The sequence below is a fragment of the Gopherus evgoodei genome, chromosome 13 (genome assembly GCF_007399415.2).
Source record: "Gopherus evgoodei ecotype Sinaloan lineage chromosome 13, rGopEvg1_v1.p, whole genome shotgun sequence".
Lineage (NCBI taxonomy): Eukaryota > Metazoa > Chordata > Testudines > Testudinidae > Gopherus > Gopherus evgoodei.
Window position 1 is genome coordinate 30328525 of NC_044334.1, and position 116944 is coordinate 30445468.

The following is a 116944-nucleotide window of genomic DNA, read 5'->3' on the forward strand; positions in this document are numbered from 1 at the left end:
GGCATTCCAGCCTCTTGGGGCAGCCTCGCTGTGTGCACCATGCAGCTTCCATGGCCCGTGTGGGGAGCAGGGGGAGACCCCAGCCTCTTCCACCCGCATCCGTTTGCCACTGTGCAGGGAACAGGGAGGTTAAGGGGCCTCGATGCTCTAAAGGGATGCAGCCCAGCAAGGTGTGAGCTCCTGCTGCTGCTAAGTATCAACTTACCCAGAGCTCAACCGGCCGGAGCAAAGCGGGGCCACAGCAGTAGCCTCACCAGGCAGCTGGTGCGATCCAGCCAACGTGGCCCTACAGGGCTGGCTGAGCTAGGAACAGACGCCCACAGTCCTGAACAGCTGCTCGTGTGTCCATACACCCCAAAGCACCTCCCGCCAGCAAGGAGCCATTGCCCTTGGTGCAGGCCCACCCAACCGCAGTGTCACTGCTGGGAGGAGAGCCTGTGTGGCTGACTGGCCATGATGCAGTGCACACAGAAAGGGGCCATGGCCAGCTGCTGCTGCACAACCTCTCCAGCTACAGCAGACACTTGCCAGGCGGGAGAGCACCACCCAGAAGAGCAGGTTTATTTTCCAGCTAAAGGTGTGCTACATACATGGGGAACAAACCCCCGAGAGAGAACCAGGCCCAGGTTTTTAAAGCCACGCATGCAAAGGGCCCGTGCATGCTGGTAGGCAGGCGTGCCAATCTCCACTGGCACCCGGGTATCAGCCATCCACTGTTTGCACTTGTGGCTTTTAAACTCACCAGTGGCCCTTTGAATCCTGGCTGGTGCCTCCTGAAGGGACCAATCAGGGCATCGGTGGCTCACTGGCAGGAAGTCTGTTGACTGCTGCTGACTGGGTGTTGACTGCTCCACCCCTCGTCTTTAAGGGGCAATAAACCACCTCTGCAATGCAGTGCAGAGTGCCAAGTGTTATCAATCACCCCCTCTCCCCCGGCTGGTCGCTGCACCACTGCCAGTCTTGGAGCCTTCGCTATGGCAGGGAGGGATGGTGCATGCAGGCCTGGGAGCTCAGTAGGCCTGGCTCTGAGCTCTGAGAGCTTCCCCTCCCCAAGACAGTGGAGTAAGAGCCACCTCATTTCCATCCCTGCCCAGCTGTGGGAGCAGCTCTCTCCTGCCCACGTCCCGCTCCTTTCCCCCCGCCTGGGGCCCTCTCCCTCCCTTTCAGAGTTGCAGCAGTGAGCAGCAATGGCAAATGTGCCACGTGGTTGTGGGGGGAAGTGGTTCCCGCAGACTGCTGGCACAGACTGGACAGGACAGATGGTAGTGCTGTGGCTGTGGGAGAGTTGGCCAGAAGTTGCCCCCTTGGCTATGTGTGTGTGTTCTAGTAGATACTGTACAAGATTTCCATAGAGAGAGCGACACGGGGGGCGTGTGTGAGTGTACAGTAAGTACGGTGGGCAGGGCTCTCGAATAGGGAAAATATCACAGATCACAAGAGTATAAAAAAATAATCAGCCCAGCTTTGCGTTGCTTGGTCACTCATGCGGCTTCTGCTGGCCTGCTGCTCGTCGGCCAGCGTGTGTGAGGGGCGTGCACATGGCCTTGGTTAAAGGGGGAGCCACTCCGCCTGAGGGGGGACGTACCCTTCCGCGGCACCCAGCCAGGTCCGGCATTGCAGTCTGAAGGTTACTGCAGGTCAAGGCAGCAGAAGCAGAGTGAGAGCTCCGGGAAGGCAGGTGGTTCCCGGGCATGGCGGTGGTGGAGGACGGACTCACGGAGACACACACGAGCGCACGGACGCAGGCGGGGTTTGGCTGCCAAGAAGCACGCTAGCAGAGAGCGGGGATTCCTCCTCAGTCCTTCAGGTTGGCTTCCAAGACCCCCTGGGCCATCAGCTCAGCCAGGACATTGTCCAGGTAGTTGGGGTCGGGGTAGCCATGGCCAGTGAGGTTGGAACCAAACTCTGTCTTGTGGTGGATCTCGTTCCACACCACCGTGTCGCACTCTCCCGTCGTGCTGGACGTGCCGATGGTGAAGATGAGCCGGCGGTCCCATGCCACAATCAGGAGCTTCAGAACCTGTGGGCCGGAGGGAGGTCACACACCCTGCCAGGCCATGGCATGCCCCAGTTGGCCTACAGCACCCTGCGTGGGGTCTGAGATCCTCTCCCCAGTCTGCAGCATGTCCTGGGAGGGGAGAAGCTGCCTGTCCTTGATTGATATCGGGGGCTCAGCCCCCTCTGGGCAGCTGTCTAGCGCAGGAGAGGCAGCTCTGCCAAGTCACAGCAGAGCTGGTACAGGAACCCAGAGAATCATTCCCCAGAGAATGATCCGGACTGGAGCTTTGTCTGATCTGGGGTCTGCCCCACCCTCCAGAACACAGGGGCTTCCTAGGAGGCTATTCCTTTCTGCAAAGCACGGGAATATAAGCCCCCCGCAGAATAACCCTCTGTGGCCTGGACACGCCCCAGCCTTGCATGTCGTTCCCCCAGCATAGGCTCAAACCCGCCTGCAACAGGACGGAGGCAGAGACGGCGTCTGACTACCACAGCCAACAAGCCGCGTGGAAACGTGTGGCCCAGTCCTGCGCGGTCACTGACTCAGGCACACGCTCACGGTTCCCGCTCATTTCTTGTGGCCACGTGCGGAATGAATATTGTTATGTGGAGGTGATATATGGTGGGGGTGGAGCCGAGGGGTAGGAAGTGTGGGAGGGGGATCAGGGCTGGGGCAGAGGGTTGGGGTGCAGGAGTGGTGTGGGCTTTGGAGTGGGACTGGGGATAAGCGGTTTGGCGGTCGAGCTGCCCCAGGGCTGCGGTGGGGAGGGAGGACTCCCCCCATCCCTCTCTGACCCCAGCAGCTCCATCCGGGCCGGGCCGGGGAAGGGGGTCCTCTCCCCACCTGCACAGCCCTGATAGGTATTTAGATTAAATACTAAGGCTTTGAGGGTCTGAAGTTTGCAAGGCTGGATTAGCAATGGATCCTAGGGGACTTAGGACACTGAACATCCTGGCATTTGTTCACTCAACTCCCTTCTGCTCCTTTGAAATCGCCAACTCAGATGTACATCTCCAAGCCCCTGTGCCAGGGCTGGTGCTAGCGACATGGCACGACCCACCTCGTCCGATAATCAGCAAACCCGTTTGCAGCAGGTGAGCTGGGAGTATTGCAGCAGCTGTCACAAGGGGGTGAGCCTCTCTCCCCCTCGCCTCCCCCAGCCAATGCCACCTCCTTGTGGGAAGCTGCAGCCTGCCAGTGAGCCGGCTTTGTGGGAGGCAGCCAGGCTCCAGGAGCTGGTGGGGGCAGGCCACTCACCTTCCTGCCTTTCTCGTTGTCCGGTAGGTAGCAGTGCCGGGGGAAGCCTCGGGCTGTGAACTTCTTTCCGGGGTTCGGGTGCTCTGGGCCCTGGCAGGGAACAAAGCAGACGCTGGGGAAATCCGACAGCCAGCAGCTGTGCCTGAAATGCGGCACCCCCTGCTCCAGAAAGCAGCACGGCTGCCAATGGGGCACAACTGCAGGCAGCAGGGGTCTGAGCGAGACCCCGCCTGGCAGGGCGTGGCACAACTCCTGGGGGCCCAGCGACCGCACCACCTAGGAGTAGGAGATGGGGCCTGGCCTCGACCCACCACCAAATCCCTGGGGTGTCACACCCTGGCTGCCTCTGCCCGGCTGCTGGAGGAAGCAGAGGAGGCCCCAGTCTCTCCATCAGTTGCCCCGGGGCCAGGTGGAGAGGTATGAGAATGGGGCATGCTTAGCCACGCAGGGGGATTCCCGGGGGAGGCAGCATGTGCCAACTCTTCTGGGCCACGGAGCCGCTGGCTTCCCCCAGAGATTCCTCTGTCCCTCACCTGGATGCCCGTGGGAATGTCGTAGACGATGCGGATGGTTTTGGATTCCGTGTAGCCTGGCAGCGAGTGTGGGATGATGTGGAACTCCATCTTCCCTGGGGGCTGGGTCCCAGTCTTCTCCCCATAGATGGCCTTGCAGGTGGGGCACTGCAAACTGCCATCCTTGGGGGCAGAGGCACAGGGTGAGGAGGGTCAGCCAGCCAGGCAGAGCATCCTGCTCTAGGGCACAGGCTGCAAACAGGCTACTGGGGGAATCCCCCTTTGCTGCAGGGCTGTTCGGCCCCGTGGTGCCTGCTGGGGTAAGGCCCTGGAGGGGCACCAAGGCTGGACCTGACCGACTCTCAACTGATAGCCCAGAGCTGGTTGTGAGGACCCTGTGGGGCCGTGGGCTGGGTCCAGGGGATCAGGGAGGAGAGGGGAGCATTGCCCTGGGCACAGGGGCTCTCCCAGAATGAGACAGCAGGCCCCCCCGGCCCAGCTCTCACCTTGTTGCCATTGTTGTACATGGCCACCAGGCAGAGGAGGTGGTACATGTGCCCGCACTTGCCCAGCTTGCCCACCAGCTCCGGCTTGGCGCCCCTGTGGCTGAGCAGGCCCTCGTAGCCGGACGAGGCCACCAGCCTCTCCATGCAGATGGTGCAGTCCTGCCGGGAAGCGCGGTGTTACCAGAGCCGGGCTGCTCCCGCCCACCCCCAGCCAAAGCCCAGCAGCCGATTCCACCATCACCCTCCTGCCCACGGGCCTCTGGCGCCATTGCAGCCTTTGGGGACACACCTTCCCATGGCACTTGCTCCGCCAGCCAGCTCGACTACCCGACGTCTGCCTGCCCCACGTCCTGCCCCGCTCCTCGCCCGCTCTTCTTCTGCCCCACTATCCCTGCCCACACTGCCCCCAATGCCCCCTCAGCCCCAACGCTGCCCCCACTACCCCCTTTGCCCCACTGCCACAACCCTCCCGCCCACACTGCCCCCTCAGCCCCAACGCTGCCCCCACTACTCCCTTTGCCCCACTGCCACAACCCCCTTGCCCACACTGCCCCCTCAGCCCTGCCGCCGCCCACACTGCACCCAGTGCCCCGTCAGCCCCAACGCTGCCCTCACTACCCCCTTTGCCCCACTGCCACAACCCCCTCGCCCACACTGCCCCCTCAGCCCTGCCGCCGCCCACACTGCACCCAGTGCCCCCTCAGCCCCAACGCTGCCTCCACTGCCCCCTTTGCCAAACTGCCACAACCCCCCGCCCACACTGCCCCGTCGGCCATGCCCCTGCCTACACAGCCCCCAGTGCCCCCTCAGCCCTGCCTCTGCCCCCACACTGCCCCCAGTGCCCCCTCAGCCCCAACCCTACCTCTACTGCCCCCTTTGCTCCACAGCCCCAACTCTGCCCCCACTGCCCCCTCTGCCACGACCCCCCTACCTCCACTGCCCCCTTCACCCCACTGCCACAAACCCCCTGCCCCCATTGCCCCCTTGGGCCCTCTGCCACAACCCCCTTACCTCCACTGCCCCCTTAACCCCTCTGCCCACACCCCCTGCCCCCACCGTCCCCTTGGCCCCTCTGCCACAACCCTGCCCTCACTGCCCTGTTGGCCTCTCTCCCTCCACCCCCAGCCTCTGCCCTTCACTTCTCCCATTGGCCTCTCTCCCTGTCACTGTAGCTGCAATGGGATCACCCCGCTCCCTGCTTCTCTCTCCTGGAGGACTGGCCTGTCTGAGCGTAGCAAGCACTGGCTGCACCAGGGCCAAGGCTAGACGCATGGGGCAGTTAACCCCTTTGTCCCGTCCCTTTCAGTCGCTTCGGTGCCACTGCAGAACTGGTGCAGCAGCAGCGAGTGGTTGAAACCTGGGGCCCCAAGGAGCTGGAATCTGGGCCAGGGCTCTGCAGCAAGCTCCTGGAGCCAGGCGAGCAAAGGGAGCTCCCAGTGAGCTCAGGCTCCCATGCCATCTCAGAGCACCCACCGGACCTCCGTTTGCCCCAAACACAGTGGGCACTTATACCAACACACACACACACCCAGGGCCAGGGGGAGTGTGGAGAAGGGAGGGCCTGGGGGAGTTGGGGAGGTCTCCAGGGGGTATTTTGGGAAAGGAGTGCTACCAGGCTGGCGTCCTGGGGGGCAGAGTTAAGGGGGTGGCAGAGGTGAGGTGTGTGCCAGTGGGTGGAGGAGCTGCTGGGGTTCCCGCTGCTGTAGTTTTACACCAGGTGTGTTGTGTGTCACTGTGTCCTCAAGAGTTCACTGTGTATTCACAGCCCACCATGGGGCTGCCAGTCAGACAGGCCTTGTTATCCATGCAGATCCCTGGCCCTGCATATTGTCCGATCACAGCCACCCCAGGGCAGGGCCACTGGTGAGAACCGTGCGCAGGTGCTCACCTCGTCTGGCGGGCTCTTCACCTTCTGGATGTACCGGCGCACCACATCCTCGGGGTTCTTGCCTGCCCCAGGAGAGAAGCAGAGGGTCAGATTGTGTCCTTATGGCCCACAGCGTCCCAGGGCCACCCACTCAGCTGGGCCACGCAGCCCCTTGCTCCATGGCTAAGGAGGGGCGGGCGGAGGCAGGATCAGACAGACACAGAAATTGCCTTGGAGTGAGCGAGTGGGATCTCTGGGTCAGGGCTGGAGGAGGTTAAACCCACCTCTGGGAGTTCAGAGAGAGCCCTTCATCAGCTTGGGGAAGTCCACTCCTGGAAGCCACAGGAGCAAGTGAACATGAGGAGGGAATCCTGCTCCCCCCTAGGACAGGGGTCCCTGCAGTCAGGGCTGAGGGGTCCAGCTCAGAGGCAGAATCAGGATGAAATTCCCTGGCCAGGCTGGCACAGAGCTCCACACTCCGGCTCTTTGGGGCTGGGATCCCCAGGGACGAGGCTGCTGTGGTTTGGGTGAGGAGTGGGTCACACCACGTCCACTGAACCACGGGGCTCCCTCCCGCTTCATCTCAAACACAGCATCCAAGGTGGCTAAACCAGGGCAAACTACTCCTGACCCTTTGAGACCCAGCCCCCTCACCCCAAGCTTGCTCGCTACGGGCAAGGGTCTGGCCTATCACTGTGCCCCACAAGACTGGGACTGTGTGTGGGGAGTGGGGAGTGCAGCCTGCACGCCTCTGCGAATATTTGGCACTTGGTGCATGTGATTGGGCACCCAGTCACATGGTATTGATGACCTAGACTTTATAAACAGCTGCAGGGCAGGAGCATATTCTCTCAGTGAGACGATGGGGAGCTGCAGCCAAGGCCGTGTGTCTCAGGGAGGCGATGGGAACAATGGGCTCGACTGCTTGCTGCTCCTCTCTGGCCCTTGCAGGAGGCCCCTGGTGCACTTTGCAAATCTCTTCTGATGCCCACAGGTTAGGGGAGCCTGGCACCGAGTTACGGAAGCACTGAGTCTGGGCCTCAACAGCCATGGAGCTTCCTGCAGCCGGGGCAGGTACGTGCAGGTGGAGCTGATCTCCCCCCAGCTGGTACCTCCAGGGACCTCCTCCAGCTGCAGCCCAGAAGTGAGGGTGGCAGTCCCAGGCCCCCCCCCCAACAGCTTTGTGATTCCACAGGACCCCCTTTGGGTCCGGATCTCCACAGTGCAACACTGACATTTCAGATGTGAAAATGTGAAATTGACCAATTAAAAAATCCTCTGGCTGTGAAATTGAGCAAAATGGACTGTGAATTTGGTAGGGTCCTAAAACAATCCTTCCCTCCTGCCTCCCTCTGTCTGTCTTGCCTATTTAGATTGGAAGCTCTTTGGGGCAGGGACATTATATCCATGCACACCTAGCACGGGGCCCTGAGCTCTGCTGGACGAACCAAATCCACGGCCCTGTTGCAGCCGCTTGCAGGTAAGAACAGTCTTAGGTTCACAGAGCTCAAGACCAGACGGGATCATTAGATCATCTCGGCTGGCCCCCTGCAGCTCACAGGCCATTACCCCTGGATTCAGCCCAATAGCCTTTGATTGGCTAAAGCACCTCCCCCAGTCTTGAGCTGTAGAGCTCACACGCTGGAGAATCCACCACTTCCCTTGGCAGTTGGTTCCAGTGGTTACTCACCCTCACAGTCAAATACTCGTGTCTAAGCTGAATTTATTTGGCTTGAACTTCCAGCCATAGGTTCTTCTTCTGCCTTTCTCTGCTAGTCTAAAGAGCCCTTTGGCAGCTGGTCTTTTCTCTCTCATGCACTGTCACCTCTCAGCTAAGCAGATCAATTCCTTAAGTCTCATTGCCAGGCGTTTTCTGCAGCCCTTGACTCATTCAGCGCTGGTGACAATAACCAAAAAACAACCCCATTAGCACCCCCTCCGGGGTGCTGGGTCTCCCTTGTGCTGTACATTAGCAGTGAGGATGACTTGGGGACGCACCAAACCCTTCCTGTGTATGACAGCCTCTGTCGCCGAGTACGTGTTAAATGGCCCATGAGTAGCGTACCAGATGGCACAATAATTCTGTTGCTCTGAGGCATCAGGGAGAAGGTGCCCGGGCATCACCCTGGGCCAGAGTGGGTGATTTCAGCAGATGGGCATAACACCTCTGGAGAGCTGAGTTTGAATCTGGCTGAGGCATGAAAATGCATTTGAGGGTCTTGGGACAGGGTGTAGGGGATGTTTGTCTATATTAGAAAATCACTGGGCAGTTTGGCAGAGAAGCCAGGACTGGGATAGCAGGGGCTGGGGGTCAGCAGTGAGGATCGAGGTGTAAGGGGTGAAGTACTCCAGGCTGTACTGTGCCTTGATGTGACTATCGGCCTCTCCATGTCGTTTACTGAAGCCTGGTGATGAAAGGAAGAGGCAGGCTTTGTTACAGGTCCAGGGCCATTCTCCCAGCTAGATCCCAGCACTGGGATTGCAGGATGGAGGCCAGTGCACGTGGCTCTGTGGGCTGGAGAGAGGGTACTCGCTCTTACTCTTTTTGAGGTGCTTCTTCTTGGTTTTCCTGCAGATGCCATTGATCCCGGGTACCGGCTTGATGTCGCTCTTGCTCACGGGTGGAGGGTGCAGGATGGGCTTCGGGGCCCGAGTCAGGCATACAGGCAGCCCAGCAGCACACATCAAAATGCCTGTCATACCTGTGTCACAGAGAGATGGTAAGGCCAAGCGCAGACACTTAGGGGGCTGGGCGATTATCTCCCCACTGAGTAGCAACAATCAGAGCATGGGACAGGATCCCCTGCAGTCTGTCAGACTGAGCTCAAATGCTATGATGGTCCCTTCGCTTTGAAGTGAGATGGGTAGGTTGTACCAGCCAACCATCCATCCATCCATCCATCCATCCATCATACCCAACCAACCATCCATCCATCCATCCAGCATACCCAACCAACCATCCATCCATCCAGCATACCCAACCAACCATCCATCCATCCATCCAGCATAACCAACTAACCACCCATCCATCCATCCGGCATATCCAACCAACCACCCATCCATCCATCCATCCAGCATACCCAACCAACCATCCATCCAGCATAACCACCCATCCATCCATCCGGCATACCCAACCAACCAACCATCCATCTATCCAGCATACCCAACCATCCATCCATCCATCCAGCATACCCAACCAACTATCCATCCATCCGGCATACCCAACCAACCACCCATCCATCCATCAATCCATCCATCCAGCATACCCAACCATCCGTCCATCCATCTGGCATACCCAACCAATCATCCATCCATCCATCCACACTCACCAGGATAAATAAGTACCATCTCACTGAGTGGTGTTATACCCAGGAGTGGACAGCTGCCCAGAGCTGGGGGAATTTCAGCTGCTCTTACCTGCCAGGGCAGGATGGACTGGTCCGGTTCCATTCAGATTCTTAACCGGGAGGGCAGGAACCCTGGAGCAGAGACAAGAGAAGTGGAGCAGAAAGCATGGTTAGTTGTTGGAAGGTAGTGCCCAGAAGGCTAAGCCACACCTTCCAAAACCACTGCTCCAGGAGAGGGGAGCGGAGGTGAAGTTAGTGATGTTGCTCCCCAGACCATGGTACCTTTCCAGGGGTGACAGCAGAATCCCTTCCAAGAAAGTGCACAAATCCAGCCCAGGATCAACAGGTGACCACTCCTGCATTCAGAGTATTAGCTAATGGAGCATAACCCATAGCCAGACCAGCAGAGAGCCCCTCGCTCTGTCAGACCCTCAGAACGAGAATCCCTGACCCAGATCCTGTGTCCCCATTGGTGCCCTTGTTACATCAAGGCTGGCAGCAGACTCAGGCTGCGGGGGGAGTCTATCTCATAGCACAGGATACAAATGATTTCCCCCTGAAGTCAGTGGGGGTCCCACCAGCTCCTGCAGTGGACGCTGGGCATCCCAGGCCAGCAGAGAACAGCGGCATGCCTCTCTGGCTGATGGAGACAGGTGAGGAGGGGCTTTGAGGGAAGCTGCACTGGCTGGTGGGTTTGCCTGCACCTGAGGCTAGGGATCTGGTGGGAGTGGGCCTGCGAGAGAGACTGTAGGAAGAATCGAGGGGAAAAGCAATCAGTCCCCCAGGGAATGCTCGAGGGGCATCCTTGTTCTAGGGCCCCCAGCATGGGGCTGGTGGTCAGGGGACCTGAGCCCCTAACCTGTTGTGTACAGCTCCTGCTAGGGAGATCCTGGGCTCTGCTTCTGGTTCTGGTGCTGACTCACTGGGCAGCCTTGGGCCAATGCCCTCCCCTGCCTCAGTTTCCCCATTGCACACTGAGGATAATAAGCCTTCCCCTCTCTCCTTGGGTGAGGCATACTGAGTCCTGCAGGAAAGAAGGGACCAAGCCATTACACAACAGCCAGAGCATGTCCATTCTGCCCTAGGAGCCAGGCTCCTTCCCATCCCCACCCCCCACTGATCTCCTTCCACCCACAGCACTCTGTTCTGCTTTTCAGGCTGAACACCCCCGAGACACCCCCTCTCTTCTGCGCCTTCCCCTTGATCAAACGTTGGGGCTGTGGGCCAGGAGTCCTGGGGGAGGGGAGCCCATGGGGGGCCAGGTTGTGCCAGTTGTGCCCTCCGGCTAGTGCCAGCAGCAGGCGGGCATGGTGCCCAGCCCAGTCAGTGTGGCCAGGCGTGCTGGTAATGAAGATCCCACCACCCGGGGGTGATGAGAGCTTTCCCAGACATTTGTTCAATTAAGCCCTGTGCTCAATCATATTAATTAGTGCTCAGGCTCTTGGGGCTGGGCCAGAATGTCAGCAAGGCTGATCCTGCTCCCTGTGGAGTAAAGTTGCTGGATTGCTTCGGCGGGAGCCTTGCAGAGAGGCTAGGAGCCTCCTCCACCTGAGGGCGGGGGCAGGGAAGGGGACCAGGACCCCCCCTCATTGTATTGCAGTGCCCCAGGGAGAGAGGGGAGGATGCAGAGCCCCTAGCCCAGTGATTCTCCAACCTTTCCATACCACGCCCCCAGGCCGGGAACAGCCAGCACCAACGAGGGCTCCAGGACAGCTGAGCCCAGCGCCAACTGTTTCACAGCAGAGAGCCTACCAGCAGCTTCAGCTGTGAGCACTCTGGAGCCATGAAACTGACAGGAATGACAGCAAGGGGTGAAATTCGGCAGTGTCTGCACAGACACTGTGTCACCCTCACTGCACCAACGTAAGCCCCGCGCCTCTGGTGGAGCTGGAATTTTGACCTCAGTTTTGACCGTTTCTTTTGGCAGAAGCAGCTTCCTGTTGCAGACACAGACATAACTGGTGACAGGAATTAGAGATGGCAAAGCACGGGCCTGTGGATTCCATCTCCGGGGGGCGGGGGAGAGCAGGGCGGGTGTGACCCCTCCGGGGTGTTCTCCAGTGCTTTGTCCTACTCAGTTTGAAGCGACCCAGATGAGAGAGCTTTCACCACCACCAGTGTGCCCGTCTGGGACACCTGACTGTGCATGTGTCCTTGCAGCATGCACGCGCCAGGCAGCGAATGCATGGGTGTAGCAGTTCAGTCTGTGAGACCCTTTGTGTACGTTCTCAGCGTGTGTGCGTGTGCTTGGAGCGTGTGCACACCACTAGGAACACACCTGACAGGCTCCCATCTGCCCATGCTCCTCCGACTGATTAACTCTGTATTGGCTGCTGGGCCAGTGAGCCGAGCGCACACGATGGCAGGATGCCAGCGCATCACTGGCTCTGTTCCAAAGCTGCAGTGCTCTGCAGCAGCAGCAGGGATGGTCCCGGCCTTCCCAAACCTGTGTGCCACTTGCCTGACCTGGCCAGGCCTCCCTCACACGGGTTTCCCCTTAAGAGAACCACGAGCTGTGTACCAGTACCAGTGGGAGCCAGGTTGCGGTGGCGAATTCAGCCCCTGGCTATTTAGTTATGGCCGTTGTTGGGGACTGGAAGGGTGGATTTAGTGCTGGAATTTTCCCGGCACTGACAGCCAGGCAGCTGATGTGCAGGCCTCTCCCATCTAACTCTGCTAGTGCTCCCCAGTCCTGTGCTATAGCCCAGTCCCTCCCCACAGCTCCAGTCCTGCCCCTTCAATGCCTCTACCCTGCCCTGCAACACCTTTTGTACTTCCAGCCCTGTCAATGCTCCCCTAGCGGACCTGCAACTCCACCAGTGTCCCTCCAGAGTGACCTGAGACCCCCTGCTGTTCCGGCCCCAGACCTCTCCACCGTCTCCCTTTTGTCAGTCTCCAGCTGCCTGGCAAGGGGGAGAAAGGCAGGCAAAAGGGGCATGGGGCTCTGAGCTGCAGAGTCCGGGGGGGTGGGGAGGCAGGAATGATGTCCTGGAGGTGTCCCTTCCAGGGTTTGGAACAAGCTAAGAGCCCAGGGATCCAGCCCAGGTTACACTGGGCCAGGTGTTTTGGGGCCAAGTTCTTGGCTGGCCCGGCTCTATTGCCTGCGTTGGATTGACACCAGCAGAAGGTTGGACCTGGGGAGTTCAGTGCCTGGGGGGTGATGCCTCTGCTCTGCAGACAGGATCAGTGAGCTGATTGTTATGCACTACAGCAGGAAGTCTCCAAACTTGCATTTGTAACCTTGCTGCCCACTGGAACTGGGAGCCGCACAGGCCAGGTTCAGTATCTGGGGGTCTCTCTTCAACAACGCAACACAAACCCAGCTCGAGCCCCCACCCAGTAACCTGGGACAATTACACCCCACCCCTAGGCGCCTCGGAGAGGCAATACTTCCCCTCTCACAAGCACAGAGTCTGAGTGCAGAAAAGAAACTTTTACTAAAAGGAGGGAAGTAACCCGGCATTAATTTGGGGAAACACTGCAAACGGGGTTCATAAGCATAAACCATGAGCAAAAGACCCACCCCCAAGTAAGTTGAACTGTGTCCTTTTCCATCAGGTTCTTAACTCCAGCAACCAAAAGTCCTGTTAAAGTCCCCTTCTCTGCACCCCACTCATGGTTGCCGCCCTTAGTCAGTGCAGACCCAGGGTGCATCTGCAGATCTCACCTTCTGCCCTGAGTGAAGGGGAGTAAGAAGGCACTTTACTCACTCTACTGCCCAGGCACTTGATCAGAGCTCCTCTTTTCCAGGCACCTGATTGCCACATCTCCCTATCAAAAGCAGCAAAGGGTCCTATAGCACCTTATAGACTAACAGATGTATTGGAGCATGAGCTTTTCTGGGTGAATACTCACTTTGTTGGATACACATCTCCCTACCAGTAGCCCTACCAGCTAATCCATGCTCTGTTCTTCTTTGCCAATTGATGAGCACACACCCCTACCAGCTGATCACAGTACCTTTCTGCCAGTTATCCTACCAGTCAAATACTGCACCTTGCTACTAACTGTCCTGCCAAACCCCCACAAATCTACCAGGAAGTCTTCAGGGCCCATCAACCCATGTCTCCTCCCTAGCGAGTGCTGTTTAGTTGAGGGTGAGTCCCTCCATCAGGCTATGACAAGTACAGTTCTGCTGCCTTTGATTCACATGACAAGGATAACAATCCTTTATTACTCCTGCCCCAATAACAAGGAGATTGGGAGATAAAACACCAAACAAAAGTGATCATTTGGGCAAGCAATTCCATCATGCTGAGCACCTAGGCAAGGTGGGTGTGCCCATGCAAACGAGATCAGCTCCTGAAGTCCTCTTCCACAGCTCATCACTAGATGTCAGGGAAGAGCTCATTCTAGACCCTGCTTACACATTTTAGGGGTTCCCTGTGATGAGCAGCTCCTGTACCCAGTCCTATGGGGAGACCTCACACCTCTGGAGATTGGACGACATGCCCAAGTGATGGCCCCCACTGCTGCCCACCACCGCTGTGGGTGGGATGCGGATGTGACACAGCCAGCACGCGGAGGCCTTGCCAGCGAGTGCTGTGAGACATCTGTGTAGTAGGGAAGAGGATTTTACAGAGAACTGGGTATGCCTGCCCCTGCAGGTGGACAGCATTGTCCCCCATTTTCCCAGTCAGGGTCAATGGGATGACTAAAGCAGCCCAGCATAGTAGTTATTGCCCTGGGGTTGGCCAGAGAGTAACAGCCACTCTCCAACCTGCCAGAGCTTTGCACCATGTTCCTGCTCTTCAGAGACGTTCTCCTGCCTCAGCTGGGCATCCCGCTGTGAGTAGTGGGGGGAGCTCACTTTCACAGCAGGGAGCCCCTTGCTCCTCAGAGCTGGAGGCAGCTGTGAAATTCCAAGCATGTCATTTTCACTGCTGGTCGGCTCCCTGCTGCGAAACTGCACAGCCACGGGCTCACAGCTCGGGCTGTCACCCCGGGGTGGGTGGGGGGCTCCAGCTGTGGGCTCTGTGCAGCAGTCAGTGCCCCACAGTGTGCTGCTCCAGTCCATGCAAGCGCTCCTGGTGAGGACACGCACCACCCACAGGAGGACACCAACAGCCCATTGAATTACTGGCAAGGCTGTAGGTCGACCTAACTTAAATTGATCTAATTCTGTAGTCTAGACAAGCTCTAGGACTACTGTGGAGAGAAGAGCTTGAGCAAAGCCCCAGGATGCAAAGAACCCTGATCTACTGGAGAGGAGGGCAGGTTAAAATCAAGGTCTGGATCTAAATCTGCCACTGATGCACAAGCCAAGCACAGGTTCACCCTGCCACAGAGAGAAACATGTATCCACCAAGGCAGGGGTTCTCAGCCAGGGGTTCGGGGCCCCCAGGCGGGGCCCCAAGCAGGTTTCAGGGGGGTCTGCCAAGCAGGGCCAGTGTTAGACTCACTGGGGCCCAGGTCAGAAAGTCGAAGTCCCACTCAAGGGGCTGAACCCTAGGACACTGAGCCAAGGCACCTGGGGCTGAAGCTGAAGCCTGAGGAACATAGCTTCATGGGAGCCCCTGTGACAATAACTTCAGCCCTGGCTTTATATGCAGAAAGCCAGTTCCTGTGGCACAGGTGGGCTGTGGCGTTTTTATAGCACGTTGGGGGCTTCAGAAAGGAAAAGACTGAGAACCCTGCTTCAAGGCATCTATCAGCCCTTTCACTCCCCATCACTAGCTATACCCAGGCCGAATTCGAATGGAGATCTGCCACTGGAAAATGGAGTCCTTAGCACCTACTTTACTCTGCATAATCTGTCCTGTCCTGTCCTCTGTGGTCTTTCTAGGCCCCTACCACAGTGGTACCTAATACCAGACACAGTTCAGTTTAAGGCGATGATAGACTTAAGGATGTTTCTTCTCTCCCCATCTTCCACTTTTGCTGCTGCCAATATTTTTAGGGACATCATCACCTGGGGAACGTTAACCCAAGAGGTGGGTTCATGCTGTGAGTGACTAGGCTGGGGTTCCATCTGATCCCTGCTGGTAAGAGGTTCTGCAGCCATGGCCCTGCGGCTGAGAGCCCCCCTGTCTGAACCTTGGTTTCTCCTGCTGCTATTTACTTCAGACCATTTCTCCAGTTTGTCCAGATCATTTTGAATTTTAATCCTATCCTTCAAAGCACTTGCAACCCCTCCCAGCTTGGTATCATCTGCAAACTTTATAAGTGTACTCTTTGGCATTATCTAAATCATTGATGAAGATATTGAACAGAACTGGACCCAGAACTGACCCCTGTGGAACCCCAATCGTTATGCCCTTCCAGCATGATTGTGAACCACTGATAACTACTCTCTGGGAAAGGTTTTCTAACCAGTTTTGCACCCACCTTATATTAGCTCCATCTAGGTTGCATTTCCCAGGTTTTATGAGAAGGTCATGCAAGACAGTATCAAAAGCCTCACTAAAGTCAAGATAGATCACATCTATCGCTTCCCCCCTATCCACAAGGCTTGTTACACTGTCAAAGAAAAGCTATCATGTTGGTTTGACACAATTTGTTCTTGACAAATCCATGCTGACTGTTACTTTATCACTTTATTATCTTCTAGATGTTTGCAAATTGGTTGCTTAATTATTTGCTCCATTATCTTTCTGGGCACATAAGATAAGCTGACTGGTCTGTAATTCCCCGGGTTGTCCTTATTTCCCTTTTTATAGATTGGCACTATATTTGCCCTTTTCCAGTTTTCTGCAATCTCTCTCATCTTCCATGACTTCTCAAAGATAATCACTAATGGCTCAGATATCTCCTCAGTAAGCTCCTTGAGGATTCTAGGATGCATTTCATCAACGTCTGGTGACTTGAAGACATCTAGCTTGTCTAACTAATTTTTAATTTCCTCTTTTCCTATTTTAGCCTCTTCTGATCCTACCTCATTTTCACTGGCATTCACTATGTTAGATGTCCAATCACCAGCAACCTTCTTGGTGAAAAATGAAACAAAGAAGTCATTAAGCACCTCTGCCATTTCCACATTTTCTGTTATTGTTTCCCCCCCCCTCATCAAGTAACGGGTCTACCCTGTCCTTGGTCTTCCTCTTGCTTCTAATGTATTTGCAGAATGCTTTCTTGTTATTTTTTAAGTCTCTAGCTAGTTTGATCTCGTTTTGTGCCTTGGCCTTTCAAATTTTGTCTCTACATACCTGTGTTATTTGTTTATATTCATCCTTTGTAATTTGACCTAGTTTCCACTTTTTATAGGTCTCTTTTTGATTTTTAGATCATTGAAGATCTCCTGGTTAAGCCAGGGTGGTCTCTTGCCAGACTTCCTGTCTTTCCTATGCAGTAGGATAGTTTGCTCTTGTGCCCTTAATAATGTCTCTTTGAAAAACTGTTAACTGTCTTCAATTATTTTTCCCCTTAGACACTTGCTTCCCATGGGATCTTACTGACCAACTCCCTGAGTTTGCTAAAGTCGCCTTCTTGAAATCCAGTGTCTTTATTTTGCTGTTCTCCCTCTTACCATTCCTTAGAATCATGAACTCTACCATTTCATGATCACTTTCACCCAAGCTGCCTTCCATTTTCAAATTCTCAACCAGTTCCTCCCTGTTGTCAAAATCAAATCTAGAACAGCCTCCCCCCCCCAGTAGCTTTCTCCATCTTCTGAAATAAAAAATTGTCTCCAGTACATTCCAAGAACTTGTTGGATAATTTGTGCCCTGCTGTGTTGCTTCCCAACAGATGTCTGAGTAGTTAAAGTTCCGCATCATCACCAAGTCCTGAGCTTTGGATGATTTTGTTAGTTGTTTAAAAAAGCCTCCTCCACCTCTTCTTCCTGGTTAGGTGGTCAGTAGTAGACCTTACCATGATATCACTCTTGGTTTTTACCCCGTTTATCCTCATCCAGAGACTTTCAATAAGTCCGTCTCCTATTTCCATTTCAACCTCAGTCCACGTGTGTACATTTTCAATATATAAGGTAACACCTCCTCCCTTTTTACCCTGCCTGTCCTTTCTGAGCAAGCTGTACTCTTCTATACCAAAGCAGCAAAGAATCCTGTGGCACCTTATAGACTAACATGGCTACCCCTCTGATACTCTTCTATACCAATATTCCAGTCATGTGTGTTATCCCACCATGTCTCTGTGATGCCACCTATGTCACAGTTGTGTTTATTTACTAGCATTTTGAGTTCTTCCTGTTTATTTCTCATACTTCTTGCATTAGCATACGGACATCTAAGAAACTGATTTGATTCCTCGCTCCCAGTTCTGTCCTGTCTCTCCTTTATCCCTGCTATAACAGCCCATGCGCCTCCCAAATTCCGAACCTTCTCCCAGGTCTCCATGTCCTGTGGGCTTTGGTCACCTGCCCCCTTCAAACCTAGTTTAAAGCTCTCCTCACTCAGTTAGCCAGTCTGTATCCAAATATGCTCTTCCCCTTCCTTGATAGATGGACCCCATCTCTGTTTATCAGTCCTTCTTGCTGGAACAGCATCCCCTGTGGTCAAGGAAGCCGAAGCTCTCCTGGAGACACCATCCTCGCAGCCAGGCATTCACCTCCAGGATGCATCTGTCTCTGCCTGGGCCCCTACCCTTAACTGAAGGACTGAAGAGAACACCACCTGCGCTCCCAACTCCTTCACCCTCCTCTCAGAGCCCTGTAGTCACTTCTGATCTGCTGAGGGTCATACCTTGCAGTACCATTAGTGCCCACGTGGATGAGTAGCATGGGGTAGTAGTCAGAGGGCCAGACGGTCCTCGACAATCCCTCTGTAACATCTCGGATACAGGCCCCTAGCAGGCAGCATACCTCCCAGGATGCCATGTCAGGGTGACAGGTGGGTGCCTCCGTCCTCCTCAGAAGAGAGTCTCCAACCACCTGCGTTTCCTCCTGGGAGTAGTGGCTGTGATCCTCCCAGCCTTGGGGGTACATGGCTTCTCCTCCTCCTCTGGGGGTGATTCCTCGTTGCTCGTTGCCATGGTAGCATATCGGTTTTCCATCACTGTGGTGGGTAGTTTGGGAGTAGGGGTGGAGAATTGCCTTCTGACAGAAGTAACTAGCAGCCAGTGTCCTCCCTGTGACAGAGCCATATCCTCCTCCCTGGTGGTGTGACAGCAGTCGTCTGTAGTTAGATAGCCTCCTCCACCTTGGATGTCTCCACATGAATACTCTCGAGGAATTCCTTGTGGGCACGGATGCTCCTCAGCTGAGCCATCTCCTCCAGTAGCTCTCCCATCTGCTTCCTGAGAGATTCCACCAGCAGGCACCTTTCACACTGGATGGTCCCCTCAGCCTGGCTTTCTGAGAGTGGGAAATGCAGGCCACAGTCTCTGGAAATCCATACCAGGATCTGGGCAAAGGCATCCATGGCTAGGTTCTCTGTCTGGATACAGGTGCTGATGGAGGAGACAGGAGCAGCGTTGGCACTGGCAATGTGGCCCGACTAACCAGAGTGATTATTTTACATCTCCCTCCCACAAACTCCTTCTCAAACTCCCCTGTTTGCAGTCCCCTGTTCGCTAGTTCCCCTTGGTCGCTTAGCCTCTGGCTTTTAAGGTCTTCTCTCGTAGGTCAGCCCTATGTTGCATTGGCCTTTATTGGTCATGAGCAGAGCTGCTGCATGCTGTGACAGCCGCCGCTCCCATGGCAGGCACTGCAACCCTAGGTACGGTGAGTTGCATTGGCCCATCCTGAAGGTGATGAGCGCATGGCTCATGGTGGCATAGCCTTTTTCTGGGAGTCTCTGTGAGCAATCTAAGTGCCAAGGAATGGTGAGGATTCAGGCCCGACTCCTGGGCTTTGCACCATCATGATGATTCATGGTATGGTGCCTTCAAGTGAAGGCGAGGTGAGAGTTTGGGTAAGATCCTTGAAGTGTTCCTTCCCCCCACACACACACTTCTCAGCTGTTCTACACAGAGTGAGCTCTTCATCCAGCTGATTATTTCTGGGGCATCTTGATGCCTGCAGATGCTGCCCAGATGAAGGAGATGTGTAGCCGAGTACCCTAATTGCACTGACCCAATGGTAATTCCCCCTCTCTCTGAGCTCTCCCACAGATGTTAAAGAGGTGGGGTCTGAACACTCCATAGCGTGAGGATCTGGCCCTCTAGGACCTACAGGAACGACTGGGTCAAGTGCAATGCTCCTACTTTGCTCCTGGCAGGTTCCTTATGCATGAGCTCAGGAACTGCTGGGCAATGGCATCAGAGACTGCGGAGAGCTCTAGCAGCAACAGCATAGTTAGTGGTTTGTTCCATGGCCAGAGTCACAGGGACCACATCCATCAACACCTGCAGGGCTGTCTTGGGGCAGCACCTGGCTGTGACTGAGAAGGAACCATGACACTGGGTGGTGGTGCTGCGTGCCACTGCCTTCTCAATGGTGCTGAGCAAAGGGCAGGGGGAAACTAGGGGATTGCTGGAGAGATCCCTGGTATCAAGGCCAGGGTTTCTCAGCACTGGCTGCGCTACTGCACTCTTTAGGGTGACTACAGCTAACCTTCTCTGCTATGGTATTGCCAAGAGTTCTGCACTGGCTTTCCAACTAGTAAGAGGGGGCAGTTTCACAGTTGGGGGGGCACAGAAATTCTGTATCACTCCTAGGGGACCTGTTTGGATTGATTGACCCAAATTCCAGTCGTCTTCATATGGCTGATATAGATGTTTTTCCACTCAGATGGTTAAGCCAGATAACTGTGTCAGGAGTAGCAAGTGCAGCGCTGTGATACGTCCTTTGTATTTGTGAATCGGGAATTGAGTTGTTCCATGTTTCATGGTCTGTTCTGGTGACCACAGTGGCACACTGCAGAGTCTTTCATTTTCCATTTGTGCAGCAGGTATCCACGTCTGCCATGGTTTGTGTGGATGCGGTTTAGGGTTGCCCATGAGCTTTGCAGGAGATTGAAGCTGGGGTTCTTCTATGTTGCGTCTTTCACAAGGTGTTTGTTTGTGACTTCTTGTGAACTCCATTTGTCTTTCCAGGCTTCCTCAGGGTTGAAGCTGCACTGATGAATGTTAAACGTGTGGGTCCAAAAGGGCCTATGCGGCTCCAAGCAGTGATGAGGGATGTTGCTGAGGTCCTGGGGAGATGTTTGTTTTCCATGATTTCCTGGAATTCCCAAAGGGTTGCGGCATCGTGGCCAATGGATGGGAGAACAATGTGCGACAGCAGCAGCAGGCAGGCAAGGTGTTGGGATCACCCAGAGAGTTCCAGTGCTGCACCACATTGCAGTGCTCACTTGGATATCAACAAGTCAGGTGTGGCTATTTCTGGTCCATCCTGGTGCACAGTACCTGGCTACAGAGTACACAAGGGCCATCGCTGATGTCCGTAGCACTGATGCTGATGCTCTCCAGATTGTGCTTGCCAGTTTGTGGAAGAGCCTTCACACAGCCCGCTCTGTTAAATGAGAAATTATGACTAATGCCATCAACTCGGTGACCGAACATCAATCAACCATCTCCCAGTCTTCAGAGCAACAACGCAAGCCACCACAACAGCCCTTGTCAGGTTCTGGAATAAGGATCCTCCAACTCCAATTCCAGTAAGGCTGATTGACAAAGTGGTACTCTGTGTGTCTGTCTCGCTGTCCTGTACCCCAGGAACCCTCAAAACACCCCTGCAGGAAGCTGTGTAAGTGCCAATATCCCCATTCTGCAGGTGGGGGGATGTGAGGCTCACATGTTGGTACATTAATGCCTAAAGATACAGATGAGCACCGAATGGGATTTTCAAAAGCATTAAAACCAATGGGTGTTAGGTTCTTAGGTGCTTTTAAAAATTCCACTGGACACTGATCTGCATCCTTAGGCACCTGAACACCTTTGAAAATCTGTTCCTAAGTGTGACCGAGAGGCTCCTTAGCAAAGGGTCCCCTATTCTTTGCAAACAACTCTCACCTCACACCTGACAAATTCACTCCACCAAGCACACATGTGATAGGACATTTATCTGCAAAGAATAACAGGTGAGGTGTCTACAGAAAGCTCATAGATTGTTAAACATTGTACACCTTGCAGGATGTATGTAGGGGTAATATTTATGGAATAATGTATTTATACTGAAAGTAGGCTTTAGGAACTAGCACTAACAATTAGTCACCACGGGATAATGTGTCCCAGGGATGGCCCTTTTGTCAGGGAGGAGTTGGCACCCTGTCCTGTTTGGTTGTGATGCAATGCAACGCTCCATTGTTTAGCTTTGTGCAATACCACAACTTTCAATAGGAAACCATCAGCAGCAACTGCATAAAATCCAAACTTCTTACAAGTAAAATGGAACTTTACAACAAGACAGGGATTTGCCCTGTCTGTGATAGGCACAAAAGACTGTTTCAGAAAGGGGAGAGGTCCTTTGGATCCATTCACCGAGAAAACCCCTTGTGGAGCTGGGATGTTTCCATAAACATTTGGACCCTGAGGTAAGGGCAAGGGGTCTCCATATGCTGCCCGTGCCCTGAGTGCGGCCATTGGGGTGCGGGCAGGGGGCCTCCGCACACTGCCCACGTCCTGAGCACAAACTCCGCAGCTCCCATTGGCCAGGAACTGCAGCCAATGGGAACTGCGGGGGTAGAGACTACCTTAGCCCCACTGCGCTGTCGACCAGGAGCCACCCGAGATAAGCAGGGTCTGGGGTCTCCGCACGCTGCCTCTCTTCACGCTGCTCCCAGAGGCAGCCAGCACGTCCCTGTGGCTTCTATGGTGGGGGCAGTGGGCTCCATGCACTGCCCCGCCTTCAGGCACTGCCCCCGCAGCTCCCACTGACTGCAGTTCCCGGCCAATGGGAGCTGCGGAGTTTGTGCTCGGGACATGAGCAGTGTGTGGAGCCCCCCTGCCTGCACTGCAGAGGCTGCAGGGATGCGCTGGCCACTTCTGGGAGTGGCACAGGGCCAGGGAGGCAGGGAGACTGGCTAAGCCCTGCTGCGCTGCCAGACTTTTAGCAGCCTAAAAACTCCCGGTTTGGCTTCAGTAGCCTCCAGGAGACAGAGGCTGATTCTGAGAGACTCCTGTTGAAACCGGGAGGGTAGCAGCAGCCCTAGAAATTGCAGGGTAAGGCTTCTCCTGCTCTTCCCTTTTAGAGCCTACATCCCATCAGGGCAAGAATACTGTAAATATGATCGTACCTGTCAAAAGGAGGGAGGGGGTGCTGGTAAAATATTTATCCTTCATGGTCCCCAAATTGACCAATTATAACAAGCCAGTCAGCATACTTCTGTTTCATGGACAGCAGAAACTCCTGTGCACCATGGCAGCTATTAAATGCACTTAGCAAATCCATACACACAACACATCCTCCTACATCAAGGGACCCTGTTGCTTAAGCTACAAGAGAATCTTGTTTGACAATGAACAGTATAGGGTCTATGACATGCAGTCAAGCAATCCTGATTCCATCCTGTAAACAGATACACTAAAACCAATTTATACAATTTTCTAATACTAAAAATACCAGCCAAAATGTTCAGATGTGACTAGTGATTTTTGGGGATGGGCTGGTTGAAAACTACTTTACAGTAGAATATTGGAAGTTTTCGATTAAAAATTTTCCATGAAGTGTTTGATTTCCATGAAAATTCTGATATTTCATCAAAAAGCCAAATGCCCTAAAACCAAAATATTTCAGTTTGGAAATGCTGCTTCGGTGCCTCATGGGAATTGTAGTTCAGTTGCCTCATGTCCCCATTCTCCTTTATGGGCCAGGCTCCCCAGCTGGACTAGATCTCCCATAATGCATCATGGCCAGGGACTCCCCATGATACAACTGCCTTCCCTGACCAAGAGGGGAGACTGGTGCATCATGGGAAATGTAGTCTGACCAGGGAGCTCATTCTATAGAGAAGAATGGGAGCATGCCACAGCAGAACTACAGCTCCCATGAGGCACCATTTCTGATTTGAAATATTTTTGATAAAAAAATCAAAATTTTCCAGAGGTAGACAAAAACATTTTCCAACCAGACCTAATTTTGGGTGCCTCAGTTTTTGGATGCCCAAATGGAGATGCCCTAAAGAAATCTTGTTTTGACAAAGCGAAGACCCCCCAGTCTGAAAATCTGATGTCAAAAGATATCTTAGGCTGTGTCTCCAATATCACTTTTGAAAATCTTGGCCACCAACTTTGGTTCTGGGTTCTAGAGTCTCTACATTGTTTTAAAGAGAAGTCCTGCTCCAGAAGGGGTTTCTGGAGCAGGACTTTCCTCATAACATTTTATTTTATTATATTTTTTAACATTTGAAGGCAACCAATTATTTTGTTTGTCTGGATTGACACATTCCCCTGCTGGACCCCAGCCACCAGTCCTGATCGATAGCACCCCCTGCTGTTTCACTCTGTGACTTCTGTGAAGTTCAGCCAATGCACATCTCTCCTTAGCGTTAATGCCTTCTGTAACTCCAGATTGGGAGTGCTGTTCACAGCTCTGTTAATGCACCACAATTCTGACCTGAAGCACCACCTGCTAATCCAGCCCTTCCCCAGCACACAGGTCTGCAGATGCCCCTTGTTCCTAACCCACCTAGACCCCTGGATTTTCAGTCCTGGACCACAAGGAACTCTGCCAGTTTTCTCTCTTCCAAGACCTTCTGCAACATGATTCATCCTGGAAGGATGGAGCCAAACCGTTCAGAGACAGAACAGATTCCAAACTGTCCCAACACAGGATGGGACCTGGCCTTTGGTTTGCACCTATCTGCAGTGTGGCTAGAATGATAAACAGGGCTAGATAAGAGATGTTTTGTCACCCTGCACCCCACATTACCAGGTGACTGTTCAAAATGTGCAGCCATCAGAAGACACTTAAGCTAGACCAGATGCCGCATTTTCTACTCTTCTCCCCCTGAACATGACCCAGGCATTTAACTTCTCTCTCACTATGCCTCTGGACATTCTGCCTGGCTCCCTCACTGCCTACGCCTCTCATTCCCCTGGATCGCTCTCTCTCACTTGTGGCTCTGGTCCCTCTTCCTCCTTTTCCATAGCAGCATCCCCCCAAAAGAGGTAGCCAGATTGACTCTTCCCCCATCTTTCCAGTTATCACAAAAGTGCGAATGCAAGAAACAGAAAAAAAACCAGCAATGTGACTCATGGGGAGCCTGCGACAGACCACATGGACACAGCAAAGACACCAATGTGAAAGAAGCAGTTGGACCAAATTTACAATGTAAGCACAGTGGACTGCTAGAGAGTGGGTGTCCAAAGAACCTTAATAGGACTCCAGGTTTAGAAAGCTGTAGAAGATGTGGCAAGATACCAAGCCACTTCTGGCAACCAAAGAGGCAGAATGTAGGAGATGCCACAAACTGGGACATCCTGCAGTAATATTCAGGTCCCTATAAGTAGTAGAAATAATCTGAGAGAGAGTGTCATCATTGGATGACAATGAGTCCATACATCTAGGGACTATATCCTCAACAGAATGGACAACATATTAGTACACAAGCACGAATCTAGATGGTCAAAACCTTAAAGTTAACATTGATTCTGGAGCAGCAGTCACTGCAATTCCAAAAAAAGATTATAAAGATCCCGGGATGGAGCTCTGCAAAGACCAAATAAGATATTATGTGGCACTAGTGACACTACATTGGATGTTTGTGGCCAGTTCATTGGGAAACCGGAGAAAGGCTGGAAAGTTCTTCAACACGTAATATATTCAATACAAGGTCCTGACACCTCCCCTACTAGTGTTGCCATCAGAAAAAGGACTATGCCTGCTAGAGAAACTGGAATGGCATTAATGGCAAAAAGCAAACCATACAGGAGATATATCCACACATCTTCCCAGGGCTAGGAGTACAAAATAAAACTGCGGCCATCTGCAACTGCCTTTGCTCTCATAGCCCCATGCCACATCTCTATACCCTTGCTAGAGATATAGGAGTTATTTTCCAGATAGAACTCATTGACTGGTTCACGGGGAAGGTTGTAGCACTGAAGCCCAGTGGCAAAACTCCACATTTATGTGGACCTTATGCAGCTTAATACAAGCGTGTGCAGAGAAAGAAATGATCAGAGGCCAAAGTGTTCTCAGAATTAGATGCGAAAGCAGGCTTCTAGCAAATCCCTCTTGCTAAAGAATCTATGCCTTTATCTACATTCATCATCCCATTTGGAAGGCACTGTTTCAACCAGCTTCCATTCAGCATATCTTCAGCACCAGAACATTTCCAAAAGAATCTCTCAGATCATGCCAGGATTGCCAGGTGTCCTTTGCCACGCAGATGATGTGTTGGTATATAGCAGAGATAAAAAGGAACATGATGAGCAACTACCTGCCATTTTGAGATGTTTCGAACAAACTGGCCTCCCTCGGAATGAGAAATGTGAATTGGAAAAGGAGCAGATAAAATTTTTAGGACACATAATTAGGAAATAGATTCAGACAAACTGAAGGCATCACTCACCATAACGGAACCCAAGATGTTTCTGCTATAAGATTTCTGGGAGTGCCAAATAATTTTGGGAAATTCTTGCTAAATGTAGTTCACCTAGCAACACCCTTAAGAGCTCTCCTTGATGGTCAGTCACTATGTGGATCTGGGGGAGCACACAACAAAACACATTTAATATTATAAAAGGACTACTAGCATCTCCATATGTTTTGGCACAATACTCAGTCAACTATCCAACAACAACTGCAGCTGATACATTGTCATATGGTTTAGGAGCAGCGCTCAGACAAAAGCAGCCAGAAAGAGACCAGAGATCTGGTGCATTCATACCAAGAAGCTGCATAGTATAATCAAATAGAAAAGGAAGCTTTAGTAGTTACTTGGGCCTGCAAAAGATTCAGTGCATTCGTATTGGGCTTGAAATTTAACACAGAAACAGATCACAAGACCTTAGAGGCATTATTGTGATCAAAACCATTGAATGACTTTCCACCTCGAATTCAAAGATTTTGACTATGATCGATATGATTTTCTTTCAAAACTGAGCACACATCAGGGAAAGCACTTATAGCAGCAGACACTCTATCCAGAGACCCAGTTAAACAGCTAACAATGGAAGAAGAAAAGACTTTAGAAAAAGATGTCAGCAATATGCCAGCTGACTTCAGCAAATTAGAGATGAACAACTAAAGGATGAGACTTGCTAGAAATTTACTCTACTTTGCCAAAGAGGATGGGGTTGAAGGAGTCAACTTCCAACAGACCTACTACCATGCTGGCAGGACCTCAGGGCAGGTCTACACCCCTGCTTAAATCAATCTAACGTATGTTGCTCAGGGTTGTAGGAAAACACCCTCCTGAGCGATGCAAGTTAAAGTCACCTAAGTGCTGTCCACAGCAGTGCTATGTTGATGAGACAGCTTAGTGGTTTGAGCATTGGCCTACTTAAATCCAGGTTTGCAAGTTCAATCCTTAAGGGAGGGATTTAGTTGAGGATTGGTTCTGCTTTGAGCAGGGGGTTGGACTAGATGACCTCCTGAGGTCCCTTCCAACCCTGACATTCTATGATTCTTAGGCACAAAGTCATCCAACTCTAGTCAATATTTTCTAGATATGGAGTTCCTCAAGTTCTCATATCTGATAATGGGCCTCAATTCACCTCTGAAATATTCCTAGGGTTTGCACAGGACTCTAATTTTGAACATTGTACATTGATTTGAACAATGGGCCCCCATTACCCCCAAAGCAACAGGGAGGTGGAGAGAGCAGTGCAGACTTTGCAAAAATCAGTGGACCATATGAGGCACTTGTGGTATATCGGTCAACCCCACTGGCCTCTGGACTACCTCCAGCAGATTTCTGAGGGAAGAGGACTAAGGACTAAGCTGTGGCATTGATACAGCTTAAGCCAAAATGGACCGACTTGAATGAATTTTGAAAACAGGTTGTTGAAATAAAAATTTGGCAGCAACAAAATGTCAATGTTCAGCACAGAACAAAGGCACTACTTGAGCTGAGACAAGGAAAGAAAGTTTGGCTCCAAAGCTCCCAGACAGTTGGAACTGTTCTGAACTCAGCAGAAGCTTCCAGAGCCTACCTAGTGACTCCAAAAGAACTTCTCCAGTGGAATCAGGTTCATCTTCAATATTTCCCAACACACCAAAGAGGGGATATGAGACCTGAAGGTGCTCTAGCAGGCTGAGAGCCACCTCCACAGGGAGCTCTGCCTGTAAATGCAACAGAAGTGAGAAGATGGGCTGGAGCCTTGTCAGACGCCCCTCAGAGACTTGTTCCTTACTGCTCAGTGCTATGCAGATGGAATTGGGACGGGGACACAGTACCGTACATAGTTTTAAGGAATCTGCCATTTGTTTTGAATGGTTCAGTGTATATATGTGGGTTCACAATTTAAAATTTAATCTTTTATTGTAAAGAAAGGGAGACGCGGAGTGGTTACGGAGTTCCTAGGCCTCCACATTACCAGAGAGGGCCAGGATGTGTTGCAGGGGGAGCTTAATAAACACAGAATCAGGCATTTCTCTCACGATGGCTTCCAGCATGGAGCTTCATGTCTACATCCTCACACTACAGTTCTACCCTCGCTCTCCTAGGTCTGTCTCCACTGGTGTCAGTGGAGTTACTTCTGATTTACACCAGTGTGTGTAGTTTGGCCCCAAACGCAACAGACAGCTAGCTCAGAACCCTGCTTGCATAGCTGGCACCAGACTTGCTGCACTATTACCTCTGCACAAAGGCATCAGAGAGGGATGCCACCATCATCCTGCATCTTTTGGCCTGGGTCCATTTGCGGCATGAAGGTCACATGATGGAAACATTAGTGTTTTCTATTTGATCTCCTGACACGGGCTTTATCCTGGGAATTGCTGAGCCCCCACAGCTCTTACTGGTGTCAATGGGCAGCATCTCCATTGCCCTGCACCTCGCACCACCATTCACACCAGTGTCAAGTTGGTATGAAATGTAGCTATTCTGATCTGGTAACTTCACATCCACCTTGCCCTAGTGTAGACCACCGCACAAGGTGGAGAATTGGGCCCAATGGGTCTTGAAAGCCCCCAGCACCGGGCAGGATCAGGCCCTACAAGAGGAAGCATCATTCTCAGTAGCGTCCAATAGGTGTGTTGTTTTAGCAACTAGTGCTTCGCTGGTGCCGAAGTGAGCTGATACCATCCATCCCAGGGAGTGGCTGCACTGTGCCAGACCAGTACCTGCCATTCAAACTCCTGTGCATGCAGGGAGGGGGATGGAGATGGAGAAGCTAGAAACTTCACTCTGAACTGCCTGGCTTCAAACAATTCTTGCTGTAGCAGGCGACGGTTTAGGGGCCTGAGCATCAGATCTGAAACACCTAGGGCCAGATGCACTGATAGGCACCTGCTGCCTTGTGCCACACCAGTGATACAAACCTGCCATCACTGGCCCATTAAATTGGGTTCATGGCTATTTTGCAGCGGTGCAGAGCAGGCAGAGTGTACTAGCCAATTTGGCCATCAGACTCCCCAGCCCCCAGGTTCAGTCAGGTTGACTCAGCCTTTGAGGGGCAAATTTCTGTCAATAGGAAAAGAGACGGGAGGGAATTCATTGTTCACAATGGGATCTGCTCTGCTTAACAGTAAGGGTTTGCCCCAGTGTCCTAAGCTGAGATTACCCCATTGGCTGCTGTCCTCCACCCCAGAGGTGGTTGCAATTCATTGGTGCTTTACACCTGGGAGGCACTTGGAGAGGTGCTGCATACAGTGATATGAACTGTGAGTGGGAATCTTTTAATTCCATCTCTGGCCCTAATTTCCCTCTCACCAGTGTAAATCAGGAGCAACTCCACTGAGTCTGATGCAATTACACCAGTGAAAAGACAATCCTTGCTCTGCCACAAATTATCTGTGTGACCTTGGGTGAGTCACTTGGCCTTTCCTTCCCCATCTGTACAATGCGAATAATAACATTTCCCTACCTCACAGGGGTGTTGTGAAGATAACCACAGTAAAGACTGTGAGGTGCTCAGCTACTTTGGTGTTGGGGGCCACATGAGAGAGAGAGAGAGAGAGATTAGATTAGATGCCTTCTGTAATCAATGGGTGAGACTGGCTTTGGATAGTTGACGCAAAATTAGGCCCATGCTGAGTGGTTCTGACTATTTCACTCAATGCACCTATCTCTGCAGAACCCCACACATGCACACAGGTGGTAGCTGCAATACGCCAAGCTGTGAGAACCCACAGCCGCAGCCCCTGGGATACATTCCACCCCGGCATATGGGGCTAGTGCCTGAGCTGCTGTGTTAAGAGGAGTTCTGCAGGCATAGCAAAGGGGTGGCCAAGAGCCACTAACAGGCAAACACGCACATATATAAATAGCCCACTCCTGCCTAATGCTAAACCCCTAAAGTACCAAACCAAGCGTTAACCCTTAGGTCACTGGCATTTTCCACAATGCTGGCTAAATGAATGCTTTGGTGGCAGCATCTAAGGATAGATATCAGTGCCTAAGGGGTTAACGTCAGCCCAGGGAGCCTTCAGCCTTATCCCAGATTAACTCCCGGCAGGACAGGATGTAGTGCTGGGATTAGAGTCCAGAAGAGACTTCCTATTACCCCTTTGACTGGCTCCAGGCCCAGGGCCCCTCACCCGGAGCTATGGCCTATCGGCTCCCTGGGCTGGGAAGCTGGAGCATTCCCGGGCTGACCGGGAAGGGGCTGTGCGCTTGGCCCCAGGCTTTCCTCTGGCGCTGTTTGTCTGCCTGCCAAACGGCCTTGAGCCCCTCACCGCAGCTGAGCTATGGGGGCTATGAGACAAAGCACAGCCGGGGCGGGACTCCTGCCCCGGACTGTGGCATCACTGAACCTGGCTTGGCCTCCTGAGCTGTGCTGTTTTCCTACAAGGAAAAGCAGCCAAAGGACCACATCAATACAGCCATTCCCACCCCCTTCTCCAACGCGGCCCACTCCCCAGAGTCACTGGTGACAGCCAGCCAAGGGACAGCAGCCAGGCCGCATGGAGCCCTGACCCAGCCCCATGCCCCCAGGCTTGCCCTAAACAAGAGAAACATGGGCCCAGAGCAGGGAGGACCCGCTCCCATTGCTCTGCAGTCACGGACAAGTCTCCTGTTTATTCCACTCAGACCCAGGGGAGCAAATTCCAGTGGCACAGAGGGTCTGAGCCTGCTCTGGCCGCAGTCCAGGGGCAAACTTTCCCATGAAAGGAGCAGGAGCCGGCTTGTAAAGCAGAGGTGTGACTCTCCACCTTCCTCCTAGCCTCATGCTGCCAGCTCACTCACCCAGCTACCAGCTTGAGCTTCATGGCTGTGACCAAGTGTGTGTCACTCCAGAGACGGCAAGCGCAGCACCGGGGGAGGGAAGCCTGCTTGGTGTTCGCCCCGGCTCTGGCTTCAAAGGCTCCGGTGGAGTGCAGATCAGGTGGCTTTATACAGGGCCTTAATCCCCTTCTGGAAGGGGCAGAACGGCCCCTCCCCTGCCAATGACCTCACAGTCTGCGAACCGGCTGCCAATGCCATTGATAAATAAGAGCTTAGGGGAGATTACAGAGTTTAAGGTGGAGTCACTCCTTGCAGTGGATCTCTCTCAAATGAGAGCAGGGGAATTATATGGGGACTAGGCTCCCAGTGTGTGTCTGTCTGTTGGTCTGCCCCTGCTTAGAGACTGGTACAGAGCACAGCCAGTTCAAAGTAGAGGGGAAACCATATCCTCAGGCGATGTACACTGGCGTAGCCCCACTACAATCCATGGAGTTAGGTTAACTGACACCAGCTGGGGATCTGGTCCTGAACCCAAACCCTTTTCTAAAAAAACCTCTATTAACAGGACATTATAGCTGCAAAGCTAAGCACTCAGAAAATAGCCCTGCTAAGGCTGCATGGGTAACCTTAACTCTGCCCCCATGCGTATATGCATCATCATAATACAGTCATGATCATAGCCTACTATTCACACAAGAGCATCCTTTTTTCCCTCATAGCCTTAGACACCCCTCTATTAATACCCAAATCTGAGTATGGCACACCGAATCCTGCCCTAGTCAGTATTTGCCGTGTGAGAGAAAAGACTACCTGAGGTCATATTTTACTATGTGACCATGAACGATCAGGACTACACATTTTGTTGTGTGTTGTAAACTCTCCGGGAGCAGAGACTGTATGTTCCATTATGTCTGCACAGAGGGTAATGAATCATTAGCTGTTCAAAATCCTCCCTGAGGCAGAGTTAAGGCTGCCCAGAGCTGCCTCATGCCCTTCCAGACTGCAGAGTGGCTAACCGTAAACGTCTGACCCCAGGACACCAGGGTAAAGCAATGGCACCTCACATAGCTTCCTTAGTTTCAAAAGAACTGAAAGACATTAGCCTGAATTCCCTTTTCTCCCCACCAGCACTCTAGCTATTACTGCCTGGCGGAGGAGATGTGGGGTTCATTTATTTGCATGGAGGCCTGGATGAAGATACAGAATGCCTTCCGCTCCTGCTCCAGGGGAAAGTGGGGCCTGCATCCCACGGGAAGGGCATCCCAAAGTGAACGCCTGGAATCTCAAACACCCCAAGGAGTGAACACTCAAGGCCAGGTCACTAGTCACGAGCACAATGGAAACAAAGAAGCCCCAAACCCTCGTTCATGGCAGCTGGGTGCAGGACTCAGAGACTTTTGCCTCTAGCTCGCCTAGGTCAGCACTCTCTGAAAATGAGCTGAAGACTGCACGTGGGTTCTGTGCAATGGGTGTACTAGGTGTCAGGCCAGCCCTGGGGCACATGGCTCCCTCCCACAAAACCCCCAGCACAGCTTGCACTCACTGGCCCCTTGTTGGCAGTGCCAGCTGAGAAGTTGAGGCTTGAATGGCTCCTGGAGAGAGAGCTGCCCTCCCACTCCCAGAGGCAGGTCTCTCCGGGTCACTGTCAAGCCATCCTGCTGGAAAGCTTACCCTGCTGCTACCCACTCTGGGGTTCCACAGGGTTTGCTCTGTGGGGCTGTCACTCCAGCCCCTCCCACAGGCACAAAGGTGACAAGAGACATTAGACACGTTTCTCCTGGCTGGATCAGCCAGGTGCTGGGCATTCCTACCTGTCCATCTGGAGCTGTGGGCTGCACCGTCTCTGCAGATCAGAACGCTACCACAACCCAGCTCTGATCAGCTCCCAGCACTAGGGAAGTGAAAGCGCAGTGTCACTGAGAGGAAGGAAGCTCGTTCCAGGTGGCAGCCTCGGCCGGGCACAGACAGCTTGGCATAGCAGCCCCAGCTCCTCTGCATTTCGCTGCGATGATTTACTTGCAATTTAGCAGTGCCCTGAAAATCCCTCCCTCTTTCACCAGCTCTCACTTGCTCTGATTGCTATTAGCTGTATCCAAGTAGGACATATACGCTCTACTGTGCCCAGCGCAGTGCAAACACCCAGCAAGACGCAAGGTCGCTGCCTCGGAAAGATGACTGTCAACAGTGTGTGTTTGTGGGGTACGGGGACAAGCAGGGCAGGGGCAGAGCTGGGAATGGAGCCCAAGTAATGCCTTAACCACTAGACCATGCTGCCTTTTAAACTACCTGTTCTTTCTCACTCTCCTGTTTGGTGGTGGTCTCGCATCCCACGTCTTCACATGCCTCCCTCTTCAGCTGGGCGGCAGCGAGTTTCCCAGGCAATCACACTGGGCAAGCTGCTGTTTCCAACCTTGCTCTTTTCCCATACACCATAAGCCTTTTGAATGAGATGAGTCAGGACCCTGATCCTGTTACACTCTCCTGTGAAACTGACCTTACACTGCGAGCAGTCCCACGGACATTAACGGGGCGATGGGTGGCTTAGTGAGCATCACTGTTTGCTCAATTACCTTTTGCTGCCCCAGGATGGCTGCTGGTCATTGCTAGAGCTACGGGGTGGAACAGAAAGATCGCTGCAGAGCTGGGATGGGGCCACAACACTGGAAGAGCTCAAGCCCGCAAAAGTCAGGACTGAGACGCCGTGTCAGTGGCCAGCACTAGAAGAACAGGGAGATTGCAGAACTGTGCAGCAGTGCAAAAACAGCAACAAGCACCGCAAGAAATGGCGCTGAGCTGGGCATGGGTGAGCTCCCCTCTGGAATACTGTGTACCAGGCTGGTCACCTGTGGGCAAGAAAGTCGGATTCAAGCTGCAACAGGTGCAGAGATGGGCTGCTAGGCTGCCCAAGGGACGGAGGGCCTATCTCAGGAGAGGAGACTGGAGAGCTTGGCTTGTTCAGCCCAGCAGAGAGAAGGCTGCAAGGGGTTCTGGTTGCTCTCTCTGAATGCACTGGGAGGTAAATACCAAGGGGGAAGAGCTATTGGAGCTAAAGGACAATGCCGGCTAAAGAACAAATGAGGATAGATTGGCCATGGGTAAACTGAGGCTGGAAAGGAGAAGAATGTTTCTACCATCAGAGGAGAGTGGTTCTGGAACAGCCTTCCACTAGGAGCAGGTGGGCAAACAACCAAACTAGTCTGGGATCGAGCTCGGGAAGTGTACGAATGGGATGATATGACGGAGCTGCCTATGATAGCAGGGGCTGGACTCAATGACTCAAGAGGTCCTTTCAAGTCCTAGGTCCTTTGTTCCTAAGACTGGAACAGCAGGAATGCTGCAGGTAGGGAACAAAATGCATTGGGATCAGGAGGGACAGGGATTCTATGGCTCAGGTTAGAGCCAAACTGCAATACCGGGGCGTGCAGGGGGGCTGCAGGTCAGAAGTGTGGTGCATTGGCATAACTGTGTGCGGGACCCGGGACTGGAAAAACTCTGGCCTGGGCTGCGGTGATGACAGAGCTGGCATGGGACACTTGCCTACCTTCTGGCACGCTGTCTTGCTGCAGCTTTCGCTCACCAGAGTCACTCCGCTTTTCTCAGTACGAAACCAGTGAAAAGTTTTCATCAAATGTCATGTTACAAATAGTGAAAATAGGTCAGGCTGGTTTCCTGCGAGAACACCTGGGGGGAGTGATGACGGAAAAACAGCCCTGCCCCCTGCCCCTGGGAAGTTTCTCAGCATTGTAAATGCATCATCTAGCGCTGGATGTTTTCTTTAAAAAGCTGTTGGGGGGTGTGTGAGTGCGTGAGTGTGATCTTGATCTGCGTGTGTATGAGAGCGAGCGAAATCCCCCAGATAGGGTTTGTGTGGTGTGGGCTGTGTAGGTGTGTGCATGCCCATGTATAAGATCCCCATGACTGAGCGTAAGTGTGCACATCCCTTCCACTGGGGCTGCTCCTCCTCACCAGCCGCTAGGCTTGCCTCGAGCTGATGCTTCCTGCATAGAGCGGGTGAGATTCCCATGGCAGAGTGTGTGTGCATGCGTGTACACGTGCATGGGGGGCAGTGAGCTCCCCAGCAGTGTGTGCAAGTGCAAATGTGCACAGGGGTGAGAGTTTGTGAGATCCCCCAGCGGTGTCGTTGCACACATCTGTATGTGAGAGATCTCAGAAGAAGAGTGTGTATCTGTGTGTGTGAGATCCCCGTAGAAGTGTGTGTGTGCACACGTATATACGCCTACCTGGAAACACTGTCTCTGACCCCTCCCTGATGACTAACCTCTGCAACACATGGGGGCTCCGAGCTGGTCAGAGATGCTACCTTGGAGACAGCCCTGTCCCAGGCCTCCCTTTGAGAAGCCCAGATGTGAAGGTGCTTGCGAGCCAGAGAGGGGTTCTCAGGGCCCGCGGGAGGTTGGGTGCCGAAGCTGCTCTGTTTCCATTGCAGGAGGTGGGCGAGCGAGAGGGGAAGTGCATTTTCTCACGTCGGCTCTCGAACTCGTGGGTGGACCAGGGACCACAGGCAGAGTGCGATGTTAGTTTGCATCCCTCCCCAGCTAACCGCAGCTGAACGGCCTCTGTGCTCCACTTCCTGCCCTGCCGAGCAGCTGGCGCCCAGACGCTGGAGCAGTGAGAGACAGAGATCAAAAGAAGAGGAGAAATTCAAGGCAGATTTCAGTAGCGGCTGCCTCAGAGCCAGACCTCACGCCCTTCCCCCAGTTATCAGCTCTCCTGAGTGACCAAGGCATGAGTGGAGGACATGTGTGTCCATCCTAAATGAGGGTCACAGGGAAAAGGCTCGTTCCTCTCTCCGATTCGCTGTCAGTCCTTTGCTAAGGACATACCGAGAATCTCTGGACTGCGAAAGCCCTCCAGGCTGAGGGGATGCAGGCAGCTGCAGCCATGCAGTAGCCACCTGGTTGGTGACAGATCAGGGTCTCCTGAGAGTAGAAGAGAGGTGAGGTGATGGGTTGGGCGTGGGAACCAGAGAGTAACTGAGGCTCAAAGATTTTCTCACCGACAAACAGCTGTTCCCACGTGCAAAGCAAAAGCGAAGATGACAAATACCGAGCTCCCACCACAGCTGCACTGCTGACTCAGATTGAGCCTCTAGCTCAGTTTCCCTCCTGCCTCCACTCCAGACGTTCTCAAGCGCTTCTCCATCAGCTCCCTTTCAGAAGTGGTTTCTCAGACTCCATGGAGCGACCCAACCTGTAGAATTCAGATCTAGACCTTGATTTTGAATGCCCCAACATTTGAGTCTGGGGTGAGGAGGATTTGGGGGTTGGGTTTGGCCCATTATAGGCAGCAGCTGCAAAATTTAGATCCTGGGTTTAGATTGTGACATCCCATCTCCCACCTTAGGGGTCAGGTTGGATCGTCCTTTGCCTTCAACCCAACTCTGAAATTCACAGTATAGTGTCTATTGCACAAGCGATACCCTCATTTTATTTACAATGGATAAGGCCAAGAGCTACTCGCCATGACACCAATTTTTCTGCTCCCCCATGGCCCCATCCCAGCACTCTACTAACTGGAATTCATAGAAATCAGACCCAGAAGCGACATCCAATGCAGCAGCTGCTGCTGCTGCTGGCTTCTCCTCCATGCTGTCCCCAGGTATGTGGTCTTGTCTCTCTGCTCATGTCTCAGTGACCTTTCCTGACTGCTCCATTTTCTAAATGCTCTTGTGGCTTGAAGGTACGTGACCTACCAGGGCTGCCCAGAGGATTCAGGGGGCCTGGGGCAAAGCAGAGAAGCTGCGGCACTTGTACTCACCCGGCGGCGGTCCGGGTCTTCGGCGGCGGGGGGGCCCTTCAGTCGCTCCACGTCTTCAGCAGCACTGAAAGGCCCCCCGTCACCACAATGCCGGCCAAAGACCTGGGCAGCCGCCGGGCCAGGGCTTACGGGGCCCCTGCAGGGCCCAGGGAAAATTGCCCCACTTACCACCCCCCCGCGCGGCCTTGGATCTAACCTGTATTTCTTTGATCCATTGTTGGGCAACCTTGACTAAGTCTTCAGCATCCTTTGTATTCTCTAACTCTATGCACAGAGCTATTACAATACCCTCAGCCTTCCTTTCCTCTGGGAGTTCAGCCCCTTTAGCCCTTCCTGTCATGTTGGACCTTTCAACACACTGATCCTGATCACTTTTCTTTGCATCCTCTCATTTATCTCTATCCAGTTAGCTGCCCAGCAATGCTCAGAGTGGACCAGATCCTCAGTGGCTATAAAAGAGCTACATCGACAGAGCTATACAGATTTGCACCGGCTGAGGATATGACCCAGCAGTCCTCCAAGTAATACCCCACCAGGGTAGTGGGCTCCTCTGCAGTCTTCCATGTAGCTCTTTTCTGCATAATCTCCTGCTGATCTTTTCCTTTCTCATTGCAGCCAGACATTACAAATCTGTATTTAATCGCTCCCCTACTATCCCCTTCCAAATCCCTTTCTGCACTGCCACTGCCCTAGCACCACTGACCCAGCTCCTCTTGCTCTTCCTCCCAGGGCTTTTGGAGTTTGGAGCGCAGGTGGTATTCTCTTTGATTCTTCCTGTTGAAGGTAGGGGTCCGGGCAGAAACAGATGCATCGTGGAGGTGAATGCCTGGCTGCGAAGATGGTGTCGCCAGGAGGGCTTTGGCTTCCTCGACCACGGGATGCTATTTGAGGAAGAACTGCTAGGAACAGATGGCGTTCACCTTTCGAAGCGGGGAAAGGCCTTATTTGCGCACAGACTGGCTAACCTAGTAAGGAGGGCTTTAAACTAGGTTCGACGGGGACAGGAGAGCAAAGCCCACAGGTAAGTGGGGAACAAGACCTGGGAGATGGGTTGGAAACAGGAGGGAGCATGGGCTATAATGGCAGAGAGGAAGGAGGGTCAGGGCAAAGCTGGGAGGCAAGATCAAACCAGTATCTTAGATGCCTATATACAAATGCAAGAAGTATGGGTAATAAGCAGGAAGAACTGGAAGTGCTAATAAATAAATACAACTATGACATTATTGGCATTACTGAAACTTGGTGGGATAATACACACGACTGGAATGTTGGTGTGGATGGGTATAGTTTGCTCAGGAAGGATAGACAGGGGAAAAAGGGAGGAGGTGTTGCCTTATATATTAAAAATGTACACACTTGGACTGAGGTGGAGATGGACATAGGAGACGGAAGGGTGGAGAGTCTCTGGGTTAGGCTAAAAGGGGTAAAAAACACAGGTGATGTCGTGCTGGGAGTCTACTACAGGCCACCTAATCAGGCGGAAGAGGTGGATGAGGCTTTTTTCAAACAACTAACAAAATCATCCAAAGCCCAAGATTTGGTGGTGATGGGGGACTTCAACTATCCAGATATATGTTGGGAAAATAACACCGCGGGGCACAGACTATCCAATAAGTTCCTGGACTGCATTGCAGACAACTTTTTATTTCAGAAAGTTGAAAAAGCTACTAGGGGGGAAGCTGTTCTAGACTTGATTTTAACCAATAGGGAGGAACTTGTTGAGAATTTGAAAGTAGAAGGAAGCTTGGGTGAAAGTGATCATGAAATCATAGAATTTGCAATTCTAAGGAAAGGTAGAAGGGAGTACAGCAGAATAGAGACAATGGATTTCAGGAAGGCGGATTTTGGTAAGCTCAGAGAGCTGATAGGCAAGGTCCCATGGGAATTAAGACTGAGGGGAAAAACAACTGAGGAAAGTTGGCAGTTTTTCAAAGGGACGCTATTAAGGGCCCAAAAGCAAGTTATTCTGATGTTTAGGAAAGATAGAAAATGTGGCAAAAGACCACCTTGGCTTACCCTTGAGATCTTGCGTGACCTACAAAATAAAAAAGGCGTCATATAAAAAATGGAAACTAGGTCAGATCACGAAGGATGAATATAGGCAAATAACACAGGAATGCAGAGGCAAGATTAGACAAGCAAAGGCACAAAATGAACTCAAACTAGCTATGGGAATAAAGGGAAACAAGAAGACTTTTTATCAATACATTAGAAGCAAGAGGAAGACTAAGGACAGGGTAGGCCCACTGCTCAATGAGGAGGGGGTAACAGTAACGGGAGACTTGGAAATGGCAGAGATGCTTAATGACTTCTTTGTTTTGGTCTTCACTGAGAAGTCTGAAGGAATGTCTAGTATAGTGAATGCTTACGGGAAGAGGGTAGGCTTAGAAGAGAAAATAAGAAAAGAGCAAGTAAAAAATCACTTAGAAAAGTTAGATGCCTGCAAGTCACCAGGGCCTGATGAAATGCATCCTAGAATACTCAAGGAGTTAATGGAAGAGGTATCTGAGCCTCTAGCTATTATCTTTGGGAAATCATGGGAGACGGGGGAGATTCCAGAAGACTGGAAGGGGGCAAATATAGTGCCCATCTATAAAAAGGGAAATAAAAACAACCCAGGAAACTACAGACCAGTTAGTTTAACTTCTGTGCCAGGGAAGATAATGGAGCAGGTAATCAAAGAAATCATCTGCAAACACTTGCAAGGTGGTAAGGTGATAGGGAATAGCCAGCACGGATTTGTAAAGAACAAATTGTGTCAAACTAATCTGATAGCGTTCTTTGATAGGATAACGAGCCTTGTGGATAAGGGAGAAGCGGTGGATGTGATATACCTAGACTTTAGTAAGGCATTTGATACGGTTTCGCATGATATTCTTATAGATAAGCTAGGAAAGTACAATTTAGATGGGGCTACTATAAGGTGGGTGCATAACTGGCTGGATAACCGTACTCAGAGAGTAGTTGTTAATGGCTCCCAATCCTGCTGGAAAGGTATAACAAGTGGGGTTCCGCAGGGGTCTGTTTTGGGACCGGTTCTGTTCAATATCTTCATCAACGATTTAGATGTTGGCATAAAAAGTACGCTTATTAAGTTTGCGGACGATACCAAACTGGGAGGGATTGCAACTGCTTTGGAGGACAGGGTCAAAATTCAAAATGATCTGGACAAGTTGGAGAAATGGTCTGAGGTAAACAGAATGAAGTTCAATAAAGATAAATGCAAAGTGCTCCACTTATTAAGGAACAATCAGTTTCACACATACAGAATGGGAAGAGACTGTCTAGGAAGGAGTATGGCAGAAAGAGATCTAGGGGTCATAGTGGACCACAAGCTTAATATGAGTCAACAGTGTGATACTGTTGCAAAAAAAGCAAACGTGATTCTGGGATGCATTAACAGGTGTGTTGTAAACAAGACACGAGAAGTCATTCTTCTGCTTTACTCTGTGCTGGTTAGGCCTCAATTGGAGTATTGTGTCCAGTTCTGGGCACCGCATTTCAAGAAAGATGTGGAGAAATTGGAGAGGGTCCAGAGAAGAGCAACAAGAATGATGAAAGGTCTTGAGAACATGACCTATGAAGGAAGGCTGAAGGAATTGGGTTTGTTTAGTTTGGAAAAGAGAAGACTGAGAGGGGACACGATAGCAGTTTTCAGGTATCTAAAAGGGTGTCATCAGGAGGAGGGAGAAAACTTGTTCACCTTAGCCTCCAATGATAGAACAAGAAGCAATGGGCTTAAACTGCAGCAAGGGAGATTTAGGTTGGACATTAGGAAAAAGTTCCTAACTGTCAGGGTAGTTAAACACTGGAATAGATTGCCTAGGGAAGTTGTGGAATCTCCATCTCTGGAGATATTTAAGAGTAGGTTAGATAAATGTCTATCAGGGATGGTCTAGACAGTATTTGGTCCTGCCATGAGGGCAGGGGACTGGACTCGATGACCTCTCGAGGTCCCTTCCAGTCCTAGAGTCTATGAGTCTATGAGTCTATTCCTCCATCACAGCAGTGACCAGCGGCTCAGCTGGGATCCGGGCCCGCACTGGGCTGGAAGCTATCCAAACACAAGGAAAAGGCAATCCTTGCCCTGAGGCCTGGTCCACACTACACAGTTAAATCGATTTAACAGCGTTAAATCGATTTAACTCTGTACCCGTCCACACTACAAGGCACTTTAAATCGATTTTAAGGGCTCTTAATATCGATTTCTGTACTCCTCCCCAACGAGAGGAGTAACCCTAAAATCGATATTACTATATCGATTTAGGGTTAGTGTGGACGGAAATCGAAGTTATTGGTCTCATTCCTTTAATGTAGCTACCCAGAGTGCACCGCTCCCGAAAACGATGGTAGCCTAGGACCATGGACGCACACCACCGAATTAATGTGCCCTAGTGTGGACGCATAAAATCGATTTTATAATATCGGTTTTATAAAACCGGTTTTAGTAATTTCAATTTTATGCTGTAGTGTAGACGTAGCCTGAGACGTTTACAGGGCAGGAGGAGAACGAGAGGGGATGTCATTTGCTCAAGGACACAGAGCAGGTGTGGCAGGCTGGATTTAGGGTCCAGGTCCCCAGACTCCCACATCAGTGCCCTAACCACTGCCTCTCAGTTACAGAGCATTGCATTCTCCTGTATTAAAGCCCCTTTGCTCAGCCCTTTAAATCTCCTTTCTTCCTGCCTTCTCACTCTTCCTGTCCTCGTGGCACTTGTGATGCCTCCTCTTCACCTGCAACACACAATGTACTGCCTGTGCCGGACCATTTATAAAGATATTGCACACCAGCCAGCCCAGCACTGACCCCAGAGGGAACCCACCTACTGCTGCCAGCCATTAGGATTCTGCTGACGCCAGGGAGCTAGCTGTTTGCTATTTGTGAGCCGATTCCTCCCTCACGCAGGGCTCTAGCGCTCAAAACATTCAACTCAAATCAAAATCCATGAGATCTGGGCATCTCCCACGTCTGCCATCTTTGTGGCTTGATGGTAGGAAGCCCGAGTGTGTTCATAGATTATAAAGCCAGAAAGCACCATTGTGATCAACTAGTCTGATCTCCCGTCTGACTAACCCAGGAGGTCTGTTCTCAGGGAAACCAGGCTATCACTCACTAGAGTATTGGCACCCATATGCGTTACTTAGTAATTCCCTTCTGATTAGATCCAGTCAGCATGGATTCACCAAGGGCATGTCATGCCTGACTAACCTAATTGCCTTCTATGAGGAGATAACTGGCTCTGTGGATGATGGGAAAGCAGTGGATGTGTTATTCCTTGACTTTAGCAAAGCTTCTGATAAGGTCTCCCACAGTATTCTTGCCAGCAAGTTAAAGAAGTATGGGCTGGATGAGTGGACAGGGGTGAAAGTAACTTAAAGGACTTACCGGTACTCCAGAATCCTGCAGAGGGGGAGTGGCCTCAACTGGAAGAGGCGTGGCCTCTATCGGAAGAGGTGGGGTCTTTAAATCCTGGGGCTTTTAAATCAGGATTTAAAGGGCTCAGGGATTCAGCTGAAGCTAGGAGCCAGGCCCTTTAAATTAACCCCGGAGCTACCAGCTGCAGAGGCGGCTGAGAGCCCTTGGGTTTGGGCAGGGGTGAAAGTAATTTACATTTTTTACCCATATGGTCCAATTGCAAGCAACCCACCCACCTCTCCTATGTACTTCATGGATCCCTGACACAGACAGAGAAAATAAAGCTACTATTACTACTACCGGTACTGTCTGTAATAATACTTTACTATTGGAATAAGCCTGAAAATTGAAAACTCACTGTCACATTTTTCTGTGTCTTCTCTTCTCCTCCTCCAGCCAGGCTGCCGATGCTCAGCTCTGTGCTTTCCCCCTGCCTGGCACTCAGCAGCTGCTGCAGAGGCTTCCCTCTAGCTTGCAGCAGGGAGACTGCCTCCTGCATAAGAACGGTTTAAACTCAGTTGTTCCCTGATGGTTCAGCCCCCAGGGTTAAGAGAGGTTTCTGGAATCTTTATTAATTTCACTCCCAGTTGTGGCGGGGGGGGGGGGGGGGAGTGAGGGGGAAGCTGTGTGTGACCATGGCAGGGGTAGTTCTTTTCTGCCTCCTGGATGAGGGGATCTCCAATACTACTAAAATACAATAGTAGGGGCCAGTTGGGGGGTCGGGGCAGTCGGTGGCAGGCTGCAGCTGCATTGTTTGTGACACACACATTCATACATGCACATACATATTGTATGTATGTGTATGTGTATGAATGTGTCACAAACAATGCAGCTGCAGCCTGCCACTGACCAGCAGCGACCCCAGCAACCAGCCCCTGTGGGCTGCTGCCTGCAGAGATCCAGCAGGTGCTGCTGCGCTGGGTCTGCCAAGGAGTAAGTAACCAAGGCAAAAAGCACAGCCATCCATCCAGGGAGGGAGCCGGGGGGGAGGAGGAGAGGAAGGAAAAATCAGGGGTGAATGATGGACAACGGGAATAGCCTTCATGAAATATACAAGATATCTAAAGAAAGTTTTATCAATTTCAGCCTCTGCACTCTGCAGGCAGGACAAAACAAAAAGAGATCTGAGATTGCACCCGCTTTCCTACGGACATTTCAGGTGTTTAAATCAATATAGAAAGAGGGTGGATTGGAATGAAAACTACTATTTCTTTCAAAGGAGGCACAATGATTTTGCTGAATATTCAGTTTTCCCCTCCAATCCCTTTGTGGTTTTGTCTATGGGGGCTATTTGCTTTCCCTGTAAATCTTTAGTTGCTGTAGCAAAATTGCTTTGCCCAAAATAAACCCTAATCATCATGACACATCTTTCCACCATATTCTCCATGTTTTTTGTGTTTTTTTTTTTAAACAGTAACATTTCAAAGAGGATCTGCAAGCAGTTTGGACATCACAACCATGATCCTCTGCTGGGGAGGGAATGGGATAGATTTGAACTCTGAAATGGTTCCTGATTTTGATTGTGTTCAGGAGATCCCCTCATCCAGGGGGCAGAAAAGAACTGTCCCTGCCATGCTCACACACACCCAACAACTGGGAGTGAAATTAACAAGGATGCCAGAAACGGCTCCTAACTCTGGGCACTGAACTGCACAGTGAACAGCTGAGTTTAAACTGTTCTTTTGCAGGCAGCAATAGCAGGCATCTCAGCCAGTCTACTGCATGCCAGAGCCTAGAGGAAACCCCCTGCTGGGGGGAATGGGGAGGAATTCAGAGCCTTGTCTGCAGCCGGGCTGGAGGATGGGGAGGGAGGAGATGAGAGACCAATGTGACAGTGAGTTTTCCCCTTCCACCTGCTTTTATTAGCTCAGGATTTAAGCTGTGCAGCCAAGTGCTTGTATTTGTTGTGTATATTAGTAGGAGAGATTCCCTCATCCCCGGGGGCAGACAGGGACTACCGCTGCCATGGTCAAACACACCCTCCCCTCGACCCCCAGCTACTGTGAGTGAAATTAACAAGGAGGACAGAAACCTAGTCCTGGGGGCTGAACCATCAGGGAACAGCTGAGTTTAAACTATTCTTATGCAGGGAGCAGGCTTCTCTTTCCCTCCCTCAGTCAGTCTCCTTTTCTTACCGGTCCTCCGTACAGGCGCGTACCAGCTTACTTTCACCTCTGTGAGTGGATTATAAGGTGGCTAGAAAGCTGGCTAGATCATCGGGCTCAACGGGTAGTGATCAATGGCTCCATGTCTAGTTGGCAGCCGGTATCAAGCGGAGTGCCCCAAGGATCGGTCCTAGGGCCAGTTTTGTTCAATATTTTCATTAATGATCTGGAGGATGGCGTGGACTGCACCCTCAGCAAGTTTGCAGATGACACTAAACTGGGAGGAGTGGTAGATACGCTGGAAGGTAGGGATAGGATACAGAGGGACCTCGACAAATTAGAGGATTGGCCAAGAGAAATTTGATGAGGTTCAACAAGGACAAATGCAGAGTCTGCACTTAGGACGGAAGAATCCCATTCACTGTTACAGACTAGGGACTGAATGGCTAGGAAGCAGTTCTGCAGAAATGGACCTAGGGGTTACAGTGGATGAGAAGCTGGATATGAGTCGACAGTGTGCCCTTGTTGCCAAGAAGGCTAATGGCATTTTGGGCTGTATAAGTACGGGCATTGCCAGCAGATCGAGAGACATGATCATTCCCCTCTATTGGACATTGGTGAGGCCTCATCTGGAGTACTGTGTCCAGTTTGGGCCCCCACACTACCAGAAGGATGTGGAAAAATTGGAAAGAGTCCAGCGGAGGGCAACGAAAATGATTAGGGGGCTGGAGCACATGACTTATGAGGAGAAGCTTAGGGAACTCGGATTATTTAGTCTGCAGAACAGAAGAATGAGGGGGGATTTAATAGCTGCTTTCAACTACCTGAAAGGGGGTTCCAAAGAGGATGGATCTAGACTGTTCTCAGTGGTACCACATGACAGAACAAGGAGCAATGGTCTCAAGTTGCAGGGGGGAAGTCTAGGTTGGATATTAGGAAACACTATTTCACTAGGAGGGTGGTGAAGCACTGGAATGGGTTAGTTAGGGAGGTGGTGGAATCTCCTTCCTTAGAGGTTTTTAAGGTCAGGCTTGACAAAGCCCTGGCTGGGATGATTTAGCTGGGGATTGGTCCTGCTTTGAGCAGGGGGTGGGACTAGATGACCTCCTGAGGTCCCTTCCAACCCTGATATTCCATGATTCTAGGATTTGTTCCCACCTAACCAGTCAGCTACGTTCTGGGTTGTATCCTTCTCTACCCTGGCAAAGGCACTTTCGTACTGGTGAGAAGTAAAGTGCTGGGAGCCCCTTGGAGACCACAACTCTTTGTTTATGTGCAGAACAGATAGAGCACAATGAAAATTCCTCCCCTGCCACACTGCCTGCATGCCTGGACTCTGACCTGGAAGGGTGACCATTCATCCTCTATACTGCATTCAGTCCTTGCCTCCTATGCTGACATCCCCAACCAGGGTGAGCAAATTGCAGCCTGGGTGATGTCAGAACTGGACTGAGACCTGCCAGTTCATTTCACACAGGCCACCAGCTGACATGGACTGGGCTCGAGCCAGAAATCTCCATGGGCCATTTCCAGTCTCTGGACCCATCTCCTCCCCATCTCCTTTCCCCGTTTGAAGGCTGCTCTCAGTTCCCCCCGAGGCCTGGGGAGCGTTTTGGATATGAGGTGGCAGAAACAGAGGGCTGAAGAAGATAGAATAGTCTGAATTTCCCATTCAGGGAGTGTTGCTGGATAACATCTGTCTGCTTGGAATCAATGGGCCAGATCCTCAGCTGATGCAAATCAGCAGCTCCACGGAGTCAATGAGGCTATGCTGAGCCCAGGAGGGCTTCTACTATAAAACATACATGTTCTTTTCTTGTCGTGTGGTACCACACTTGTTGGCAATGAGCTTTGGGGTGAACTGATGAACCCTTTCTGCCCCCAGAAACCCCTGTGCCAGCACTGGACCAACCGCACTGGAGGGCTAATCTTCCCCACGCTGCCCATCTGAGTGCCAGGTCTCTCCAGCTCTGCAATTTTCCATCACATCCCTCCCCACCTCCATGCTGAGAGGCTCCCAGTTGGGTTTGAATATATACACAGCCCCTGGGTGTTAGTGAGGCCGGGCTGGGGACTGCATTTGCCTCACTCATGGCCTTGGATTAACTGTGGTTTTACAGTTAATCCAATCAGGTTTATCTCCTGACATCATTCGCCAGGTCGCTCCTGGGGACTGAAAACAGGCACTGGTTTGCCTGAGGGTGCCAAGGCCAAAAAGCAGAACTAAGGAGGGGAGAAGGAAGAGAGAGAGACACCTCTGGAATGGGAAGAGCTCAGGTAGTGGAAGGAAAAGAAAGTCCCCAGAGGATGAGGAATGCAAGAGGCTTGTCAAGTGAATGCTGCAGAATTAAATGGAAGCCAAGGCAGCGAGGGCTGCTGAGAGGGACCACATGGGAGGGAGCGGAACACGGGGCCTGTAGGATTGACCTAGGGGGACACTCACCTGACAGGCCTGCTGAGGGTCTAGTTTAGACTCATCTGCAGCTCCCTCATCCCCAGGGGGCTAGCTCCTCAGCTGTATAAATCAGCATCATTCCACTGACTTCAGTGGAGTTCTACCAATTGGCACCAGCCGAGGAGCTGGCCCTCTCTGTTTAATTCATAGGGGACAGGCCAGGAAAGAGCCTCTAGTTAGATATAACAATGTAGAAAGCTTCTTACATTGGGAAAAGTCCCCAGGGAACCCACCTGTCCCTGGGGTACAGAAGAGCAGAATGTGCTCCACCGCCTTGGAGTGATTTGGGGATAGGCTGGTGTTGACAGGGCTTTGAGGGATCTCAGAGAGTTGCCTGGTTCATCACAGACAGAGGCTAGGACAGCTTGTTCCAATACATTTCTCAGGCTGATTGGAGAAGGGCTGAGGATGGCTCTGCTGCTCAGTGTGCAAAGCAGAGGGGGACAGCTGAAAAGCAGGGAGGTGGAAGTCATGTCTGAGTCAGGCTGGCTCTGCTTTTGTTAGGTGTTCCTGAGGGGCAGTTCTTGATTCTGTGTGATCCAGTGGATCAGACTAACTGACCATGCTGGTCCTGGGATGAATGTGCTACCTGGCTGACTGCCTATTGTATCATAGAATATCAGGGTTGGAAGGGACCTCAGGAGGTATCTAGTTCAACCCCCTGCTCAAAGAAGGATCAATCCCCAGACAGATTTTTGCCCCACTTCCCTAAATGGCCCCCTCAAGGATTGAACTCACAACACTGGGTTTAGCAGGCCAATGCTCAAACCACTGAGCTATCCCACCCCCCCATATGGGTTCTGGGGCAGCTCCTCAGCTCATGGGACTCAGAATAGCTCCATTATTTCAGCACATCTAGGCCAAGTTACACAAGTTGAGGATCTGACCCTAGCTAGCAAAGATATTTCTCAGGCATCTACCAGCCTGGTATCTAAGCCCAAATATTGACTAGGGATGGATCCAGAATAGTGACGAAGCCCAATCCAATATGAAGAATAATATTCTAGCTTTTTATAGCACCTTTCATTCATAGATCTCAAAGCACTCTACAAAGGTCAATATCATTTACAGATGGGGAAACTGAGGCTCTGCGAGGTGGAATGACTTGTCCAGGGTCACCCAGCAGGCCAATGGCAGAGCCAGGAAGAGAATCCAGGTCCCCCGAGTCCCAGCCTAGTGGTCTACCCTGCCCAGTGAAGCTGATCCTGGACTGGCAACAACAGCACTACCCAACCCAAGAACTCTACAGTCTGACAACAAACCCAGATAAACCCATGGGATTAACATCCAACCGGACATGGACACAGAGTCATGCCCCTGCATCTCCAGCATGTCTCATGGTATGGTTGCAAGGAGCATCAGACCCTGAGAAGAACAGGGATGGTCCCTGCTGGGCTCTGCAAGCCCACTGGAAACACTGCTCAGACTTGGCTACATCGCTCCTTCCAGCACAGAGAGCAGGGACTGAGCCCCCTACACACACCACACCAAAGCTCTGGATTATTTTGACTGGGTCTACAGCCCTGGGCAAGGCACCTCCCTCTAAGTCTTGCTGCTAGTGTTACTGGGGCTCCCTTCCCGCATCTCTCCTCCCCCTCCATCCCCATCCCTCCCCATCCCTGCCCTCCATCCCCAGGCCTTCCTTCTATCCATCCATCCATCCCCATCTCTTCCTTCCCATCCCTCTCCTCCTTCCTCATCCCTCCCATCCCTCCCTTCCATCCCCATGCCTCCCCTTTTTCCATCCCCTCCATCCTTCCCTCCCCATCCCTGCCCTCCATCCCCAGGCCTTCCTTCTATCCATCCATTCATCCATCCCCATCCCACCTCCATCTCTCCCTTCCCATCCCTCTCCTCTTTCCCCATCTCTCTCCTCCACCCATCACCTCTATCCCTCCATCCCAGTCCTCATCCCTCTTTCCCATCCACTCACTCTATCCATCTGTCTATCTAGCTACAGTCCATTGAGCTGCTGGAGGGGTTGATGGGCCCTAGCACTGCAAATTAAGGATGCACTAAATCAGATCAGGGCGGGGGGGACTAGGGATGGAGGAGGAATGAGATTGGGAGATTGAGAGCGAGAAGCAGGAGCTGACACTCAGGGCTGGTCTACACTACGGGGGAAAATCGATCTTAGATACGCAACTTCAGCTACGTGAATAATGTAGCTGAAGTCGAAGTATCTAAGATCGAATTAATCACCGTCCTTACGGCGCGGGATCGATGTCTGTGGCTCCCCCTGTCGATTCCGCAACTCCGTTCGGGTTGGTGGAGTTACGGAATCGATATAAGCGCGTTCGGGGATCGATATATCGCGTCTAGATGAGACGCGATATATTGATCCCCAAGCAATCAATTGCTACCCGCCAATACGGCGGGTAGTGAAGACGTACTCTTAGCAATGCCGGGAGAATCCCCTTGTGTTTACAGCCCACTGCACCTGGGCCCAGTTGCCACAGCAACAAGACCACACAACTTTCAGCGCACAGAGCCGACCCCTCAGGCAGCCCGACCCCCAGTGACAGTTGGACACCTGCCCCCACAGCTCTTCAGCTCTGCATGGAGGCTCCAGGGCGGGCGGTTGCAAGCAGGGGCGGCTCTAGCTTTTTTGCTGTGCAGCCTTCAGAGGCTTGCCAGCAGGAGGTCCCCGGTCCCACAGATTTGGTGGCTTGCCTGTGGCTGGTCCCCGGTCCCGCAGATTTGGCGGCTTGCCTGCGGGAGGTCCCCAGTCCCTTAGATTTGGTGGCTTGCCTGTGGGAGGTCCCTGGTCCCGCAGATTTGGCAGCTTGCCTGCAGGAGGTCTCCAGTCCCTTAGATTTGGCGGCTTGCCTGCGGGAGGACCCTGGTCCCCCAGATTTGGCAGCTTGCCTGCAGGAGGTCTCCAGTCCCTTAGATTTGGCGGCTTGCCTGCGGGAGGTTCCTGGTCCCCCAGATTTGGCGGCTTGCCTGCAGGAGGTCTCCAGTCCCTTAGATTTGGCGGCTTGCCTGCGGGAGGACCCTGGTCCCCCAGATTTGGCAGCTTGCCTGTGGGAGGTCCACCAGTCCCACGCCTTTGGTGTATCCGCCGTCAAATTGCCACTGAATCTGTGGGACCGGTGGACCTCCCGCAGACAAGCCGCTGAAGGCTGCCTGACTGCCACCCTCACAGGGACTGGCAGGGCGCCCCCACAGCTTGCCGCCCCAGACATGTGCTTGGAGCGCTGGTGCCTGGAGCCGCTGCTGGTTGCATGGCCCAGGCTCTGCAAGGCTGCACGGCAGGGCACGGCGCCTGATATCCTCCTTGGAACAACAGCTCTTTCTGTCTCCCCTTGACCCGGGCCAGCACCTGCCAGATCAGGGCTGCTCAGAAATACCAACTGCTGTCTCCAGCACAGCCTGTCCCTGTTCTCACTAGCCACCAGCCCTGGAGCCGGGTCTATGGTCAGCGCTCCACATTCCTGGCCACGTGGGGCTGAGCACCCTGCGGAGGTGGGATGAGCTGCTGGGCTGGAGTGGATCTGCAATGACCCCTTTGACTGGACTAATGGGGCCCAGGAAGGACCCCACACAGTCCACTTAGGCACAGGATGGCTACCATGCCCACGGGCCTAGCAGTTCAAAAGGGGGGAGGTTTCCTCCGCCCAGACCGGACTGTGTATGTTACTGGGAAGAAGGACAAGGAGGAGAGGGGAACAGATGGATCTTGATGGGGCCAGGGTGACTTCAACTAGGTTATATTCTTGTCGAGTTCCAGGACTGCCCACCACACCCAGCTCTTCCGTTCCCATCTCACCCTGGTGCCAGCCACCCTGGCCCTCCTCTTGTGGTCTGTTACTGGTTCCATGTGGAAAGCCCTCCCATGAATTCATCCTGGCTTTCCCCACTGGAAGTAGGGGAGGGGTGTAGCACCGTGTATGGGCCCTTGGGGAGCTGCGTGGAGCTAGTCAGGAATGTCAGGCTCTCTGACAACGAACACATCTAAAGAACAATGCAGAGCCCCCTCCAGGAAATACCAAGTGACATAGGCCCCTCTTTGGACAGGATGGAAGCCTGGAAAAAGGTGACATGTGATCACATAGAACAGTGTCTGCACAAGTCCGCAGTCATGGCTATGGAATTGCTCTCTCAATATATTTGATCTATAAGGCACAGAATCCCCACGTCACCTTCAGGAATGGCGGGGTTCCCCCCAGGACAGGGCTAGATGCCATTGGTGGAGCAGAGGAGGGTTATCAAGATTGACAGAACATGAAAACTGAATCCCACCAGGGAGGGGTGTTCCTTCCATGCCAGGTTTGGACTCCGCTAGCCAAGTAGCATAGCGGACACCAGGCATCTGGTTCTCCTCTCACTTATACTGGCTTGACCCCAGTGTGACGCCACTGACTCCAGTGAAGTCACTCCTGATTTACCCAGGCGTAAGAGAGAAGAGAATCATGTTAGAAAGAACAGAAACTGAATTCCATCATCTACTCAGGAGGGTGCGTCTGCTCCAGATGAGAGCTGTGGGTCTCTGAGTGCAACAGGGCAGAGAATCCCAGACTACATAAACATGCAGGCCATATATCACCATAGGCATTATGGCTGAGGGGCACTGGACCATTTTAACAGCCCTATAATGTGACCTGGCTCCACATCTGCCCTTCAGTAGCTACCCCCGCTGCCTCGCCACTGAAGCCACAAGAGGTACGGATCCTTACCCTGGTGGGATGGAGGCCCTGGTACTCAGTATTGCAACCTGCTGCGTGCCAGGCCTGTTCAGGTTGTTCTGCCCAGGAAGCTGGGTGCCAGTGGGAGCGCTCTGGCTTCGGGAGAAGGTGGTCACTTGCATGCCGCTAGGGGACCGGACCTGCTCCATCTTAGCTGTCCCCCCAGTTGGCATGGTGCCCACAGACCACAATGCTGTGCCGTTGAAAGTGTTGCTCTGCCGAACAGTCAGAGTCCCATTGCTGTTCCCCACATACACCTTCCTCCGCTGCGAGGCCAGGATGGCATTGGAGGCTGCCCTGGTGCTATTGACCAGAAGGCACTGCTGGCAGGAACACGGCTGCCCGGAGTTGGTGCCCACAGGCCAGGACTGGGACTTGGGGATGGAGCCCATGGTGAGTGGGTACGCCAGGTCCATGCGGCGCCGGAGTCGGCGCTTCCGCTGCGTCTGCCGGTTCATCTGTGACATGCTATTGAAGTAGATCAGGTAGCAGAAGCCCAGAGAGGAGAGGTCCAGCCACGGGTGCTGCTTCTCATAGGCATTCTGGATGGTGATGCAAATATCCATGTCATAGGGGGTCCAGGAGTTGTTGTCGTTCTCCCATTCCCACACGATCCCCTTCCCAGGGGCCGAGGAGGGGTCATAGAAGTTCCTCCTCACTGGGCGCATGGTCCCTGGGGGAAGGAAGAACACAAAAAAGGGATGTTAAGTTCCTCTGCATGGGTCAGACACACTAGCTCGAGTGAAGAATAGAGCCCTCCGAGGTGAGCCTGGCCAATCCAGGTCAGCCTGGGAGACTTCTCCAGGTGAGACAGGATTTCATACACTGGGATGGTCCTTCAAGCCCTGGCTTTCCTAACACTTGAGCAGAGCTTGTTCCCAGCTATCACCCTGGGCTTTTTACACCCATCAGGGCCAGATCCTCAGCTGGTGTGAGGAGTTCTGGAACAGCCTTCCAAGGGGAGTAGTGGGGGCAAAAGACATATCTGGCTTTAAGATTAAGCTTGATAACTTTATGGAAGGGATGGTATGATGGGAGAGTCTAATTTTGGCAATTGATCTTTGATTATCACCAGATAAGTATGCCCAGTGGTTGGTAATGGGATGTTGGATGGGATGGGATCTGAGTTACTGCAGAGAATTCTTTCCTGAGTGCTGGCTGGTGAGTCTTGCCCACATGCTCAGGGTTTAGCTGATCGCCATATTTGGGGTCGGAAAGGAATTTTCCTCCAGGGCAGATTGGCAGAGGCCCTGGAGGTTTTTCGCCTTCCCCTGAAGCGTTGGGCATGGGTCACTTGCTGGTGGATTCTCTGCAGCTTGAGGTCTTCAGACCACAATTTGAAGACTTCAATAACTCAGGCATAGGTTAGGGGTTTGTTATAGAAGTGGATGGGTAGAGTTCTGTGGCCTGCTTTGTGCAGGGGGGTGGACTAGATGATCACATTGGTCCCTTCTGACCCTAGAATCTATGAATCTATGAATCTATGGTGTAAATCACAGCTGATTTCAATGCAGCAATACCAACTTACACCCACTGAGATTCTGGCCCTCTAGAATTATTGGAAGCAAAACCCACTCTACCCTGAGCCCAATCCGCCCCTCGCCCCGGGGTAGGCATGGGGTTACCCTGGCTTTACTCCAAGCTGATGCCAGGGTAATTCCACTGGAATCCAGAGTTGCACTGGAGTAACAGAGCACCAAGTCAGCACCTGGGCATCAAGGTCAGCACAGGGAGTGGCAGAACATGGTTCTCCCACCCTAGTGGGGCTCAGCCCTGATTTGGGGGGCCCAACCTGGAACAGGGAGCGGGTTCAGTCTCATTGGGTCATTCAGTGCTTGGTTCAGCTGCCAACCAGGAGCCAGTATGTGTTAACTAGCGACAATGGGTTTTGTGGGTTCAATGCCTGAGCCCTAGGAAATGGTCTGAACAAACTCACTCCACACAAGCTATGGAACACCAGCACTTTGAATCAGCTAGAGTCAGTGACCTACCTGTGAAAGATTCCATTTCCCCGTTACCAACCACACAAGCCACAGAAGGCCCCCACATATTGCATAAGCCATTGGCCATGGAGCCCCCCACACACACACCACATCAGGCTCCAACTTGATCAAAAAATGTACACCTGGTTTCCAGTCTGAATGTGTCTGGCTTCAACTACCAGCCATGGGACCATGTTAGACCATTCCCTGCTAGAGTGGAGAGCCCACTAGTAAATACTGGTTTCCCATGTAGGTACTTATAGACTGTGATCAAGTCACCCCTGAACCTTCTCTTTGGGTACATCTACACTGCAATAAAAGACCCGTGGCAAGGCCACAACTGGCCCAGGTCGGCTCACTTGGGCTTGGGGGGCTCTGGGTGCAGGACTAAAAATTGCGGTGTAGATGTTTGGGCTCAGTCTGAAGCCCAGCTTCTGAGACCCCATGAGTGTGGAGGGTCTCAGAGCCCATGCTTTTTACTGACCCTTCTCCAATTTATCAACATCCGCCTTGAACTGTGGGCACCAGAACTGGACATGGGATTCCAGCAGTGGTCACACAAATACAGAGGTGAAATAACCTCTTTGCTCCTACTTGAGATGCCCTTGTTCATACATTCCAGAACTGCGTTGGCTCTTTTGGGCACAGTGTCACACCCGGAGCTCACATTCAGCTGATTAGCCACCACGACCCCCAAATCAGTTTTAGAGTCACTGCGCCCCAGGATAGAGTCCCCCACCCAGTAAGTACAGCTGACATTCTTTGTTCCTAGGTGTATACATTTACACAGAGCCATATGAAAATACAAACAGTTTGCTTGCACCATTTACCAAGAAATCCAGAACCCTCTGAATCAGCGACCTGTCCTCTTCATTATTTTCCGCTCCCTCAATTTTTGTGGGAAAGGACAGTAATTAGGGAACTGTTGCCTCAGTGTGAAACAAGGCAGCACACCTGAGACTCTGGGCTTACACCCGTGCTGCCGCTCATGCTGCCACATCTCCATTGCTATTTTTAGCTAGATTAGAGCTAGCGCGGGTGTGTCAGCCCCAGCTGCCATCACGCCTTAGACCGCAGTGTAGACAGACTACATAGTGCCCTGAATCCCCTTTGGCAGGATACCCATGGCTGTCGCTTGGCTTCATTGGAAACCCAAGTGAGCTTCTGTGAACACAGGAATCTGGTGACTGTATTAATATCAAGGCCTTGTCCACACTGGGATTTCAGCCACTGGCATAGCTGCACCTGTGCCAACCCTCATGTAGGCACGCTACACCATCACAACATGATTCGGATTGGAGCAGGCTGCCCCACCTTCAACCATGTCTACACTAGCTAGTTGTACCAATGCAGCTCCACTAGTGGCTGAAATCCCTGGGCAGACGTGGCCTTAAGTGAAAGGAAATCAGTCAGATCAAAAGAATAATGGACACAAATCTGACAAATCTGAATCATAACATTCAAAAACCAGTTGGAAAACACTTCAACCTCTCTGGCCATTCAGTAACAGACTTAAAGGTGGCAATTTTGCAACAGAAAAGCTTCAGAAACAGACTCCAACGAGAAACTGCTCAACTGGAATTAATTTGCAAACTAGATACCATTAATTTGGGCTTGAATAGAGACTGGGAGTGGCTGAGTCATTACACAAATTGCCTCTGTTTCCCCATGTTAAGTATCCTCACATCTTCTTGTCAACTGTCCGAAATGGGTCATCTTGATTATCGCTACAAAAGTTTTTTTTCTCCTGCTGATAATAGCTCACCTTAATTAATTAGCCTCTTAGAGTTGGTATGGCAGCTCCCACCTTTTCATGTTCTCTGTACGTGTATATATCTCCTTACTATATGTTCCATTCTATGCATCTGAAGAAGTGGGCTGTAGCCCATGAAAGCTTATGCTGAAATAAATGTGTTAGTCTCTAAGGTGCCACAAGTCCTCCTGTTCTTTTAGCCAGATCAATGTTTCTAGCACCCTTACTACTCCACCCTGCACCCACATTTTCTGGTCTCCTTCTCTTCCCCCCGCCCCCCATCTTCAAAGGAGACTGAAAGAGAGAGATAGATTATGGAAAATGAGGGCGAGAGCGAACCGGTTGCTCTGTCTAGGTAGTACCACACGGGAGGGAGCAGTGATGGATGAAGAGGGCAGGATGTGGAGGCTGGCTGTGAAAAGCTGCTGCCCTCCTCTCTGCAATGCAGCTCATTTGGATGTGGCATGGCTGGTACAAAAGGGTCACAGAGCTGTGCAGCTGCTGCAGGCAAGTGCCAGTACTTTCTGCAGGCTCCTATGCAGCAGGCAACAGTACGCCCCAAGTTGTTGGGGAGTTACAATGAGCAGGGTTCAGGGCAATGGGAGTCTTGGCTGGGGGGCTGGATTGTTTCGTTACAGAGGAGATTGTGTGGATCATTGGCTGGAGGGGAAGACGAGTCTTTCCACGTGAACTGAAGAGACAGCTTGGGAGGAGAGTTCAGGTTCCTCCTTGGCCAAGTGGTCTCAGCATAGACCAGCCTGAACCAAACCCTGGATCCAAAGAGGCCTCAGCTTTGGGGAGAGCTGAGACCTAACTTAGGACACAGATCTGACGGCTGCACCAGTCCTTGGTCCCTTCTCTAGTTATAAACACTTACCAAGCAGCGAATGATCAGAGTGTTTGGCTAGCTGGAATCTCCTAGCCCCGGCCCTCCTTTTCCAGCCGGGGTGTACTGCGCTTTGTTTGGGGTGCGCTGTGCCTTGTTCGGGGTGCGCTGCGCCTTGTTCGGGGTGCGCTGCGCCTTGTCTGGGATGCACTGCGCCTTGTTCGGGGTGCAGAGAGAGGGGTAACGAGAAGCAGACATCCATTCGGATAGAATTATTGATGCTATTGCACTGGCCAGCTTGGACTAGGCCTCTGAAGGGGCTGAGAGGGGTGGAGAACTGGGCTTGCCAGAGGTTATTCCAACAGCAGCAGTTCACACGTGGGAACATAGAGCCTGGTCCGGAACTGGGTTTTGCAAGCCCTTCCAGTGGAGGGATAACTGACAAGGAGAAAGGCGGAGCTGAGGGCAGGGAGGCAACCTGATTAGTTTCAATCACTGGCCCTGCCTATGCTGGCAGCTAGCCAATAAATCCACTGGCTGATCACTGATCACTGCCACTGACTAATCCTGCAATCTGGTGGCGCCACCTGCTCTTAAGAGTTCTGACACTTCCTATTATAAAATTCTGTTCTCAGTTGCTAAGACCTTTGCCAAACTCCAGCTTCATTAGATTTCCCATGCCAGGAGTCTGCCTTAGGCTGATTTTTTAGGGTAGATTTTAGCAGAAATGGCTCAGCTGTTTCTGAGAACAAGATTAAGGGGAAATACATTATTTTGTTCATGTTAAAAAAAGTTCTTACAACCGTTTGGTTGAGAAGCTGTAGTGCTCCCATGCACACACACTCAACAGAAACTTCTTAGAGTTTGGCAGCTAAATTCTCTGCAGAGCGCGTCTGCACTGAGCATGCTCCAGACCCACAGAACTAGTGCAGACTGCACATGCACCATCCCTACAGAGCATGCTCCAGGTCAGGCCCCCAGGGAGGAGTAGGATTTTCTAGATGCAATTGCTCCTCTTGGATGCTCAAGGCAGCTGTCACCTCTCAGTGGTCACCCTGCTGGCATGCAGGCAGCGTGAATGAGGGGCAGCCTGATCTGAATGCAGCTAGGGACAAGAGCTGGAGCTGTGGCGGGGCTGGAGAGGAACAGATTTTTGACAAGGAGCCTGGTGGGTAGAGCCTGGGAACTGAGGCGTGGGAGGGAGCTAAAGATCAGGTGAGGAGTCAGGTTGGTGTGGGGGAAGAGACTGGGACAGTCCGGACGAGGAAACTGGGGCCAGGGGCCAGCGTGACGGTAGCAGGGGAAGGCTAAGCTCTGACAAGGAGCTGGTGGAGCGGAAAAGTGAAGGAGGCTGGAACTCCTTGTGCAAGGAGATTTAGAATGGAGGCTGGAGCACTGGGGGCAGACGGGGAGTCAGAGACTAGGGGGAGTAGAACTGGATGAGGAGCCCGATGAGGGGAGAGACTGGGACACGAGACTCTAAAACTCAGAGTCCGAGCTTGAGCTGAGACTTCCAGAGCTGCCAAGTCCCTCAGGTGGGTCTATCTACCCTGCAAGTGTACCCAGCTGGGGTTCTCAAGGCTTCCGAGCTCTTGCTGCAGTTCTGGGAGCAGGGAGCTGGTTAGAGCTGAGGCTGCCCCAGAGGCATGGACCCTGGAGGCTCAGGTTCTCCAGCAACCCCCCAAAACACAAAAGTTTGTCAGCTCCGAGATGTGTCTGCAAAACATTTTGGGTTTGAGGAATCGGCATTTTCCAATGAAACCATTTCATCAGAAAACTCCCAACCTGCTCTACTGAGAAACTCCTGCTCTCCGCAAGGGAATTGGGGAGAATTGGACAGGTGCTGCAGGAGCCCCAGTCCGGTGGTACCACCACTGTTGTAAACTGTGCTGCATGTGATGCACCAACATGATGTTAGAACCACTGGGCTAGAAGGATCCGCAAGGGTCATCTAGTCTCACCCCTGCTCAGATGCAGGAGTTGTTGTGTCTAAACCATCCCAGACAGATGGCTCCAGCCTCCTTTGGAAAACCTCCAGGGAAGGAGTTTCCACAGCCTCCCTGGGCGTCTGTTCCATTGGCCAACTGTTCTTACAAGTAGGGAGTTGTTCCTGAGATTTAATCTAAATCTGCTCTGCTGTAGTTGGAACCTACGGCCGCTTGTCCTGCCCTCTGTGTGAACAGGGAACAACTGCAACCTTTCAAATATTTGAAAACCGATACCATGCCCCCCCTTCATCTCCTCTTTTCCAAACTGAACATACCCAGTTCCTTCCACCTTTGCTCGTATGGCTGCATTCCATCCCACTGAGTATCTTTGTCATTCACCCTCTGGATCCTCTCTAGTTTCTGCACATTTGATCAGTATTCTCTCTATTCCTACACCCAGGTCATTAACAAAGATGTTAAACAACACCAGAACAGACTCTGTGGAACCCCATTGAGAACTCCCTCCAATTTGACATCATTCCATGAATAGTCACTCTTTGTTTGCAATTGTTTAACCAATTATGTATCCACTTAATGGTAGTTCTGCTGAGCCAGCATTTCTCTAGCTTACTTATCAGAATGTCATCAAAAGCCTTGCTGAAGTCCGGGTATATGATGTTCACTGCATTCCCCCTATCCACCAACCAGTTGAAAAAAGGACATCAGGCTGGTTTGGCATAATTTGTTCTTGGTAAATCCATCTGGCTGCTAGTGATCACCCCTTCATCCTCCAGGTATTCACAAATTGCTCAGGGAAGCGGAACCCGTCATGCCAGCAAAAGAACTCTTGCCAGTATAAGCAGCATCCATACTAGGAGGGTCTGCAGTATGGCTATGCCAGGATAAGTGCACCAGAGACTCAGCTCAAGCCTGAATGTCCCTTCAGTTTTCAACCCATTAGACTCTCCCTTCCAGGCCTTGCCCAAGAGCTATAGCCTCTCTGTAGAGAGGAAGGATGGTTGAAGGTTATGTTACTAGCCTAACACGTAGGAGATCTGGTGGGAAGTCCCTGCACTGCCACACACTGTTCCTGTGACCTCAGGCAAGTCAGGTAGGCCCAGAACCTCAAAGGTCTTTGATTATAGTAGGAGCTAGCATCAGGGACCAAGACATAGGCAGTCACGCCTTGTGGTCAGAGCAGGCGTTGGGGCTGGGAAACAGAACTGAGAGTCAGAACAAGATTCAGAAGCCGGATGCTAGGGCCAAGGGTCAAGTTGGACTCCGAGCCAGGGATCGAGGCCGGGAGTCAGGGAAAGCAGGAAGAAAGTTGCAGTCAAGGCTGGGAGAGGGTCGGAACAGATGCTAACACTGCTGAAGGTGAACGCTTTGAGCAACCACCGAACTGCTGCTGCTGCTGGCTTAAGAGTCGGTCTGCGGACTCTTCCAGCCAGCCAGGCGGTGTAGCCAGCTAGGCATCCTACCGCAGGCAGCTGCCTTCGTTAGCTTGGCTGGGCGCTAAGCGAGCACAGACGCTGACTAGCTGTGGGGCCTCACTCTGCACTAGCTTGGAGGAGCAGGGCCTTAGTCTCTCAGCCTCAGGTCCCTATGTATAAAAATGGAGCTAACACAAGGCTGTTGGGAAACATAAATGTACTAACAAGATGACAGTGATGGCAGACTGCCAAATCAGTGCCAATGCCCCTTCTCCAGGAATGCGCTAAACCCACCCAAGTCCTTCCCCAGAGGAGCCCTGAAATGGTCACATCTCTCGTGCGTAACCAACGGGGGTCAGCTTTCAGCCTAGAAGTGAGAGCCGGCTGCCAGCTCCTGAACAAGCTGTTTCCCAGACACACAGTTGGTTAAATCCTCCTCTTGGCTCTGTTATAGCTGTAACTTTGGCAACGTGTTTCCCTTTAAAAGAAAGTGTCAGCATGCTTTGAAACAATAATAAAAATCTGCTCCGTAAGCAAATGTTATTAAAAACAAAGCAATCTCCCAGTTCCAGCCCCTCCAAGCCAGCCTGCACAAATGGCATCAGGACAGTGGAATGGGAGCTTGCTGTAAAATATCCCTGTTTTCTTTCTTGTCAGTAGACCCAAGCAGAGTCACTGAGCTAATTTCTGATCTGTTACATTGAGAGAAATCGGGAGTAACATGGCCCTTACTGGGTTAGGTCCTCACTATGCCACACCTCTGCTTGGTGCAGCTGAGGTGGGGAGAGACGGTAAAAGCGGCTTTAATACAGTTCTGCTCCATATGATCCCTAGAGCTGTGGGGAGGAAGCGCAGTCCCCAGGGCAATCTAGAGCAGCCTCAGGGCTGCTCCAAGTTCTACCAACCAAAGGGTTATTGGGACAAGCCATACACACCCTTTGCTGTGGGCTGTGAAGGTGGGTGGTGTAGGCCCCTGGACATTCCCAGTTACACCAGCTTCCCAGTTCCTTTGCATGATGTAGTGGCACAACATGCTGGGGTGGGGTTCAGGATTTCAGATCTCAGTTACAATGGTGTATATCCAGAGTAACTCCATTGGGCCAGACTCTGCTGGCATGAAAACCCTAGTAAATCTGGAGTAATTGTTGTCAGATTCTCATTCCAATTCATCATCTTCATGGCAAATTGCAGAAGGATGTGGTCTCCTTGCAAATTGAGCACCCTGCAGATTGGTCTCCAGCAAGCAGCCTGCAGTGGTCTGGTTCAGTTTGTGTCCATCACCGGGAAATCTTCTCTGGCCATCAAAGCTTTTGACATCCACACAATTGCAGGCCATATAGCAGCATTCTTTGGTATATACACTTTGAAATTCATTCGGCTTCCATTCTAATACGTCCATGCCACGAAAGCCACTGAAAGCATAGCTTTTTGAGAAAACGGTTGAATTTCATATGCCGTGAGCAGCACTTTTTTTTTTAAACAGACTTCCACCAGGCCTTTGATTCAGTCCATTGAGCGAATTTGTGGGATCTGATGAGGTGTTTCGGCCAGTGTCATTGATAGACATGCTCGACAGTGGAACAGAAAGCTGTGTTTGCCTCAGTGGCAGATACATGGCACGGTTTCCTATCTCCACCGGTGTTCAGCAAGGCTGTGTTCTGTCGCCATTGTTGTTCAGGATTTGCACTGATTGGCTAATGGATAAAGGCAGCTGTCGCTGGCGTTGGGCTGAACACTATTCGGCTTTGAGATCTCGAATCTCTGCAGCTGATGGCCAAGTTGGTGCGGCAAGAAGCAGTGTGCATTGGTCTGGTTATTAATCCGAACAACATGGAGTCTCTGGCCATTACCATTAAGCAGCACAGGTTCCAGATTACAGCCAGCTCAGTGTTAACGAGTCCAGACAGGACAGCAAGCAGGTGGCAACTGTCCAATATTTGAGAGATGCTCAAGAGGTGTGATTGCCCCTCCAGCAGCAGTTGCTGCTACATTTGGGTCCCTCCGAGGGCTCGGAGGGGACGTGAGGACATCAAGCTTGCTACAAAGCTGTGGACCTAAAGAACCACAGTTATACAACTCTGATCCCATTTACACTGTTGTAAATCCTGAATAATGCCAATGGGCCGGACTGTGCTCTCAGCGACGCAGGAGTAAAATGTGTTGGCTTCACGGGGTCAGATTTCCACCAGCTGGTGGGAAAGTCTCAGTAACCCCATGGACGTCAGTGCGACAAAGCTGGTGTAACTGAGCGCAGAATCTGGCCCCGCATCTCTGCTCTGAACTATAACTTTCCCCTTTTCCTGCTGTTGTGGAAGATCCAAAAGGCTCTGTGGCTGGGAGGGCGAGGGAGGGGGGTGCGCTCATGGAGACAGCTGTGACCTCCAGAGGAATCTGCTAACTGGTTGGCTGGAGATGTGGAATGGGAAGTGAGCTAAGAGGCAGAATGACATCATCGGGGAAGAGCCCGACAGAGGGTAGAGGTCACCCCCTCCTCAGTGCCTGTGCAAATCCACAGAGGAAGAGCCCCAGCACACCGGGCTGTCACAAGGCTTCCTGCCCTTCCGAGGGGAAAACAATGATTGGATCGGACAGGCCAGATGGCTGTCAAAACCGAGCAGCGTGACTGGAGCCCAGCCTAAAGGGAATAGCTATTGGTGGAGCAGCGTGTATGTGTGTGTGGGGGGGGGGGGGCGGTTTGATAGGAGAGGCTAGAACTGAACCAGTTGTAACCAGCTCCTGGCATGGGTGACTCTAAGTAAGTTAGTGCCAACACCCTGCCAGAGCCCCAGGCTGGCACATGGATGTTATCCTGTTGTGAAGCCTAGACAGAACCTTCTGACTGCGCCTCTGTGGTCGGTTTGCTTGGTCCTGCTGCCCATCATCAGCACAAGGACATGCCAATGGGCAGCTCTTCACTCCTGTGCAGAGCAGGTAACCTGGCAGCATTTTCACACTCACTTTTGCCCAGATATAAATGACTCCACAAAGGGAGAGACAATGGAGAATCAGGCCCTTTAACCACTCAGATTTTCCCAGAATGCACTGGTGCACACAAGGCAAGGTAGCATGGTAGGGTGGGACTCGCCAGCTCTACTTAGAATCATAGAATTATAGACTAACAGGGTTGGAAGGGACCTCAGGAGGTATCTAGTCCAACCCCCTGCTCAAAGCAGGACCAATTCCTAACTAAATCATCCCAGCCAGGGCTTTGTCAAGCTGAGCCTTAAAAACCTCTAACAATGGAGATTCCACCACCTCCCTGGGTAACCCATTCCAGTGCTTCACCACCCTCCTAGCGAAACACTGTTTCCTAATATCCAACCTAGACCTCCCCCACTGCAACTTGAGACCATTACTCCTTGTTCTGTCACCTGCCACCACTGAGAACAGCCGAGCTCAATCCGTCCTCTTTGGAACCCCCCTTCAGGTAGTTGAAAGCAGCTATCAAATTCCCCCTCATTCTTCTCTTCTGCAGACTAAACAAGCCCAGTTCCCTCATCCTCTCCTCATAATTCACGTGCCCCACCCCCCTAATCCTTTTTGTTGCCCTCTGCTGGACTCTCTCCAATTTGTCCACATCCTTTCTGTAGTGGAGGCCTAAAACTGGACACAACACTCCAGATGTGGCTTCACCAGTGCTGAATAGAGGGGAATAATCACTTCCCTCGATCTGCTGACAACGTTCCTATTAATGCAGCCAAATATGCCGTTAGCCTTCTTGGCAACAAGGGCACACTGTTGACTCATATCCAGCTTCTTGTCCACTGTAATCCCCAGGTCCTTTTCTGCAGAACTGCCATTTAGCCAGTTCGTCCCCAGCCTGTAGCAGTGCATGGGATTCTTCCGTCCTAAGTGGAGGACTCTGCACTTGTCCTTGTTGAACCTCATCAAATTCTTTCGGCTCAATCCCCTGATTTGTCTAGGTCACTCTGCATCCTATCTCTACCCTCCAGCGTATCTACCTCTCCCTCCAGCTAAGGGCATGGCTACACTTGCAATTGCAGAGAGCTTTGAGTTAAACCAGCCTTCACAGAGCGCAGTAGGGAAAGCACTGCAGTCTGTCCACACTGACAGCTGCAAGCGCACTGGCATGGCCACATTTACGGCACTTGCAGTGGCATTGGGAGTGGTGCATTATGGGCAACTATCCCAGCATGCAAGTGGCTGCAACATGCTTTTCAAATGGGGGGAGGGGAGGTGGAGTGTAATAGGGAGTGTGTTGTGTGCATGTGGGAGGACAGAGAGTAGGTTTGGGGGGGGCTGAGAGCATGTCAGCATGCTGTCTTGTAAGTTCAGACAGCAGCAGATCTCCCCTCTCCCCCTCACCACTCTCTCTCTCACATAGCATTCCACACTAATGGTTTGCTTTGATATCCGCATTCCTGCAGCAATTCCAAAACAATGACAAGAGTGGCCACTTGACTTAAGGGGATTATGGGAGGCCGATCAGAGGGCAGTAATTCCACATCTTGTTCACACTGACGTCCAGGCGTTTCACCCGAGGCGCACCAAGCGTTATGCTTCTCACCGAAGTGGATTACCAGGAGCGCTCTAGCCATGCAGGCAGAGCACTCAAGTGCCTTGCCAGTGTGGACGGGTCATGAGTTAGGGCACCCAGGGCTGCTTTAATGTGCTCTAACTCGCAGGTGTAGCCAAACCCCTAGTGTCATCCACAAACTTGCTGAGGGTGCAATTCATCCCATCATCCAGATCATTAATAAAGATGTGGAACAAAACCAGCCCCAGGACCAACTCCACTTGATACCCGCTGCCAACTAGACATGGAGCCATTGATCGCTACCCATTGAGCCCGACAATCTAGCCAGCTTTCTATCCACCACGTTTGTGTGGTTAGAAATGCCATTGTGCAGACATAGCATGACTGTGTGAGCTGTAGCCAGGCTGAGGAGAATGTCACAACCAGAACGCGGTTATAACTACAGGCCTAAGCAACCAGTGTTTTGGGGACTCAGCTCAGGATCCATTACAGGGTGGCTGGCCATTGCAGTTTACTCGCCCCACATGAGGACTCCCTGTTGGTCAAACCTGTTAGCCATATGCAAAGTGGCAGAGAAGGGGAGACTTGCTTCCTGGATAAGACTAGTACTTTGCACTCCAGATCCAGGTTTATTTCAGTTTTGCCCTCCACCAGAGCAGCCCGCCCAGCCTTCATGCATTCAGCACATAAAGAGGCTGGACTTGTGGGCTGGATGTCGCAACCTTGGTGCAGTGAGGGTTTGTGCAGTGACAGCAGGAGCCCTGGGAGCCCTGTGTGAACTTGTATTTTGGACTCCCCCCCCACCATCACCCCTAGCCCCCATGGGCTCTCTGGGCTTCTCATCTCCCTCCCACCCCATCAGCTCTGGGCCCCACTGCCTCCCTCAGTGTTTAATTTGTGTTGAAAGAGGTATCAGAGCTCAGCCCTGGCACAAAATTAAGCACTAGCAGGGCAGCCTGAAACCGGCTGCCAGGCACCCAGCTCTGAAGGCCACGCCACTGCTCACAGCAGCGCAGAAGTCAGAGTGGCCTGGGATATGGTGTGTTGCCACTCTGACTTCTGCGCGGCTGCTGTGGCTTGTGGTGCCTGGTGCTCAGCATGTGGCCCAACGCACACAGCGGCACCATTTCTGATTTTGGGGCGTGGCAGGAAACTAACTGTGATTCCAGGGGCTACTTGGGCACCTGAAACTCCAGGGTTTTTTCCAGATAAGAAGTTAGGAATTAGCTGAGGACAGGAGCACTGTACCTAATTGTTATATAAAGAAAGAAAATATATACAGACTCCAGTTAAAGCCACATTTATATGTAAATTTTGAACAATCAGGCAATAATATGGCAAAATAGTCCCAGCCCCAAACCTTGAGGTATCAGTTCTGAAGCTGTTACACAGATCTCAGAAACACACATGTAATACTTTGTACACTATCTTTAGTAGAGTTAAAAATAAAAATAAAATCTGCTTCAAATCTGCTGACTTTCTCTAACAGACACACTCTGTGTTATTGTCATTATCTACTCTATTTTAGTCAATGCTTTTTCACTCCACTAAAAACATGCTTAATTTTAACATATGTGATTAAGGGCTTTTTTCTCTTTTATTAAGAAAGGGAATTTAGTTTTCTAATTATTTTGGCATTTATGTTTACCGATCACAATCAAGTATGTGACTCACTAACATTTGACTCCATCCTTGCTATTAGTATCATACTTGGAAATGCATTTATTTTCATGCAAATTTTAAGTTATTTTACAGAAACACAATTTGAAAATAAGTGACCTTCATCTGCCCAGCGTCTAAAGTTATGTGTTTAGCTAATGTTTTTAAACTGGCACTGCTAAGGTTAGTACAAGCTAACGTTACATTCTAGAAGGATACTAGTATTTGATTGTACCACTGTAAGTAATGAATGACAAAGCACAATATAATAATAAAAGCAATAATGATAATTATTGCAGCCAGGACAAGTTAGACATTTTAGAACTCACTACTCAAAGAATTAAATGTAAGCATAAGAGAGAGAGAGAGTGTGTGTGTGTGTGTGTGCGTGTGTGTGTGTGTGTAAGAGAGAGAGATACAGTGTATGTATGCATGCTGGGGAAGTGTGAGACAGACTGTGTGTGTCTCTGTGTGTGTCTGTGTATAAGAGAGAGAGAGAGTGTTTATGTGCGTGCTGGGGAAGTCTGAGACAGACACACAGAGAGTGTATCTGTGTGTGTGACAGAGAGAGAGAGAGAGAGTATGTGTACACGCTGGGGAAGTGTGAGACAGATCCAGAGCGTGTGTGTGTGTGAGAGAGAGACAGACAGACAGAGTATTTGAGAGACTGTGTGTGCGGGGGGAGTGTGCGAGAGACAGCCCGCTGCCCTTTTCAGCAGAGCAGCACTCCCCAGTCTGAAGGCTTGTTCAGCCAGCAGCTCTGTCCCACCCTGACCCCTGTCCCGCCACCCCAGCTCAGCAGAGATGGGGTACATGAGCGGGAAGAGGGGGACACCTTGACATCAGTCCACACCCCATCCTGCACAGCAAACAGGAAGCTCCTGGGAGCAGCTGGCGGGGGTGGCTCGAAGCCCAGGGGGCAGGAACAGCTGCAGCAGAGCAGTGGGGGAGGGGCATTCCAGCTCCAGAGATGCCCTGGGCCTTCGCCCCGTTTGCCCGAACCAAAGGCCGGCCCCAGGGGCACCCGCAATGCCTATGATTGGGAAGCATGGAAATGAGGGTCCCCAGCTCCTGCCATGGGAGGCGTGGGCCTCCCAGCACTTGAGAATGGGCATCATGAGTGGAGTCTCCCAGGACTTGAGAATGGGGCCCATGAGAGGATCCCTGAGGCCTAGGAATGGGATTTCACAGGTCCCCCCCACATCCCACACGCCAGGATCAGTGGAGCAATGAACACAAATCCCCTTATTATTCCCCAGGCCTCACAGGTGAATCAAGAGGCCACCACTGCAACAGCCTGCAGCTGCCAGCAGCACAGAGCTGTGGCGCAGCTGATGCAATTAGCATCCTTCATGCAATTAGCTGGCAACGCGGCCACGACGCAGCACATGAAGGAACATGTCTCTGATTCGCACAGCGCAGACCCACTGGAGAGGGCTCTAATTGCACATGCGAAAAGAACCCCTTCCCAATCAAACATCAGGCTGCACGGCAGAGCTCCTCTGCACCAGGCCGGGAGCCCTGCCTGCCTGGCAACAGGGAGCTGAGATGGAGTGCTGCAGACCCCTACCAAAGAGTCTGTGCAGGCCAGCTCACAACAGCCCCCACTGCAATCCTTCCTCTGTCTTTACTCCTCCCTTGCGCCTGCCTCTGTCTCCGAGGCTGACACTGCAAATGTAAGAGCAACCTGTGTGTGCCATCAATAATTATGTCTGAAGCGTTGTTAGCTAGGCATCCCTCCCCGGAGACTCATGAAGCTAAACAGCTGTACATTAGCGGTTGCTGTGGTGTTTATTTCCAAAGGGGCTGGCTTGGCTATCATTCTGGCTCTCTGCCCTGCAGAAGGACTACAGCAGCTTGAGCTGGGACTCCCTGCTAGGCACAAAAAACCTGGGTTCAGTGTGTGTATAAGGGGAGTGGGTTTGATCCTGCAGTCCTTACTCAGGCAAAGCTGCCATAGAAGCCAGTGGGGACTTAGCCACAGCAAGGAGTGCAGGATTGTAGACCTGTCTCATCCTGACTGTAGGCGTCAACTAGTGATGGACAAACCAGACCAGGTTTGGAGATTCCATTTGGATAATAAGCACCCAGAAGGTCAAAACCCCTTTATTTTAGGCAATTGACTGGAAATCTTATAGAAGAAGGCTCCCACCAGGACAACAAATACCTCGGGAGTAGTAGGACAAGTCCATGGTTGCAGGGGTGCTAGAACAATTTTATGGTGGCGGTGCTGATGATGGAAACCATGTATTTGGATTGTTATTACTACTTCGAGCCAGAGGGTGCAGCAATACCCCCAGCCCCTCTAGTTCTAGCAACACTGCATGGCTGTGACTATGCTATGCCCGATGGCTACTTAGAACTCGACAGCAACACCATGGACAGAACACAGACCCTCCTACTTCAACAACTCCTAACACTTGAGCTAAGGAATCCCTGGGAGAGGGAGAGGGACTGTGACCCACAGTCGTGCACTGCAGAGCCCATCCAGTAGAGGGCAGTGGTGCCAACATACGCTAGCTCCGTTTTTTCCAATAGCCAAAGGCTGTGCTAGCCCAGCACTGAAATGCAGCCATCTCTGGAGTGGAATGGGCCACCTGTTCTGCCCCAGCAGGTTTTTAAGAGGGAAAGTGACCAATTACTTCCCAGCTGAGTCTACAGGGGAAATATGAGATTGGCATAAATATGCTACCTGGGTTGAACTTTAGTCAGTTGGAATTTAACACACTGGCGCTGGCGTGAATTGCCAGGAAACCTTTAATGAACACAAGAGGTCAAGGAGGATATTAGATTTGGCTTCTCCAGCAGCACACTGCCCCCGGTCTCCCTGGATCGATACAGATGCAGAACCATAATTGCAAACTGAGTCACTCACTATGGCACCGGGGAGGCTGCCCAGAGAGTGGGAGTCAGGTAAAAGCTGGATCCTTCCCAGAGTCTGGGACAAGACAGGACTTTGGGTGGGTTACTCGGGGCTGGCTTGATGCACATGTTCTGGGGCCCTGTTCCATTCAGCTGAGTTACTCACTGTAGCTGGTGAGGTTACTGCATCTATTGCAGGAGCACTGTGGGGGGCTCTCTGTTTCCTGATGGGCCCTTTAAATTCCCAGACACCAGCTGCACCAGGCCCTTCTGCCAATGTCTTTCAAACCAAAGTGCTGTTAAACTCAATGGAGCATGCATCAAAAACTGGAGGACAGGCCTTGCACCAACAAATCAGCGTGAGGACGGGAGGTGGCAAATATCAGCCTCTTCCACTTGGGAGGGCTCCCCAGAAATTCTCTGCCCCTGGCTCACAAGGGGCTAAAAGGTCTGCAGCAACTGGAGTTGAACTCAACAAGAACTCAGCAAACTCTAGGGACCGTGGACGCAGAAGGGCCTGATGGAGTCTGAGCCAACAGAGCACAAGAGCAGGCACTAGGGCAGGGGTGGGCAAACTACGTTTTCTGGATCCGGCCTACCAACCATTTTAATCCGACCCTGGAGCTCCCGCTGGGGAGCGGGGTCGGGGGCTTGCCCCGATCCAGCACTCCAGCTGGGGAGCAGGGTCGGGGGCTGCTCTGCACGGCTCCCAGAAGCAACAGCATGGCCCTCCTCCAGCTCCTACACATAGGGGCAGCCAGGGGGCTCCACTCCACACACTGCCCCTGCCCCATGCGTCGTGCTCCGCAGCTCCCATTGGCCGGGAACTGCAGTCAATGGGAGCTGCAGGGGCAGCTCCTGTGGATGGGGCAGCAAACAGCAGAGCCACCTGGCCGCATCTCGATGTAAGAGCCAGAGGGGGGGACATGCCGCTGCTTCTGGGAGCCACTTGAAGTAAGCGCCACCCGGAGCCAGCACCCCTGAGCCTCCCCCTGTGCCCCAACCCCCTGCCCCAGCCCTGATTCCTCTCCCACCCTCCAAACCCTTGGTTCCCAGCCTAGAGCACCCTCCTACACCCCAAACTCCTCATCCCCATCCCCACCCCAGCCCGCACCCCCAGCCAGACCCCTCACCCCCACACCCCAACCCCCTTGTCCCAGCCCAGATCCCCCTCCCACACCCTGAACTCCTCATTCCTGGCCCCACCTGGAGCCCGCACTCCCAACCAGAGCCCGCACCCGCTCCCAAATCCCAACCCCCAATTTGGTGAGCATTCATGGCCTGCCAAACAATTTCAATACCCAGATGTCACCCTTGGGCCAAAAAGTTTGCCCACTCCTACATGAAGGTCTTGTAAAGGTGCTGGACTGGCAATCAGGGGATCTAGTTTAGTTTCATCTCCTCCTCCTGCCTCTGTGTGTGCCCTGGCCAAGTCGAGGGCAGGCAGGTGCTGATCTATTGACTTCAATGGGTGTTGGATCAATGGATAGATTTGCAAAGATATTTAGGCTCCTAAATGCCTTTGCAAATCTGGCTCTAAGACCTCAGTTCACCATCTGTGAAACACAGAATCACACCTGTGTGTTTATACAGTAAGCACCTAAGAGCAGGGAGCAAACCAGCAGGGGATGCTGCAGCCCAGCAGCCAATGCCATTGGAAGAGCTGGAGGAGGATGCAGGATTGGGACAGCAGGTTCCCGTTAAGGGGAGTTGGCAGAGCAGCATGGGGGAGAAACACCAGAAGAGGGGCTTTAAGCAGAGATCATAGAATCATCATAGAACTGGAAGGGACCTCGAGAGGTTATCTAATCCAGTCCCCTGCACGCATGGCAGGACTAAGTATTATCTAGAAGCACTTTCAGAAGTGGTGTTCCGAGTCTTCATTTATTCACTCGAGTTTAAGGTTTCGCGTGCCAGTCATACATTTTAACGGTTTTAGAAGGTCTCTTTCTATAAGTTTATAATATATAGCTAAACTATTGTTCTATGTAAAGTAAAGAAGGTTTTTAAAATGTTTAAGAAGCTTCACTTAAAATTAAATTAAAATGCAGAGCCCCCCGGACCAGTGGCCAGGCCACGGGCAGTGTGAGTGCCACTGAAAATCAGCTCACGTGCCGCCTTCAGCACCTGTGCCATAGGTTGCCTACCCCTGAGCTAGACCATCCCTGACAGGTGTTTGTCCAACCTGCTCTTAAAAATCTTCAATGATGGAGATTCCACCAACCTCCCTGGGCAATTTATTCCGGTGCTTAGCCACGCTGAGAAGTTAGGAAGTTTTTCCTAATGTCCAACTTAAGCCTCCCTTGCTGCAATTTAAGCCCATTCCTTCTTGTCCTACCCTCAGATATCAGAGGGGTAGCCGTGTTAGTCTGGATCTGTAAAAGCAGCAAAGAATCCTGTGGCACTTTATAGACTAACAGATGTTTTGGAGCATGAGCTTTTGTGGGTGAATACCCTCTTCGTCGGATGCATGTAGTGGAAATTTCCAGGAGCAGTATATATATGCAAGCAAGAAGAGATAACGAGGTTAGTTCAATCAGGGAGTTCTAGCAGTTGAGGTGTGAAAACCAAGGGAGGAGAAACTGCTTTTGTAGTTGGCAAGCCATTCACAGTCTTTGTTTAAACCTGAGCTGATGGTGTCAAATTTGCAGATGAACTGAAGCTCAGCAGTTTCTCTTTGAAGTCTGGTCCTGAAGTTGTTTTGCTGCAGGATGGCCAGCTTAAGATCTGCTATTGTGTGGCCAGGGAGGTTGAAGTGTTCTCCTACAGGTTTTTGTATATTGCCATTCCTAATATCTGATTTGTGTCCATTTATCCTTTTCCGTAGAGACTGTCCAGTTTGGCCAATGTACATAGCAGAGGGGCATTGCTGGCATATGATAGTGTATATTACATTGGTGGACATGCAGGTGAATGAACCGGTGATGGTGTGGCTGATCTGGCTAGGTCCTGTGATGGTGTTGCTGGTGTAGATATGTGGGCAGTTGGCATCGAGGTTTGTTGCATGGATTGGTTCCTGAGCTGGAGTTACTATGGTGCGGTGTGCAGTTACTGGTGAGAATATGTTTCAGGTTGGCAGGTTGCCTGTGGGCGAGGACTGGCCTGCCACCCAAGGCCTGTGAAAGTGTGGGATCGTTGTCCAGGATGGGTTGTAGATCCCTGATGATGCGTTGGAGGAGTTTTAGCTGGGGACTGTATGTGATGGCCAGTGGAGTCCTGTTGGTTTCTTTCTTGGGTTTGTCTTGCAGTAGGAGGCTTCTGGGTACATGTCTGGCTCTGTTGATCTGTTCCTTATTTCCTCATGCGGGTATTGTAGTTTTGAGAATGCTTGGTGGAGATTTTGTAGGTGTTGGTCTCTGTCTGAGGGGTTAGAGCAGATGCGGTTTTACCTCAGTGCTTGGCTGTAGAGAATGGATCGTGTGGTGTGCCCGGGATGGAAGCTGGAGGCATGAAGGTAGGCATAGCGGTCGGTAGGTTTTTGGTATAGGATAGTGTTAATGTGACCATCACTTATTTGCACCGTGGTGTCTAGAAAGTGGACCTCCCATGTAGATTGGTCCAGGCTGAGGCTGATGGTGGGGTGGAAGCTGTTGAAATCGTGGTGGAATTTTTCCAGAGTCTCCTTCCCATGCGTCCAGATGATGAAGATATCATCAATGTAGCGTCCGTAGAGAAGGGGCGTGAGTGGACGAGAGCTGAGGAAGCGTTGTTCCAGATCAGCCATAAAAATGTTGGCATATTGTGGGGCCATGCGGGTGCCCATAGTGGTGCCACTGATCTGGAGATATATATTGTCATCAAATTTGACATAGTTGTGTGTGAGGATAAAGGCACAGAGCTCAGCAACCAGTTGTGCTGTGGCATCATCAGGGATACAGTTCCTGATAGTTTGTATTCCATCTGTGTGTGGGATGTTTGTATAGAGAGACTTTACATCCATGGTGGCTAGGATGGTGTTTTCTGGAAGGTCACCAATGCATTGTAGTTTCCTCAGGAAATCAGTGGTGTCACAGAGATAGCTGGGAGTGCTGGTGGCATAGGGTCTCAGTAGAGAGTCCACATATCCAGACAGTCCTTCAGTGAGAGAGCCAATGCCCGAGATGATGGGGCCTCCAGGATTTCTGGGTTTGTGGATCTTGGGCAGTAGATAGAATAACCCTGGTCGGGGCTCTAAGGGTATGTTGATTTGTTCCGGTGTTAGTGTAGGGAGTGTCCTGGGTAGATGGTGCAGTTTCTTAGTGTATTCCTCAGTGGGATCTGAGGGAAGTGTCCTGTAGAATTTGGTATTGGAGAGTTGTCTGGCAGCCTCCTTTTGGTAATCAGACCTGTTCATGATGACAACATCACCTCCTTTATCAGCCTCTTTGATTATAATGTCAGGGTGGTTTCTGAGGCTGTGGATGGCATTGTGTTCTGCAAGACTTAGGTTATGAGGCAAGCAATGTTGTTTTTCCACAATTTCTGCCTGTGCACGTCGGCGGACGCATTCAATGTATAGGTCCAAACTGTCATTTCGACCCTCAGGAGGACTCCATGTGGAGTTCTTCTACCCTCAGAGGTTACAGAGAACAATTCTTCTCCCTCCTCCTTGTAACCAAGGCCGGCTTTAGGCCTATTCCACCAATTCCCCCCAATAGGCCCCGTGCCCAGTGAGAATCCCTTCCCTGGCTAGAGGCGCCTTTTTAATTTTTACTCATCTGGCAGTGCGCCAGGTCTTCAGCGGCACTTTGGCAGTGGGTCCTTCGCTTGCTCTGGGTCTTCGGCGGCACTTTGGCAGCGGGTCCTTCAGTGCTGCCGAAGACCTGGAGCGAGTGAAGGACCCGCCGCTGAAGTGCCGCCGAAGACTCAGAGCACCGCCCGGTGAGTACAAGCCCCATGTGTTTTTTAATGTGTTTTTTTTTTAAAGTCATCCCTGCCGAGGCCCTGTCGAAACTGTTAGAATTGGGCCCCGTATTTCCTAAAGCTGGCCCTGCTTGTAACAACCTTTTATGTACTTGAAACATAAATGCCTGGAGCCTAGGACTGAATGAAAATGGTCCTATACGGTGCCCAGGATCTTGGCTGGGTCTCTAGGTGCTACTGGAATCTAAAAATACAGAGTGCCTGGATCCTTTCCAGCCACGGCGCGATTCTGAACTACCCCAGTGGCACAATGGCTGCCGTCGGGATGAAAGGTAAATCACAGTCCCACTGCCAGAGAACAGCAGGATGTGGGTAATACAGACGCTGCTGGGGACCAGAGTAAACTGGTAGCTCTCTGTGCTAAGAATGAGCAGCGAGAGCAGCGCTGCGGATATCGCGACCACACCATGAGCATCATCACCTGGCTGAGCTTTACTGATGGAGATGCTCCCTCCCCCCAGTGTTCTGGAACGGGGGATCTGGGAGAAAGGGGCCAGTACTTTGCACAGGGTGCAGGACGTTCTTTAACATGTGGGCTGCAATCAGGATTGTGTGAAAACTATCACCCAGGTTAGGATGGGATGGCAAGTCCCTGCCCCGCCAGGACCCCCCAAGAGAGGAGGGTGGGATATGACCCGAGCTTGGCGGGGAAGGGGGGAGGTGACGAAGCGCTGCTCCTTGCTCTGACTGTGCTGAACATTTGCTTGTAAAGCACTGTGGGCTTCTGCCCTTGAGCAGCTTTGTGCCTTCAGGGAAGTGGCTGAACATTAGACTGGCCTGGTCTGACTGGGGAGTCTTTCCATCACCATGTGTGATACCACAGCCAGTGCTTCTCATGGTCCCTGGCCTACAGCTCTAGCCAGAGAGCCAGCCACTTGATTGCCCCTTGAACACTCTCCTGGCATGGGGACTTAGCAATGGCAACCGGCCAGCCCTCTATCTTGTGGGGAGCACAAAGAAGTCCAGAAACTTGCAGGGCCTGAAGCTTAAGGAGAAACAAAAAGCTCAAACATCACTAATCTCTTTGCATGGTACCTCAGCCATAGCACAACCCAACCCCCGCAGTCTGAAAGCAAAATCATCCAGGGCACAGACGCAGCCTCCTTTTACCATCTCCCTTCTTCACCCACCTCCTCTCCCATGCCAGCAGGCTGGTACAGCAGTGACACCAGCATTAGACAGACAGACAGATGGACAGATAGTTTCTGGTCTGCGTACTGACATCAATGGAATTTATCAGGGGATAAATTTCATCCATGGAAACTGGAGAGAAAATAGATCTATTCTGTCATCCAGTCCATTCCGTCAGGTTGCCAGTGCGGGATTGTTCCCTGCAGTAGATTTTACATTGCTTTGTTATGTTCCTAGTGAGGGGATTCTCTCTGTTTTCCTTTGGGAGATCAATGCATCTCCTTCTCAGGATGTTTTTGCTGACAGCCATCCCGGAGACGCAATCCACTCTCCCAGGTAAGGACTGGATCTGGAGTCACAAGGCTTGGATTCTGTTCTATTCCCCACCCTACCACTGGCCTGGGGTGCCTCACTCCATGATCTGTACCTCTGTTCCCACTCTGGTGAGCTCTTCAGGGCTGGGCTGCCTCTTTCTGTGTCTGTGCGGTGCCCAGCACAATGGGGCCCACAGCTCAGCTGCAGCCTTTAGGAGCTACTGGAATATAAATAATCAAGTGGGCCCATTTTAGCTTTCAGCCCAGGACTCCTAGTAACATCCCCTTGCTCCACCGCCAGTAATTCCTCTCCCTTCTGCAGTTCATGTCTCCCTTCTACGGCACTTAGCCAAGCTGTACACACTTCCTTTTGGAACTCTCCTCTCTAGCCCCTGGTCATTTCTGTCACTTTCCTCTGAGTACTCTTCAGCCTGTTGATACCTTTCTGGAAAGCTGGGGTTGCTCTAGCACTGGAGAAAGAGGGACAGTTGCTGCCTGGTTTCACGGTATCAGCCTGCAAAACTTTTACCAGTCACATCACACTGCAAACTCGTACCTAACGTGCTGCCTGCTATCATCCCTAGGTCTCTTCAGCATCACAGCTCCCCTCTCATCCAACAGTGAGGTTCCAGATTGCTCCTCCCCAGAGCTCTCAGCCACATGTTCTCAAGGTGAAGATCTCTCGTTGCTTCCTGTCCGTATTTCTGTATTTTTGTATATTTCCTCCTCTCCCCTCTTCGCAAAATCTCCTCATTTCATATCATCTGCCTGTGCTCTTTGTATTCTCTTCTGGATCACTGATGAACCAGATGAGACCCCACCATCGATCCCTGGGATGCCCCACAATACCTATCCTCCCTGAATCCACTACGCTGCCAAGCCATCAGTCAAGGGCTACTTGCATCTCCCTTGTCAGTCTTGTCAGCGATTGCAGGTCACTGGTGCCCATTAGTGTGATCCGCCATCGGAGTGGATTGGCCATCACAGGTATCGAAGTGAAGGAGACTGTTGCCTGTCAGACCTCTGCCTCAACTCGGTTCCCGTCTGCTGCCCTCCTGGATGCCACATCCTTTTATCTTCCTTTGTTTTCCACCTCTCCCATTTGGTCTACACTGGGGGGGGAATCAATCTAAGCTATGCAACTTCAGCTACATGAATAAGGTAGCTGAAGTGGACATACTTAGATCTGCTCACCACGGTGTCTTCACTGCGGCGAATCGACAGCTGCTGCTCGCTCCCCCGTCGACTCCGCCTGCGCCTCTCGCCCTGTGGAGTACACGGGAGAGCGCTCGGGGGTCGATTTATTGTGTCTACACTAAACACGATAAATCAACCCCCGCTGGATTGATTGCTGCCCGCCGATCCGGCGGGTCCATACCCTCGGCCTGCTCTGTCTCTCTCGCCAGTCATTGTCTGGCTTAGCTCATCAGTGACTTCAGCTGCCATTCAGGCCCCTCCATCTTTCCCTCCAGCTCAGAGACCAGCTTGCATTCCATGCACGTGGCCTTTCTCATCTTCCTTCAGAAGCAGGGGCACTATGTGTGCCCCACATCAGACGCCTTCGTCACAGCAGCTTTTGCTTCTCACGCCAGGACCTCTCTTCCCTCGTGCAGCCTGGTCATACCCTGCTGCCCTGTGGGCCAAGGAGTCCTGGCTCTGCAGCCTCCAGCATGTTGCCAGGCTGCCTTTCCCAATGCGATTCTGGCCAAAGCAAGGCACCTGCCTGATTCTCAAAGTGCCGAGCACCCAGCAGTCCCCACTCCTGAGAGCCAAGTGGATTTAGGAGCCTAACTTTAGACCCTATTTCTGGGAATTCAGGGCCCCACTTTTCGCAGCCACTGCCTCAGTTTCCCATTCAGCAGCTACCTAACTCCCTTCATGTGGATCCATCCATCCACTCAACCCCATGTACACACTTTTGTCCCCATGCTTCACACCCATCATCTGTCAATCTGCCTAGCTAACCGCCTCAAGCATTCATAAAAAGGAACAGAACAATCTTTCTCCCCCGTCCCTCCAGGGCCTGCAGGTGCAAGCTGCTGGCCTGCTCTATGTAGAGAAATTGCACTGGTTTAACCATCCCTGTCTCGCTCTCCTCCTCTGCTCTCTCATTCACTCTCTCCTCTTCCTTTCCACCATTTCTCTTCCTCTGCCTCTTCTCCCAAGCAATCAGCCACCTTGCGTTTCCTCCCTCCGCCCTAGCTTCCATCTCCTTCCCTCCAACCAGAACAAATGATAAAGATCCTCTGGCTGTACACAGCAGACACAGTAACAATCCCTCTCCTAAATGACAAGGCAGCTGAAGCAGAAAGGTTAAAGAAAGGCCAGGGTGCTGGAATCCCGCTGGACACAACCTGCTCTCGCGGCAGTAATGAAAATGATGCCAATTTAGTATTACTCGCCTCTTGCTAGAATTGTTTTCATCTACATATAAACAGAGGAAATGAAATACACGTGCAGCTCTGCTAACTGCCCTGGCACCAGCAGGCTCACAGTCACCAACGCCCACACTGGCTTAGCCACCATTTCGCTCACTCGCCTTACTTGTTCTAAAGTGAATTTGGTGCTGGTGGAAGGGGCTGAGTTGACAGCCCTGGAGGGAGAAATCCTGTTTGCATCTGCCCAGCAGGGCCTTGGAGGGACCCCTCTGCCTTGGAGGGACCTGCAGACCCCTCCTACTGCCTTGGGGAGGCAGGAATTCACCCAGAAATCGCTCTCAATGCCTGTATCAGTGACAGGCACTCACCTTGAGCAGCAAACACATAGCCTCAGTTACCCACGGCATCAGCCCCTCTGCCACTGATCAGGGCAATCCTTCCCTCTAGGCTCTGGCTGATCGGCTGTGCCCCAGCCCACAGTTCAGACCCTCTGGCTGTGTGTCCCTGCAGCAGCTGCCACACATGCTCTCCAGATGCCACATGGCTCCTTCTCCAGCCCCAGGAAGCAGGATTGCCTGCCCCATGTTGGCAGCAGATGGGGGTGCACGTATACAAGACTCTACCCAGAGACTGGCCTAGACATGCTCCAATGGGCACGTTTCCCCTGTGATCAGCACTGTCACGAGATTTTCCAGGAGGGGTCGCGAGTGGTCTCTGCCGTAGGCTAAGGACTCACAGTTGTTACAGTTACTGCTGGATATAGGGATGGAAAGTCCTGTAGCAGGTAGAATATTGTGTTCTAAAGCCACTGGAAGCAAAACTGCTCCACTGGGGCGAGGTGCTTCTCAGAGTGAGAACAGCTGCCTTCTTCTGAGCCAGCACAGCCGAGTGTTGACTATCTAGACAAAGAGTGTGCAAGGGCCTGGACAAAGCACAAGAGTCCCCCGAAAAGATCCTGACTAGGTGGGACCATGGGGGTGAAGTTAATGAAACGCCCTGGTTATGAAAAAAGACAGAAGGTAGGGAACAGCGATAAGAACGGGGAGCGTGTCTCATGAAAATGGATCCCAGATCTCTGGATGGAGTGACCTTTGAGTGAGAAATACCTTATTACACAGGCAAGGAGCTTGGGATTAAATATAGCCTCTAGATGTTTTCTTTCATCTGTAACCATGTTTCCTATCCTCACACCAGCTTCTACTTGAATTTTTATCTGAAGCTTTGTCAAATTGTCCTGAGGTGTACATACCCCATGCTAGCCCAGCAACCAAAAGGTTCATACAGGCCCTGCCAGCCACTGCCGACTGGCAGTCTAGCAGGGTAAACGGGCTGGGAAGAAGAAGGGTGAGGCAAGGCAGCTAACAGAGGAGTGAACAGGCAGGAGAAAGGATCTCCAGTCAGCAGATTGCTAGAGAGCCACCCGGGACAACACCCAGCAAGGCGCGAACAGGCCAACAGACTGAATGAAGCACCTGCAGAGGCCCAGGGGAAGGTAGGAAGGAGCTCTGGGCAAACTCTGACTCTCCTTGGGTAGCCAGAGGACTGAGCTGGAACCCAGTGGAGTGGGCGGGTCAGGATTCCCCCTCCCCTACCCCCACGCAGACCTAAGAACAGAGCGGGTTTCCAGATTCCTGGACACCAGGAGTGGCCTGACGGCCCTGCTGAGCTGAGTGAGCCAGAGTCAGCTCCCCCACCCCCATTTGGCCAGGCGGGCACTTTGCATTGACGCACCACCTCACACAAATAAACTTCTCTCTGGGTTTATACAGACACGACTGTGATGCTGGCAGACCAGGTGCCAGCCCATGCCAAGGTCCCAGGGCCTCAAGTGACCTCTGACTGGCACCGTGCTGGAACTAGTCTGGCGCAGCTGTGCCTTAGAGTTGTTACAACAGGTGTCAGAATCTAAGACTGTGTTTAGCGTGCAGACCTGGTAGAATGCTGTGAGCTGCTGCATTGGCATTAATCTCACTTGTAACATCAGTATCTCCCAGTGCAAGGCACTGTGTGAGCGCTCATGTCATCAGCCCACATGGAAATCACCAGGGGAGATACATTGACTAGTGCGAAGGGCTGGTCTCCAGCAGCTGTTCTGTCCTGTCCCACAGGGGAGGCCCAGCAACAATGCAGGGACTAGAGTGGAACATTAAAGAGGACAGAAAACGTCATTGTTGACTCACCCTCACCCCACCCCATGAAGAAGAGATGTGCAAGTGAATTCCTCCCATCAGCTGAGTTGGCAGCTCAGAGCAGAAGGTGGAGAGGGGACTAAAAACCCCTAACAAGGAGGAACTGTATCTCTGTGCTGCTTGGACTCCGGAGAGCAAGTTTCTAGGCATTAGCAAGGGATCCCCAGCTGCTTAGCCTGGGTTAGCCCTCAAGGACACACAGAGCTTCCTTGTTATAGAAGCTTCTGTTACCTTTTGAAATATATGATTGTAATTTATTGTGTGTGTGTCACCTGGTTTAACCTTGGAAATAACTTTTGTTTCCTTTTCCGATTAATAAATCTGTAGATAGTTTATTACAGGGTTGGTGACAAGCCTTGAGTCTGGTGTGAAATCTAAGGTGCAATTGACCTGCGGTAAGGGACTGGTCCTTTGGGACTGGGAGTCACTTGAATATTGCTGTGCTCTATCCCAAAGGATGGCAAGACAGATTGGCGCACCCCAGGGGACTCTCTGTGACTCCATGTTTAGGCTGTTATGGTGCCTTGATAACTAGGGGGGTGAAATTGAAGTATAGAACTCCAGACAATGTGGGGTTTGTGCCCTGGTTCTTAGCAGTCTGCCCTGAGGCAGGTTCTCACGCTCTAGGGTCACGGCAGGACAGCAGGAGGACAACTAGGAGTGGCATGCTGAGGAGAGCCGAACTGAGCTGAAGCTAGTAAACCGAAGGACACTGCTTCCACGGAGGAAACAAGTCCGTGTGCCATGGGGCTGGGCACACGGGTGTAATGCAGTGGTGTGCATGGACAGGTTGGAAGAAGCTGTGCAGAGCAGAACGCTAGGCTAGTACTCTCCAGAGATTTAGCCCTAAATTCTCTCTGCTCTGCCCCAAGTACTTGCTTTGGGGACCTGAGGGCTGGGGGGTGTGCAAATCACCAGCCTGCAGAGAGAAAGAGCAGGGCTTGTGGAACCCAGAGCCGGGTGCTTGTATTGCCAGCAGCTGGTAGGTTGGGGCAAGTTTCCCCCAGTGGGCATGGACAAGGCTCCCTGGTGCTATAAAAAGGCAGGAGCGATTCACCCTATGCCCCTTGGGTAATCCTGGAAGTGTCACAGTGGATGCAAAGTGGCCGCTCCCCTACCCTGAGCCAGCCCTGCTCATTACGCAGATGCAGCTTAGGAGGGGACAGGTGTCCTTAAGAAGAGCCAGGCTGTCAGGATGGAAGAGCTGGTGCAGCAGGGAGTCCCCTGCAACAGGGGCAGTGGGCAGCAGCAGTGGGAGACGGTGCTCAGTTAACACAGCAAGGCCGATCCTGCAGGAGTGACAGAGAGGCACAGCAGGAAATCCCCCGGGGAGCTGCCGACAGGGTGGGCTGATGAATGGTTTGGGGACAGGGTTACTTCCTAGGTTTGGAAAATCAACCTGTGTCTGGAAGGAGGGGCTGGGTCCCAGCCTAGTGCCATGATTCAAAGAGCTATGGGCCAGATCCCCAAAGGAATTTAGATGCCTAACTCCCATTGAAATCGCCTAACTTTGAGGATCTGGGCTCATGTCCTTTACCAGGTAGCAGCTGCAGGCTGCCTTCTGTGGTCAAGCCAAAGATGGGTCTGCAGCACACACTTTCCAAGCTTGTTACAATCAGATCGGGGGAGAGTCCTGTGGGCCCTTCTCCTCCCCCAGGCAGAGAAAGCTGGCTACACAGGCTGTGTGTAAGCCCTTTGCTCGGCCCTCAAAAGGAAAGATTCCCCAAGACATTTTGACACCGTTTGCCCAGCTCTATTAATTACTAGAATAACCATTATTAATCCTCTGGCTTCAGAGCAGCAGCACCAGCCTGGCAGAGGGGAGGGAATTAAATTAAATTAGGCATCAGATCATATGCTGAGGCAGCACTTCTGGTCTCTGGCAGGAGGAAGGCTCTGGATGCACGGCTCACATCATTTCATGCAAAGAGAAAGCAGCTCTGCAGGCAGGCTGTGATATTCTCAACGGCTCAGCTGCAGCATTCCTAACCATGTCAGCCGCACAGACATAAAGAGCTTGTGGATGGAATTCTGCCAGTGACAACGCAGGGAGCAGCGTGCACGCTCCGTTCACTGCTGAACAATGCATGAAAGTAACAGAGCGACGTTCCATTATTTTCGCTTGGTTATACTGAACAACAAGACCCAGGAGCCACCAGCACGGAGACACGACTGCAACCCTTCTGCTATATCACAGCACAGCACCCGTGAACCCCCAGCACGGAGACAACATTGCATCCCCTCTGGTATATCACAGCACAGCACCCGGGAACCACAGACACCCAGCACTGAGACACAACTGCATCCCCTCTGCTAAATCACAGCAGGGCACTTGAGAACCCCCAGCACTGAGACAAAATGGCACCCATCCCATCTGCACCTGGGAATCCCCCGCACTGAGACATGACTGCAGCCTGTGACGAAGTGGGACTTCTTAATGTTTCCTCTGAATGCCGTGTTGGTGCCTCAGTTCTGGCTGACCCTCTGTCTCCTGGCAACTAATGGCCAGGGCCTTTCCCCCCTGCAAGAGGATGCTAAAGGTGGGGGAGAACAAAGAGGTCAGGTGATCTCCTGGCCCAGGAAAGAGACAAAGCCCAGAGAGGAGGGGCTGGAGGGGGTTTGGTAGTTTTGGAAGTTGGCTGGGAAATGAAGGGGAGCCCTGACGGAGCTCGGGCCTCCCAGCAGGGCTGTGGTCTCCCTGGGGCCCTAGATGGACCTAACTAAAGGGGGTCCTGTTGTCTGTACCGGCAAGACCTGTTTTGGACTGTGTTCCTGTCGTCTAAATAAACTTCTGTTTTACTGGCTGGCTGAGAGTCACATCTGACTGCGAAGTGGGGGGTACAGGATCCTCTGGCTTCCCCAGGACCCTGCCTGGCGGACTCCTGTGGGAAGCGCACGGAGGGGCAGAGGATGCTGAATGCTCCAAGGAGAGACCCAGGCGGTGAAGCCGTGTGAGCTTCTTGCCCTGGGGACAGTCTGCTCCAAGGAAGAGGAGGCTCCCCAAAGTCCTGACTGGCTTTGTGGGGAGCAGTTCCAGAGCATCGCCCGGGGACTCCGTGACACAGCCCCTCTGTTATATCACAACACAGCACCTGGGAAACACACACACCCCGCACTGAGGCATGACTGCAGCCCCTCTGCTATATCACAACACAGCACCCGGGAAACACACACACACACCCCGCACTGAGACACGACTGCAGCTCCTCTGTTATATCACAACACAGCACCTGGGAAACACACACACACACACACCCCACATTGAGGCACGACTGCATCCCCTTTGCTATATCACAGTAGCATAGCATCTGTGAATTGCCAGCATCTGGACATGATAGTGTCATCTCCGTTATACTAATGCCCAGCACCCAGAAGCCTGTCTCGACTGCTGCATAGTGCCAAACATGGTATATAATCACACCATTCCTACCCACAAGTCACTGATGGTGCGTGTCACCTGGCCTTCCATTCCCAGCTCCTTGTGAAAACAAAGGACAGCCCAGTGGTTCAGGCACTAGCCAAGGCCTTGACAGACCCTGCTCCGCCACACACTGCCTGTGAGAGTTTGTCTCACAGCACAGTCCTGCCTCGAGGGGTTGACGTAACACACGTTAAAGACTGGGCAGTGCTCAGATACTATGGTGATGTGGGTCATAGATACAGCCATGCTGAACACAACCTCTTGGTCTCTATCTGCCAGAGCCAACTCCAGGCATCAGACAAAGAAGCAGGTGCTTGGGGTGGCCAATACCAAGTGGCGGCCCTCCGGCAGCTATTGGGGTGGCACGTCCGGGTTTTCGGCATCAATTCAGCAGCAGGTCCCTCAGTCCCTCTCGGAGCGAAGGCCCCGCCGCTGAATTGCTGCCGAAGAGTAGAGCGGCGCCATCGCGCTGCCGCAGCTGCTTTTTTTTAATTTTTTTTTAATTTTATTTTTTTTTGCCGCTTGGGGTGGCAGAAAACCTGGAACCGGCCCTGCTACCTGCAGTTAAAATATGCTCAGCTACACCTGTTATCTGCAGTGGGTCATTTTCCTACAGTAGATAAACCCAGAAGATCTTAACCCAAAGCATCTTTAGTAAAGGCCTCATGAACATGCTCCAGGATTAAAATACCTGGTCAAGACTCAAAAGAAAAGTCTCCTGCGATTGCATAGAAACACTCGGTTTGGAGATTCATCAGTTTAAAATGCTGAACTAAATTCTTATCAAGCTTGAACTGCCTTTTTCCTTCCTCAAGACAGACCAAGTTATGCAAATATCACCCCTGGGACAGGTGGGAGCAGATTCAGGATCACAAGGCTCAAAACAAGGTTACCTAATTTTACTCAGATTTTTCCAAACAAACATGGAATAAAGCCGTCTTTTCAAAGGTATTGAGCACCCACAAACTCAGCTGATGTCAATGGGATCTGTGGGCATTCAGCATCTCTGAAAAGCAGGCCCATTATTGTTAATTATTATCGGTATTTCAATCCTGTAAACACGGCCCACCTTCTTTATTCCTACACGTCAACATTTACACTCAGCCACAGTCAAATGCACATTGTTTGCTTGCTGATCCAGATCGCTCTAAATCAGACCTGACCTGTTCATTACTTCACACTCCCAATTTTTGTGTCGTCTGCAAACTTTATCAGTGGTGATTTTATGTTTTCTTCCAGGTCATTGATAAAAGTGTTAAACAGTGCAGAGCCAAGAAATGATTCCTGTGGGACCCCACTGGAAACAGATCCACTTAATGATAATTCTCCATTTACAAATACATTTTCAGACTCATCAGTTAGCCAGCTTTTAATCCATTTAATGTTTGCCATGTTCATTGTATAGCATTCTAGTTTTTTAATCAAAATGTTGTGCAGCAGCAAACCAAATGTCTTATAGAAGCCTAAGTACATTCCACCAACACTATTACCTTTATCAACATCTGAAAACCAGCTAGTGATTTCTGGGGCATCCAAAAACAATCACTAGTTGCACAGTTTTTAAAATCAGTCTCTTTCCACCCTGCCAGTTCATTCACACTGCTTTGGCCAGTGAAGGTCCTGTGGTATTTTCCTGCTTTCTCCTTCGTGGTCCCATGTTCCTACAATCTTTCCTAGGCTCTTTAACATCAACTATCAGCCAGAGGAGGTCACGTTAGAGGCACGAGATGCCTCCCACTGTTCCTCCTCCACCAAGAGCTGAGGGTGCTGCCGTTGCCAGTCCTGAGGAGTGAGGGGTGAGATCAGGATCCAGACTCAGACCCATTTCATCCTGCGGATGGAGACGTGAAGAGAGGTGGAGGTTCGAGATCAATGCTGCGTGACTGTCTCTTCCCAGACTTGGCTTTCCATCTCAAGCCCTGGTCTCCATGCCAATAGGGAGACAAACACATTTGCCTAAAGAAAGAATTTTTCCCACCCCTGATCTAGATGGATTGAGGCCAGAGCTTCCTGTGCTTCACCCACATCTCTGTTGCAGGTGGGTGGGTGAGCAATGCTCTCGCTTTGGGATAGCCAGCTCCAGGGCTCCCCATCAAATCAAACCCTCTGTGTGCATGATTGGTGGGTTAGCAATGTCCTGTGTGGGAAATTCTTGAGTCTTTATGTGCTTCTAGTTGGTTGCCCATGCAAGGCTGTGTCACTGGTGGGGAGTGATGCCCTGTTCATGATGTCTGGGTTCCCCTGTCACTGGGGAATCTCTTTCCATCTCATCAAGGGCGGGGCATTCTCGCTCCAAAGATTTGATCCCACTGTATTTTGGAAGGACACTGTGCTTTCTTGAAGCCAGCAGTTGGTCTGGTGCCCAACCAACTTCCTTTAGAGAGATCTCCACCCAGCGGCCCCTTCCTGCATGGAGGTCAGTGGCTGATGGGAAGATCCACAGACAACTGGATAGAAATTGTGGCTCTCTGAATACAGACTCCGTGAAGTGGGAATCCTAACCCGCAGAAGAAATGCATGAATAGGGGGAACCCAGCCTGGAAACTCGCCAGCTTTCATTTCTCATTAGCTTCAGGTCAGAATTGCAGCCCCAGTGACTCAGCAATGGGCTTACTTGGAATATGCCAGGCTTGAGCTGATTCAGTTTGTGGTTCCACCTGGAAATCTATCTGCTGATCTTCAGCCAATCTTCTATCCAGCTTTGGCTAGGCCCCACTCTTTAGTGCCCTGCAGCTGAGCGGGACTGTGGGCTGTGTCTTGGGAGGAAATGTCCAATACCCATTCCTGCTGTGCAGGACAACAGGGCCTGGGCGATGTGCATTGAGACCAGGGCTAGCAAAGCCTGCACTGGGCCACGCAGGCAGAGCACTAGCCAGTTGGCTCATTGCCTTGGCATAATGAAGAGGATCAGCTGACTATTGATGCCCAACTTCACTGAAATGGAGGAAGCTGGTGCCAGTCAGAGGTCACTTGAGGCCTGGGGACCTTGGCATGGGCTGGCACCTGGTCTGCCAGCATCACAGTCTTCCTGGGCCCACAGGAATGGAGTCTGGGTCCAGCCTGGGAGGAGATGAACCAGATCCGAATTTCTGTGCCCACCTGGAATGGACTCTGGTAGACATCTAATTTTAAATCCCATTTGTACTGTGTTCTGTATTCAGCTAACAAAAGGGCGTAATTCATCTCTGCAGGCGGAGCTGGGAAGCTATTGATTTCTCTACACGGCTGCCACCACTAAGTAAACCACTATTAATTATACGTGCATCCCACAGGCTGCTAGAGTCAGATGGCTTTTTCTTTGCCTTTCCCAGACAACGGAGACCTTCAGCCAGCAGAGCCAGGTCGGAAGAGCTGATTGGAACCAGCACAAACAGCAGCTGCTCCAGTAAATACTCCAAGGGTGGGGCTCACTTCCAGGGCCCATGACATTTTGCCCCTGGAACCTATGTCTGACTGGTCTTGCTGATCCCAACACCTGGTCACTTCACCTCTCAGGGCAGTCTCACCTGACATCCCCATGTGTTGCTGCCATGGGAACAGGTGCCAGCATTGGCAGCCAAGTAGCAATGGGACCAATTATGACAATCAAGCACTGGCTGGCCTGGGCTGGGGAAGGATTGTGCCTAACTTCAGTGCAAGAAGAGCCTAGTTGATGTTAGGGGGGTGTTGCATGTGCATCTATCCATCCAGCTTTGCTGATAGGTGCAGTGGGGTTAGACCCAGGCTTGTTCCCTACTCCCTTTAAGCTGGTTAGCACCCATGGGTGTGCTGCACGGCACACCATTATTTTAATCGCAGCTCACTTTCCACAGGCGAGATGGCAGAGAGGATCTGAGCAGGGTGGGTGTGGTTGGGAGTCCCATGCTGCTGAGAAGACACTGGGGAAAAGAGCAGACAGAAATGATCTAATGAGAAAAGGGGAGCAGAGAGTGGGAGAGTGAAATGCAAACAGAGTTTGGAAGAGGGGACCAGAATTTGAAAGGAAAATAGATATAGTAGATAACTTCTCCCTAGGGTACCTGCCTGAGTTGACGTGCTTTTGCCATCTCTTCTAGCTATCACACCGATCACAGGACTCCCTCTGGGGAGACAACAGAGGGGGTTGGGTTTATTTCCCACCTGACTTTCCCATGAATACAGCCTGGATTTAAATGCCAGGAATAAAGGTTCATGAATTGAAAGTATCTTTGTAAATCCTCCAATCCTTATTTTTTTGCATCGGTCTTCATGGCTGAGGATGTGAAGGAAATGCCAAAACCTGAGCCATTCTTTTTAGGTGACAATCTGAGGAACTGTCCCAGATTGAGGTGTCATTAAAGGAGGTTTTGGAACAAATTGATAAATTAAATAGTAATAAGTCACCAGGACTAGACAGCATTCACCCAAGAGTTTGGAAGGAACTTAACTGTGAAATTACAGAACTACTAACTGTGATATGTAACCTATCATTTAAATCAGCTTCTGTACCAAATGACTGGAGGATACCTAATGTGACACCAATTTTTTTAAAAGGCTCCAGAGGTGATCCTGGCAATTACAGGCTTTTAAGCCTAACTTCAGTACCAGGCAAATTGGTTGAAACTATAGTAAAGAACAGGATTATCAGACATATAGATGAACATGATTTGTCAGGGAAGAGTTTTTGTAAATCATGCCTCGAAAATCTACTAGAATTCTTTGAGGGGGTCAACAAGGATGTGGTCAAAGGGGATCCAGGGGATATTTAGATTTTCAGAAAGCCTTTGACAAGGTCTCTCACCAAAGGCTCTTAAGCAAAGTAAGCTGCCATGGAATGAGAGGGAAGGTCCTCTCATGGATCAGTAACTGGTTAAAAGACAGGAAACAAAGGGTAGGAATAAATGGTCAGTTTTCAGAATGGAGGAGGTAAATGGTGTCCCCCAGGGGTCTGTACTGGGCCCAGTCCTATTCAATATATTCATAAATGATCTGGAAAAAAGGGTAAACAGGGAGGTGACAAAATTTGTAGATGATACAAAACTTCTCAAGATAGTTAAGTCCAAAGCAGACTGCAAAGAGCTACAAAAGGATCTCACAAAACTAAGGGGCTGGGTAACAAAATGGCAGATGAAATCCAGTGTTGATAAATGCAAAGTGATGCACATTGGAAAACATAATCCCAACTATACATATAAAGTGATGGGATCTAAATTAGCTGTTACCACTCAAGAAAGATCTTGGAGTCATTGTGGATAGTTCTCTGAAAACATCCACTCAACGTGCAGCACAGTCAAAAAAGCAGCAGTGACTGAAAAAGATCGGGGGGCCATGGTGGATAATCAGCTGAACTTGACCTCCCAGTGCAACACTGTGGCCAAAAGAGCGAGTGCAATCCTGGGGTACATGAACAGGGGACTCTTGAGTGCAAGGAGAGGGGTTAATTTATGTCTATTTTGGGAACTGGTGCGACCGCTGCTGGAATCCTGTGTCCAGCTCTGGTGCCCAGAGCTCAAGAAGGATGTTGCTAAGTCAGAGAGAGTTCAGAGACCAGCCAGGAGAATGACTAAAGGATTGGAAAACACGACATAATGATAGACTCAATGGGCTCAATCCATTTAGCTTAACAAAAAGGAAGTGACTTGCTCACAGTCTGTAAGTACCTACATGGGGAATAAATGTTTGATAAGGGCCTGTTCAGTCTAGCAGAAAAGCTCAAACACAATCCAACGGCTGGAAGCTGAAGCTAGAAAAATTCATATTAGAAATAAAGTGTAAATGTTTAACGGTGAGGGTAATTAACCCTTCGAACAACTTACAAGGGTCGTGGTGGCTTCTCCCATCACTGACCATTTTAACTCAGGATTGGATGTTTTTCAAGACACTTTGCTCCAGGAATTATTTTCTGTGGCCTGTGTTATCCAGAGGGTCAGACCAGATGATCACAGTGGTCTCTTCTGGCCTTGGAATCTGTGAAACCTCAGTCCTGAGCAAGAGCACCCCCTGCTATTTTCATAGGTGCTGGAACTAGGGTGCTGGGGGTGCTGCGGCACCCTGGCATGAAGTGGTTTCCATTACATACAGTTTGGTTCAATGGCTCTCAGCACGTCTACTATAAAAATTGTTCCAGCCCCCATGGCCCTTCCAGCTCCATGTCTCCATCCTCCCCACCCAGTCCTCAGTGGACCTGCTGCTCCTGGGTCCCATGCACATAGCTCTGCCTGTGTTTTCCACTCTTACCAGACACCCCCACTAGCTTTGCTACTTGAGTCCAAGTTTCCCTTCCACTCTCCCTGAGACACACACGGTGAGCCCTGCTGATGCTTCTCAATGCAACACACACCCCCTTACCCTAGTCCAGGAGCTGTCCACCCTCAGTGGTAGGTTTGTGCTTTAAACATACCCAGACTACCCAAGCCCTTTTCACTTGTGACACAGGACAGGATTTGAACCCAGGCAGCCTAAGGTGAACAACAGCCAAGCCCCCTTCCCTTCAGCCACAGAGAGCCTGTGCTGGCTCTGCTTTCCCCCACTGTTGCCCCAGGACAAGAGGAGATGGGAATCCCATCAACCCAACAGAGCTCCATCTTGCAGCAAGCTGCCTACGTCCCTGCAGGTCTCTGATTCCATCTCCTCACTACTGACTCAGCTCCACTGAGGCGAACAAGCTCGTCTCTCTTTGCACTCGGAGGACTGATCGAGAGACACATTAGAGGGACGTGTACATGGGCTGGTCAGTTCCTGTGAGACTGGGATCCGCAGCTCCAGTGCTGCCACCTCTTTGCTTCTTCCCAGCTGACTCGTCTTCCATGTGTATCTTTGAGCATTGCTTCTCCTCGGCTGGGATTCCCAGCTCCTCCTGCAGGTGGACTCCATCCCAACAGGGAGCCCCTGCTGCAATCAGCGGAAGTGAAGAGCCTCAATCCCTTGGAGGATCTGGGCCTTAGACTGGGAGCTCCTTGGCAAGGGACCATCTTATTGTTCTGTCTGTACAGCACACAGCATAGTGGGGTCCTGCTCCAGGACTGGGCTCCCAGGCACTATATGAAATACTAATCACATGGGTCTTCTTGCTACATGCCTTAAAGGCACTGGTCACCAGAGCAGGATGAACCTCGGTAGCCACTAGATACACCCGCTTCTGGGCAGAATCTAGAAGGCCTACCGACAAGAAACTAACTCACTGCTATGGCACACGGCACTGGGTGGGTTTCTGGGTCTCATTGTTCCTCTGCTATGCTCCCTTCTGGGGACTGCACTAACTGCACTCAAAGGCAATGGAAGATCTGACCCCAGATCTGCCTGTGCAACCCCAGCAACATCAATGGGATGGGTGAGTATATCTCAGTGGGGTCCACCGCTGAGGGGCTCAGGACACTGTCCCATTCAGAACAACGAGACCGTGCAATAGAAATAAAACCTCTGTGCAACCCCGTCACAATTCGCAGCTGCTCACGCAACAGAGTCACTCTTCCAGACCAAGGATCCAAGTAGTGACAGCTGCTCTGCTGCCCTCCTATCTGTGGGCAGTAAAAAAGCAGGAGCAGGACTTTACCAAATAGCCTGGCAGCCACAGCAGGACACTCAAGGGCATTTGCGAATGGCTCCTTAATTCAAGATCACAGGCAAGACAAGGCACAAGGAAATCCCGACATGGGGCTGCTGCTGGTGTTACTGGAGAAGGCAGTTCCCAGGGTCTAACAGCTCAAGTCGCTCATTCCAGGGTGCTGACCAGGCCAATGAGCTGTGGATCCCTGTATCTGCATCTGGGATTGGGTCTCAGTTAACTTCCTGGGAACACAAATGGAGCCAGAATACATGGGGGGGAGCCTTTTCAAAAGTATCTAAATGATTTAGGAGCCAAAATAACAGTTTCGAAATGACCGAGGCAGAAGAAAAGAGTGACCAAACCACCTCAGAACGTGGCCAGTCACACCAGCCACGAGGGGGAATCCCAGCTAGCTGCACAGATCAAAGTGCACCATGCAGAGTAGCATGGAAGGCGGAAGCCACCTACAGAATCTCTAGCAAGTGTTCTTAAAACTACAATACCCACCTGGTGAAGTGAAGAATCAGACTGACACAGCCAGAAGGGACCCAGAAGTCACCTACTACAGGACAGGCCCAACAAAGAAAGTAACAGAATGCCACTAGCATCATCTACTGTCCCCAACTAAACCCTCTCCAGTGCATCATCAAGATCTACAACCTATCCTGAAGGATGATCCCTCACTCACATAGACTGTGGGAAACAGGCCAGTCCTCACAGACAGCCCTCCCCCCCGCAACCTGAAGCAAATACTCACCAGTAACTACACATCACACAACAAAAACATGCATCCGATGAAGTGGGTATTCACCCACGAAAGCTCATGCTCCAATATGGCTGTTAGTCTATAAGGTGCCACAGGACTCTTTGCCGCTTTCACAGATCCACACTAACACGGCTAGCCCTCTGATACTTGACAACAAAAAGACTAACCCAGGAACCTATCCCTGCAACAAACCCCACTGCCAACTCTGTCTACATATCTATTCAAAAGATACCATCACAGGCTATACCACAAGGGACTTGTTTATAGAATATCAGGATTGGAAGGGACCTCAGGAGATATCTAATCTAACCCTCTGCTCAAAGCAAGGCCAATCTCCAGCCAGATTTTTGCCCTAGATCCCTAAATGGCCCCCTCAAGGGCTGAACTCACAACTCTGGGTTTATCAGGCCACTGCTCAAACCACTGAGCTGCACTCCCCCACATCCTTGTTCACCTGCACATCTACCAATGTGATATAGGCCATCATGTGCCAGCAATGCCCCTCTGCCATGTACATTGGCCAAACCAGACAATCTCTATGCAAAAGAATAAATGGACACAAATCAGACATCAAGAATTATAACATTCAAAAACCAGTGGGAGAACACTTCAACCTCCCTAGACACTCAATAACAGACTTAAAAGTGGCAATTCTTCAACAACAAAACTTCAAAAACAGACTCCAATGAGAAACTGCAGAACTGGAATTAATTTGCAAACCGGACACCATCAAATTAGGCCTGAATAAAGACTGGGAGTGGACGGATCACTACAAAAACTAAAAACTAATTCCCCCTACTGTTACTCACACCTTCTTGTCAACTGTTTGAAATGGGCCACCCTGATTACCACAACAAAGATGATTTTTCCTCCTGGTGATAACAGCCCACTTAAATTGAATTATCTCATTAGAACTGAGCCCCTGCTTGGTAAGGCAACTCCCATCTTTTCATGTGCTCTGTATTTATACCTGCCTCTGTATTTTCCACTCCATGCATCCAATGAAGTGGGTTTTAGCCCATGAAAGCTTATGCTCAAATAAATGTGTTGGTCTCCAAGGTGCCACAAGGACCCCTCGTTGTTTTTGCTGATACAGACTAACACGGCCACCACTCTGAAACCTGAGTATTTGCTGCATCTCATCCCTGCAGGGCATTTGGCAACACACTCAGCTGGATCGATGTGGGTGCAGGGCACTCGAGCAGTGTTGGGGGGGGAGCTCAATTGACAGGGGTGCAGAGCACTCGAGCAGGGCTGAGGGAGAGGAGGCTATCAAGTCAGCAGTCACCTGCCCCTTTTGCTCCTGGAAGTGGAGTAAGGATGGGCTGGTTCATCCACCCCCCCGACTCTGCCACTGGAGGGCAGCTAGGGCCAGGTAGAGGCCACCCCCACTGAAAAGGCCCAGCAAGGGGGCAAGCCCTCAAATATCCTGTGGTCTGTGCGTGACACAGAGAACACAGGCTGTGTTGTAAGTATGGCCGAGCACCACCCAGCAGGGTGGAGGAGCCACACCTCCATGGGACGAAGCTGAGACCCCAGCTCTCCCCTGATCCAGGCCCCTGCAGAGCCTTCAGCCAGGAGCATATGGCAGTGGGGCATGGGAAGGCAATGAGCCAGGATCACTAAATCTACTGGAGTTTCTAAGGAAGTCTCCCCTTTGCTAGCAGGCAGAGGCGCTTGCCCTGTAATTATTCCTCACTGCGGGTGGAAGGGGCATAGGCCTTTCACTGGAGCTGCTGAGTTGGTACCTTCTGGAAGGCAGATCTCCAGCAAGCACATGAAGATTTGGGGACCCTGTCTGGCTTTGGGAAATGCAAGCAATTCTTGAAGGGACGTGGAAACCCAGCTGATGCCAAAAGCCATTTGCTAGTCTGCCCCGGGGCTGGTGTCTACGTCCTGCTGCCTGAGGAAGAGAGACAGGCATTTGGCTCCCCCAGGGATTTACTAGCCAGATCCAATACCATGAGAGAGGGAGACTGGGGTTTGCTCTCAATAGGTCCTGCAATGCTTACAGGGCTGCTGGCTTGGTCCCCTTTGCACTAGTCTCCAGGGCTGAATTCAGGCTCTGTGGTTCCGATGCAGGATCTGCCCCATTACACTCTGATGTCTTCCCGCAGTCTGTCATGCCAGCACCTCGTATGGGCTCCGTGCAATGCTAGACGCTGATCCCAGGCAGACGTCCATAACCCACAGGTGAGAGATGGCTCTGGAGACGGGTTGGCCAGAGATGCTCTAGCAACTTAAGGTGCACAGGAGCAATCAGGGCATGAGGATGCCAGAAAGGCTGGGGAGCCTAGGGCATGGTGGCAAGCCTCGCCAAGGGAACGTGCCTGTGGGTTCCAGTGGCACATGGGGGCTGTGGCCAGGAATGCACAGCTGGGCGTTGTATGGACATGACAAGAGCTGGCATTGCTGGAGTCCTTGGGCACGGGGCTGGGCGTTTTGGGGATATGGCAGAAGCTGCAGGCAAGGCTGTGAGTCCAGCAGAAGCCATGTCCTGGCTGTGGATCGAAGGGGCATACGAGGCCATGGCTACAGGCGCATGTGGGGCTTTGGCTTCACTCCAGCTAGGGACTAGGATAACACTGACAAACTCCTTACATGTGTGACCTGACTCAGGATTTGAACAGGAGAAGCGGCCCCCACTACCCCTAAGAAAAGGGCTGTATCAGCAGTGCCAAGCTGGTAGCCCCCAGCCCGCAGGCTCTGCACAGCTCCCACCTGCTGTTTGACTGCAATAGCCTTTGCTTTCCCACACATCCGCTCATGGCACTGACCCCAAGGGGACCACTGTGTCAAGGGGAACCTCGGGTTAGAGGTGAGCACCGCTCTGCCGCTGAGCAAACAGCCAGCTGCTCTTCCCCATCCAAACTGCAGATAAGTGGGAGGGGGCCTTCCAAGCCTGCCCCAGTCACTGGGAGCACTGGAAATGTTCTGCTCTAGAACCTGCAGGGAGAGGAGATTGGGTCAGGTCGTAGCAAAGGCCTCGTCAGCCCTGCACGTGCCATGGGGACTCTCAGGGAAGGGATGTGCCTAGGGGGTGCTGGAGCTCCAGAGACCCAGGACAGAAGAAGAAGCACTCACAGATAAATGGGCTGTGCTAGCTGGCCCCCTCTGGAGCTGGGAGAAGTGAGTTGGTGCGCCCGCGGGACAGCAATGTTGGTGTAGTGGAAACACCCTGGGGCACCACAGCTGGTAGTACACGCACCCCGCCAGGGAAAGGGAGCTGGATAATCCAGCCAGGGAGGCTTGCTGGGACATGCACCGACCCACCAGTGCCCCACACCAGACTGCCCACTTTGTCGGCAGCACCCGCTGATTCTGGGCCCAATGGGGCCAGCTTGTGCCCTGCAGGTTGGCAACTCTGTTTCCCCCCAGGCAGACCTCCTGCCACTGGGGAGCCCTGGTTTGGGTTCCACAGGTGCAAGATAAAGGGGGCTCCTAGTGTAATTTACCTGCAGAGTCTGTAAATATGATGTGTGTGCTTGGCTGACATCTCTGATACCCTGAGAGAGAAAGAGAGAGAGAGCGTGTATGTGTGTGTGTGCACGCACATACACACCTGAGATCCCATGCATCCTGAGTGTGTGTGTGTGTGTGAGAGAGTGAGAGAGATCCCCAGGTTATTTTGTATGTGTGTAAGCAAGATTCTCGTGGTAATCTGTGTGTGTGTGTGTGTGAGAGAGAGAGAGAGAGAGAGAGAGAGAGTTCACGTGCACACGTGTGGGAATCCCATGGTACTCTGTCAGCACCTGTGTGTGTGTTAGACAGAGATTCCCACAGAGTGCGTGTCGGGGGCAGGAAGCAGTCGAACTACCCCCCAGTCCCCTCCCTACATCACCTCTCTGGGTCGGGCCAGGCCAGGCCATCAGGGCTGGCGCTGGATCCCCCGCACCTCGTGTCTGTTCTGAAACCAGGCCAGCCGTCGCAGATGTATTTTTTTCCCCTTTCCTGCAAACAGGCGGGTGTAGGAAAGCAGGTGCAGCGTATGCTGAGCAGAGAGGCAGCCACGCGTAAACCACACCGCATGGGGCGGGAGGCCTGAGTATGGCTCGCAGTCTGTGGGGAGTGAGGTGGGGGGCATTTTCAGACAAGGCTTGCATCTCCTGGAAACCCAAAGAAGCCTTTGATCTTTAAAGCCACAGCTCCTTTCCTGTCCATCTCTTCCTCTGCACCTTCTGTTCTTGACTCCCCCACCCCCCTCATCTTCCTCTTCCCCCTCTAGTGTATAGGAGTTGGGTAGCATCCTATCAAATAGTTGTGAGCCCTCTAGGGAGCTTCCTTCCATCTCCCTTCCCCACCCCCTGGTGCCATGCAGTGGTGCTGGGGTTTGGGCATTAGCCACCCAGGGGCAGTGAGCTGCAATGCAGACCTGAACGCTTTCCCAGCACCTTGGGGAAGGGCCCTTCAGCACAACAGGCACATCGCCCCACGGGCAATGTGGGGACACGAGATGCCAGTAAGGGATGGCAGAGTTATGGGGGATCCCAGTACACAGCCCACTACACAGCCAGCGCTGCAATGGGCCCACTCTGGGGGGCTGCATTGCTAAGGGATGCCACTGGCTGGAGGTGGCATCTGGCCCAGCTCCCAGTGAAAACAGGTGTGAAACGGGCAGTAAAACTATTGGTCCAAGATTCCACCAAATCCAACAACCCGCATCACGACCCCACACTGGCTGGGTCTGACTCGTCCTCTCAGGGCTCAGACACCGTTGCCGCTCCACATGCACACAGAGCGGCCCCCACCTTGATAGCCCCAAGCTCTGAGCCCCCTCTGAGCACAGCACAGCTCCTCTAGTTCCCAGGAACACATGGCTTCCCCTACCACTGCTGAACATGCTTCTCCTGCTGGAACCAGCACTGAGGGAAAACCATACGCATGGAGCCAGTAGGAGAATGAAGCAGCCTTTAGAGCAGTTGGCATCTGTGCTTTGCAAGACCTAGCACAGCAAGAGTGTTGGCATAATGGGGGCACCACCACCACCCCGGCACATTCCTGAGTGGGATTTTGGAATAGCCAGGTTCTGCCAGGAGCCTAGTGTGGCTGGACTGTGGGAGTTTGCTTGGTGCTGGGTGAATGCTGCTGCAGTGCAGATGTGCCTGGGAAAGCAGCAAGTTCCATGCCTCACTAGAGAGTCTCTGGGCCTTGATCCGAGCAACCCACAACCCTATTTGCAGGTTTCTGGGACTTCCTAGAACCTGACTGGGACACCCCAGCAGGAGCGGCGCCAGGGTTTTTGGTGCCCTAGGCGGGGGTCCTTCCACGCTCCCGGTCATTGGCAGCAATTCTGCGGCAGGGTGGGGAGGGGGGAGTCCTTCCACGCTCCCGGTCTTCGGGGCACTTCGGCGGTGGGTCCCGGAGCAAGTGAAGGACCTGCCACAGAATTGCCGACGACGACCCGGAGCGTGGAAGGACCCCCCCCCCCCGCCGAATTGCCGCCAAACCAAATCCTGGCACCCTAGACGACCGCCTAGGTCGCCTAAATGGAAGCGCCAGGCCTGCACCCCAGTAACAACCACAACATACCGAAGCTCAGCTCTCAAGAGCCATAGCAGATTCAGACAATCAGAGCTTGCCCTGGCCTTGCCTACACCTCTAGGGAGCCATACGGGCTCAGAACCAGTCAGTGCTGAAGAAAGAAGGAGCATTCAGCAACGTGCTCCGTCCTGCTGGGGCTTGAAATTGCAGCCCTTGGACCTGAAAGCAGCAGCTGCATTTCCATTGGCCATTAGTACCATTGCAGCAGCACTCCTACCACAGCTGATGGCCTCTGCCTTGCAACAAGCTGCACCAGTTTGCCAAGTGAAAGAAATGGCCAGGAGCAGCCCCAGTAGTGGAGGGGACTTGGCACTTCCCGTCCCCAGCACCCCTTTGTTCTCCAGGCCCAGGTTCCCGCCCTCCCCCTGTAACAATTGCTCTTCAGGTTATTTCCTGTTTGTCATTGTTGTTTTACACACACAGCTATGGGTGCCGCTGTTCAAACCAAACCCACATGCTGATGCGCCATGTGAGGCTAAGCCATGCTGAGCCCTCTGCATGCCCGTCACATGGCTATGTACAGCTTTCCAGAGTGCCACCAAGTCCAGGCAGCTGGGGAAGAGAGGGGGGCAGGGGAATAAGTGAGGGGCCTGTGTTTTTTTATTATTACTAATGCAGTACCAAGACTGAGGCCCCATTATGCTAAGCACTGCACAGACACACCCTAAAAGACAGGTCTGTCCTGCAGCGTTTCTAACCAAACTCGACCAAAGAAAGGATCACAACCTTCATTTCCCAGCTGGAGAGCTGATGGGCAGAGAGATGAAGTGACTTACCCAAGGGAACTGTGGCAAAGCCAGGAACCAAATCCAGATCCAGAGCTAGGCACAAGATCACCCTTCTTCACTCTGGATCTTTTTCATGCATTGAATTTCCATCCCCGTGGTGCTTTTACAATTGGTCATGTTCTGATCGGAAGAAAGTAAAAAATGCCTAACTTCCCTCAGAACGGACATGTCTGAAAAATTCCAGGCTGCAAAGCTGGTTTCCAGCTGCCCAGCCATCGCCATGGCTGGCTTGTTGGGCAGAGAGCCAGCCTGCCAGGGAGCCAACCACCCTCATCCCAGGAGAACCGAAAAGGCAGGTAGCCTGCCCACCTGCCAGGCAGGCAGTGCAGGGAGCTGGCTAGCTCACGGAGTCTGTGATCCCTAGGAGCTGGGCAGTTTGGACAGCCTGGAGAATTCCCACAGAAAATTTCAGTTCTGTCAGCTGATCCGCAAGGAAATCTTCCATCAGCTCTGTGCCTTGCTGATGCCAGGAAGTTTTCGGCATCTGTTTGAATCTATGTCTACTGGCAGTACTGAATATTGTTCTATCATTACCATAGTTGGTGTTGGTCCTGCTTTGAGCAGGGGGTTGGACTAGATACTTCCTGAGGTCCCTTCCAACCCTGAGATTCTATGAGTCTATGATTGCTTGATGCGTCATGAGAGAGCTCAGAGCATTGGACAGGTGCCTGCAAATGATACTTTATAAAGCCAAACCATTCAGGGAGTACCTATGATCTATCTTTGGAGCTGATACATGTGTATCTGTCTAAGGTACAAGGCACCCTGTCTGTAGATGTCAGATATGTCTATACATAAATGGGTCAGTCCAAAGCACATTGTTGGGTATCAAATTGGGCTAATACAGAGCTGTGGTCTCTGGGAGGAGCAGAGGTGAAGGATTTGGGGGTGATTGGCTCTGGGGAGATGATTCCCTGCATATGGGCATATAACACAGGAATTGCCAGACTGGATCAGTCCAGGGGTCCACCTAGGCCATTACCCTGTCTCAGCCTGACAAGCACCAGCTGCTTCAGAGGAAAGGCACAAGGAACCCCCTACTGGACAATTATGGAATAACTCTTCTCAGAGGGGAAGTTTCTGCCTGACCTCATCTGTTTGTGGTTGGCTCATGCCCTGGAGCATGAGAGTTTTTGTCCTTTCTAACAACAAAAGTTTTACCCCTTCTCATGTAACTGAGATGTCCTCATTAGCCATAGAAATATCCAATTCTTTTCTGAATCCTACTAAGCTCAACAGCCTCTTGTGGCAATGAGTTCTCCAGGTCAGTTAGACGTTGTGTAAAATGTAGTTCCAGGTATTAGTTGTAAGCTGGAGTTCTTGTGTATCGGTTAGGTTATATTCCTATAGAGGCTTTGCATTACTGTGAGTCAATCTCAGAGTACATGACTAGATGTTTAATTTCTGTTAAGGGTATTTGTTCTTGTGGTTTTGATCCTTGTGCAGAGGCCAGTATCTGGATAGGCTCTGCAATAAATAGATTGTGGTACAGCAGGGCCAGAGGGCAGCAGGATAGTAATTTATGGGAGGTATATAAGCCCCAGGATCACCAGAGCTTTATTCCCTGTGGACTAAGGAAAGGTTACTAAAGGTTAATTAGAGCACCAGGAGCCAATTAAGCCCCCCCTTCCCCAAGACCTAATAAATACCCCTGCTTTGGTCACACAGGAGGAGGGAGGGAGAGCTGACTGTAGTTTGGAGGTGATCAGACAATCAGAGGACCTGGGAAGGGAAACCCTGCCTGAGCAGGGCAGTGGGACTCCCCCAGCCCAGAGGACTGAGAGAACCCCAGCCCAAGGGGAGAGAGGGTAAGAAGCCTGTGATGCTGAAGGGGCTCGGACTGGGACTGGGACTGGAGTAGGGGGTGGACCTGGGTCCCTTCCCTGCTCCCTTTCTCTCCCTCTCCAGGGCACTAACAGAGCCCAAGAATAGGGGCAAGGGCAATGCCCTGATCCCAAGGAAAAACACGGGACCCACCACAATAGCATCAGCCATTTGCCACAGAATGTAATCAACAACAACAGCTTTGTACATTTACTTATTGCAGCAGTGCCTGGGAGCCCCAGTCACAGACGAGGACCCTGTGTGCTAGATGCTGTACAAAACCTGCTGCACACAAATCTATAGACTAACAGCACACCACAAGACTGCCCTGCACAAGTGTGACGAACTGGGAAAGTTCTTAATGTTTTCTCTGAGTACTGTGTTGGTGCCTCAGTGTCCCTCTGGCAGTTCTTAAGTATCTGGCAGAGCAAGGGCCAGTGCACCTAAATGCCTGACACTCTGTCTCCTAGCAACTAATGGCCTGGGCCCCTCCTCTGCAAAGGTGCCAGCTGAAGGGGTTGGAGACAAAGGGATCAGGTGACCTCCTGGCCCGGGAAAGGGGCTGAGGAGGGGCTGGGAGGGGTGGTTAGTCTGGAGCTGGCTGGGGTCAAGGGTGGAGGGCAGACCTGGGGGTCTGGCTGACTGCCCCCCAGAATGGACCCAGCCAAGGGGTCCAGTTCTCTGTACCTACAAGCTCTGTTTTAGACCCTGTTCCTGTCATCGAATAAACCTCTGTTTTACTGGCTGGCTGAGAGTCACGTCTGACTGCAAAGTGGGGGTGCAGAACCCGGTGGCTTCCCCAGGACCCCGCTGGGGTGGACTCACTGTGGGAAACGCACGAAGGGGCAGAGGATGCTGAATGCTCCAAGGAGAGACCCAGGAGGTGAAGCTGTGTGAGCTTCTTGCCCTGAACAAGTCTGCTTCAAGGGAGAGGAGGCTCCCCAAAATCCTGACTGGCTTGGTGGGGAGCAGTTCCAGAGCATCGCTCGGTGATTCCGTGACAACAAGCAGTGGCAGGCTAATTGGGGAGAGTGTCGTGTGGGCTCCCACAATGTTAGTAGATATGCAAGAGAGATTGTTGAGTCAGGGCACAGACATGGGACAATCTAACATGCCCCCTAAGAGCCATGTGGTGTATTGTAATCAGACGAATGTTGCCTGTCATGCCACCATGTTCTGGGTACATCCAGCTGAAATGCACCTGCTTTGCTGCTGAAAGTTACAGATGCACCAAGCGTTGAACCCATCTGCCCTGCTTCCTAATGTTCCAGCTAACACCAGGTACATGCCTGTAGCCTGGGAGCACCTGCCAACCAGGTCACCAGCCATTCTGGATCCACCTGTGCCCAAGGTCCCATTGTGCTGCTGGGCACCAGCCATGCTGGCCAGCGTGTCGGGCCATCCCAGTGGAAAATATCTACAGTGACAGGTGCAGGTGGAAGGCACTGGCTGTGCTGGCCAGCAGACTGGGCACCTAGGCAGAATGCACCCTCTGCACTGATAACAGGTCAGGCTGTGTGACGGGGGGCTCTGCTCACCACAGGCGGTGCCTCCTCCTGGCCGTTCTGGCGATTAGCTCTGTACAGTTAATGTCCCTTCCTGTGGTTTCACTCCATCTCTGCATCTCTCCCTCTTTGGCTGCAGCCCCTCCCTCGCACCAGGAGCTGCTACCCTGACCCTGTCACTCCAACAGTGGCTCAGGCAGTCTTCCTACTCACTGCCCCCAAGCAGTACCATTCAGCAATGGCTGGTATGGGAACCCAGGCCCGCCCTCTGTGCTGGGTGCCAGGCCAGGGTCGGCGTGAACAGCTGAGGTGTGCATCTCCACCACTGTACTGCTCTCACCCTGCTCCCTCCTACTGGGCTGCGGCTTCTACCTCAGGGAGGGGGACTGCAGGCTTTCTCCCTGCTGCACTGTTCCCAGACTCTTGGCTTTGGAGAAGCCAGGCCTGTTCCCTTGCAGGGGAGCTGCCTTCGAATAAGCTTCCTCCAGCTTAATTCTGTCCTTTTTGCAGCGTAATTGGCTGAACGGGCCCATGTGGCCTAATTCAGCCCTCTCAGGGCCAGCGTGGGGAGGATGCCCCATCACAGGCTGGGAATAGGAAGCTGCCCAGGCAGTAAGGAGCAGCAGCGAGAGGAGGGTTGAGGAGAGGGGGCTGGGAGGGGTGATCACATCAGTACAGCCGCTAGTGACATCTCTAACGCCTGGTCCCCTCCCGGTCAGAGCTCTGCACAGAGCTGCAATGGAACAGCAAACCACACGTCACACAGAAACCACAAAGAGCACAAGCCCAGTGCACAGGGCTCGCGTGATGCGTCTCCACCCTCTGTAACCTCAGCCATGGCACAGAGTACAGCGAGCAGGGGACCCTCCCTGCCCCTGTTGAAACAGGGCAGCCTGCAGATGGCATTGGCACCTTTTGGGGGAGTCTGGGGACAGGCACATCTCTGTATTTCACCCTCCTTCCTGTCCATGCCAGGAACTGCTTCCCATGCCGGAGACCACTGCAAGCTGTCCTGCAGACAGCCCTTTTCCCCCCAGTCCCAGCCTACCCTAAAAGAGAGCTCCAGGAAGGGGGTCCACACAGGCTACCTGCAGGCAGCAGATCCCCAGCTGTGCAGTGCTCCCATGCCTCTCCATGGCTTCCCATTCTCAGGACAGTCCCTCCTTACAGACCCACATTCCCCTCCAGGTTATCCCCATGAAGAGCCAGCGGCAGGACCCATAGCATGGCCCATCTCCGATGCCCTTTCTGGGGGTGGGTGTCATCATCCCCATTCTATAGGAAACTGAGGCACACAGCAAGGAAGGGATTTGCCCCAGGCCACACAGCAGGCTGGTGTCAGAGCCAGAAATAGTGTCCTGGGTTTTTGCTCCCCTGTCCCAGCCAGCTCACCAGCCTCTGGCTGGGGGCAGTGTCATCCATGTGGAAGGAACTGATTCCACCTCATTTTAAGCAACCTGAGCCAATCCTGGGGATCTCCCTCATTAGGGGTTTTGGTCCACAGCAGTATCTTCATTTTGCTGCCTCCCTTCCAGATATCTGAGCCCCTCTGTGCACCCTTCCTTCTAATGCCCTTTCTCACCCCCTGTGGGCTGGCCTCCCACCACAGCACTCCCCTTCTCCGAAAACACCGCAAGCCCCATGCCACTGTTAAGCCAGCCGGAGACACCAGAGCTCAGGGCAGCCACCTCCCACCACTCCCCGAGGTCACTGGGGCCTACCTCCCCCATGCCAAAGTGATGGGAGTCCAGGAGTGACACCCCCCCACCACCACCAAACCTCAGTCCCCAGATGGCAGCCAGGATGTCTCATGGGATGCAGTATTTGCATTCCCAGAATGTGGGGGTTGATGGGGGATCGAGAAGGGGGGACATCTCCCAGCAGCCCTGGGGGAGGAGAGAGGAAATGAGCTCACATGGGACTTTTCTAGGGTGATGACGATGAGAAGCAGAACCGAGCCAGGCAGACAGACAGAGACGGACATGTGGCAGGCAGAGATAGGGTGACCGGATGTCTCCATTTTATAGGGACTGTCCTGATTTTGGGGTCTTTCTCTTATCAAAGCTCCTATTACTTCCCACCCCCGTCCCGATTTTTCACACTTGCTGTCTGGTCACCCTAGGAAGAGACAGGCAGACAGATACGGACACCAATTGCAGGGCTGGCTGGATGCAATGTACCAGCTGGATGGACGGACGGACACGTGGATATTGCTGGCAGTGTTGTAGTTGTTTTGGTCCCAAGATACTAGAGAGACACAGTGGGTGAGGTAATATCTAAACAATCTGTCCCCTCCCCTATATTTGGCTGTGACACTCCGAGTTCCTTTCGCAGCCCCCGAGGAAGAGCTCTGTGACATGGGTCCAGTAAAAGATGTGCTCGCCTCCACCTGGCCTTGATAAACATTAGTTGTGGTTAATCCACATCTCTCTCTACATGCACAAGTGTGTATATTCCTTTTGGGATGCTTCACTGTCTCCAGAGCCATGGCTAAGGCTAGCACCAGGTGCACTCTGCTCTCCTGGCTGGATGGCAGCAGTGCCAGGAGGGATCAGATCAGCCCCATGCCCGTCTTTACCAGGCAAAGAGGCGTGCAACTCCTTCACCCAACCCAAGCAGAGATTGAGGGTCCTGATCAGCCCTGAAGCCCAACCCCACTGGCAGCTCCCCACATCACCGCAAGATCTTAGCACACCCCTGGCCAGCTCTCGCCCTGGCCACGCCCCACAGACACGCAGAGCCTCTCCCTACCTGTGTCCTGGCGGAACTGGTGCATGGACTGCAGGTCAATGATATAAGGAGCCAGCTGGGGATCCACCTGCCCCAAGACCACACTGCCCCGGGCGTCCTCCTTCAGCACATTCTCAATGTGGTGGCAGACGGCCGCTGTGTAGGGCCGCCAGCGTCCGTGCTCATTCAGCCACTCCCACACCACCACGCGGGCCAGATTCTGCGGTGGGAAGCCCAGCCCGTTCACTGAGATCAACACCCCTGAGCTCGGCCGCAACATGGTGCCAGGTCAGGAGGCAGCAGCCTGAGCAGGGCAGGCAGCAGAGGGGTTGGAGACCGGGAAGTCAACAGGAGGGCATCCTCCCAGGCCACTTGCCCTCTGAGGGTGGTTCTCTGGGCCTGACTGGCTCGACCTCTGGCTTCAGAGTCCTTCAGAAAGCAGCATGGATGAGGAGCGAGCAGTATCCCTGCAATGTGCTGGCCCCCAGAGGAATGATCCCAGTTGCACAGAGGCTGTCTATTCTCTTAACTACGCATGCCAGGCTGGAGTGAACATCTTGGCCACACCCAACCCCTGGTGCTCCAAAGTCCTGATGCGGCTGGTGGGAGCCGGAGGAAAATGATCCAGCCCCTGCTGCCCCTCTGTTCACACCCAAATAGGAGACCCCGGGGAAAATGCAGGGTCCCACCCTTGATTTTGTCCTGTGCTCCCCTCCTTCCTGCTTGACTCTGGTTACACTCGGCCCCTGGTGCTCTCAGGTGTGTGCCTCCATAGCCCAGCTGCCCTGCTGAAGGCTCTCGACCTCAACAGCATGAGTCATGAGGCCTCCGCAGAGCCCAGAACAGCCAGCCCAAGCCCAGCGTCTCGTCTCGGTCTCGGGAATCTCCTGTCTCCAGTCCCTCGGGGAGGCTGTGCAGGGCCACACAATCCATGCCGGGGTGATCTGTCTCCAGCTGCTTCCCCACTTCCCTACCCCCAATTCCAACAGACTGCCTCCCTCAGCCCCAAAAGGCCTCAGGCTCCCTGCCCCGCCAGGCCCTTCCTCTCCTCCCAGCTGGGCTGGTTGGACGGGATCACAGCTCTCTCCCCATGGGTCACAGCTGGGGCTCGCTGCAGGTGACTCCTCTGAAACCTGTCCCTGGGGAGGGCATCCCCCGCCAGCCGGAATCGCACATTCTGTGCCTTGTGGGGATGGCTCTGGTGTCTTTATCGGGGCTGAGGGGAGCCTGGTAGGGAGGACGGGGTAGGGTGGGGCTGCGTCCCGAGGCTCACAAGGAGCTGCTGCTGCAGAAGGGGAAACCCCCTCCCCTCCTTCTTGCTTCCTGCTGCTCAGTCTCTGTCATGGACGGCTCCACAGCACCTTGCCAGGTCTCATCTCTGTAGCAAGGGGAGAAATTGTCCCGTCTGCTGCCGGAGGACGGGTGGGGGATGCAGCCTGAAAGGGGAGAGCATCGATCAGTGCTGGGGCTCTCTGTTTGGGAGAGCAGACTCCCGTCCCCTGCCCCCCTCTGTAGATCCACCTCCCAGCCCAGGGACTGACCCCATGCTCATTCTCCCTGGGCTGTCTCCTTCCTCACCCGCCTCATCCATCCGGCTAGCATATCTGCCAGGCTGGCCCCCTGTGAGGACCAGAGCCTCATCTATGTCCATTTCACTCATAGGGGGAGAAATCCCATCGTCCAGAGACCCATCGGGGCCATCCAGCCCGTCCCTCCGATGCAGGATCGTCCCTGATGCCTTATGTCCCTTTAAGGTGGAGGTGGGGGTGCAGGGATTGGTGTGATAAAGAAGAGGGAAGCTGTTATAGGCTTAAAGAGCACTGCAGGCCCCTCACCCCTTCCTTGCCCGCTGGCAGGCACTGCAGTCCCTGGGGCTAACGTGCCAAGCCACGGCATGGACTCTGCCGGAGCGTGACTGAATGGGGTCTCCCCTCCTCCCGCCATGCAAACAAACACCACAGCCCCTCAGACAGCAAGTGCCTGGCACATCTCCTCAGGTCAAACCTGCCTCCGCCCAACTCTCATTTACCATCTTCACTGCAGGCGCAGCTCCCCAGCAGGGATTCAGCCACTCGCCCCAGCTCCTACACCCTCCCTGCCTTTGTTTGGGTCTGCATTCCCTGCTCGTCTCCCCACCACAAACGAGGTCACCGTCAAAGCCTGCAGCACCCCCACCCAAGGATGCCAGCAACAGTGATTTGGGGCACCACGAGCACTTGCCACTTGCATGTCCCTCCCCACCCCATACGTGTGTGAGGGAAGCAGCAGCCGATTCGGGTCCCCGGGGTATTGTGACACCCGAAGGGATCCCCACCCCAAGGATCGAAGCGGCAGGTCCCCAACACTCATTGTCCCACCCCAAGCAACAGAAGGAGCAGAGGGCTTACAGCAGAGCCACCAAGTGAGCTGGGCAGCGCATGGCAGCGTCTCGCCCGGCCCTGTCCAGCCAAGCAGCACACTGGTGCCAGGGCTGAGGTGCCCTTTACCCGGGGGCAGGGGGCAGGTGGTTCCATTTTCTCCTCCTTTATAGCAAGGCTCTGGGCACAACTATCAGGGGAGTCAAGAAGGTCCCTTAAACCTGCCCCCCCCCAACAGCCCCCATGAGGCCCCATGGGACGTTTTCCCTGCAGCCTGGGCCCATCTGCCAGCCAGCTCCCGTCGCCCCCTCCCCAACTCCCTGCTGCAAACCCAGCCCGCTGCCATGGCTGCTGGCTCTCCTGGCACCCCGCGGCGGCTCGCTCGCCCCTGCTCGCCCCCCTCTCGGGGATCCATGTTTACCCGCCGCCCCAGACCCACCTGGTGGCCGCGCTCCGGCTCGGGCTCGGGCTCAGCTCTGCCGCTGCGGCCGCCGCCGCTCCGGGGCCGGGGCTGGAGGAGGAGGGGACTGGCTGGCTGCGGCAGCGAGCGCAAACCCGGGGGCGCCCCGGCTCCCAGCCCTCGCCAAAACAACAAGCTGAGCCGCGGGAGGAGGCTGCGCACAGCGGATCCGGAGCATCCCTGCCGGGAGCCCCGCCTGGCCGCCGCGTCGGGGCGAGGCTGGGGGGCTAGAGGCGGCCGCCCGCCGGCCAGGGCTGCCTCCCTCGGGGGCCGGGGAGAAGGAGGGTCCCTCGGCTCGGCCCTGCGCCCGGGGGTGAGCGCGCACACCGTGCCCGGATTTGGGGAGGCGGGGTGACTTTAAACCAGCGTTGCCCCTCTGAGGTTTTGGGCTGGCCCAGGGGATCCCCGCTTCATCTCAGCACAGCAGGTACCGTTGCCCCCATTTTACAGCTGAGGAAATTGAGACATGGAGCAGGAGGGAGGACTCGCCCAAAAGACCCAGTGGCAGAGTTGGGAATAAAACTCCGATGTTATGGCTCCCACTGTCTAATGCTGTTAGTCCATGACCATGCTGCCTCTACTACCCACTGCATCCTATACCATGGTGGCAGTTTGGGTTGGGCAGGGAGCCCCATGCACCAGGTCCCCAGACCCCACCAGTATTCTGGAAAGCAGGCCTAGCCCCACTAATATATGAGCCAGGATGCAAACAGAACTTTGCTAATTAGGGCACCCAGGTTACCTGTCCAGCCACTCCAAATTTGAGTGGCATTACAACCTGGAACATGGGGTTGCAACACCACTCAAATTTGGACTGGCTGCCCCTCCATCACGCCATGCCTATTGGGGGGCTTTATGTCCCCTGAGACTCCCAAGTATAGGGAGCGCTGCACCTGGGCCTCAGCTGAAAGTTGCCTCCTCCCCACTGAAATCTGAAATGGTGTCCCTGCCTGTACCCCGACTGCCTATCCCTGCTGCCTGCCTGTAGCCACCGCATGTGCATTGGCTAGAATGACAGACAACTGATCTGCTGTTTCCCCTGGATGCCCCAAGGGTGCTGTATGATTCCTATGGAGATCGATATCTATCTATCTATCTAGGTTTTCATACCATGCTCAGTTCCAAAGTGTACTATCAATGCTGCCAACTCCAATCCATTCCAAATTCATGAGTCAGATGCGAAAAAACAAAAATGAGACTTTAAAAAATAATGATGAATTTGAGGTTCTTTTTCTTTGCCTTTTAGTTTTGGAGCCTTTAGGCTGCACTGGGGTTACATTTCAAGCTTTTCTCTGAGGCCATGAAGGATGGAAAGTTAGTTTTAAAAAAAAGTGAGGGCTGAGATTCTCACTTAATCACCTGACTCCAGGAGCTGGGGCTTTAAGGAAACTGCAGATATCATGGGACATGTGATAATGTCACAAGAGTTGACCTAAATCATAATAATAACATTCCACAGTTTCCAGGATTAGTAGGAGAACGAGATAAAATGAGAACTCTGGAAACAGCAGTAGCAGCCTCCGAGAGAAAGATTAAAGCCCAGCAATGTTACTGTAGCAACTAAAGGCCCAGACAGGCCCTGTCCTGGAGAGCTCACAATGGGAGACAATTAGACAGACAAAGAGAGGGAGGGGAAACAAAGTCACAAAGAATTGTCTTTCTCACTACAGTGGGCCACCTACTGGAAATCAGTTTAATGATGATGATGATGTTTAAGTTGAGCAACCAAAAACAAAGGCCCCCCAGAGTGAGATGCCATATTTGAACGTGTGGATCCATGCGAATGTTTATGAATCTGCAAAACATTTGGTGTCAAACCTGGGTTCACATTTTGTGCCAAGATCAAGATTTGTTCTTATTTCACACCTCCTAAGTGGCACAGCTCCCCTCTAGTACATGCTGTGCACTGACTCGTTCCCACCCTGTGCTGGCACAAGGGTTAGCGGAGGAAAGACTGGGGGTTGGAAAGGGTACACTGTGAAGAGGAAATGCCTAGTGCAAAGCCTGGCCCCCAGTGGGAATGATGGATATTCAGTAGCGCTGAAACACAGCAGCCAGACAGGGCCTGCTGCACAGCAGCACCATGGGATGAGGGATCAGATGGGGTTGGGGGGAGCCAGAAGGAAGTTAGCATCCAGGCAGGGCAGACAGGAGCTTGCTTGGCAAGGCTGTGTCTGAAGGCTGCCCACCCAGTGGGTTCAGGGTTACAGAGCTTTGCAGGTGTTGAGCTTACAGTGCAAATCAACCTTCCCTGTGCAAAGCTCAGTCAACAAGGCAGCAGCCTCAGCTACCCCAGGGAGGCTCCTGCCTTTGCATGGCTTCCCGTCTGTTTTCCCACTGAGCAGAGGCTAAGAGTCCTGTTCTGTTCCCAGGTGTCAATCAGGAGCAGCTCCACTGGGACTGATGGAGACGCACCTGGGTAATAGCAGTGGGAGTGCAAGGGGAATTGGGCCATTCCCCCCCCCCCGCCCCCACCCCCGGTGGCTTTGGAGAAGGATGGCTGAGAAGGATAGTAGATTTCATTTCTGCTCTCAATGGTGAGAATGAGAACTCCTGCTCAACATCCCTTCCACTGCCCACTGCTCCTCCAGCAAAGCCGGGAGACCCCTGCTGACAACCCGGAGCAAAAACCACCAGCAGGAAAAATGGTAACAAACTAACAAACAAAAACCTTTTCTTCTGCACAGCCATACCTAGAAAAGGAAAAGGGCAGAAGCACAGTTACAAAAATCCTTTGCAGGTCACTTTTAATGGTGGGCACTGGCCTATTGAGACCTGTAAGAAAGAAAGAAAGAAAGAACCCTGCACTAAATGACACCTCTCTTGGGTTAGATTGTTAGAGATTCTGAGTTACTCCATCAAGTCCCATTGATGCCACTGGAGCTGTGCTTAGTGAATTGGGCCCATATTGTCTTGTGGTGCCTTCTTTTGCCCCTTCTTCCCCCCTCCCCCAACCCTCCCCACATCCTCATCTTCCCATGCTCCTTGTCCTCAGTGTCCGTAGCATCCCCGCCTTTCACCTACTGCCTTTGTGAACAGAAAGAAAGGCCCTGTGTCCTGTACGATAGAGATTTCAAGACACTAGGGGTGTAATGGGGTTTTGGTTTGCAGCGCCCCTTGGTGGCTGATCTCAATCTGTGTCTAATCTAGGTCCTTTTAACAAACTCCTGGCAGTGTGGGCCCTTCTATCCGCTCTCGGATTGTGATCTGGCGCATGGGGTCACAACCTCACTGAGGTATGGTCCGGCTCCCTCTCCATCAATGTCGCTCACTCAAATTTGGTCTGGCCGCTCCTCTGTCATGACAGCGGGTGGGCCGGGCCAAATCTGAGTGGCACTATAACCCCGGACACCAGGTCACAACACCTGGAGCAGGGAGCTGGCAGCAGTCACCACTGCAGGGTGAGTGCAGGGAGAGCTCATTCTCCACCCCCCTTCCCATGGCCTCCTCTTCACACTGGGCTGGGCTATGGGCTGTGGGCGGGGTGGAAGGTGATGTTGCGAGTGGGCAGTGCCACCTCGGCTGGGCGAGGAGGAGGAGGCAGTGAAGGGGGAGAAAGCCACTGACCTATTATTTTGCCCCCCCCCCCCGCCACCTATTTATCCCTTGGGTGAGCCTCCAAAAAAGACAAAATGCAGCAGGCAAATCACCTCAGTAAAAACTCTGGGAACCACTGGTCTGGTGCACAGCTTGGGGGATGGTGGGAGGAAGTGGGACACGGTCCTGGGAGGAACAGCGAACGGATTTGTGGTTTCTGAGCACTCGATGGAAGAGCTGTGCCAGGGATCTGCCAATACAGGGTGCTGAAAACTGCTCTATCACCCCCATACTGTGGAGTCAGGCACAGGTCCAGCTGTGCCCAGGCCCTGCAGGTTGGTTTGCACCCCTTGGAGTTCACTCAGTTTCCAAATCCTCTTCCCCCAGCTCCACTTACTTTCATGGGCCCCCTCTCCCCATGTCCTTTGGATGGGGAAAGAGGCTGCTAACTTGCAAACCAGCCTCCAGGCCACCAGGCGCAGCCCATCCCCCAGACAGCCAGTCTCTGGGCTGAGAGGAGTGGTATAAGCCCCGTCCCTGTAAAGCCCATTCAGTAGTGAATGTCTGGGTACAGGGGTTACATGGGGTACATTATGTCACCCCCCACCATGGGACTGGTCCTGCTGCCCTGCCCCCACAGGCAGAACTCCCAGCGCTCTGTCCAACTCCATCCCTGTGGGGGGCACACTCCCCTCTGATTGGCTGCCTTCCCCTTTTCCCCACCTCCTGGGAAAGGGTGACCAATCAGGGCTGCCACGGGAGGCAGGCTACACTTTCTCTCTTCCCCTCAGGAGCCTAGAGGAGATTTTGGGTAGGATGGGGAAAAGGGGAGCAGCCCATACCATTCTCCTGGGGAGGGGGGGAAGCAGAGGAGAAAGAACCATCAGCTCCCTTTCCTATGAGCAATGGGTCAGTCTGCTCTGCTCCGCTCCATGCTTCTCCCCCCCTCCCTCCAACCCAACACCAGAACTGGGAGAGGGGGCTGGAGAACCTCTGAAGCTGCAGGAGGAGTGGGGTAGGGGGGAAAAAAGCTGTGGGGCCTGGGCAAAGGGCAGCTATGCCAGGCAGGACTGTCCAAGACCAGCTGTCCCTTTACGGGGCTCAGACTCAGCGGCTCCCTTCCCAGCTGCCGCTGTGATCAGTTGGCTTGGATGGGTGGGTGGGTGCACAAAGGGCTGGGCAAGAGCAGCTGACATGGGGGGTCCCTACCCCCAAAGGCTCCTATGGTAGGCCTGGGAGACAGCCAGCCCACAGGTGCTTGGCCTCAGCGGGATGCTGGAACTGAGGATCCTGACTACAGGAGGAGATGCAGGAGGGAGACCCAGGGGGAAAGGGACCCAAGAGAGAAGGGCTCTATGGTTCCCTCTGGCAGGCGAAGGGAACCATAGGGAAGCTGCAGGAATGGAGCTTGCTCTGTGGTGAGCCCTGTGGGTTGGTGTTCCTGGGCAGAAGCCAAAGGGACTAAACGCTCAAGTCTACGATGAGCAGGTGGCTTAAGCTGCCCGTGGGCTGTGGAGTTCTGCAAGGGAAAGCTAGGGTGCCACTCCCCTGAGCGACGAGAGGAGCAGAAGGGGAGCCACCAGGAGAGGACGTGGTATGGATGAGTAGTGCTGTGCTGGCCACTGGTGATTTGGGACATTAGCACCCCAAAAGGGGCAAGACTGTCAGTCACTGGGTAGGAGAGCTGGGTCTCGAGAAGAGGGGAACCACCACTGACTGGGCTGGAGCAGCCAGCAGTACCAGACCAGGAGAGCTGCTATGCTATCTCCCATCACAAGGAGGTGTCCTGGCAGCGCGGCTCGGGACACAGAATTAATACCTTAGTGCTGGAGTTTGGGGAGGAGCTAGAAGCTCCATGGGGCAGCAGCTGGAGCCCCCGCAGCAGGGCAGGATCATCTGGGAGAGACTGTGATGGCCCATGCCCCACCCCAACTAGGAAGCTAACACCCCCTCTGAGCTGAGCCCTACCAAGGAGACACACCTGCAGAACCTGCTGCAGCTGGAGGAGGTGAGCTCAGAGAGGAGCAGATCAGCAGCAGGGTCAGGCCACAGGCGCTCAAAGCTGCTGCACCTCTGGAGTAGCTGAGGGAAAACAGCTGACAAGCCTCCGCTGCCCACAAACACCTTGGAACGGGGACAAGGGCTTTGAAGCCCCTTGAGTGTGACCCCGTCAAGCAAGGCCCTGCCTGTCACAGTCAGCACCACTAATTGTTGCCCACACCCAGAGGGAGCTCAACAATCAAAGCCCCCCCAAACACCGTATGATCTTCCATGGCTTTGGGGTCTGTTGGGCTGACAATCCTGAAGACATTCCCGATGGGCATGAGGGAAATGGTCTTGCCTTGATATCTCACCATCTTGGACCAGCCCCCAGTGAATGAACTTGTTCCACGCATGGACATGATTCTCTAGACCTGGGCTGGAGAACCTTTTTTCTATCACAGGACATTGACCCACAGAAAAAAACTCAATCGCAGGCCACACACAGGTAAAACGCAACTTAATGTAGAGGGTTTTTTTAGCGAGAGAAATATAAAACATTCAGCTCACCCACCTGGGGGGCATGGAGGCTGAAGGTCCCCCCCCCGAGCAGGGCGAGACAATGCTCATGGCTCCAGCCCCCCCGGGGGGGGGGGCGGCGCACTGAGACTTGCCACGGATGGGATGAAATTAAGCAACAGAGCGGATCCGGCCTGTGGGCGAGGTTCCTCACCCCTCCTCTAGGGGGACAGGAGTCCAGGGGCCTGCAAAGGTTAAAGACAACTTTTGCCTCATGTGTAATGGCATAAACCAGGGGTAATCAATTATTTGTAGTCAGGGTCTAAATTTAATAGTATATCAGGGTTGGAAGGGACCTCAGGAGGAATCTAGTCCAGCCCCCTTCTCAAAGCAGGGCCAATCCCCAGACAGATTTTTATCCCAGTTCCCTAAATGGCCCCCTCAAGGATTGAGCTCACAACCCTGGGTTTAGCAGGCCAATGCTCAAACCACTGAACTATCCCTGTTAGACAGGGGTAGGGTCTGAGGCTAGGTCTACACTTTGGGGGAAAGGGGGTGTCAGCCTAAGATACACAACTTATCAGCATATCTTAGGTCGATTTACTGGCCTGCCGCTCCCCTGTCGACTCTGCTTCCGCCTCTCGCCATGGTGGAGTTCCGGAGTCGACGGCAGAGCGATCGGGGATCAATTTTATCGCGTCTACACTAGGTGCAATAAATCGATCCCCGATAGATCAATCACTACCTGCCGATCTGGCAGGTAGTGTAGACATACCCTGAGGTATTACAGAGAATTATTTCCTGGGTGATGGCTGGTGAGTCTTGCCCACATGCTCAGGGTTTAGCTGATTGCCATATTTGGGGTCGGGAAGGAATTTTCCTCCAGGGCAGACTGGCAGAGGCCCTGGGGGTTTTTCATCTTCCTCTGCAGCGTGGGGTATGGGTCACTTGCTGGAGGATTCTCTGCACCTTGAAGTCTTTAAACCATGATTTGAGGACTTCAGTGGCTCAGACATAGGTCACGGATGATACATACAGGAGTGGGTGGGTGAGATTCTGTGGCCTGTGTTGAGCAGGAGGTCAGACTAGATGATCATAATGGTTTCTTCTAGCCTTAAAGTCTATGAGTCTATGAAGGGGAAGGGGAGAGACTCTCCAGTGTGAGGGAGCCAGTGTGTCAAGCTGGGGCTGAGCTGCAACAGGGCTTTAGGATAATTCTGGCAACTCTTGGTTATCTCACTAGAGGGCAACAGGAGCTCAGGGATGGAGAGTCACAAGGGCATGGGAGAAAGGGCCATAAGTTGTCCCGCAGGAAGGTGGAGCTGAGGTATGTTCCTAGCAGTGGGACAAAAGCTCAGGTTGGGGGAAACTCAATGCCTGGACTTCTAGGCATGTCCCAAGAAGGCCAGAGTCAACCAAGAGTCCCCATTCCCCTCACTGTGAGCACGCCACCTCTCTCTAGAATGGCTGATAGCAAGAGAAGGGCTGGGGACTGAAGCCAAGCTCGATCCCTCACTTCCGCTCAGTCATTCGTGTTCGACCTCTTCAAAGGCTTGGGTCAGGGTGACCAGACAGCAAATGTGAAAAATGGGAATGGGGTAGGGGATAATAGAAGCCTATATAAGAAAAAAAACCAAAAATCAAGACTGTCCCTATAAAATCGGGACCTCTGGTCACCCTAGCTTGGGTGTAATGAGCTGAAGCCTCAGCCCAGTTTCTAGTGGCTGAGTGCCAGCATCCCACCCAGTACTCATCTTGTTAGCTGTTCCCATTGTGAAGCCAGGGCAAGCCTTAGAGACAATCCAGTAAGACTCGAGCCAGACCTCTCCAGGGCAGTGTGGGGTGGGGGAAGCTTGCCCTGTGCTACTTGTTCTATGGATAAACAGCAGCCATCAGCTTACTTAGACTGTGAGCTTCTGGGGCAGGGACAGTCTTTGTTCTGTGTTTGTACAGCTCCTAGCACAGCAGGGCTCCTAGGTGCTGGGGAGTACAAATAACACATCAGAATAAATCACATGCTCCCAGCTGAAGGGGACAAGGCTGCAGCCATGACCTCTCCTCTTATAGGGTGACCAGACAGCAAGTGTGAAAAATCGGGACGGGGGCGGGGGGAATAGGAGCCTATATAAGAAAAAGGCCCAAATATTGGGACTGTCCCTATAAAATCGGGACATCTAGTCACCCTACCTCTTCGCCCAGGTCATTTGAACGTGTTCAGTGGTGAGTTTCATTCTCCTGCCTGCGGTAAGCCGAGTGGGATTTGCACAAAAACTGCCTGGCACAATCCAGACTCATCTTATGGTCCCAGGCTCGGGCAGAGTGAGCCAAGTGCCCCTCTGGTGCTAGGATGGTGGGCACCCACCCTGTCTGATCAAGGCAGGCTACCAACCTGGACATGGAGAGCTCAGCAGGTCCCACTCGCTCAGGCTGGGGAGGGCTGAAAGCAACGGACCCCACTGTGTGAGAGCATGAGGCCCTCGCCCCAACGCATCCTTGCAGGGCAGAGAGTTTGTGTATCACGTGGGGTCTCCAGCTCGCTGGGGCAGCTGAGACTTGGCTGGTACAACCTCCTGTGCTCCCAGCAGTGTTGATATTGGGGCCCTGTGTTTATAGATCTGCCTTTGTGTATGTCTTGATGACGGGAGTGTGCCAGGGCCTTGAGGGCCTGTGGATGCATTTGTATGTCTGTTTGGGTTTAGGACAGGACAGAACAGAACTTGCCACTGGGAGGGGAGGATTCCACCAGGACCCCCAACAAACGTACAGCTGAGCATCAGATCTGTGCTTTGAAATGTCGGCTCCCATGCAGGAAATGGCATCTGGTGTTTCAACATTTTCCTCAGGAAGGGCCCTGTTTTAATTTGCATTCTACCTAAAGTGCAGTTCTCTCTCCGTGGTCAGGGCTACAATGTTGGCACGCAGTTACCCGTTTGGAGGCAGCCAGGACACCTGGGTTAACAGCCCAACCCTGGCATACACAAAACTGCCAGTTCTGGGCATATGACTGGCCACCCTGTGGGCAGGATCCCACCCAGAAGATAGTACCAACAGCAGCACAACACCCCAACTCAGAAAGAAGAGCACCAGCTACTCAAGGTCACCCACCATTACCTCATGCAGCTTGGGCTCTAGAGCATCTCCCATCAAATGCCCCCCAGCCCCAAGCCTGCTTAGCTTCTGAGAGCAGACAAGGCCATAGCCCTGGTGGTATAGCCACAGGCTGGTATCAGAGGATGGTGAGGCTGGCATAAGAACATAAAACATAAGAACATAAGAATGGCCGCACCAGGTCAGACCAAAGGTCCATCTAGCCCAGTATCTGTCTACCAACAGTGGCCAATGCCAGGTGCTCCAGAGAGAGTGAACCTAACAGGCAATGATCAAGTGATCTCTCCTGCCATCCATCTCCATCCTCTGACAAACAGAGGCTCGGGACACCATTCCTTACCCACCCTGGCTAATAGCCATTAATGGACTTAACCACCGTGAATTTATCCAGTTCTCTTTTAAACGCTGCTATAGTCCTAGCCTTCACAACCTCCTCAGGTAAGGAGTTCCACAAGTTGACTGTGCACTGCGTGAAGAAGAACTTCCTTGTATTTGTTTTAAACCTACTGCCTGTTAATTTCATTTGGTGGCCCCTAGTTCTTGCATTATGGGAATAAGTAAATAACTTTTCCTTATCCACTTTTTCAATATCACTCGTGATTTTATATACCTGTAGCATATCCCCCCTTAGTCTCCTCTTTTCCAAGCTGAAGAGTCCTAGCCTCTTTAGTCTTTCCTCATATGGGACCCTCTCCAAACCCCTAATCATTTTAGTTGCCCTTTTCTGAACCTTTTCTAGTGCTAGAATATCTTTTTTGAGGTGAGGAGACCACATCTGTACACAGCATTCAAGATGTGGGTGTACCATGGATTTATATAAGGGTAATAAGATATTCTCAATCTTATTCTCTATCCCCTTTTTAATGATTCCAAACATCCTGTTTGCTTTTTTGACCGCCTCTGCACACTGCGTGGACATTTTCAGAGAACTATCCATGATGACTCCAAGATCTTTTTCCTGACTCATTGTAGCTAAATTAGCCCCCATCATATTGAATGTATAGTTGGGGTTATTTTTTCCAATGTGCATTACTTTACATTTATCCAAATTAAATTTCATTTGCCATTTTGTTGCCCAATCACTTAGTTTTGTGAGATCTTTTTGAAGTTCTTCACAATCTGCTTTGGTCTTAACTATCTTGAGTAGTTAATATCATCTGCAAACTTTGCCACCTCACTGTTTACCCCTTTCTGCAGATCATTTACGAATACGTTGAATAGGATTGGTCTGAGGACTGACCCTTGGGGAACACCACTAGTTACCCCTCTCCATTCGGAGAATTTACCATTAATTCTTACCCTTTGTTCCCTGTCTTTTAACCAGTTCTCAGTCCATGAAAGGACCTTCCCTATTATCCCATGACAGCTTAATTTACGTAAGAGCCTTTGGTGAGGGACCTTGTCAAAGGCTTTCTGGAAATCTAAGTCCACTACGTCCACTGGATCCCCCTTGTCCACATGTTTGTTGACCCCTTCAAAGAACTCTAATAGATTAGTAAGGCATGATTTCCCTTTACAGAAACCATGTTGACTATTGCTCAACAGTTTATGTTTTTCTATGTGTCTGACAATTTTATTCTTAACTATTGTTTCGACTAATTTGCCCGGTACCGATGTTAGACTCACCGGTCTGTAATTGCCGGGATCACCTCTAGAGCCCTTTTCAAATATTGGTGTTACATTAGCTAAACTTCCAGTCACTGGGTACCGAAGCCGATTTAAAGGACAGGTTATAAACCTTAGTTAATAGTTCCGCAACTTCACATTTGAGTTCTTTCAGAACTCTTGGGTGAATGCCATCTGGTCCCAGTGACTTGTTAATGTTGAGTTTATCAATTAAGTCCAAAACCTCCTCTAGTGACACTTCAATCTGTGACAGTTCTTCAGATTTGTCACCTACAAAAACCAGCTCAGGTTTGGGAATCTCCCTAACATCCTCAGCCGTGAAGACTGAAGCAAAGAATCCATTTAGTTTCGCAATGACTTTATCGTCTTTAAGTGCTCCT

At 52.2% G+C, this 116944-nt stretch overlaps 1 protein-coding gene across 2 annotated transcripts; it reads right to left on the bottom strand.

Moving 5' to 3' along the window:
• Positions 1-374: 374 nt before the first annotated feature.
• DTX1 (deltex E3 ubiquitin ligase 1) lies at positions 375-105837 on the bottom strand. Of its 2 annotated transcripts, XM_030583118.1 has the most exons (10): positions 105774-105837; positions 102999-104413; positions 51035-51716; positions 9559-9620; positions 8682-8843; positions 6163-6224; positions 4275-4433; positions 3790-3951; positions 3257-3346; positions 375-2020 (listed from the first exon to the last, which is right to left on the bottom strand). In XM_030583118.1, exons 2-10 carry the CDS (start codon positions 103255-103257, stop codon positions 1796-1798), a joined length of 1863 nt encoding a protein of 620 aa, XP_030438978.1. In that variant the 5' UTR covers positions 103258-104413; positions 105774-105837; the 3' UTR covers positions 375-1795. The 2 variants fall into 2 exon arrangements, with proteins under 2 accessions (XP_030438978.1, XP_030438979.1); XM_030583119.1 differs by lacking the exons at positions 102999-104413; positions 105774-105837 and adding an exon at positions 96907-96988.
• Between the last annotated feature and the right edge of the window lie 11107 nt (positions 105838-116944).

Excerpts from the sequence above, each read along its gene's own strand:
- DTX1 (XM_030583118.1), bottom strand. The coding sequence starts at position 103,257 with ATGTTGCGGCCGAGCTCAGGGGTGTTGATCTCAGTGAACGGGCTGGGC. Across the intron at positions 6,225-8,681 it reads GAAGAAGCACCTCAAAAAGA|GCAAGAACCCCGAGGATGTG; the intron begins GTAAGAGCGAGT and ends CTCCTGGGGCAG. Across the intron at positions 2,021-3,256 it reads ACAACGAGAAAGGCAGGAAG|GTTCTGAAGCTCCTGATTGT; the intron begins GTGAGTGGCCTG and ends TCCGGCCCACAG.